Genomic DNA, 123,653 nt, shown 5'->3' on the forward strand with positions numbered 1-123,653 from the left:
TTTGAAGCGCCTGGGACCTCAGAACCTAAAGGCAGAAAAGTTGTTTGCATGACCATTATGCTGTCTTGCCAGTTCTGGTGTACCCGTCTTAACCTATGGTTTTGTCAGTGTTTTCTTTTTATAAATAAACAAAAAAATTATAAAAAAAGAAATTTGGTCTGCGCTGGGGAGGTGCTCAGTAGTATGGGTTCATTCCTAATACTGCATTCAAACAAACACACAGAAACAAACCTCAAAAGATGCTCATTAGTATAATGGAATTTGTTAAAATTCTCATTAACTATCAACCAACTTGTGGCTCAAAGTCTCCAGTTTGATCCCCTCCATCGAATACACCAGAGTGACGTTCCGATTCTCTCCTTCATAAACAAACAAACCTTTAACTAAAAAAAGGAAAAATGAAAAGGTAGTTCCTTCAAGTGCACAATGCTGCTCTAAAAGGACAGGATAGCATGTTCTCAAGAGTCAGACTTCCTTGGGTTCCCTTCACACCAGTACTTACTAGGCGGTATCCTTCTTACTTCAATTTCTTTATCTTAAAAGTAGACATAATAATAGAATCCACTTCATAGTATTGTTATAAAGATTTAATGAAAAAATATATATGCTTGTACAGAGCCTGGCCTGAAGTGCTCAGTGTTTTGTATTATTAGAAAATAAATCTCTGCAACCCTCATCTTTTATTACTTCCCTATTAAAAGAAACTCGCCGCAATATCTATTTCACTTGCCAACGGAAGTCACCCGTCTGATTCAAAAGCCCATCTTCAGGCGCCGCCTCTTGGTGTGGTTGCGGCCCGCCTAAGACTTAGCGCTCAGATCTTTTACACTTGGTGCACAGGTGGCTTTAAATAATTATTTACTGAACTTTTTTGACCAAGAACAAAAGGCTTTCACAGAATTAAAAACAACAAAAAAAGCCTACTCAAGAAAGGATTCCCAATCATCACGTGAAGCCTAAGCGGTAAAACACCTACAAGAGGGTTTACAAAATAAACCACAGGCAGCGTGGTCAGCCGGCAAGTCCGCCACCAGAAGCTTTTGAGTGAAATTGTTTTGCTCTAACGTCACTCGGTCACTGACCTCTGACGCACAGGAGGCGGGACTAGGAAGACAGCTGGACCCCTTCCTAGCCACCCGACCGGCTGGCGCAGAGGCCGGTCCAGCCAGAGGTCGGTCAGGGGTTTCCATTGGTCGGTTTTCCCGAGGAGGTGGGTCGTGGGACCGACCACGCCCACCAGTGGGCGGGACCTGTGGGCAGTAGGCGCTGGGGACCGTAGGGGTTGCTGTGTCCGCCATCTTGGACCCCGCGTTAGCGGTGGCGGCGGTGGTGCGCCGCGTCTGGGGAGTGGCCCTTTTCTCCCCTCCTCCCCGGCTCGGTGGCGGGGGCTCCTCCCACTGGAGGGGGGTGGTGCGACGGCGGTGGCGTCTAGGGCCATGGCGGCGTCTACTGCTAACCCGGGTGAGGAGACAGAGGACTGGGGCACCTCTACAGGGGGAGGGGCTGGCGGGCTTGGCAGCTGGGAAGCCCGGGGGCGGAGGGCCGGCGTGGGGGCCGGAGGCGCTCGGGCGGCGGGAGGCTCGTGGGGGGACCGCGCGGTGGGGGCCGGAGCTTCCGAGGTGCGCGGGGCGGCCCGCTGCCCCCGCGGGCGGCGCCGTGTCCTCTCGCAGCTGATGCCGAGGGCGACGGCGGGCGGAGCGGCGACTGGCTGTCCCCGGGCAGGGGACCACGTTGCCCCGTGGCTGCGATGTGCCTTCTCATCGCTGACGTTTCTGGAATTTAAGTGAAAAATTAAAATCTATAGAAATAGATTCATGTTTTCTCTAGGCTTTTCTTCCCCCGCGCGGCCCCCTCCCCCCTTTTTTTTCTTTCCCGTTTTCCCTCTTCCCTTGCGGGCTGTCCTGAGAAACTAGCGCCTGTCTGGCAGAGGTGTGTGCAGTAGTGGGCGAGATGCAGGGGGGACTGCATCAGGGGCTGCTGCAAGCCCGGGGTTAAAGCTTGTGAGTTCAGAAAAGTTTCTCTCTATAAATGAAAAGAAAATCTAGCCTGTCGTGTGTAAGCGATGAAAGAGTGTGTGTGTGTGTGTGTGTGTGTGTGTGTGTGTGTGTGTGTGTGTGTGTGTGTGTGTGTGTGTGTGTGTGTGTGTGTGTGTGTGTGTGTGAATGCCAGCAGGTCTGGTGGGAAGGTCAGGTCTTTAATCCCTGGTCCCAGTCTCCAGGCCTCTTTCCACTATTATCACAGCTACTTGGTTCCCTAGGAAGTATTTCATTTTCAGGATCCTCGTTTACCTTGCAGATCTTGTCATTCTCTTCAAAATAGAATCCTTTTCCAGAAATTCCTATCTGTCATTGCCTTAAAGAAAAAGAAAGTAGGGATAAATTTCTTTAAAGTACAGCAGTGGGAGGGTGTTGGTTTATTGCTGTCCCCACATTGAACTTTAAATGGGTGGTTCTACTGTCTCTGAAAGGCAGCATTATTTTGCAATACCCGGACTTTGGTATTACAGGCAAATCACTGTGAAATTTACCGTCTTTCCTACCATGCTTCTGGGAATAGAATTATTGAATATTTAATGACATGATTGATTTGACTGTCAGCATCATATTTTAAAATATTTTGCAGAACTTTAGAGACAAAGGTGATAAGATTAATTGTCCTAGTTACGTTGCAGGAAGTGTTGAGTGGTGGGATAAAGCTGGAAAGATACTATTATTATGGCAAACTCAACTTTGTAGTAAAATAACCCTGTTAGCTAGAGGGTAAGTAAACAAGATGTTAAACTGATAACATGTTACAAAATGCTTATATAATCCTAGTTAAGTTGCAAAGCATTTCTCTTATTAAGTTGTCTAGGTAAACAAGTGCATTTGTCAGAAGCTTTTTCCAGCAGTGTTGGGTAGGCTTGCTTTATTTATTATTATTATTATTATTATTATTATTTTTTTTTTACCAGAGCACTGCTCAGCTCTGGCTTATGGTGGTACAGGGGATTGAACCTGGGACTTTGGAATCTCAGGCATGAAAGTCTCTTTGCATAACCATTATGCTATCTACCCCTGCTATTATTATTTTTTAATAGTTAGAATGACAATCTTTTGACCACACTGTCACTAGCTGATCAATAGCAACTCAAATCTGTAAGTATAAAATAACATTTATTTGTGCAGAATCCTTGTTAATGAAACAATTTGTTTTTGCATACTGTCCTTTGGTCACTTTTACAATTAAAGAAAAGAGATTTTATTTATATCACAAAACAGAGAGAACAAACCAGAACATCTCTCTGGCATATGGAAAAGGTCAGGAATCAAACTTGGGACCTTATGCAAGTCCAGAATTTTACCACTGTGCCACTTAGGCAATTTTTAGATCTATTTTTTGGTGTTGAAAAATTCTCCCACTGCTTCAATTCTTGAGCCCATGCTTAACACATGATAATTAAGACATTTTCTACTTCTTCATTTCTACCTTTGGCTTTTTATATCAGAAGGAAGAGATGAGAGAGTATTGTGAACTTCCAGTAACATGCTGCAGTTTGGGAAATAAGGACTGTGAATGCAGGGGCACAGTGTGGAAATGTACTGTGCTCACTGAAAAGAAAGTAAATGGTTTTTGGGTCTGAATTCTTTGTTGTGTGGTCAAACCTTGTTTTCTCGGAACCATTTTTAAGGACTAGGACATTATACCTACTTCCTTGAGTCCTAGGTCCCCCTGCCCCGCACATACACATACACATACACATACACATACACATACACATACACATACACATACACATACACATACACATACACATACTTTGTCTTCTTGATGGTGTGGTTTTTCCATGGTTCTCATTTGTTCTATCTTCACATCTGTCTGCAAATGATTTTTCATGTAGTGTAGGGAAATAAACTCAGCCTTACTTGTACATGTGTGATACCACCAAATGGCCTTTTCAGCTCAATTTTCTATCCTTTGTTTTATTTTATTTTTTAAAAATACTTATTTTCCCTTTTTTTGTTGCTCTTGTTTTTTTATTAGTGTTGTTATTATTGTTGTTATCGTGTTCATTGTTAGATAGGTCAGAGAGAAATGGAGAGAGGAGGGGAAGACAGGGGGAGAGAAAGATAGACACCTGCAGACACCTGCAGACGTGCTTCACTGCCTGTGAAGCGACTCCTCTGCAGGTGGGGAGCTGGGGGCTTGAACTGGGATCCTTAACGCTGATCCTTGAGCTTTGCGCCACCTGTGCTTAAACCGCTGCGCTACCACCTGACTCCCAGTTATTATTATTATTATTATTTTTTAACCAGAGCACTGTTCAGCTCTGGCTTATGGTGGTATGGGAGATTGAACCTGGGACTTTGGACCCTCAGGCATGAGAGTCTGTTTGTGTAACCATTATTCTATCTATCTTCCACCCTATTTTATATTTTTGAAGGATAGAGAGAGGAGAGACACCAGAGCACCACTCCACCATTCATTCAATTCTCATGGTGCTATCTGTTGTGCTCATGTGTGGACTGTAACCCAGGACTTAATCTCAAGAAATGGGGGCGATCTGACTGCAAGCTCCAGGAGGAGCAGAAAATGTAGTTAAGGAAAGGGGAAAAAGAACAATCAAGTCTTGACTCAGAATAGAAAAAGCTTTACACACGGAGTGGAAATTTAGTTAAAAGAGAGAAAGTCAGGAAGTAATAATAGTCACACAATTTTCACCTATATAAATAGTTCTATTAGTATAATTTTGAAAGAATCAAGTTAATAGACTTCTTGTATATTTATCTTTTTCAGATGTGAGAAACTAAGAATCTTAAAAAGGATTACTTTATAATTGATGAGAGCATCACTTTAGCATGTGTACTTCTGAGGATTGAAGTTGGGACTTCATGCCTGCTCTGGGTCAGCTTTTCCACATAGAAATAGAGACAGACCTTATTACTAAAGCTACCTCCAATGCAGTAGTACGCACATGTGGTATATTGGAGACTCTAGCCTGGGGCACATGAATAGTAAGGCATGCACCTTCCCAGGTGTCTTGGCAGCCCCTCAAATAGGAATTAAATCTGTTTCCTCGCACATGTGCAATTTCCCTAGTCTGGGCTGCTTAAAAAAAATTTTTTTTTAAATTAAGATAGACCCAACCAGGGAGAGAGAGAAAGAGGTAGAGACACTACAGCACCCAGTGCTTCCCCTCATACCATGGCTTATACCTTGGTCTGTATGTCTAGAAAGGCTTACACTCTAACTGGTGAACTACCTCTAACCTCAAAATAGAAATTCATGCAATGTAAAATTAAGATGTCATGATATATGTGTGTGTGGATAATGTTATTACACCTTAGTCTGTATGTCTAGAAAGACTTACACTCTAACTGGTGAACTACCTCTGACCTCAAAATAGAAATTCATGCAATGTAAAATTAAGATGTCATGATATATGTGTGTGTGTGGATAATGTTATTACAAAAACCTTTTGGGAAAGTGTTTTCAAGTTGTATTTCAATTCAATTTTATAAAGAACTTAATCTGCAAACTTTTTATGCTTTTAGATGTGTGGCACTTACCAAAATCTTCTCTATTTTCTTTAGAAATTAAGAAGTGGATACTTCTTTATTCTTGGAAATCTCATTTTCTTTCATTTGGTCTTATTAGTTTTATTGCCTTTGAGCCCTAGCCTAGCTCTACTCAGTCTACTAACAGATGGGAGTAACATGTCAGTTTATGGATGGCTTTGAAAGTCCTTTGTAATTCTGTTATGGATGGCTCTTTTTTTCTAAGGATTTCCATAGTGCCAAGTGGTGGTTAGTCTTCTGAAGTTAATTACAACTCAAGAAAGTAAGCTCATTTTTCTTCTTTAAATTTTATTTCTTTGATTTTAATGAGTGAGAGAAAGAGATTAGAGTACTGCTCAGCTCTGACTTACGGTGCTATAGGTTGAACCTGGGACCTCAGGCCAGAGGCATGAAAGCCTGCCTGCCTGCCTGCCTGCCTGCATTCATTCATTCCTTCCTTCCTTCCTTCCTTCCTTCCTTCCTTCCTTCCTTCCTTCCTTCCTTCCCTGCAACTGGTTAATACATTTTTAGGGGTTTGGGCAGTGGCACATCCAATTTAGCCCACATAGTACTAAGCGTAAGGAATCAGGTTCAAACCCCCCCCCCCCCATCTTGCTCCCTTCCTTTCTATCTTCCCTTCCTCTCTCGGTTTCTTTCTGTCCTAAAAAATAAATTGGAACAAATGGCCACCAGGAGCAGTGGATTCATGTGCAGGCACTGAGCTCCAGTGATAACCCTGGAGTCAAAAACAAACAAATATATACACACACAAAAAAAAAACAACCTTAAAATATTTTATTTTATTTTTGTATTTTTTTTATTGATTTAAAAAATTGTAAGATAATAAGGGTATAATTCTGTATGGTTCCAATATCCCCATCCCCCCCCCCCCCCCCACTGGAAACTGCAGTAGTTCTCCCGGGGTCACAGATAGGGGCTGACTTTATAACTACCCATCTCTATCTATCTACATATCTATCTATCTATCTATCTATCTTTTCTTTTCCATGCTTTTAAAAATATTTTTATTTGTTTATTATTGGATAGAGACAGAAATTGAGAGTAAAGGGAGATAGAGGGAAAGAGACAGTGAGACACTTGAAGCCCTGCTTTACCACTCATAACATCTGCAACTTGATGGCTGAAAGACAGTAAGATGGAAAGCAGGACAAAATGTTTAATAAATGGGAACCATAAAGTAGGGATAGAGCATATGAAAGATAGGGATCTTAGGGTGGAAGGACACTAAGAAGTCTGTTTTAGAGAGTTGCTTGCAAACTTGAAGAAAACATAAATGCAATTAACTGTTTACCACATTGATCTAGCCTGGGACCCATATCTATTCATATTTACCTCTGGAGTCTATACAACCTCCTAGTCCTTGTCAAACTGAGCTTACAGTCCATGGTCACAGCTGGGAGAAATGTTAAGTTTTTACTATATGTCATTCTACACACTTTACTGGTGTGTGTGTATGTGTGTGTGTGTGTGTGTGTGTGTTCGTGTTCTGTAAGTCAGAAACTGTTGTCACTTTTGAATTAGGTTTTCTATTCTTTATTTCTTCACTTTGTATTTTCTTCTCCACATTTTCACTGTGGTTGAACAGGCAAACTAAATTTATGATTTTAACAGTATAGTTAGAATTTAATTTCCATGAGAGCAGTGGTACCAAGTAAATAAGAAATAGTACTCAGTGGTGCACCTGGTTGAGTGCACATGTTTTAATGTCCAAGGACCTGGGTTCGAGCCCCCGGTCCCCACCTGCAGGATGAAAGCATCATGAGAGGTGAATCAGGGCTTCAGGTGTCTCTGTCTCTCTCTCTCCCTCTCTGTTACCCCCTTCCCTCTTGATTTCTGGCAGTCTCTATCCAATAAATAAATAAAGATAATTTTATAAAAAATAGAGCTCAATAAATGTTTGTTAAATAAATTAATGAATGTACACCTCAGTGTTGGAAGATCATATCCTTTTTTAATATTTATTTATTCCCTTTTGTTGTCCTTGTAGTTATTATTATTGTTATTGATGTCGTTGTTGTTTATAGGACAGAGAGAAATGGAGAGAGGAGGAGAAGACAGAGAAGGGGAGAGAAAGATAGACACTGGTAGACATGCTTCACTGCTTCACTTGTGAAGTGATTCCTCTGCAGGTGGGGAGCTAGGGACTCCTACCGGGATCCTAATGCTACTGCTCAACTCCCGGATCATATCTTTTGTACTGCTAACATAAGACAGTTCTTTTATACAAAATAATTTTTGCTTATAATACATGTGCAAAAGAAGCTGAAAGAGAGGGAGAGAGATAAGTTTAAAAAAAAATCTTATTGTTACTATTTTCATAAAATAGCTTTGAATTAATTAGCCATCAATATTGTGTTTATTTTGTGACCAGGGCTTTTGTGGAACTTTGTACCTGTACAATTCCACCTCTTCTGGCAGACTCCTTCCTTTCTTCTTTCTCCTTCTTCCTCCTCCTCCTCCTTCCTTTCCTCCTCCCTCTCTTCCCCCTCCTCCTTCTTTCCAGAAACCACAGCACTGTTCCACTGCTCATGAAGTTTCCCTTTTGCATTATGTTCCCTTGTGGACAGAAGCTCAAACCTGGTCCTTGCACACTTGGTACCACATCAGCGCTCGCTCATGCGTGCTTCCTATATATATATATATATATATATATATATATATAATTTTTTTTAAAGAGGGAAAGAATGAGAAAGAGAGAAAGGGGCAGGGAGAGAGACCACCACTATTATCTAAGACATTCTAGTGATGCTATTGATGATGCTCCCCTGTGTTGCCTGGGCTTGAGTCCCTGTTGCTATGCATTGTAAGGCATGTCCTTTACCAGGTGAACTTCATCCTAGCTCCCTAAAGGCCTATATTATATTTACTTCTCTGTAGCTTACTTTCTTTTTAAATTTTATTAGTGATTTAATATTGATTTACAAAATTGCCTGCCAACAGAGGTATAGTTCCACACTGTTCCCACCACCAGATTTCTGAATCCCCATGTGGCTTACTTTTCCATAGTCATTTTTGGTGAGTGATTTCCGTTTCAGTGATACAGGTCCACCTTAAACATTTTTTTTTAATGTATTTAATTTTCTTACTGTAGCAAAATACAAATAGCTAAAAATTTCCATTTAGTTTGTTAATAAGTTTCGGGTGACAGGGATTGAACCTAGGGTATCATACATTCAAAATATGAGCCCTACTGCCAAGCTACATTGCCAGGCCCCATTATAGCATGTACAGTTTAAGAGCTGGGAGGTAGCTCAGTGGGCAGAGTGCATACTTTGCCAGCCAGGGGTGAGACCCTGGGATTGAATACTAGTACTACACTGGAACACTATGGAAAGTTCAAGGAAGTTCCACGGATGCGGTGGCAGTGCTTTAGTGTCTCTTTCTCCTCTCACGTTCCCTTTCTAAAATAAAAAGAATGAGGCAATTAGTTTGGGAGCTTTCTCATAAAACTGACCAGAGCACTGTTCCAATATTCACATCCCACATCCTTGATTTGTTCTTTTTTTTTTTTTTTTTCCTTGCTTCAAGCTACAGTTATGCTCTGGTTAATTCCCTCTCCCTCCCTTGCAAATAAATATATAAATGTTTTCAAAACATTAAACGTTGGATGGACAGGCTTAATAGCTAAATAGCAGGAACAAAGGAAATAATTAGTGAAATAGAAAACAGAAAACTACAAATTATCCAAACTGAACAGAGAGAAATAGAATGGAAAAAGAAAATTAATGGAAAAAATTAACAGAGCCTTAGGAACCTGTGTAATTATAATGAAAGATCTATTTTGAGTCATTAGAGTCCTGGAAAGAGGATTAAAGACAAGACTAGAAAATAATTGCTTGGAAAATTCTCAAATTTGGCAAGAGATGTAACCAACCATTGAACTTGGGACCTCTTGTGTGAGAGTCTAATGCTTCATCCTTTGCACTACCTACCAGGCCACCTTTTAAAGTTTGAACATTAGAACTTTTTTTTGTCCTAGCAATATAGAACAATACATATAGATTTAATCTCTGTAAATAACTTTTATTTCTTTGTTATTTCTTTATTTATTTAATTTATTTTGGATAGTGACAAAGAAATTGAGAGGGAAGGGAGAGATAGGAAGGAGAAAGAGACAACTGCAGCACTGCTTCACTACTCATGAAGCTTCCCCACTGCAGGTGGGAAATAGGGGCTTGAACCTGGGTCTCTGCTTACTATAATGTGTGCATTCAACCAAATGTGTCACTGCAACTTCTAGTTCAGGGGAAAAGAGAAATCATTGAGAAATAAATTTCTAAAAAAGAATTCAAAAATTTAACTTTTTTAAAGTTGCAGCTGAAATTGGCAGCTATACCACTCAGTACAACCAACAACTCTTAAGTATAGTGTGAACTATACACAGGAATTGGAATACCTAGATGAGTTTTGGGTATCTCTTTAAGAAATGTGGTGATATCATGGAAAACTATGACATCTACAATATGAGATACTTTTGGATAGGAAACTCCTTGCCCCCCAAATATAAGGAAACAGGGATATTCTTTCTAGGATGGGGAGGTTGCTAGCAGTAGAGCACATGCTGCCTTGCATGTCTAAGGCCCTGGGTTTGACCCTGGATACTGCTTAAAAACATAAAAACAAAAACAAATACTGAATAGAACATTTGGAGTATATATATATATTTACTAGAGCACTACTCAGGTCTGGCTTATGGTGCAGGAGATTGAACCCTGGGACTTTGGAGCCTCAGGCACAAGAGTCACTTTGCCTAACCACTATGCTATCTACCCCTGCACCTTGGAATATTTTTTCCATAGTTGTTCAGTATAAAAAAATTCATAGTCTGATAGAGGCCCTCACACTAAACCTCCACATGCCTGGAAGAAGCACATTAGGACAGGCAGCCAACTGGGCCCCCACCTTCTGGTCCCCTGGCACCACAGAACAGTCCCTTCAGTGATGATGTGAACCCAAATGTGATGCTCATATTTGCTTCTATGGGGCGCTGGGAAATTGGTTACTCCTGACTCAAGTTTAGTTATTTTTCAGTTCTGAATATATTTGCAGGACTGGGGATGGCAGCGGTAGAGCACCTGCCTTGGCAATCAAGACAACCTGGGTTTGATATCCCTGTTAACACATGAAAATGATGAAGATGATAAAGACAACATGAGTAGAAAGAACTTCATAAGCCAGGGAGCTAGTACCACATTAGATAAGTAATAGCTTATTTAATAATAATTTGATTCTTTGTATCTCCTAGTTATTTTCTTTTTATGTAGTTTTGGGGGGTAAGCCCAGTGCCTTATGCTTACAAAGTATTTCTAGTTGCTTCCTGGCCTAATTTTTATGCTCTTTTAGAGAGAGAAGCCAAACAGTGGTCCATCATCTATAGAGTTTCTTTGGTGTTTTCTTTGGTGCTCCCCTGTGTTGCCAAGGATGAACCTAGGATCTGATGAGCATAAGCTGCATCATCGGCTCTACCCGTTTCTTTGCTGAAGCCTTTTCTCATTCTTTCTTCCCTTCCCTTCCCCTTTCCCTTTTTCTTCTTTCTTTCTTTCTTTCTTTTTTTTTTTTTATTCATTTTTTTTTAAAATATTTATTTTATTTATTTATTCCCTTTTGTTGCCCTTGTTGTTTTATTGTTGTAGTTATTATTATTGTTGCTGTTGTTGGATAGGACAGAGAGAAATGGAGAGAGGAGGGGAAGACAGAGAGGGGGAGAGAAAGATAGACACCTGCAGACCTGCTTCACCGCCTGTGAAGCAACTCCCCTGCAGGTGGGGAGCCGGGGTTCGAACCGGGATCCTTATGCCGGTCCTTGTGCATTGCGCCACCTGCGCTTAACCCGCTGCGCTACAGCCCGACTCCCTCTTTCTTTCTTTCTTTCTTTCTTTCTTTCTTTCTTTCTTTCTTTCTTTCTTGCTTTCTTGCTTTCTTGCTTTCTTGCTTTCTCGCTTTCTCGCTTTCTCGCTTTCTCGCTTTCTCGCTTTCTCTCTTTCTCTCTTTCTCTCTTTCTCTCTTTCTCTCTTTCTCTCTTTCTCTCTTTCTCTCTTTCTCTCTTTCTCTCTTTCTTTCACTTTCAGGGTTATTGCTGGGATCCAGCGCCAGTACTGCAAATCCACTGCTTCTGGCAGTCATTCTTTCCTTTTTATTTATTTTCTCTATTTGATAAAACAGAGAGAAATTGAGAGGGGAGTGGGAGATAGAGGGAGAGGAAAATAGACACCTGCAGAGCTGCTTCACTATTTGTAAAGCATCCTCTCTGCAGGTGGAGAGAAGGGGGCTTGACTCATCTCCTTTCACATAGGACTATGTGCACTTAACCAGGTGCGCCACTGCCTGGCCCCGGCTTTTTATTTTTTCATTTGTTTCAACTGCGTTAGTAATTGATTGATGATAAGTTTTTATCAGAAACGTATTCAAGCATCCTTGTCAGAGAGCCTAGTGATGGCTTGCTTGGTAGAGCATGAGCGTTACCATGTATGGGGCCCCACACATCATTACGAAGGAGTAGTGCAGCACTGTGGGCATTCCCCATAGGTGGTAGAGCAGTGCTATAGTGTCTCTTTCAATCTCTGTCTTTCTTCCTCTCTATCTGAAATAAAAAAATAGAGCCTGGGAGCTGTGGAATTTCATATACTTGAGAGATTAGCACCACAATAATAATAAAAAAAATTTTTGCTAACTTTTCCCCCTAATTTTTTTTTCTTTTGCTATCAGGGCTTCATTGGCCTTAAATACCTGCTGTACTACACCATTCCTGGCAGACTTTTTTTTTTTTTTTCCCCATATAGAGGAGATAAATGGAGAGAGGGAGACAAACGAGGAGGTATAGTACAACACTGCTTCACTGCTCCATGAAGCTTCTGCTTTGCACTGTGTTTCCATGTGGTGGCCAAGGGCTCAAACCCAGGTCCTCATGCATGGTAATGTGTGCACTCTACTGGGTGAAGTATCCAGGTCCCTGTCATAATTTTTTTTTAAATTGTGAAGTTGTACCCCTCTTATCCTATGGTTTAGTCAATGTTTCCTTTTTATAAAAAAAACTTAAAAAGTGATCAAATTCTAAACAAATAAAAAGATTTTATTTATTTATGAGAAAGATAGGAGTAGAGAGAAAGAACCAGACATCTCTCTGATATAGGTGCTGCCAGGGATTGAACTTGGGACCTCATGCTTGAGAGTATGATGCTTTATCCACTGCATCACCTCCTGGACCACCATAATTTTTTTTATATTGGGGGGATTGGTGGTTTACAGTAAATACAGTTGTTAGTACATGAGTAAAATTTCCCAGTTTTCTGCAGAACACGCTCACTCCCAGCCTAGATCTATCATCCCAGACCTAAAAGTTCCCCTTGCCCTCTACCCCAGAGTCCTTTACTTTGGTGCAGTATCCCAAACCCAGTCCAAGTTGTGGTTTTTGCTCTTATTTCTCAACTTCTGTCCGTGAGTGAGATCATCCCATATGCATCCTTTTTTTTTTTCCTGGCTTATCTCACTAACATGAATCTTTCAAGCTCCAACCAAGATGAGGTGAAGAAGGTGAATTCATCATTCTTAATAGCTGAGTAGTATTCCATTGTGTATATATATCACAACTTTCTTAGCCCCATATCTGTTGTTGGACACCAACATTGCTCCCAGGTTTTAGCTATTACAAATTGTGCTGTTATGAACATAGGTGTAAACACATCTTTTTTTTTAATTTCTTTTTTAAAATATTTTTATTTATTTTATTTATTTATTCCCTTTTGTTGCCCTTGTTGTTTTATTGTTGTAGTCGTTGTTGGATAGGACAGAGAGAAATGGAGAGAGGAGGGGAAGACAGAGGGGGAGAGAAAGACAGACACCTGCAGACCTGCTTCACCGCCTGTGAAGCAACTCCCCTGCAGGTGGGGAGCCGGGGGCTTGAACTGGGATCCTTACACTGGTCCTTGCGCTTTGTGCCACGTGTGCTTAACCCGCTGCGCTACTGCCCGACTCCCTTAAACACATCTTTTTGCATGGATGTATTTGGTTCTTTTTCTAGTTGTCTTAGTTGTAATGTTAGGTAGCTTACTTGAGATCTTTGCTATTTGTTAATATGGGCCTGAATTGCTATAAACTTCCTTCTTAGGACACCTTTTGCTGCATCACACAAGGTCTTGATGTTGGTCTATAGTTGGTTTCTTCATTTTAATTGTTCTCTAGGTACTTTTTAAGTTTTCTTTTGATTTCTTCAGTGTTATTCAGTGGTGTATTCAGTTTCCATAGTTTAGTTGTATTTCTTTGTTTCTTTTTGTGGTTAATTTTTTAAAATGTTTTTATTTATTATTGGAAAAAGATAGAGAGAAATTGAGAGAAGAGGAGGTGATAGAGAGAGAGAGAGATCCCTGTAGCCCTGCTTCACCACTCATGAAGCTTTCCCCCTGAAGGTGGGGACCAGGGGCTTGAACTTGGGTCCTTGTACACTGTAATGTGTGCGCCTAACCAGGTGTGCCACCTCCTGGCCCCTTGTGGTTGATTTCTAACTTTACCGCCTCATGGTCAGAAGACACATTTTAAGATTACAATATTTATTTATTTATTTATTTACTTATTTTATTTTTAAAATATTTATTTTCCCTTTTGTTGCTCTTGTTTTATTGTTGTAGTTATTGTTATTGATGTCGTCGTTGTTGGATAGGACAGAGAGAAACAGAGTGGAGGAGGGGAAGACAGAGAGGGTGAGAGAAAGATAGCTGCAGACCTGCTTCACCGCCTGTGAAGCGACTCCCCTGCAGGTGGGGAGTGGGGGCTCGAACTGGGATCCTTTCGCTAGTACTTGTGCTTTGTGCCACGTGATAGATGAAATGACTTCAGGTCATAGATGAGATGAACCTCACAGATAATATTTCCTTGTTTTTTTGTGTGTGTGTCCTGATGATCTGTCTCTTGCTGTGTGTGTGTTGAGGTTGAGTACTGTGCTGCTGTTGATGTCTCACTTAAGGTAAGCAAATAATTTTTTTTATATATTTGGGTGCTCACATACTAGGAACATATATATTGATGCAGTTATATATTGATGACAGTTATGTCTTCCTGTTGGATTGATCCTCTGATCAATATGTAGTGCCCATGTCTGTTGCTTTTCATCTTTGCCTGGAAGTCTAATTTATCTGAGATTAGAGTAGCTATTCCTGACCTTTTGTTTGCATTATTGGTTTGGAATTCCTTGTTCCAACCTGTTACCTGGAGCTTCTGTTTGTCTTTCTTTTGGATGTGTGTTTCCTGGAGACACAGAATAGATGGATCTTGCTTGTTTTTGCCTCCAGGGTTATCACTGGGTCTTGGTGCCTGCACTACGAATCCACTGCTCCTGGAGGCCATTTTTCCCCATTTTGTTGCCCTTGTTATTGTCATTGTTGGATAGGACAGAGAGGAATTGAGAGAAGAGGGGAAGATGGGGGTGAAGGGGGGGAGAGAAAGATAGACACCTGCAGACCTGCTTCACCGCAGTGACCCCCTGCAAGTGGGGAGCTGGGGGCTCGAACTGGGATCCTTACGCTCGTCCTTGCACTTTGCGCCAATGCATCCAGTCACTGTGAATCTTTTGACTGGTGAATTTAAGCCATTCACATTTAGGGTGATAATGATAAATGTGGTTTGCTTATAGCTATTTTGGCTTTTGTCCCAAGGTTGTTTTTATGTTCTTGTTAATTCTTTTCCTGTTTGTTATTTTATGTGGATGGTTTCCCATAATGGTCTTGTCTACTGTATATATGTTTCCTATTTGTTTTTGTGCTATGCTTTTTTTTTTTTGTGGTTATCATGAATATGTATCTAATTTACAGAATCCACAAGACTCTTTTTTTTAAGTTGGCTTTGGTTCACCAACATTGAACTATGTTACTCTGTCTATTTTGCTCTCCCCTTTCCTATGTTAGTTTTTACTTATTGTTGCTGTATTCCTGGTTCTAGTCCAATATGGATCATATTATTAAAAGTCGGAATTCCTTTGTTTCTTTTCTTGTGGGAGAGCTGTGTGTGCCTTCTGTTACTCCATAGCCACGCCTTCCGAAGTCCAAGCTTTTCAATCCCAGTGCTTGTGATGGAAATCACTACTCGTGTACTCTGTTAGTGGGAGTGTAAATTCTAATAGTCTTTTTGGAACTTAGTTTAGCAGTTATTCTATTCCTAGAGAGTAAGAGAGTGTTTTAAGTTGTAAACATAAATGTACTTAGGGCATTATTTATACCCTTAAAAATAGTTAAACAAGGGCCTAGGTGGTAAGTGCAGCCGTGGCACAAAAATGCAAGGACCAGCATAAGGATCCTGGTTCGAGCCCCCAGCTCCCCACCTGCAGCGGAGTCGCTTCACAGGCGGTGAAGCAGGTCTGCAGGTGTCTGCCTTTCTCTCCCCCTCTCTGTCTTCTCCTCTTCTCTGGATTTCTCTCTGCCCTATCCAACAACAACAACAACAACAAAGGCAATAGAATTGGAAAAATGGTCTCCAGGAGCTGTGGCTTCGTAGTGCAGGCACCTAGCCCCAGCAATAACCCTGGAGGCAAAAAAAAAAAAAGCGCTAAATATTTCTAATAGTAAAATAACAAATAGAAGCAATTTAAATGTTAGTTGGAGGATAGTTGAATAAAAGACTATATATATATATATATATAATATATATAAATATAATATATATATATATATATCTCCACAGACATTTTGAAGCCATAAAGAAGAATGAACTCACTTGTTTGTAATTTTGTATAGATATACATGAAGTTAGTTGATTTGTTTGATTTATTTTCAATAGAGACAAAAATCAAGGGGGAAGGGGGAGGTGGGGAGGTAAAGGGAGAGACACTTGCAGCTCTGCTCCACTACTCATAAAGCTTCCTCCTTGCAGGTGGGGGCTAGAGAGTTGAACCTGGGTCCTTATGTACACTGATGTGTGTGGAATCAACCACCTGGCCCCTTATTTATTTTTAAGACATTATGAGACAAGAGAAAGAAACCAGAATACTGCTCTGTTATATGTGGTGTAGGAATGAAACTTAGGGGCCTACACATGCAAGGACTGCTCTTTAAGCTCTGAGTCACTTCCTAGGCCTGTTATGATTTATATTTAAATGAGAAAAGTAAAATGTACACCAGGATTCCATTCATATTAAGAAAAAAGTACTCATTTTTATTAGAGAGATGTGATAGGTATAATGTAGTGTCACATAATTTGAGCTCACCTGTTAATAATGGTTACTTCCCTCTCTGTTTTCCAAACAAAATTAATAAATGCACTTAAGTTAAATTTTTTTTATCAATGAAATATATAAACCAGTTGGTATTTTAGTTTAATTAATACTGTTGAGTTGTTGGAAAAATCATGATAAATTTTTGCATAGAAAAACAGGATAACTTTTCTGACAACCAAATACATTACTGTAAGTATAGTATTTTCTCTTCCAAATTCTATGAGGTGACAGGAACTGACAAAGGCAATCTTTTTTTTTTTTTTAAACCAGTTTAAGAAGACCAAGCTCAAAATTTTAACATTTCAGTTGTCTAGCAAATGACTGTTTATGATTTCATCCATAGCATAAATTTTTTTCTAGCCATCTTGATAATGATGATAAGCAGAGACCATATTTTTAAAATGTGTATTTCATTTTTTTCCCTGACAGAAATGACATCAGATGTTCCATCACTGGGTCCAGCCATTGCCTCCGGGAACCATGGGTCTGGGATTCAGGGTGGAGGAGCAGTTGTCCAGAGAGCTATCAAACGTCGACCAGGGTGAGTTTGGGTCTAGTGTGTCATGAATGTTTTAGCATCATCAACATCATCATCATCACCATCATCATATCACTCACTCACTCCAGAGTACTACTCAGCTCTGGCATATAGTGGTGCTGGAGATTAAATCTGGAGCCTCTGGGGCCTCAGGCTTGCAAGTCTCTCCAGCCTCTTTAATTAAGTATAAGCATAAGCATAATATAAGTATAATAAAATTTTATTTTATTTAAAAATATTTACTAGTGAGTGAGAGAAAGAACCAGAGTGTCACTCTGGCATACACTTGGGACCTCATACATGTAAGTTCAGAGCTCTACCCACTGCGCCACCTCCTGGACCATTATAAACATTTTTAAAATTTAATTTTATTAGTGATTTAAAACAAAAATCTGTGGAAGGCAAAAGAGTATACTAGACACAAAGATATCATTGTTCCTGAAAGAAATGTTTGGTGCTCTCATTAAACCCGTCTTGATAGGCTTCTTACTTTCCTGACCTTAGAGACTACTGAACTGTAGAGTTTTTCTCCTTTAAGTAGTTGGTGTAGTACTTATGGGTCGGGCACAGAACTTTCATATGATAGAATGGGACAATGTTCTGGTCTGTCTGTCTCACGATATTACTAAGTCAGTGTCTTCTTCTTCTTCTTTTTTTTTTTTTTTTTTAAAAAGCCCAATTGGTGTCCTGAAGTCCATTTCCCCCATTTTGTTGCCCTGTTGTCATGTTTTTTAAAAAATTTATTTATTTTCCCTTTTGTTGTCCTTGTTTTTTATTGTTACTGTAGTTATTGATGTCGTCATTGTTACATAGGACAGAGAAATGGAGAGAGGAGGGGAAGACAGAGGGTGAGAGAAAGATAAGACACCTGCAGACCTGCTTCACCGCTTGTGAAGCGACTCCCCTGCAGATAGGGAGGCAGGGGCTCTAACTGGGATTCTTATGCCGGTCCTTGAGCTTCACGCCATGTGAAGCTTTCCCCTTGCAGGTGGGGACTGGGGGGTTTGAACCTGGGTCCTTGAGCATTGTAGCACGTGTGCTCAACCAGGTGCACCACCACCCAGCCCCTAGTAGTTACTCTTTTTTTTTTTAAATATTTGATTTTTTAATTTATGTATTCCCTTTTGTTGCCCTTGTTGTTTTTATTGTTGTAGTTATTAATGTCGTCATTGTTGGACAGGACAGAGAGAAATGGAGAGAGGAGGGGGAAGACAGAGAGGGGGAGAGGAAGACAGACACCTGCAGACCTGCTTCACCGCCTGTGAAGCGACTCCTCTGCAGGTGGGGAGCCGGGGGCTCGAACTGGGATCCTTAGACCAGTCCTTGTGCTTTGCGCCACATACGCTTAACCTGCTGCGCTACTGCCTGACTCCCGTTGTTACTCTTTTTAAGATTCACTCACTTATTTATGAGAGACTGAGAGAGAAAACCAGAGCATCATTCTAGGATATGGGGTCCCAGAAATCAAACTCAGGACCTCATACCTGTAAGTCCAACACTTCATCTACTCTGCCACCTCCCAGGTCCTGAATTTCAGTAGTTATTTTTATATAGCTTGGTTTTCTTCACCTAATCACATATAAAGCCATTTAAAAATTTTCTGTATAGACATAATTTGCAATATTTATATAAAATAGTACATTTACTCATTTTGGGACATTTAACTTGTTTTAGAAATTCTACTAATGTATCTGCAGTGAACACCTTTGTAAGTAAGTTTTTTAAGTTCTTGCTGTAAACTAGAGTTATAAAAACAGAGCTATTGGATAGATGGGCAGCGTTGTGACAGGTGATAAGAGATGAAAGGGAGAAAGAGTAATAAGAATTTACAAATTGATGCAACACACTTCATACATAACCCACCCAGAGACCTGTAGTGTCAATTTACTACACTAATAGAGATGTCAAGGATTATCACTGAACCAAGGAGGTAGCATGAGTAATGCTTTAGTTTAGTAGAATACAGGAGTTAAGAGATTCAGTGACCTTGTATAACCATAATCTACATGACCCATGAAATGAAAAGTTCTCTCTCCTTTCACCAAGTGTCAGTAGCACATTGATTGTACTCTTCAATACACTTTCACATTCTTACTTAATTTGTTTTTGTTTAGATAGAGATTTTTTAAGACAAAGTTCTTCTTTACAACTTACCTAGCACAATGTCTTAATTAAAAAAAAAAAAGTTTTTTTTACCAGAGCACTACTTAGCTCTGGCTTATGGAACCTGGGACTTTGGAGCCTCAGGCATGAGATTCTCTTGGCATAACGATTATGCTATCTACCTCTCCACCCTAATTTTATTTTTTATTGAAAACAGATGGACAGACAGATCAACTGATCAATCATTACTCATCATTCTATGCAGTGCCACGTCACTAAATCCAGGGCCTTATCCATGCAAGACATGTGCTGTACCACAAGCCATCTTCCTGGCTCCTACTAGAGAGTAGAGTGCTTATTAAATGAATTAAGGAAAGAAGCTTTATTTACTAACCACCTGAGAAGGTTTTTTTATATATATTTATTTTTTTCCCTTTTGTTGTCCTTGTTGTTTTATTGTTGTAGTTATTATTGATGTCGTTATTGTTGCATAGGACAGAGAGAAATGGAGACAGGAGGGGAAGACAGAGAGGGGGAGAGACAGACACTGCAGACCTGCTTCACCGCGTGTGAAGCGACCCCCCTGCTGGTGGGGAGCCAGGGGCTCGAACTGGGATCCTTACACCGGTCCATGCACTTTGTGCCACCTGTGCTTAACCCGCTTCACTACCGCCCGACTGCCAAGAGGTTTTTTTTTTGTTTGTTTTAAACCAAAGCTCTTCTAAGCTCTGCTCAGGCATGAGAGTCTCTGCATAACCATTGTGCTATCTAACCTGTCCCCACCTGAGGTTTTAAATTACTCTTTGAATCACATCATCATTTGAAAGATGTTTCAGAAGGTAGTAATATAATTTAGAGTAGATTAATGAAAAATTAATCTGAATTAGTCATATTACTTTCTCCTAGTCATGTTTTGAGTGGGTATCTGTTCCTTGTGTAGAGGATATATTACTGCTGTCCGAGGAAAATGCTGAGGTAGCTGTAGTGCACTTTGAAGGCTGCCTAATTTCTTCGCCTGAACACGCTGAGACAGAGCTATCACAGCTTTCTTTGGTTTCTGCCTACTTCTTTTTTTCTTCTTCCTTTTGGGTGGTGTTCCGGCAACTTAAGTTGGGAATTTAAAATTTCTTAGTGCACTTAGTTTTCAGTAGGCTTATGATGTTTGTTGTTAACTTTCCCCAGGTTGGATTTTGATGATGATGGAGAAGGGAACAGTAAATTTTTGAGGTAAGATTTAGAAAAATACTTGCTAGATTTCTGCTATTACAAAGTAGTTTATGATCTTTGTATTTCTGGCTTATAGTCCTTTTGACTTCATCAAAGAATACTTCATCCTAAAATTTCATGTTATGTGTCATAGAAATTTCAATCATTCCATTAATAATTTCAGTGGGAGGAGTTCAGGTGAGAAGATGGCAGAAAATTTATAAGATCCTATGTATCACTTACCTATTTCTATGAGACTTAGAAACATCTGTGATGGGGGCTAGGCAGTAGCGCAGTGGATTAAGTGCACATGGCGCAAAGCGCAAGAGCGGGCATAAGGATCCCGGTTCGAGCCCCCAACTCCCCACCTGCAGGGGGTCGCTTCACAAATGATGAAGCAGGTCTGCAGGTGTCTATCTTTCTCTCCCCCTCTTTGTCTTCCCCTCCTCTCTCCATTTCTCCGTGCCCTATCCAACAACAACAGCTATGACAACAATAACAACTACGACAAGCCCAACAATAAGAGCAACAACAACTAAAAAAAAAAAAAAAAAGGGAAAAATGGCCTCCAGGAGCAGTGGATTTGTAGGGCAGGCACTAAGCCCCAATGATAACCCTGAAGGCAAAAATAAATAAATAAATAAATAAATAAATAAATAGTGGTCCGAGACATGGCGAAGTGGATAAAGCATTAGACTCTCAAGCATGAGGTCCTGAGTTCAATCCCTGGTAGCACATGTACTAGAGTGATGTCTGTTTCTTTCTCTCTCTCCTCCTATCTTCCTAATAAATAAAATCTTAAAAGCAAAGAAACAAATAAATAAAAATTTAAAATCTATGATTTATTATTTCTCATAATTGAATTGACTGAGAAGCTTTTTCTTTTATCTGACCTAGACTTGTATTATTATATTTAGCTGGCTGATTAAACAAGAGCTGGATCTAGCTATTAGGCTGTGTATTCTCTGTGGCCTTTCATCCTTAAGCAGGGCAGACTGAGTGAAGTTACTTTACATGGTAATGACTATAGTCCAAAGGGCAAGTTCCATTCTGCAAGCATTTATTCAGCCTCTGCTTGTGTAGACATTTGCTGGTGACCCATTGGCCAAAAGAAATCCTGAGTCAATGTGGGAGAGGACTACATAGGGGAGTAGCTGCTAGGAGTTGTGATTTGTTGTTGGTGGTAGGGTCATTAATGCACTACTTTGATATCCTCAGATATGCACTGACTTCTACATAGGTGGAATTGGAATTTGTATCTTTGAGTAGTGAATCTTCTAGGTTACTAAAAATGAATTTCAACATTTTGTAATATTCTTTTAGAGAAAGGAAATATGAAGGCTTATTATTTGGGTTTGCTTTTAAGAAAAGCAGTAAGAGTCAAAGAAAGGAAAATAACCTTGGCTGTAACTTGCCTTTTTTTCCTTTCTGAAATTAAAATTAAAAATCTAGATATTGTCTACATTACAGATTAATAAATACTTGAGAAATCAACAAAGGAGCCTATTTAAAAATTTTTATCATGAGTACCCATATTTAATTTTAAATATTTTATTTATTTTGGTCAGAGAGAGATACAGAAAGAAAGATATACACACAGAAAGATCAGAACACTGCTCAACTCAGACATATGGTTCTATTGAGGATTGAACTTGGGACCTTAGAGCATGAAAGTCTTTTGCATAATCACCACGCTATCTCCCCAGCCTCATTTAATTTTATTTATTAGTTTACCTGACTATGGTTTTTCATACATATTTATTTAAGATTTATCTATTAATGAGAAAGATAGGAGGAGAGAGAAGGAACCAGACATCACTCTGGTACATGTGCTGCCAGGGATTGAACTTGGGACCTCACGCTTGAGTCCAGTACTTTATTTACTGTGATACCTCCTGGACCACCCTATGTTTTTTTAAACTATCAAGATCTTTAAACAGTACAAAGTTATAAACAGTGAATATATACATTTCTTTCTTTCACCTCAGACTTCCAGAACCTTTCCTGCTAGACAATACCAGCTTTCACCTTATTTAGTAACCGTACAGAAATATTCAGTGCACATGTAAGTGTATTTAAATGCACATGTAAAATAAATAAATAAATGCATTATGTGTGGGGTTATGTGTGGCATACCTGGTTGAGTGCACACATTACAATGTACAAGGACCAAGGTTCAAGCCTCCAGTTCCCACTTGTAAAGGGGAAGCTTTATGAACAATGAAGTAGTACTGCAGATGTCCTCTCAATTTCTCTCTATCTCTATCCAAAATACATTAAAAAATTAAATACACATGTGCGTGCACATACACACTTATTATCTCAAGTTTTGCTTTTACACAGAAGCTGCTTGTGTTTTAAATTTTTTTGTCACTGGGACTTTACTACATAAGCCATCTCTGCTTCTTTGTTTGTTTTTCCCCAGATAGAAACAGAAAGACATGGAAAGATACCATAGCACCAAAACTTCCCCTGTCAGTGTAGACTGGGCTCAAACCTGAATCTTGTGCTTGACACTCAGATTCATTGCCCCATTTTCCACCATAGCTAAGACATAGAAAGAACCAAGATGCCATTGACTGATGAACTGATTTAAAAAATAAGTGTTATACACATCCGATAAAATTTCTCAACTTTAAAAGAGAAAAAAATCCTGTCATATGTAACAGCGCTGTTGAAAATTTGGACACTACACTAAGGGCAGTATGCCACTCATGAAAAAGCAAAGTACTATGTGATTCCACTTAGCTGAAATCTTTGAGCCAAAGTCAGAGAGATAAAAAGTAGAACGATGGTTACCTAGATCTGAGGTCGGGGCAGAGAGTGAGATAGTGGCCATTGAATACAGAAAATAGTTTTGGGGGCCAGGTGGTGGCACACCTGGTTGAGGGCACAAGTTGCAATGCTCTAGGACCTGGGTTTGATCCCCTGGTCCCCACGTGCATGGGGAAAGCTTTGTGAGTGGTGAAACAGGGCTGCAGGTGTCTCTTTGTCTCTCGCCTTCTCTATTGCCCCCTTCCCTCTTTATTTCTGGCTGTCTCTATCCAATAAATAAATAAAGACTAAGAGAAAAAAAGATTTAAAAAAAAAAAAAGAAAATAGTTTTGTAAAATAAAAATGTTCTGGAGTTTTGTTGCATAAGAATGTGAATATAAGGGATTCGGGCGGTAGCGCAGCAGGTTAAGTGCAGGTGGTGCAAAGTGCAAGGACCAGCTTAAGGATCCCGGTTCGAGCCCCCGGCTCTCCACCTGCAGGGGAGTTGCTTCACAGGTGGTGAAGCAGGTCTGCAGGTGTCTATCTTTCTCTCCCCATCTCTGTCTTCCTCTCCTCTCTCCATTTCTCTCTGTCTTATTGAACAACAATGACATCAATAACAACAACAATAACTACAACAATAAACAACAAGGGCAACAAAAGGTAATAAATATATATTTAAAAAAAGAATGTGAATATATAAAATAAAAGAATGAATATAATAGCACCTTTGAACTTCAAAACAGTTAAGATGATAAATTCTGTTATGTGTTTGATTCTTTAAGTCATAATTGTAAGAAACAAAATGAAAACAATTCCTAATCTCCAAGTGGTGCTACCGGAACATTTGTACTGTTATTAGGTCACCTTTTTTGGCATGTTTGATGAGTAATTATACAGGGGACACTAAAAACCCAATAAATAATAATCATGGGTTTTTAAAGTTCTGGGGTATAATATTACTATCATTATTACTTTGTGATGCTTTTCCATTGACTTTTCACCTGTTTAATATTTTTGCCTTTTTATAGTTTTCAAGGTGAAATAGCTATAATGAATATCAGTTTTTGGCTAATTATTTTTCTCCTCCTTCAGGTGTGATGATGACCAGATGTCTAACGATAAGGAGCGTTTTGCCAGGTAATGTAATAGAGCATCTTGGTTGGTGTTGTGGGACCAGGCAATTCAGGCACACTGAATTTCAGTTTTATGTCAGAGAGTTATTTTCTGTCCTCAGTTTCTTTACAACTTCTGAAAACTTGTGAAGTTTTTTAAAAATAATTTTTTGAAATTAAAAAAATTTTATTATTAGCTAGAAACAGAGAGAAATTGATAGGGATGGGGGAAAGAGAGAGAGAGAGAGACAGCGAGACATCTGCAGCCCTGCTTCACCTCTCATGAAGCTTTCCCCCTGTAGGTGGGGACCAGGGACTTGAACCCTGGTCCTTGTGCACTATAGTGTGAGCGCTTACTTAACCAGTTGCACCACCGCCTGACCCCAACATTTGAAATTTGTTACTGTAATTATTCTTTATTGGTAAGCAAACATCAATTGTTGTTATAGATACCATGACTTGAGACTAAAAATACGGTGGTTTTTTTTTAAAGAAAAACAATTGCATAGCCAGGGCCTTGTGCATACATGATTTCACTGCTCTGGGCTTCCTGTTCATTTATACTTGTGTGTGTGTGTATGTGCACATGCAAGCATGTAAATGAGTGGGCATCTGAGTGAGAGAGGCAATACCACAATAGCACCAGAGCTTCCTCCAGTGCCGTAGTACCATCCCTCTGGTGTTGGAGTTTGAACCTGGATTACATGCGTGTCAAGGCAGTATTCTACCTGATGAGATATCTCTCTGCCCTCTTATTTATTTTGAAGAATTAGAGAGACTAGAACTCTGTTCAGTTCTAGCTAGGATGGTTCTGGGGATTGAACCTGAGGCCTCTGGGGCTTCAGGTGTACAGATCCTTCTCTGTAAAGTAGAACTCTTCACTTGCCCCCAACACAGTGTCTGTATTTATTTATTTATTTATTTATTTATTTAATTTATTGTTTTTCTTACCAGAGTACTTATACTTATTCATTGCTAATGCTTCTGGTCTGGGGATCGTACTTTGAGAACCACCGAGATCTCAAAGGACTGAGAAATACTAATCAGAATAATACATAACTACTGCGTTGCAATAAGATTCTATCATGGGCTTTGTGTAGAAGGATACTTTATAAATATAAATGGATTTTTTTCCCCCTATTAATGATACATAGAACTGATTGAAGAGAAGCAATGTGGTCAGGGAGATAGATTGGAGATTATTAGAATAATAATACAGTTATAAAATTGTGAGGACCTGGGGCGAGAATGGTGTCAATGACAATAAAAAAGGATGCATTTCTTGGTCTGGGAGGCCATGCAGTGGATAGCATTGGACTCTTGAGCATGAGGTCCTGAGTTCAATCCCCGGCAGCACACGTACCAGAGCAATGTCTGGTTCTTTCTCTGTTTCTCCTTCTATCTTTCTTTATTTTTAAAAAATATTAATTTATTTATTTATTTATTCCCTTTTGTTGCCCTTGTTGTTGTAGTTATTGTTGTTGTTGTTGATGTTGTTGTTGTTGGATGGACAGAGAGAAATGGAGAGAGGAGGGGAAGACGGGGAGAGAAAGATAGACACCTGCAGACCTGCTTCACCGCTTATGAAGCGACTCCTCCTGCAGATGGGGAGCCGGGGGTTCAAACCAGGATCCTTGCGCTTTGCGCCACCTGTGCTTAACCTTCTGCGCTACCGCCCAACTCCCTTCTTCTATCTTTCTAATAAACAAAATCTTTAAAGAAATAATAAAAAAAGAATGAATTTCAGAAAAAAATTTTTTTAACTCAGCACCAGGGAATGAACTCAGAGCTTCATGCTCACATGATGTCACTGAGCTGCCTTCTGGCCCTTTTTATTTTTATTTTAGAGAAAGAGGGACAATGGATAGAGGAAGAGAGGGAGAGGGAGGGATATGTAACACCTCAGCACTGTTTCACCATTCCATGGAGCACCCCTTGGTGCTGTCTGTGGTGCTCCATGTGGTGTCAGGACTCTAACAAGGACCTTCTATGGTAACTCACATGCTCTACTGGGGGAGCTATGTCCTGGTCCTTTAGAAGTTCTTAAAGAATTTATTTTTTAATTTTTTTATTATCTTTATTTATTGGATAAAGACAGAAATCAAGAGGTAAGGGGGAGATAAGACAGGGAGAGAGACAGAGAGATCCCTGCAGTCTGCTTCACCACATGCAAAGCTTTCCCCCTGCAGGGGGGGACTGGGGGCTTGAACCCTGGTCCTTGTGCTTTGTAACCAAGTGCGACACCACCTGGCCCCAGAATTTATTTATTTATAAAGATTTTTAAAATATTTATTTCCTTTTTGTTGCCCTGGTTTTTATTGTTGTTGTAGTTATTATTGCTGTTAATGTCATTGTTGTTGGATAGGACAGAGAGAAATGGAGAGAGGAGGGGAGACAGGGGGAAAGAAAGACACCTGCAGACCTGCTTCACCAGTGTGAAGCAACTCCTCTGCAGGTGGGGAGCCAGGGGGCTGGAACCGGGATCCTCACACCGGTCCTTGTGCTTTGCACCACACGTGCTTAATCCGCTACGCTACCACCCGACTCCCAGAATTTATTTTTTAATGTTGTCATTTGTAAATGCTTTTGATGTGAACCATCTCTGAAGTGAGACATTAGTCACAGACAAATGGCTTTTCTGTTGTTAAACTGCATTAAAAGCCAAGCCATCTGTTGGTATGCATGAGACCCCTTCTGTTTCATTTGGTTTAAATCCCCCCTGCTTAACACTATTCTATTTACATAACCACTATTAACAAGTTCCACCCTCCCTCCAGGGCATTTGTGGTTCAGTGATAGGATTCTCGCCTGCTCCACCCCCTCCTTGTCACACTCTGATTTTCACCAGTCACTTTTCTCTCCACCCTCTCTATGTCACATCCTATTTCCACCCTACTTGGCAAGTATATATAAAGACAGCATTGTGAGTTGTACTGTACTGTACCTTGAGTTTAGCTTAGCTCGGCTTAGATTGGGCTGCGTCCTGCATGAATAAAGAGATACTGCCTACAGCTCAACCATGAGTCCCTGGTCGTCTGTTACCCGCCTATGAAGCCAGCCCAGTGAAAACAACATAACCCAGCGAAAACAACAGCCATCAAATAGTAGTAGCGACAAATTTACAGTCTCTTGACTGAGAATCCATAATGCTATAGAAATAGCACCTGGACTATCTTGGTGGTACACAGTGTGAATATTTATGTATTAATATATTTCATTCAGAGGTATTAGAATAGATAAGGGCTTGTGGATCTATAGTTGTAATAGGAGTTTTTAATATTTGAATTATTTCTAATGACAGAATAATTCCTTTAAGCTACAATTTAAGTGGGTTCACCTTACATTTTCTCCTTGGGAATTCAGTAGACTATCTTCCAGAGCTGGGAATGTATGGATTTTCTAACTTACTGAAACAAACAAATAGACAAACAAAACAACCATGAACCTTCAGTCTGCATAATATTGGGCAGGGAGCTAGCTCAGCCAGTTAAAACAACAGCCTGAGACACCCCAGAGGCCAGTTTTAGTCCCCAGAATTTTATGCCAAAACTGAGCAGTGCTCTGATCCTCTCTCCCCTCCTCTTTCATCTTTTTGTTGCATAATAAATAAATCTTTGAAAATATTATAGTTTGCTTACTATTGCCCAGTTCTGTAGTGTATATGGTTCTGTTATTACTATTGGTGTGTATGTTGATTTTTTCATCTACTTAGTAACATTTAACTACATAGTTACATGTTACAGGCTACATATGTAACACACGAACAATAAACATACATGTATTTACATATGGCAAAGTTACCTACCTCATTTTTAAGTGATTACTAATCTACTAGTCTACAAATACCTTGATGTTGTTCAGTTTTCTTTTTAAGTACTCTTAACCCTGTGTGCTACCACCTTCAGTTTTCAAAAGCATCCTAATAATAATCCATTGTAGCCTCCACTACGGGAGTGGGAGTTGGTACCAACAGTACTGTGACTTTTTTGCAGAGAAAGTGACTATTGAATAGATATTAGCTGCTTTGGGATCAAATCAGTGATAAAAGATATATCAGAAACTAGCTGTTAGTTTTCTTTATATAATTTTTACTATGTATTTATATCATGTAATTTTCCCAGTGAAACCTAGTTCATTATTTTATCTGAGTGTGTGATTGCCTTTGTTAGAGACTATAATTATGATCACTTTGTGATATTCTTAAAGTAACTTACTCCGATTTTTTTTTCCAATATAGAATAATACATAGGGTATCATTTTCTTTCCAGATTGGGTACAGTATATGAGGATGGTACCTTTTTATTTAATCCTTGTTTAAGTTTTTTATCTTAGTCTCCATAGAGATTGATTGGAAAAATGCTTTAATCAAATCATTAATTTATTAAAGATATTGGTCTTTTATGTTACTTTGTAATTTTTTTTTTCTTTGTTCTAACAAATGTTTTTGTAGAATTACCGGCAAGGTACCTGTCCATATGTTCATTTTTTCTTTTCTTCTCTGCATCTATTTTGTTTTACTTTTTTTTTCCTTTTTCTATTTCTTATCTCCCTCCTCCCCTCATTCCTACTTTGCTTTCTTCCTTTCCTCTTGTCTTTTTATTTTAATTTTAGCTTAGTTCATTAATTCTGTTTTTAGGTCGGATGATGAGCAGAGTTCTGCAGATAAAGAACGGCTCGCCAGGTAAGAGAACAGTATCTTTTAGCATGATGAGGCAGATGCTGCTGCTTTTCCTACCCTTTTATTTAATTTACCCTCTTCTTCCCCTTTTTCCTTACTGCACATTTTGGTTTCCTATCATAGAGTGGGTGAGATGAGGGAACTTTGTTTAAGAATTTGACAAATTCCATATTTTTTACTTTCTCTCTCTCTCTCATCTCACCAATAAGTATTGTAGACTAACAACTTTTAGAAGCCATGAGTGAAGAGTGGGGAGATAGCATAATGGCTAAACGTCTGGAGCTATGAGGCCCCAGGTTCAACCCCTACCACCAAGATAAACCAGAATGGGTAAAAGAAAGAAAAGAAAGAACAACGAGCAGTGCCAGTTAGTTTTTTAGTAGATAAGTCAGTGCTCTTCTTATCAGAATACTGTAATAAATGTTACCTACTTGCAGTTGGCTGCTGTGTTTTGCCTGAGCATTTCTCTGCCCTTCTCTAGGCACAGCTAGTGCACACTTGTTCTCCTATGTAGACTCATAGCCTAGATTGCTGTATCCTAGCAATACTGCTGCTGCTGTGGTGATTAAGTTTTATGTAGTTTCACAGAAATGCTTCCATAACCTTAGTGTGGGGATTATAAAAGATGGGCCTTCTGGATTTAGTATCAAATTCTTACAGATAGAGGGCCTGGTGGTGGCACATCTGGTTGAGAGCACAAGTTACAATGCACAAGGAACTGAGTTTAAGCCTCCAATTCCCATCTACAGGGTGAAAGCTTTTTGAGTGGTAAAGCAGTGCTGCAGGTCGGTCGGTGTCTGTCTGTCTGTCTATCTATTTCTCTATCTCGCCCTTCTTCTCGATTTCTGGCTGTCTCTACCCAATAAATAAATAAAGATAATAAAATTTTTTGTTTAATCTTACAGATAGTGGGAAGTTGGATGCTTTAAAATTAGAGTAGAATTTTATGTTCCTCAAGAAAATAAGTAAATAAATAAATTAATTAAATTAAATTAAAAACCTGCATAGTGACATCTTTATGCCAATTGGAAAGGAGGCTGTTGTCAGTGATGTAGAAATACTGAAGTGTTATGCACCAGTATTTATGTTTTTCTGGGACAACTTAGTAATAGATAAAAAGACTGTTGATACCAACACCTCCTTCCTCTTTCTTTTTTTTTTTAATATTATTTATTTATTGTTAGATTGAGAGGGGAGGGGGAGATAGGGAGAGAGACAGACACCTGCAGCCCCACTTCACCACTCGTGAAGCTTCCCCCCTGTAGGTGGGGACCAAGGGCTTGAACCCAGCTCCTTTTGCACTGTAATGTGTGCACCTAACCAGGTGTGCCACCACCTGGCCCTCTCCTTCCCCTTTCTGTTATTACCTCTTTTAAATGGAAACAGGCCATTTGACTACTGTCTCAACTGATGTCTCCTCTTAACTCAATCTTCAGAGAACTGATGTAGTTTTGTATGGTGAGAAAAGCACTGCATTCCTTCCCAGTGAGAGCAGTCCTTAAAACAGTCATTAACTATTTGATCTAAGTTTGCTTTTCTAACAGAAAAGAGATTTATGTGAGATGAGTTGTTTTATTTTTCTTTTGACAGAGAACTGTTGTTCAAATAGAATATTTGCATGGTGACAGTAAAAGATGAAACAGCTGCTCAAGTAGAAGCAGAAATGTAACATGTGTGGTTCCTTTTCTGTTCCCATGGAGGACACTGAAATAGGCTTTTCAGAAATCCAGTTTGGAAACTACTGACCATTTGTAATGGCATTAGAATTCTGTCTTGATTTTTGAGATCAAACTGTCTGTTTTTAAGTCTTTAATCATCTTCTTCCCAACTCCACTTGTGCTCTCCAGTTTATTTTGTCCCAAGCTGGGAACCTTTAATACTTAATAGACCATGTCGTACATTCTCTTGAGGTCAGTGTATTGGTATCACACCCAGAGAAAGAATGTTGGACTTTGTGCATTTGTGGAACTAATACAACTCTTAAAGCTTCCTTTTAAAAATCTGCATTTTAGTATTAAAAGTAAGAGAAAAGCTAAGAGCACCATGCTTGTTTTATATTCTAATGCTTAAAAAATTGAATTAGTAAATGTATCATCACCCAGGCTTAGATTATTTATATATCAAGAATATTAGTGGAATATATACATATATGGGGGGGGGGAGACGGGAGCACTTCATCACCACTTGTGATGTTTTTGTTTTGTCTTTTAAAAAAATATTTATTTATTCCCTTTTGTTGCTGTGTTGTTTTTATTGTTGTTGTTGATGTTGTCATTGTTGGATAGGACAGAGAGAAATCGAGAGAGGAGGGGAAAGCAGAGAGAGGATGAGAAAGACACTTGCAGACCTGCTTCACTGCTTGTGAAGTGACTCCTCTGCAGGTGGGGAGCCGGGGTCTCGAACCGGGGTCCTTAATGCCGGTCCTTGCGCTTTACACCACCTGTACTTAACCTGCTGCTCTACTGCCCGACTCCCTGTTTTGTCTTTCTTTTTTTTAATATTTATTTTCCCTTTTGCTGCCCTTGTTGTTTTTCATTGTTGTTGTAGTTATTATTATTGTTGTTACTGATGTCGTTGTTGGATAGGACAGAGAAAAATGGAGAGAGATGGGGAAGACAGAGAGGGGGAGAGAAAGACACCTGCAGATCTGCTTCACTGCTTGTGAAGCAACTCCCCTGCAGGTGGGGAGCCAGGGGCTTGAACCCGGATCCTTACTCTGGTCCTTGTGCTTTGCGCCACCTGTGCTGAACTTTGTCTTTCTTTTCTTAAATACCCTTTTTTGTTGTTGTTATGTGAACCAGGGCTTTGTGTAGTAAGACCTCTGCTCTACCACTGAGCCATTCTTCTAACCCTGAAACCAATTACTATTTATTTTTAATGGTGTGGGAGAAAGAAAGACAGACAAACATAAAGGCACCAGGGCACTTCTCAGCTCCCGTGCTGGATATCGAACTTGGTCCCTTACACATGTATTTCCTATGCTTTGTTGCTGAGCTATCTCCTTGATCTTATCAACAGATTTTAAAAAAAATTTATTTCTTTATTGGGGAATTAATGTTTTACATTCAACAGTAAATACAATAGTCTGTACAAGCATAACATTCCCCAGTTTCCCATTTAACAATACAACCCCCACTATGTCATTTATCATCCTTCATGGACCTGTATTCTCCCCACCCACCCACCCCAGAGTCTTCTACTTTGGTGCAATATGCCAATTCCATTTCGGGTTCTACTTGTATTTTCTTTTCTGCTCTTGTTTTTCAACTTCTGCCTGAGAGTGAGATCATCCCATCTTCATCCTTCTGTTTCTGACTTATTTCACTCAACATGATTTTTTTCAAGGTCCATCCAAGATCGGCTGAAAACAGTGAAGTCACCATTTTTTACAGCTGAGTAGTATTCCATTGTGTATATATACCACAACTTGCTCGGCCAGTCATCTGTCAAACAGATTTTTTAGTGTAGTGTCACCAGGGAATAAACCTGGAGTTTCGTGTATGTGGAATACTACTGAGCAAACTTGCTGATTTTTTTTTTTTAATCTTATATAGTTAGAAATGGAAGAGGAAAGAGAGTTTAAAGAGAGGAAGGAGTAAGACCAAACCTTAGACACCATTCCACTGGCCTTGATATTTCCCTCGGGTGTTATCTGTGGTGCTCCCATGTGGTTTTGGAAGATCAAACCCAGGGCCACATGCATGGTAAGACAGTGTGCTCTACCTGCTGAACTCCTTCCTGCCTCCTAAAATCAGTCTTTTTTTTTTAATTTTTAAAAAAATTAATTTTATTTATTCCCTTTTGTTGCTCTTGTTGTTTCATTGTTATAGTTATTGTTGTTATCGTTGTTGGATAGGACAGAGAGAAATGGAGAGAGGGAGGGAAAGACAGAGAGGAGGAGAGAAAGATAGACACCTGCAGACCTGCTTCACCACCTGTGAAGTGACTCCCCTGCAGGTGGGGAGCCAGGGTTCGAACCGGGATCCTTTTGCCGGTCCTTGTGCTTTGCGCCACCTGCGCTTAACCTGCTGCGCTACAGCCCGACTCCCAAAATCAGTCTTTTTAAAAGCCAAAATTTTATATTGTTAGCAAGGTTGATTCCATGGGCAGAACACTAGACTTGTATGCCTGAGCTCCCATGTTCGTTTATCTGCACCACATATGACTGAGTGATCTTCTGGTCTCTCATTAAATTAATTAAAAATTCTGTCATTTTGTAAAAATATTTTTTGTTCTGAGAAAGTGGTGATTCATATAGAAAATAAACTTCTCCGGATTTAGAGGTAATTGCTGCTATCTACTTTCTCTGTTTCATTAATTTCTATTTTATGCTTGCTCTGTTTGAGAATGCTGGTAAAAATTACTGTAACTTATAATACTTTAATATTCTTAAATTTATGTACTACATTTCTTTTGGAGCTCAGTTTGTGCCCATATCATTTCCCCTGCTCTGAAAAGATAAGATGTGACCACTTGGATGGGACCTTTCCTTTCCTTTTGCTTGTAGAGAAAATCACAGTGAAATTGAACGGCGGCGACGGAACAAGATGACGGCATACATCACAGAACTGTCAGATATGGTACCCACCTGCAGTGCCCTGGCTCGAAAACCAGACAAGCTAACCATCTTACGCATGGCAGTTTCTCACATGAAGTCCTTGCGAGGAACTGGCAACACATCTACCGATGGCACCTATAAGCCATCTTTCCTCACTGATCAGGTCTCTGGGATGCACAACTCTTAAGAGAATCTAGAAACTTGAAAATCTTTATCTTTTGGGGTTGCTGACTATAGTCCTAAACAGTGTACTATTTTGGGAGACAGGTTATAACCATGTCTGTAGATTATTTAAAAGACAAGATTTTAGCTCTTAATGTAAAATTCAAAGCATAAGAAAACGAGTTTTGACTCCTGACTTATCAGAGCAGTGAGAAATAAAAGACTCATGGAAACTGTCTAGCAAGTTTATAGGCATTTTTAGAACCTCACTTAGAAGAACAGTGGAATTATAGGGAGAGGAGATGGATACACTCATGGAGCCAATCTTCTTTCATGGCTTTAGGGTTATAGAAGGTGAAAGGAAAAGATTTCTATCTTATCCTAGAAATAGCTTCCAGTTTAGTGATAAGAGGAGTCTGACTGGCATTGTTTGTAGAGATGTGTGCTACCACATTTTATGAACTATAAGAAAAATAGAAAAGCAAAACTGTTGCCAGCCTTTTCAGAAACTGTATATGAATGGCAGGATACATTTAGTGAAAAATAACAAGGAAACGCAATAAAGAAAACTGCCAGGGGGCCCTGGTGGTAGCACAGTGGGTTAAGCACACATGGCACAAAGCACAAGGATGGGTGTAAGGACCCTGGTTCAAGCCCCCAGCTCCACACCTGCAGGGGAGTCGCCTCACAAGTGGTTAAGCAGGTCTGCATGTATTTATCTTTCTCGGGGAGGGGGGGGGTCTTCTCTTCTCTCGATTTCTCTCTGTTCTATTCAACAGTAATAACAACAACAAGGGCAACAAAAATGGGGGGAAATGGCCTCCAGGAGCAGTGGATTTGTAGTATAACGATAACCCTGGAGGTAAAAAAAAAAAAGGACATCCTGTTTTGTTTTTACTATTAATTATAATTATTAAAAATAGAACATGATTACTTAAAACTTGGGAAATACAGGCAGTACAAGAAATAAAAAATAAAACAATAAAAATTTTAAAAAGTGATATTCATTGGTGAAAATAGTCATGTAAATACATAAATCACAATATAAATATAAAATAAAATTTTATAAAAGTGATGCGGTAATAAGTCAAATAAAATAAAAAATAAGGAGAGCAGGAAATAGTGTTACATGTTTTGAGAGTAGCTTAAAACCCAGTTGAGTTTGATTGGATTGTTGAGGGAACATAAAGTAGGTTAACATGCCTTCGAATATGTAATAGGATGCAGGTTAGAACCTGGTGAGGGAATGTATTTAAGTGTTAGCTTCAGATTTTTACACTTTAATATTTATGGCAGTGAGAAGCAATCAGAAATGTCCTAGTAGATGTGGTAACATTTTATTTTACTTTAAAAAGATTTACTTACTGTGAGAGAGAATAAGAACAGATAGAGAACTAGAGCACAGCTAGCTCTCTGCTCTGGCGTAAGGTGATGGCTGGGAACTGAAGCTGTGTCCCAGGGTCTCAGGTATGCAAGGCTGCTCTGTCTCCCCCATTTGTGGGAGCATTTCAAAGGTGGACTGGATTGGAATATCTAGACCTAAAATGTATATGTTGTTATTATTTTTTGTGTGTGTATATGTGTGTTTGTTTGTTTACTAGAGTACTTCAACTCTGGTTTATGGTGGTGTGGGGGAATTAAACTTGGAACTTTGGAGCCTCAGGCATAAGAGTCTCTTTGCATAACACTTATGCTTTCTACCCCTGCCCATTGTATGTAGTTTTGTAAGTCAAGCTAACATGACCTCAATAAAAGTAAACACAGATGGACTGGAGAAAGTGAAAGCAGGGAGAGACATTTCATTAGTCTTGGCATAAGATGACTTAGGGTAGTGACAAAGTATCAGGAACCAGAACTGATAATACTGAGTTACTGATGAAATGTGAAGGACAAGTTACATTTTGCAAGGACGGTGATACCTCAAGAAAAAGAATACTGGAAGACCATAAATCACTTTTTTTGAGATGGAAATGATGACAAATTTAAGATACTAAAATTAAGTTACTTGTAGAGTATCTATTTGAAGATTTTTGACAGGTACTGGCAATTCGGGTCCCCTTATAGAAAAGAGTTAGACTAGGGAATGTAGACTTGGGCATCATTCCATAGTGGGGAAGAGTGTATATGATTTAACAGTGAAACAGAGAGTGCAATGAATAGTAGAACTTAAGTAGACTTCTTGGAAATGTCAACATTTAAAACGAACCAAAGAAAAAGGACTCAGAAGCAATAGAAAGAACACATAGAAAGGAAATAGAACACATAGAAATGGAACCAACACAGAGAGAGGGGCTACACTGTGCTAGGGAAGAGTAGTGAGCTGTTGGAAAAGTCATGACCTATTTATGTATGCAAAAAAAAAATGTCGTGACTTTTCTGACAACCCACTAAAACTTAAAAGGATGGAAAGGATAATATTGTCATTGAAAGACTCAGTGAAATTCAGTCCAAGAAAGATGACTTAAGTTAACAATAAGGAGGTCATTAGGGGGGCCAGGTGGTGGTACACCAGGTTAAGTGCACATGTTACCAAGTGCAAGGACCAGAGTTCAAGCGCCAGCTCCCCATTTACAGGAGGTTTTGCTTCATGAGTGCTGAAGCAGGTCTACAGATGTTTGTCTGTCTTTCTCTCCCTTTCTCTATCTCACTGTCCTCTCTCAATTTTTCTCTGTCCTATCTAATAAAAATTAGAAAGGAAAAAAAAAAGGTTTCATAGTGCCAGCAATAAAAAAAAAGTAGTAAATAAATAAAGAGGAGGGTGCTAGTAACCTCCTAAAGGAACAAACAGTACAGTGCTTCAGAGTGATGCTTGCTGTGGGATAGAGAAATAAATAAAAAGTAAAAGGGCAGGAGTCACTTAGTGTTCATTAACTCTTAACATAAGCTTTACACTGAAAAAAGGTGAGTTGGGAAATTGAATGGAGATTTGAGAAAACTTGATTGTGTTTTTAGACCTGAGGATAAAGAGAAGATAATAGAAATATTTTAGAGTAAAATGTTAAAATGAGACCAGATGAGAATAAGATGAAGAACACTTTCACTGGTGGAAAGTCTTTTTATTCCCTTTCTTGAGTCCTGAGATAGCTGAGAGTTGAATTGTGAGATAAGAGACATTGAAGACATTCTTGCAAAACGACTAGTTAGTTAGTGAAAGTAATTATATTTAGGGTGCAAAGGTCTGGACCAGGCAGATACCTGCAATTACTTATGGAGTCTAAAATAGTCTAAAATGTTATACATCTTTTATGAATAATAATGCCTTTTTTAGAGTTCAGAATTAACTTTTGGTTCTCTCACTTGGACAGGAACTAAAACATTTGATCTTAGAGGCAGCAGATGGCTTTCTGTTTATTGTCTCATGTGAGACAGGCCGGGTGGTGTATGTGTCTGACTCAGTCACCCCTGTTTTGAATCAACCACAGTCTGAATGGTTTGGTAGCACACTTTATGATCAGGTGCATCCAGATGATGTAGACAAACTTCGAGAGCAGCTTTCGACTTCGGAAAATGCCCTGACAGGTATGAGTTACGTGGGTAGGAAATTCATGGGAAACATTTTTTCTTTTACTTTTTTTCCTGAGAGAGAAAACAAACAAAAAACCTTTTGGTTTTAGCTCTTAAATTGTAGCTTATCCTTAGAAAATGGTTCATTAGTGAAGATGTCTTATTTCCACATTAGTGTAAATAAAACAGTAAAAGTCAAGCCTATAATAAACTGTCTCCATGCTTTTGTCTTATTTGTATGAATAATTACCTGGCATTGTAATAGGTTTTATGATAACAGATGTTTATTTTATAAGGGAGTGGTTGTCAGTCAGTTTATAAGTTTTTTTTTTTTTTGATCTGAATTGTTTTTCTTTTGTTTCTGTTTTATTTTCCCCATTTCAATGCTATTCAGTCCTTTTGCCAGAGTTTGGCTAAAGGAAACAAGTCATATCTGCTGCTAAGCAAATCTGGAAAAAATTTTAAAGCGGAAGCAAATCAGAACTGGTAATTAAAATGCAAAACAGTCCATTATGGTCATATTAATGTTGGTATTGAGTTTTTCCTTTTATATGTTTCAGTGAATTTCATGTTCTAGCTCTTTTTTACCCCCTAGAAGTCACCATTGCTTTCTATATAATAAAGGGAAAAAATAACTTTGACCTTTAGTAGTTGTATTTCTCCATGATACATAAAATTATTTGTTTTTGCAGCAATGACATTCACTCTGTATGTGTATACATGTGCATATGCATGTGTGTATATAAAAGTAATTAAACTGAGGAATATAGGACTTTACAGCCCCTGTATTACATTGGATAGATAATTTCAGGGCTGCCTATGAATGTACAAGTAAGATTCATTGACTTACATTAAAATAAGTCTATCTGCTTCTTGGCCTTTCCTGTAAAAAGCCAGCAAATTGGAAAGCATGACTAGAGAATGCTTATTTGTTCTTACTTTCAATTTATCTCCTCTACCTCCCCACACAGAAGAATGTACTTCAGATTTTCTATCCTTTTTTAGGGCGTATTCTTGATCTGAAGACTGGAACAGTGAAAAAAGAAGGCCAACAGTCTTCCATGAGGATGTGTATGGGTTCAAGGAGGTCATTTATTTGCCGTATGAGGTGAGTGTCAGATTAAAGATTATTGTCTGATATAGGAACGACTGAAGGGTTAATTTCTGCTCAGAGAAATAATTTTTTTTGAGACTTTATCAGTTTTTACTTTTATTTAAAAAAAAATTGAGAGAAACGGAAATGTAAGGGGGAGATGGAGAGGGATGAAGAAAGACACCTGGAGCACTGCACTGCTTATGAAGTTTCCCCCCTTCAAGTGAGGACCAAGGGCTTAAACCCAGGTCCTTGCACATGGTAACATATGCACTTAACCAGGTTTGTTACCACCCAGCCCCTCTTTCTAGCTTTTATTTTATTTAAAAAATATTTTTATTTATTTAAAATTGGAGAGAAAAATTGAGAGGAGAGATCCCTGATAGGGAGAGAGACTGACACCTACAGCCCTGTTTCACCACTTATAAAGCTCTCCCTCTCTAGGTGGGAACAGGGACTTGAACCTGGGTCCTTGTGCACTGTAATGTGAACACTTAACCAGATGTGCCTTCAATTTTCACCATATGGTGTGCTACTGTGACAGTGGAGAAGTTCTGGTGCTATAGTTTTGGCCCACCCTCATCCTCTAGTTTCTCCATAGGAAGGAAAAAATGGCCCAGAATGGTTAAATTATATATGCCTGAGACCCTGACTCTGCTAAAAAAAAAAAAAAAGTATTTATTGTACATTCACCATTTTTTAAAACTTTTATTTATTTATTTTTATTAGAGACAGAGAGAAATTGAGGGGAAGGGGAGATAGAGATGGAGAGAGACAGAGACACCTGCAGTCCTGCTTCACCACTCGTGAAGCTTTCTTTCCCCCTTCAGGTGGGCACCAGGGGCTCGAACCTGGGTCCTTGTGCACTGTAGTGTGTGCGCTTAACTAAGTGTGCCACCGCCTGGCCCCTACATTCACCATTTTATATGGTACTAGAGGCTCAACCCGGGGCTTCAAGCATGACAGGACAATGTTCTCCTCACTGGCCCAAGAATTAAAATTAAAAAAAAATTTTTTTTTTTAATTATCTTTATTTATTGGATAGAGACAGCCAGAAATTGAGAAGGTAAGGGGTGATAGAGAGGGAGAGAGACAGAGAGATACCTGCAACATTGCTTCACCACTTGTGAAGCATTCCCCTTGCCTGTGGGGACTGGGGGCTTGAACCCGGGTCCTTGTTCACTGTAATGTGTGCACTCAACCAGGTGCGCCACCACCCAGCCCCCCAAGAATTAAAATTTTTTTCACAGCCAGAGTTAGATCTTTGGTAAAACATTTATTTAGAGATAGGAGAGGCAGAAGAGAGGGGAACATAGCTTAGCTTATTACTGGCATAAGGTGATACCAGGGATTGAACCTGTGACCTCTGGGAATTTAGGCATGCAAATTGGTACTCTCACTGGCTGAACTATTAAAATTTTAAATAAAGTTTTCATTGGGTTAGATTTAACTTACAAGAGTCACATGAAATGAAACACAGGATAAAGTACTTGATAAGGGTATTACTACTAACTAAAGTCTTTGCATGCCAAACATTTTGATATGCACTTGGTGTCTTCACCTCATTCCCTACAAGTGTCTATTGGGTAGTTTTGGATTATCATTTTCAGTGACTAAAAAGAAAAAACACATGAGATAAATAAACACAGAGGGGCTGGGTGGTGGCACATGTAATTAAGTGCACACATTACTATGTGCGAGGACTCAGCTTGGAGCCCCTGCGCCCCAGCTGCAGGGGAAACACCTCACAAACAGCGAAGCAGGCCTGCAAGTGTCTCTCAACTCTCTTGCTTCTCTTGCTCTTTGTCTCTGTCTCTCTCTCTCCCTCTCTTCTCCCCTCTTAATATCTGTGATCTTTAATAAAAATAGAAAGAAGAAAAAAAAAAAGTGACCAGTGGAAGCTGTGGATTCATAGTGCAGGTGGATTTGTAGTGCTGGCACTTCTTCTTCTAGCATTTGCCAGTGCTGGCACTAAGCCCTAGTGATAACCCTGGTAGCATTTCTTCTTCTAGCGTTTGCCCTTCTTCTGTAGCCAGTCAACAGCGTCAGGTTGAGCCTGATGTCAAGTTTCGAGACCTTTGAATCTGGAGAGGTGGCAGTCGTTGACTATGTGGGTCATAGTCTGTCTGTAGCCGCAGGGGCAGTTCGGGTCGTTTCTGGCTCCCCAGCGATGGAACATAGCGGCGCACCGGCCATGGCCTGTTCGATAGCGATTGAGGAGGGCCCAATCATAACGTGCTAGGTCAAAGCCGGGTTGACGCTTGCAGGGGTCTGTGATGAGGTGTTTGTTCTTGACCTCAGCTGACTGCCAACTCTGTTTCCAAGAGACTGGAACAGAGAAGTTCAGTGTAGGCGTAGGGGGCCAGATTGGGTGACGAGACGTCAAGCGTTGGACAGGGTGGGCGAAGATATCCGCATATATTGGCAGGTCCGGTCGAGTGTAGACGTGGGAAATGAACTTAGATGATGCCGCATCCCGACGAATATCTGGCGGGGCGATGTTGCTAAGAACTGGCAGCCATGGAACCGGGGTGGAATGGATGGTTCCAGAAATTATCCTCATGGAGGAATATAATTTGGAATTGACCAAGTGGACATGGGGGCTACGGAACCATACTGGGGCACAGTATTCTGCAGTGGAATAGCATAATGCCAGAGAGGATGATCGTAGTGTGGAAGCGCTCGCGCCCCATGAGGAGCTGGCCAGTCTTGCAATGATGTTATTCCTCGCGCCCACCTTTGCTGCAGTTTTTATGAGATGTTCGCGAAATGACAGAGTGCGATCGAGAGTAACGCCAAGATAGACTGGCTGGGCTTCATGCCGGATTCTCGTATCACCAAGCTGCACATTAAGCTCACGCGAGGCCGAGGCATGGTGTAGATGGAAAACAGATGATACTGTTTTTGCAGTGCTAGGGATTAGTCGCCATTTTTTACAGTAATCAGATATCCTGGTAGCATTAAAACACACACACACACACACACACAGAACTGAAACACATGAACTTATAAAAAAAAACACCAGAAGCAGTCTCTTAAGACTTTGTGACAACTGGTAGTTATCTTTGGTGGGTAGGGGCATAGAACTTGGTGGTAGGTGTGGTGTAGAATTACACCCTGTATTCTTAGAATCTTGTAAAACACCATTAATCACACGCAAACAAAATCAGACTCACAGAAATTCATTTTCCATGATTTCATAGGATTCATATCTAATACGGGATTTTGTTTTACTCCATAGTAGTCATTCTCCAATACCTACACTTTTCTCTAATACATCATGAGACACACCCATCTACTCAGACTGTCTCTGTACACACACATACATACATACATTGTTATTATTATAATTAGAGACTTTTTTGCCATTCAGTTAGTATTCATTGCTTGTAAATTTTAGGATTCTAAAGAAAGGATGATGATACTTTCTAGACAGGTGGAAATGATATAAGTTGCAAAAGGCTTATGTACTGAGAATTTACTACATTATGCTGAGAGGTTGCTTATTAATATGAGTAGGAGATTTTAAAAGGTTTCTTGGGTGAGTTACAAAACTGAATGTTGTGTGTTAGTGATTTAAAATGACTTTTGAACCCAGACTATTGGATTTGCCATATATTAGCTTCTGAAAGCTTGAGCTGATTAAATGAGTACCTTGTGTTTCAATCTCATCACCTCATATTGGTAGTTATAATTTAAAATCAACTTTGTATGTTATGGGGATTAGAATATATACATATATATGAGCATATATATATATATATTTCTCTAGGTATAGTACATGTCATATATTAAATTCTATGATTTTCATATACTGTTTTAAAAAGTGAGAGTAGGAAAGTATAGGATAGGAGGGCGTGTTCCAATATGTGCATGTAGCTAATGCAGAGACAGTGGGAGGGAAAAGGTCAATACTTGTGAAATGCAGCAGTTGAATTGGGTTTCTTTATAAAGCCAGTCAGCCAACTACATTTCTCTGCCTTATTGGAATGTTACTACGCCCATTTATGTGCATATTGGCTGTTTTCATGATGTTCTGGCAGAGCTGCAGAAGACTGTATGGCCCACGAAGCAGAAAATATTTACTATCTGGCTCTTAACTGAAAAAAAGTTCATTGATCCTGATGTAGAGATTCTCTGTATTTCAAAAGTTTTGTAGCCTACTGATTTCAAAATGTAAACAGTGGGCCCAAGCAGTGGCACAGCTGGTTAAGCACACACTACAACACAAGGACACAGGTTCAAGCCCCTGGTCCCCACCTGCAGGGGTAAAACTTCCCAAGTGTTGAAGCAGGGCTTCGGGTGTCTCTCTGTCTCTTTCCCTATCTCCCTCCCTCTCAATTCCTGTCTCTATCCAGCAATAAATAAATAAAAATATTTTTAAAAATCTAAACAGTGAATAAGTTTTAAAAGTATCAAATTTGAAGTCTTTATCCTTGTGTGTTAGGAACACTGACCAATTTTCTGTGTTTAGTTACATCTAGACCCTGCTATTTACTTTGTGTGGATGGAAAGTTCATTGATACTGCAGCTTAATTGTTTTTAATCTCTTCTTTTCACTGAAACAGGTGTGGCAATGGCTCTATGGATGCTGTCTCTATGAATAGACTGAGCTTTGTAAGGAACAGATGCAGGTGAGACTTTAAACACTGAAAAACTAAAGGGATGGCCAGGTACCTGTAGTGATTATCACTTTTTCCCTTCCTTCCTTCCTTCCTTCCTTCCTTCCTTCCTTCCTTCCTTCCTTCCTTCCTTCCTTTTTTTTTTGTTTTGTTTTTTGTTTTAACCAGAGCACTGAACTCTGGCTTGCAGTAGATTGAACCTGCAACTTTGGAGCCTCAGACTTGAAAGTCTCTTTGTGTAACCAGTATGCTAACCCCCCTCATCCTGATTATCACTTTTTCAGCTATATATAGTGTTTCTTCCTTCAGAAATCCTCACTTTTCTTTTTTGCCACCCCAGTCACTTTTTTCTCCTGGCAGATATTTTCCTGAATTGATAGCACTGCTTTGCTCATCTTGCTTACAGAAGTTGTCTTACCACTTCATCTCCTTTTTTCCTGCTTAATACTTTTCAATTGCTTTATTTTAAACTATTTATTTATTGGGAAGAATAAATGGAGCCAAATTGGTGGAGTGGGATGGGGGAGTTAGAAAGGGAGAGAGAGACAGACACCTGCAGCAGTACTTCACCACTCGCAAAGCTTTCCCCCTGCAGGTGGGGACTGGGGCTCAAGCCTGGATCCTTCTACATTGTAGCATGTGCACTCAACCAGGTGCGCCACCACCCTGCCCCACACTCAGGTGCTTTTCTTTGACAAGAATAAAAAATACGCTGGTCACTTTTGTGTGGGAAAGGTACAGGAACTTGTCACCTGCTTTCTAAACATCCAACAACCCAAAGCTAAAGATATTAAGTCACATTGGTCATTAAGTGTTAGTAGATAAGGTTTTGTTTTCACACCTATAATTTTTCTAGGAATGGACTTGGCTCTGTGAAGGATGGTGAACCTCACTTCGTGGTGGTCCACTGCACAGGTTACATCAAGGCCTGGCCTCCAGCAGGTAGGAAAATTGCATAGTGATTTCTCCCCTGCTGCAGCAGTTTCCTCACAGAATCCAAGAAAGTTAGCTAGAATTTATTAGGTTCCCAGTATGTGAAATGTATTTTAGCATAAGCTGAATAAAAGTAGGAAAGATAAAGTGATTTTTTTCCCCTTCTCTTTTCCATTTGGGGAGATGGACTATGCAAACTTGGAAATCACTTAGTGTTAGTTGTATCATAGAATGTAATTTATAAATGAATAAGTTCATAATAATGCTTCGTGAATACCCGCGTCCTAAATATTTGTGTGTGAACATTTGGCATTGCATTTTGTTAATTTGGGAAATAGTTCTAGGAGCATGACTTTGAGGGAGAAAGGGATATGGTTTGATGATTGTAACATAAAGGGGATAGTCTACAAAGGCTGTAAATGAATATGTGAGCTTTACTATAACTTAAAAGTCAAACAGAGAATATGAAAAAGATGACTGGGGTGCAAGGTTCAGCCTTCTAAAACTTTTGTCAGAATTTTCATATCTTGTCATCTTTATTGTTTTTCTGCTGGGTGGTATGATTGAGAAGTAGTAGTTGTATGGAGATAGGAACTAAGAAATAGAAATAAGATGGTATGTTTTGCTAGAGATCAATCTTCAAATCTGAGAAATCTAAGCTTTGTTCTGGCATAGTTATTTGCTAGCAGTATAACTTAGAGAAAGTTGCTTGACATTTTAATTGAAAATCTTTACTCTATTTTTTTTTAAGTTTTATTATCTTTACTTATTGGATAGAGACAGCCAGAAATCAAGAGGGAAGGGGTGAGAGAGAGACAGAGAGACACCTGCAGCCTTAATTCACCACTCGCAAAACTTTCCCCCTGCAGGTAGGGACCGGGGGTTTGAACCTGGGTCCTTGCACATTCTAGTGTGTGCACTAAACCAGGTGTGCCATCACCCAACCCCTACTCTATTTGTTGTTGAGTTTGGTTTACAATGCTATAAATGTTTTAGACGTACCATTCACATACCACAGCCAACAGTACAGTATGTCTCTACCAAAATCCACTGGATCCCTCCCACCTCTGCCATTTCCCTTTGGTAACCCAAGTTCTATATTGTAAGTCCAAAGATTTATCTTTATTTGACTTTGCTTGTTTTCTCTTGCTTTGTTGATTAGCCCCATACAAGTGAGATCATTCAGTATTTTCCTTTTATATAATTCCTTTTAATATTTTCTGTAGATCTAGTTGAGTGGTAAAGAATTCCTGTAGAACACAGGACCAAAAAGGATGACAGAGTACCTAGTGGGGGTTGTATTGTTACATGGAAAACTGGGAAATGTTATGCATGTACAAACTATTATCGAATGTAAAACATTAATTCCCCAATAAAGAAATAAAATTTAAAAAATTAAAAAAGAAAAGAATCCCTGTAGATGCTGTTTGTTTGGAAAACACTTCATCACTCCTCCAAGTCTAAGTGATAACTGAGCTGGATAGAGTATTGGTGGAGGTTATAGGTCTTTTCTGTTCAAGACTTTGAATATATCATGCCAGTTTTTTCTGGACTTCAGAGTTTCTATTGAGGAATCGGCTGATAGTTTTATTTGTTTGTTTTTATTTTTTAGATAGGATGGAGAGAAGTTGAGAGATGACAGGGAGAGAGGGATGGGGAGAGAAAGACACCTGCAGACCTGCTTCATTCACCACTTGGTAACATGTGCCATTAACTGGGTGTGCCACCATTTGTCCTCCTTCCCCCCTCAGCTCATAGTCTTATGAAGGTTCCTTGTAGGTTTCCTTGTAGGTAACTCTTTTCTTTTCTCTTGATGCTTTAAATTTTTAAAAAATATTTATTTATTTATTTTCCCTTTTGTTGCCCTTGTTTTTATTGTTGTAGTTATTGTTGTTGGTATTGATGCTGTCGTCGTTAGATAGGACAGAGAGAAATGAAGAGAGGAGGGGAAGATAGAGAGGGGGAGAGAAAGCTAGACACCTGCAGACCTGCTTCACCACCTATGAAGTGACTCCCCTGCAGGTAGGGAGCCAGGGCTCGAACCAGAATCCTTAACGCCGGTCCTTGCACTTGGTGCCACACTTTTTAAAATTTATCTGTCTTTGAGACTGGGTAGTGACTCACCTGGTAGAGCACATTAACATACACAATGATCTGGGTTAAAGTCCACTGATCCCCACCTCCAGGGAAGAAGTTTTAAGAGTGATGGAGTAGTGTTCTACCTATCTCTCCTTCTCTTTTATCTATTTCCTTGCTCTATATCTCTCTGTCTCTTCCCTCTACCAAAAAGAAGAAAAGGAGAGGAAGAAGGAAATAAAGGAAGAAAGAAAGAGAGAAAGAAAGAAAGAGAGAGAGAGAGAGAGAAAGAGGGGGTTGAAGACCCCAGGAATAGTGGAGCTATGTAGGCACTGAGCTCCAGAAATTTTTGCTCCTTTTGCTTGCTGAAAACATTATTATTATTGTTTCTTTTAAAGTCCATTTATTTTTCTTTAGTTTTTGTAAATATATCTTTTTCAAAATTATATTTATTGGGTAGAAACAGAAATAGAGAAGAATGGGGTGGAGAAGGAGAGAGGGAAACAGAGATATCTATCTACTGCTTCACCACTCACAAAACTTTCCTGCTGCAAGTGGGGCCTGGGGGTTTAAACCTGGTTCCTTTGCATTGTAACACTTGCACTCAACCAGGTATACCACCACCTGGCCCTACAATATTATTTTTTAATTAAAAAGTTATAAAAGTATCTCTCTTGATCTTTACCATTTAAATTATGTGTCTTTACTGTACTTTGCTTTGGGATATTTTGTTTGGGACTCTTAGAGATTCCTAGATCTAATTGTCTGTCTACTTCAGTTTAGGGAAATACTCAATTATTATTTCTTCAAGTAAAAGTTCATTCCCCCCCTTCTTTTCCTTCTTCCTCTCCTCCGTCTGGTATCCCTATGATAAAAGAATATTATTTCTTGATATTATCCCATAACTATCTTATATATCTTCCTTTGCTTTAGATTTTTTTCTTTTTAGATTACAACCATAACTATAATAGTTGTAAAGTTTAGGTTTTTTTTTTTTGGAGGGGGTTCTTTTTTTAAATTTATTTAAGAAAGGAGACATTAACAAAACCTTAGGATAGGAGGGGTACAACTCCACACAATTCCCACCACCCGATCTCCATATCCCACACCCTCCCCTGATAGCTTTCCCATTCTCTATTTTTATAAAGTGTGGTTGCTCACCACTCTGACATTTGGCTTCTGTCTTTGTTCTGGTTGTCCCCTCTGTAGCAGTTATTCTCCTCTCTCTTCTTCTCCTCTTCCTACAGATACATTCATTTATTTTTATGAGTGAAAGAGAAACCAGAACACTGCTCAGCTCTGGATTATGGTGGTACTGGGAAATGAACCTGGGACCTTGAGGCATTAGGCATACTAATACTATATTCTAACATGTAGAACTATTTCCCTAGCTCTCCTCCATTTTTCTTTCAGTACTCCTTCTCTCTCTTTTTATTTTGACTTATACTTTTTCTGACTTTGTTGAAGTTTTCTTCCATTGAATTTCTTGTTTTGGTTAGCATCCATAGACCATAGCCCTGAAGACGTCCTTAGGAAACTTAAATGGCTCTGTAGAATTTGAGATTTTCTTTTCTTTTCTCCTCCTCTTCCTCCTCTTAACTTTAGAGCCGTTTTGAGTCATAGCTTATAGTATAGTATTTTTTTCACCACTCTTATCACCAGAGGTCTGTGTCCCCACCCTCATAGATAGATATCTTTTCAATTTTCTGTTTATCTTTATGGATTTTTTTTCCTGTTTATTATCTTTATGGATTTTTTAAAAATTTATTTCTTTATTGGGGAATTAATGTTTTACATTCAACAGTAAATACAATAGTTTGTACATGCATAACATTCCCCAGTTTCCCATTTAACAATACAACCCCCACTATGTCATCTATCATCCTTCATGGACCTGTATTCTCCCCACCCACCCACCCCAGAGTCTTTTACTTTGGTGCGATATGCCAATTACATTTCAGGTTCTACTTGTGTTTTCGTTTCTGATCTTGTTTTTCAACTTCGGCCTGAGAGTGAGATCATCCCATATTCATCCTTCTGTTTCTGACTTACTTCACATAACACGAATTTTTCAAGGTCCATCCAAGATCGGCTGAAAACGGTGAAGTCACCATTTTTTACAGCTGAGTAGTATTCCATTGTGTATATATATCACAACTTGCTCAGCCACTCATCTGTTGTTGGATACCTGGGTTGCTTCCAGGTTTTGGCTATTACAAATTGTGCTGCCAAGAACATATGTGTACACAGATCTTTTTGGATGGATGTGTTGGGTTCCTTAGGATATATCCCCAAGAGAGGAATTGGAGGGTCATAAGGTAGGTCCATTTCTAGCCTTCGGAGAGTTCTCCAGCATTCTCCACAGAGGTTGGACCAATTGACATTCCCACCAGCAGTGCAGGAGGGTTCCTTTGTCCCCACACCCTCTCCAGCATTTGCTGCTGTTACCTTTTCTGATGTATGACATTCTGACAGGAGTGAAGTGATATCTCATTGTTGTCTTGATTTGCATTTCTCTGACAATCAGAGACTTGGAGCATTTTTTCATGTGTTTCTCAGCCTTTTGGATCTCTTCTGTGGTGAATATTCTGTCCAAGTCCTCCCCCCCATTTTTGGATGGGGTTATTTGTTGTCTTGTTGTTGAGTCTGGCAAGTTCTTTATATATGTTGGCTATTAAACTCTTATCTGATGTATGGCATGTAAAGATCTTCTCCCATTCTGTGAGGGGTCTCTTGGTTTGGGTCTCTGAGTGGAAATGCTTCCAGTTTTTCACCATTGAGTATGATGTTGGCTGTAGGTTTGCTATATATAGACTCCACTATCTTCAGGAATTTTCCATCTATTCCTGTTTTTTGTAGTGTTTTGATCATAAAGGGATGTTGTATTTTGTCAAAGGCTTTCTCTGCATCTGTTGATATGACCATGTGGTTTTTGGCTTGCTTTTGTTGATGTGGTGGATCACATTGATTCATTTACATATAATGAACCAACCTTGCATGCCTGGGATAAACCCCACTTGGTCATGATGAACAATTTTTTTGATATACTGCTGTATCTGGTTGGCTAGAATTTTGTTCAATATTTTCGCACCTATGTTCATCAGAGATATTGGTCTGTAGTTTTCTTTTTTGGTTGTGTCCCTGTCTGCTTTTGGTATCAGGGTGATGTTGACTTCATAGAAGCTGGCAGGGAGTATTCCAGTGTCTTCAATCTTCTGGAAGATTTTTTAAAGTAGAGGTATTCTTCTTTGAAGGTTTTGTAGGATTCATTTGTAAAACCATCAGGTCCAGGACTTATTTTTGGGGAGATTTTTGATAACTGTTTCAATTTCATTAGCTGTGATGGGCCTGTTCATGTTATCCACATCCTTTTTATTTAGTTTTGGAAGTTGGTAGGTATCTAGGAAATCATCCATTTCTTCCAGGTTCTCTAGCTTGGTGGCACATAGTTGTTCATAGAAGCCTCACATGATATGTTGAATTTCTGTGGTGTCTGTTGTGATATCTCCTCTTTCATGTACTATCCGATTTATTTGGGTCTTCTCCCTTTTTTGTTTTGTGAGTCTGGCTAAAGGTTTGTCGATTTTGTTTACTCTTTTGAAGAACCAGCATTTACTTTCGTTGATCTTTTGTATGGTTTTCTTATTTTCAATGTTATTGATTTCTGGCCTAACTTTAGTGATTTCTGTCCTTCTGGTTGCTTTAGGGTTCCTTTGTTCTTCTTCTTCTAGGTCTTTAAGATGTGCAATCAGGCTGTTTATTTGTGCTTTTTCTTGTTTCCTAATGTGTGCTTGTATAGCTATAAACTTCCCTCTTAGTACTGCTTTAGATGTGTCCCAAATATTTTGATAGCTTGTGTCTTCATTTTCATTGAACTCTCGAAACATTTTGATTTCTTCCTTGATTTCCTCTTTGACCCAGAAGTTGTTAAGAAGTGTACTGTTGAGCTTCCACATTTTGGGACTATTACTAATCTTTTGTTGATTGTTAAGTGTTAGTTTAATTCCACTGTGGTCTGAGAAGATGCTTGGGATGATTTCAATGCTCTTGAATTGGCTGATGCTGTCTTTGTGGGTTAATATATGGTGTATCCTTGAGAATGACCCATGTGGATTTGAGTAAAATGTGTGTTCCAGTTTCTTGCGATGAATCACTCTGAAAATGTCCAATAGTTCCAGTTTATCTATCTCTTCATTTAGCTCCCTTATGTCTTTATTGATTTTCTGCCTGGATGATCTTTCAAGTTGAGAGAGTGTGGTGTTGAAGTCCCCTACTATATTTGTGTTGCTGTTAATATATTGCTGTAGCTCTTTCAGTAGAAGTTTGATGTATTTAGATGGCTTCTCATTGGGTGCATAGATATTAATAATTGTTAAGTCCTCTTGATTGACTGATCCTCTGAGCATTAAGTAGTGTCCATTCCTATCTTTTTTAATCTTATCTATTTTAAAGTCTGTCATGTCAGATATGAGAATAGTTGTTCCTGCCCTTTACTGTGGGCCATTGGCTTGTATGATAGTTTTCCATCCTTTCACTTTAAGTCTGTGTTTGTCTTGTTGAGTTAGGTGGGTTTCCTGTAGACAGCATATTGTTGGGTTGTGTTTTCTGATCCATCTTCCTACTCTGTGTCTTTTAATAGGTGAATTCAGGCCATTGACATTTATTGATATCAAAGATTGAAGATATTTTAACACCATTCTTGTAGAGTTTTAGAGTGTTTTGATATATGTCCAATTTGTGGTGGTCTGATTGTTTATAGGAGACCTTTCAGAACTTCTTTCAGGGCAGGCTTGGTGATAGTTGATTCCTTCAACTGTTGCTTGTCTGAGAAGGTTTTGATGCTTCCATCTAGTCTGAATGACAGTCTAGCAGGATATAGTATTCTTGGTTGAAAGCCTTCCTCATTGAGCACTCGATAGATATTTTGCCATTCTTTTCTGGCCTGTAGTGTTTGTGTGGAGAAGTCTGCTGCTAATCTTAGGGGTTTTCCTTTGTAGGTGACTCTTTGTTTTTCTCTTGCAGCCTTCAGGATCCTTTCTTTATCCTTATTCCTTTCCATTCTAAGTATGATATGTCTTGGTGTCTTTAGGTCTGGGTTAATTCTGTTTGGGACCCTCTGGGCTTCTTGAATCTTTATGTCGTTGATGTTATCTAGACTAGAGAAGTTTTCAGCTATTATGGCCTGGAAAATGCTTTCTTCCTCTCCTTCTCTTTCTTCCTCTGGTATGCCAGTAATGCGTATATTGTTTCTTTTGAAGTCATCCCATAGGACTCTGTTGTTGTTTTCAGCATCTCTTAATCTCTTTTTGAGATCTCTTACTTCTTTTTTAGTTGTCTCTAATTCATCCTCAATCTTGCTAATTCTGTCTTCAGCCTCATAGATTTATTCTCTCTGCCCTCTACTATTTTCTGGAGTTCATCTATTTTGTTGCCCTGTTCTGATACTGTTTTAGCTTGTTCAACTAGTTGTGTTCTTAGCTCAGCGATTTCAGCTTTCAGCTCTCTAATAACCATGAGATAATTAGTATTTTCTTCCATAGTCTCATTTGTTGTTCCTCTATTTCTGATTACAATTTTTTCAAATTCTTTACTCACTCCTGTTATTATTTCCTTAGCTAATGTTTGGATGTTGAACTCATTGTTTTGTGCTTCACCCTCTGGAGGACTTTTAGCTGGACTCTTGTCCTGGTTTGATTCTCCAATATTTTTTCTTGTTGTTTTAACCATTTTATATATTATGTTATGAGTTCCCTTTATCAGTACTTTTCAAATTACTGATCACTATTGCCTGGATTGACTTGTGTCTAAGTAAGTTAATTAAAGGGTTCACAGTTGTGGAAGTTAACAGTTGTTTCAATAGTATTTAAATCTCTGAGTTGGAGCTCAGTGGTTTAAAAGCCTCTTTTTTTTTCCTTCCCTGTAGGCTTTGGGAGCCTGAGGGCTTTTAAACTATCAATAGGCATCAGCTTAATCACTGACTCCTGACCAAGAGATAAAGCAGGGTGTGGCAGAGATAATCCAGTGGTTATGCAAAGAGACTTTTACAGCCCTTCAGCTATGCCTCCGAGGTATAGGTCTTTTCCTGAGTTTCCTGGTTAGATCTCTGTCCCCTGGTGTCCCTCCCTGTCGCTGCTCCAGATTTTGAGGGTAGTAGCAATGGAGACTCAGATTTACACTTGGTGAGTCTCTGCGGAGTCCTCTTCTCCCTTCAGCTGTCCCCTTGTTGGTGGAGCAGACTAGAGGTGATGTCTCAACTGATAAAATGCTGGACTGTTAGCAGTCACTTAATCTCTCCTTACGCTACTCTCTCCTCTCTGTCACCAGCCACACATGTTTGTACTCACCCAGCCACACGTGTTTGTACTCACCAGTGATTTAGTGGGTTCCTGTGGTCATTTTAGTCCTGTCTTGTTTGGGTCCCAAGTGGTCTCCTTTGGTATTCCTAGTTGATCCGGGAGAGGAGAGAAGAGGAGGGGAGGGGAGGGGAGGGGAGAGGAGAGGAGAGGTGATGAGAGGAGAGAAAGCGATCTGCTGCTGCTCGTAGCTCCGCCTCCGGAAGTCTCCTCGGAATTTTTTCTTTGATGTGTAGAAGCTTTTCAATTTTTTTTGGCCTTTTTTTTTTTGACCTCGAGGTTTATTGCTGGGGCTTGGTGCCTGCATTACAAATCCACTTCTCCTAGAGGCCATTTTTTTCTGTTTTGTTGCCATTGTTGTTATTGTTGGTATTTTTATTGCTGTTCTTGCTGAGTAGGTTAGAGAGAAATCGAGAGGGGGTGAGAGAGATAGGTACCTGCAGACCTGCTTCATTGCTTGTTAAGTGACCTCCCCTTGCAGGTGGGGAACCAGGGGCTTGAAACTGGATCCTTATGCTAGTTCTTGCACTTTGTGCGCTTAACCTGCTGTGCTACCACCTGGCCCTGAAGCTTTTTAATTTGATAATGGTCCCATTTGTTCTTTTTTGTTGTTTCCCTTTCCCATGGGGTGGAGTCTCCAAATATGTCTTTAATGTTAAGGCCCTGAAATATTTCACTGATGTATTTTTCTATGTATTTGGTAGTTCTAGGTCTAATATCTAGATCTTTGATCCATTTTGAGTTCATTTTGGTGCATGGTGTTAGGTAGTGGTCTAATTTCTTTTATTTCTTTTTTTGCCTCCAGGGTTATTGCTGTGGCTCGATGCCTGCACCACTGTTTCTGGAGGCTATTTTTTTCCCCTTTTGTCGCCATTGTTGTGGTTATTATTATTATTGTTTTTATTGATTTCGTTATTGTTGGATAGGACAGAGGGGGGAGAGAAAGATAAGACACCTGCAGACCTGCTTCTCCACTCATGAAGTGACCCCCCTGCAGGTGGGGAGCTGGGGGCTCGAACCAGTATCCTTAATCCAGTCCTTGCACTTTGCACCATGTGCGCTTAACCCTCTGCGCCACTGCCCAACCCCCCTAATTTCATTTTTATGCATGTGGTTTTCCAGTTCACCCAGTAACATTTGTTAAAGAGACTTTCTTTGTCTCATTAGGCAGTTTTACCTCTCCCCCAATTTTAAATTTCTTTATTGGAAGACCAGTGGCTTGCAGTCAACAGTAAAATACAGTTTGTACATGTGTAACATTTCTCAGTTTTCCACGTAAAAATTCAACCCCCACTAGGTTCTCCTCCACCATCATGTTCTAGAATCTGAACTTTCCTCCCCACCCCAGAGTCTTTTACTTTATTGCTATACACCAAATCCAATCCAGGATCTGCTTTGTGTTTTTCCTTCTGTTCTTGTTTTTTTCAACTTCGGTCTCTGAATGAGATCATCTCATATTCATCCTTCTCTTTCCAATTTATCTCACTTAACATGAGTCCTTCATGCTTCATCCAAGCTGAGGTGAAGAAGATGAATTCATCATTTTTAATAGCTGAGTAGTATTCCATTGTGTATATAGACCCGAACTTACTCAGCCACTCAATCTGTTGTTGGACACCTGGGTTGCTTCCAGGTTTTGGCTATTACAAATTGTGCTGCTATGAATATAGGTATACATAAATCTTTTTGGATAGCTGTGTTTGGTTCCTTAGGATATATCCCTAGGAGAGGAATTGCAGGGTCATATGGTAGGTCTACTTCTAGCCTTCTGAGAGTTCTCCAGACTGCTCTCCACAGAGATTGAACTAGTTTACATTCCCATAAGCAGTGTAGGAGGGTTCCTTCGTCCCCACAACCTTTCCAGCATTTGTTGCTGCTACATTTTCTGATGTATGACATTCTCACAGGAGTTAAGTGGTGTCTCACTGTTGTATTTATTTCCATTTCTCTAACAAATCAATGACTTGGAACATTTTCTCTTGTCGGCCTTTTGGGTATCTTGTGCTGTGAATATTCTGTTCATGTCCTCTCCCCATTTTTTGGATGGGGTCATTTATTTTTTTGTTGCTGAATGAGTTCTTTGTATATTTTGGTTATTAGTCTCTTGTCTGATTATGGCATGTAAAAATCTTCTATTCTATGAGGGGTCTGTTTATTTGGGTGGTGGTTTCTTTTGCCGTACAGAAGCCTTTTAATTTGATGTAGTCCCATTGGTTTATTTTTGTTTTAGTCTTCTTTGTAACTGGATTTTATCATTAAAGCTGCCTTAAAAATTTAGTTGGAAAAGACTTCTGCCAATATTTTCCTCTAAGTATGTGATAGTTTCTCGTCTAACATCCAAGTCCTTGATCTATTTGGAATTTTTTTTTTGTGTTCAGTGAAATAATAGCGGTTCAAGTTCATTATTCTGCATGCTTCAACCCAATTTTTCCAACACCATTTGTTAGAGAGACTCTCCTTTGCACATTTAATAGTCTGGGCATCCTTGTCAAAGACTAGATGGCCATAGACATGGGGATTTAATTCTGGGTTCTTAATTTTTTTTGGTCCGGTTGATTGGTCCCTTGCTCTGAGTTGTGTGTTACAGTCTCCTACTATTACTGTGTTTCTGGTAATATCTTCCTTAAGTTCAGTGTTGAGATTTTCTTCAGTTGGCTTTTTTAAAAATTGATTTAATAATCATTGACCAGACTATAAGATAAGAAGGATATAATTCCCACCAACAGAGTTCCATATCCCATCCCCTCTATTGGAAGCTTTCCTATTCTTTATCCCTGTGGGAGCATGGACCCATGATCATTCTGGGTGTAGAAGGTAGGAGGTCTGGCTTCTGTAATTGCTTCTCCCCTGGACATGAGTGTTGGCATTTTGATCCGTATTCCCAGCCTGTTTCTGTCTTTCCCTAGTGAGGCAGGGCTCTGGAGAGGTGAGTTTCCGTGACACATTGGTGAGGTCATCTGCTCAGAGACATCAGGTTGGTGCCATGGTAACAACTGCAACTTGGTGACTAAAAAGCATTAAGATATAAAGCAGAACAAACTGTTTAATAATCAAGAATCTAAAGACAAGAATATAGTAGATAAGATGTGTAGTCTCCATTTTGGAAGAAGCTAGTTGGTCTATTTTAGGTGTATTTCAAGAGTCCCATGACTTACTAATTTTTGCCTGAACCCGACAGCTAACATGCAGGTGGACCAAAGGCATTGTCTGGAGAAATAGTGTCAGAGTTGGAAATAGGGCTAGAAAGCTGGATCAGGGCAGATAGTAGCTCCCAAATATGGGAAAAGTATATAAATACCGCTAACTCTAAACCCCAGCTATCTGGCTTAGGGTCCGTGTCTATTCATATTTAGCATAGGAGCCTGTGTGACCTCTGCATCCCTGTAGGTATGAACTTGAATTTCATGGTCATAGCTAGGAACATTCTAGGCTGCACTCGTTTCAAGACCCATCTTCCTCAAGTGGCAGAATATGTTACATACACACACACACACACACACACACACACACACACACACACACACACACATCACAGTTTGCTGTCTTGGTCCAACAGCTTGGATAACTTCTACTATTTTCTCATTATGTTTGATGCTTCTTGGAAACCTTGGCTTAGCAGTCTTTTGAACCTGGGTATTGACCAGCAATTTGGGATTATGAATTCTCAGCAGCTACCAGATTGCTGTGGTCAGGAGTTCAGATCTGCTATGTGACTGTAGCCTCAGTTTAGTTAGTGACAGCTCTGAGCATATATTCATAGTGGTAGGAAACAGAATCTGGCAGGTTGTAAACTGGCAAGGGAGTGTTCTTCCCTGAATCTACCTGCAAGGTCAATTACTATTAAGACTGAATTCTAATATGGTGTCCACCAAAACTGCTACATACTACAATAGTTGAGTCTTTGGGAACTCAGCAAGCCAGTGGGAGAGCTGCTACCATGATTCCTACCTGCTTTATAGCTTTCATTTTTCCATTTCCTATTGTTGTAAAGTTGTAGGTACAAAATTGGAATAGGTTGGAATGCCAGGAATATCATACAACTACTCTCTGTTTGCCAGACTAATGTTCCTATAACTAGTAAATGTCTTCCCAGTTGTATTTTGTTGTCATGAAAAGAGTGTGTGTGTGTGTGTGTGTGTGTGTGTGTGTGTGTGTGTGTCCCCCATATTGTCACTCTGTGTCCCTTCCACCTGGATGCTGACCTTTTGTCCCTTGCTGTGGAACTCCATTTCTTTTTTGGTATTTCCGTGTATTACTGTGGTTTTGCTGTCAATGTAGAAATAAAAAAACAAATCCTCTCTGTACATCCATTTTGGTCCACCCACCCCCAACCCCACCCTCACCCCAATTAACCTTTTTAAAAACATCTTTTTTCTCAGATATGATTTGGAGATAATATATCCCATACATTCTCATTGTGAACATTAGATTTAATATAAGAAAAACACCTAGGCAAGTTCTTGTCATCTGGTAGGCATCCAGTAAATGATAAGAAAATGCAATTAAGAAAAAAATAATTTTAACTAGTAATGACTCCAAACTTTCTTGTTAGTTTATTAGTTGGAGCACTGCTCAGCTCTGGCTTATGGTGGTACAGAGGATTGAACCTGAGACCTGGGGTCTCAGGCATGGGAGTCTTTGCATAGCCATTATGCTATCTTCCCTGCCCAACTCCAAATGTTTTAGTTTAATAGTCTACACAAGACCTTTTATACTTTAGTGTACCTCTCAAACAAATAGTATTATTCTTGGTAAAAAAAAGAAAGAAAAGAATAGGGAAAATGCAGCCTCCCCCCTCCCCCCCACCACACACACAAAACATTGTATTCTCTTCTGAAGGACATACACAACTACTGGTGCTTGGTTCAATTCATTTTGGGTTGTTATTTTTTATTTTAAAGTTAGAGATTGGGCAAACCATCTTTGTCTTCAATAATGTCACAGAATGAATGGGTATCATCATTGGTGTTTGTTTTGGCCAGCATACTTTATTGAAATACCATGGGTGGCACCTGTGCTCTATAGTTTGTCATGTGAATAAACTACATGGAACAACATACATAAAATATTTAAAACATAGCTTGCCATACATAGTAAATTCTTTGTGGTTGTATAGATTTATTTTTTACCTTTTATCATTCACTGTCATTTAATACCAACTCTCTGCATACCTATATGTATTTAAAATCATTACCTATGTGATCTGCAAAGGGATTTGAGTTTTTAAAGCTTTATCTTCACCTTCTTAAAGGTGTCTCCTTACCAGATGATGACCCAGAAGCTGGCCAGGGGAGCAAGTTTTGTCTAGTGGCCATTGGTAGACTACAGGCAAGTATGAATTTTCCACATCTGTATCAACCTTTTTAGATGAAGTCTTCTTTAGGATTTGTTCATATCACTTTCCATTTACTCTTTCAATGCAAATTAGCAATTCAATAAAGCTCTAAGAATTTGGGGTAATATGACATTCATAGTTAATATTTCTTGTCTTAGATTTAGCAGAAGCTTAAACACATTATGGAGAGCAGGCTTGGAGGTGATACAGTAGATACTTCCAGGCATGAGGTCCCAAGTTTGATCCCTGGCATCTCATGTGCCAGAATGATGCTCTGGTTCTCTTTTCTCCTCTCTCTTTCTCATTAATAATACTTTTTTTTTTTTCCTTCCTAAAGATGATACAGGGCTGGGGAAACTGCATAATGGTTATGCAAAAGACTCATGCCTGAGGCTCTTAGGTCTCAGGTTCAGTCCCCAGCATCATAAGCAGATCTGAACAGTATTCTGGCTCTACTGTCTCCCCCCACCCCACCCCATCCCTCTCCCCCTCCCCTTCTTCTCCCTTTCTTCCCTTTCCCCACTCCCCTCCCCCTCATTTAAAAAGATTGATTATGAAGAAAAATTCTTTCTTCTCACTCATATTTTTAGCATAGCAATGCTTTTTTTTTTCTTTTTAAGACTGATGTTACTTCATAGGAGAAAGTTTTAGAAGAAACAGAAAGACAGAAACTTAAGAGTTTCACTCTGTTACATACAAAACTTGTGATTGAACTGCCTAAAGAGTCATGAACATCCTGTCCTCTACTATTTGAGCAACTTTCTCAGCCTTGAATTTTCTATTTTTAATTTATTGATTATTTCCTTATAAGAGAGATCTTTTTACTATATTATTATATAACTAGCAATAGAAAGGTGTATGCAGTTAGCTGGAGCTATACATTTCCAACCAGAATAATGAGTATAGTGTAGGTGACTACTGGTCCCTGTAAAGACCATGTCTTTACAGAATTAGTCAAGAGTATTTGTGCTGTAGCATAGCTAGGCCCTATGCTCTCTCTGATTGTGATTATTGTCTTGTCCTTTCTAGATAAGATGTGAAAGTTTAGAAATTCCTGAAATTGGGAACTTTGTGATAGTGGAGAGATGGGAAATACACCTGTAAAGAACGCTATCTTTTTATTTTTTTACTTTTAGGTTACCAGTTCGCCGAATTGTACAGACATGAGCAATGTTTGCCAGCCAACAGAGTTCATCTCTCGACACAACATTGAGGGACTCTTCACTTTTGTGGATCACCGCTGTGTGGCTACTGTTGGCTACCAACCACAGGTAAGTTGGAACTGTTACACTATTGAAACCTAGGCCTCCTTTCCCTTGGCTTTGTTGAGATTATTAATTCATGTAAACCCCAAAATTGCCGGGCTAGTGTGGGGGTACCTCTTCCTGGGTGTGTACTCTCTGGGTTGGAGAGAACACGACTGGAGCCAGCCTGGGCTGCTACTTAGTGAAGTGAGGGAGATGACTCAGGAACCAAACACATGGCGTGAGGCAATGCAATGTATTTATTGATCAGAGAGCCAAGGCTTTTAAAAGGCAGACCTGGGATGTTGAATGACATAGTGGGGGTTGTATTGTTAAATGGGAATCTGGGGAATGTTATGCATGTACAAACTATTGTATTTACTGTTGAATGTAAAGCATTAATTCCCCAATAAAGAAATAAAAAAAAAAAAGGCAGACCTGGAAGTGGCAAATCAGAAACGGATATCACTAGGAAAGGGGTGGAGAAAGGCAAAAGGGGGCTGGGAAGGTAGAAACTTCCTTAGCAACTATTGCAAGGGTTTTAACTGGTAAGCTTAATACTACCCTGCAGGCAGGGAGGGTCTTGAGGGTAGAAAGAAGATAGATCAAAAGAATGGAATGGGTGGGGATCTTTCAGGCAAAACAATGATTATGTAGATAGGCCATAGTATTAAGACTGCAGGGTGCTTTGTGAGACTCCTCACAATTTCCCAACACCAAAATAGCCTATGCACATCAGGTCAAAAGAGAAGATGCACTGTTCTATCATTAGCTGAGTTAATTCTTGTAATCAAGTGATCATCCACCTAGAAAAATATGGTTTACAAAACCAGGTAGAAATAGCAAGTATAAATGTTGTTTTCTCCGGGCTGGCTTCACAGGTGGGTAACAGACCAGGGACACACGGCTGAGCGGAGAAGCTGTATTTCTTTATTCACGAGCCAACAGTACAAAAACTAATCTAATCTAATCACCACAAGTTCTGTCCTGCATCTTTCTCCTCTGGCAGCAGTGGCAGGAACTCAGGGGGCAGGGAGAAGGGAGAAGCGCGAAAAGGCAAAGACTAAACCACAATCTCCTGGAGGTGGGGGGGAGTGAGACCAAACCAATGTAACAGAAAGATCATGTAAATAGACCACAACGTCAAGCAATGTAACAGAAGAGGTCCCAGAAGCAGAACCAGAAGCATAGCAACATATAAATACATATTTATTTTTTATGTTGAATGAAGGTATTAATGACTCAAAAGTTCTTAGTATGTCATGAGGCATGCTTCAGATGTCTCTATTTCTCTCTCCTTTTTTTTTTTAATTTTTTATTTATAAAAAGGAAACATTGACAAAACCATAGAATAAGAGGGGTACAATTTCACATAATTCCCACCACCAGACCTCCAGATCCCATCCCCTTCCTTGATAGATTTCCTGTTCTTTAACCCTCTGGGAGTATGGACCCAAGGTCATTGTGGGATGCAGAAGGTTGAGGGTCTGGCTTCTGTAATTGCTTCCCCGCTGAACATGGGGGTTGACAGGTCGATCCATACTCCCAGCCTGTCTCTGTCTTTACCTAGTGGGGAAGGGCTCTGGGGAAGTGGAGCTCCAAGGCACCAAAAACAAACAAACAAACAAACAAAAACACTAGTATAGCTACAGGCCCTTTGAAATATAACTAAAATATGCTTATTAGCTATCTACAAAATGAAGGACCCCCCCCCCCCAACACTTCATCTGCACTATTCTAGCCTTTAGGTCCATGATTGTTCAACAATTTGGCTCTGTATGTTAACTCTATTTTTAGCCACCAGGTTCCAGATGCCAGCAGGATATGACCAGACTGCACTGGACAGACAATCTCTCTCTATGCCCCTTCCTTCTCCATTTCTCTCTGTCTCAATAATATACACACACTACCACCACCACCAGGAATGGTGGATTCATCATGCAGGCACTGAGCCCCAACAATAACCCTGGTGGCAGTGCACAGTGGGATACTTACTCAGCTGTTAAAAATGATGAGGTTGTCTCCTTTGCATGAAACTTGAGGACATAATGTTGATTGAGATAAGCCAAAATGAGAAGAATGAATATCAAATAATGTCACTTATTATTGGGACTTAATGAAGTAGGGATGGGGAGGGAGAGCACAAAGTGAAACATGGACTGGACATGGTGTGTTGCACCAAAGCGAAGGACTCTGGGCAGAGAGGAGGCTCAAAAGAAACCTTTGGGGGTGTATTACATAATGAAATCATATGCCTATTTCAATGATTGCACCGTAAAATATTAACCCCCTCAATAAAAAAAAACAAGAAAAGAAAAAAATATTTGCAAATCATTTATCTGAGATAGGATTTATACACAGAATACATACTGAATTCTTTAAAAATTCATTAAGTAAAATACCCAGAGGAAAAAAAGGTCACAAGATATGAATAGAGATTTTTATGAATAGAGGTCATGAAGTAGTTCATCAGGTAGAGTGCTCACTTTACCATGTGCACAGACCTAAGTTCAAACCCCACACCCACTCACATGGTAGCACCATACATGGACACCAGGGAAAGCTTCATGATCAGTGAAACAGTGCCATGGTGTCTCCTTCTGTCTCTCCCATTCTCTCTGTCTCTCTCCATTTGGAATTAAAAGGAAAAAGGAAAAATCCAGAAGCAGTGGACTAGTGCATGTGTAAGGCTCCAGTGCACCCCCCTCACCCCAGAGTAGAAAGGGAAATATGAATGGTACATAAAATAATGCTCAGCACCATTAGTCATTAGGGTAGTTCAAATTAAAACCACAGAATACCATCACATGGCCATTAAGTGGCTGTGATAATTTGTTTGAGGAAGGATTTGTATCCAGAATATATGAAGAAATGTTGGCAATGATTTGGGGAAATTGCAATTTTTTGAAAATTAATTTTGAAGGATTTTCATTCAGATTTTTTGTTTTGTTTTGCTTTGTTTTTGTTTTACTAGTACACTGCTCAGCTCTGACTTTATAGATTAAACCTGGGTCTTGGGAACCTCAAGCATGAAAATTGTTTTGTGTGACCATTATGCTACCTCCCCAGTCATTTTCAGTTCTATATAGAAAGTCAGGTGGTCTGGGAGGTGGCGCAGTAGATAAAGCCTTGGATCTTCAAGCGTGAGGTCCCGAGTTCAATCCCCGGCAGCACATATACTGGGAGTGATGTCTGCTTCTTTCTCTCCTCCTGCTTTCTCATTAATAAATAAAATATTTTAAAAAAGAAAGTCAGTATCACTTTACCTTTTGTAGTTTGTCCTTTTTTTTTTGTTGTTGTTATTTTTTATTTTTAGGTAGAGGTTGAGGGACAGTGAGGGAGAGAGAGGAGAGCCACCACAGCACTGTTCAACTACACGTGAGGCTTCTCCTTTGCATGGTGTCTCTTAAGGTGACTGGGAACTAGAACCTGGGTCCTCCCATATGGTAAAGTGTGAGATCTACCAATCGAGCCAACTCTGTGCCCTCTTCATTCATTGTTGACGAAATGGTCATTTTGATAATACCTTACAAAATGTTTGCAAAATATTTTGATAGTAGTTAAAGTTAATTTATAAAAGTTAAAAATATTTGCTAACTTTATAAAAATATAAAATTAGCAAATAAAGTTAATTAGCAGAGTGTGGATGTAGAAGACATGCACCAAAGGTAGAGTATGCACTTGATCTAGAGAAATGAGAAGAAAAAGCCCAACTCCAGTCCACAAACTGAGTGAAAATATATTTATATAGTTATAGAAAGGGAAAAGATACTTTTTCCAGAATATTGAACTTTTGACTCAGAGTGAGGAAAGCACTGTTTATGAAATAGAAAATTTAGTTAAAGGGATATTTTATGTCCTTGAGAAAGGACCTACAGAAAGTGAGTCTGCCTGCTTAGACAGTTTTGTTTTTTTTTAAATTAAATATATGCTTGTCTGACAGCCTAGTGATTCCATTCCTAGGTATTTACCCTAGGGAAATGAAAGCATGTTCACACAGATATTTATACACAAATGTTCACTACTGTGTTATTACTCATAATAGTAAAGAGATTAGAACAGTCTGAAGTGTCTTAATCGAGTAATGGATATAAAAACTCTGGTATCTCCATGTTAGAATACTCATGAGCATTGAAAGGGACTGTGTCACTGATAATGCATCAACATAGGTGAACTTTAAAAATAAGTGAAAAAATGGTAAATGAAAAAATTAAGATCCTAAAAGACTACATATTAAATTACTTGGTTTTCTATGAAATGTCTAGGGGAAGGTGAAACTAAACAATTGACTAGGGTGAGGAGCTTCAGGACAGGCATTGAGCACAAATGGGCACAAGGGAATTTGACGGGGGCAATAAATGAGTTTGCTCTGACACTACTTTGAGGTGATTATTGTGCAGCTGTATAAATTTACTGTGACTCACCAGACTGTATGCTTAGAATAAATGAATTATAGCCAGAGTTGAACAGAAGTTACATGCTAAAGCCCCAGATTCCATCCCCCATACCACATATGACAGAGCTTAGCTGTGCTCTGGTTCCTCTCTCTTTGTGTTTTATAGAAATAACTAAATAAAATTTATTAAGTTACATGACATACATCTTTAAAAAGTTTTATGGGAGAGACACACCGAAATACAGCTCTACCACCTGTGGAATGAAAGTTCCTTCTATATTTGGTTTGCTCATGGGGTGCCAAGGATTGAACCCTGGACAGTTCGCATGGAAGACATTCAGTCTATACCCTGAATCGGGCCCTTAAATAAAATTATGCCTCAAATATGTTAAAAATGTAGTCAGGGTAGAGGGTAGATAGCATAATGGTTATGCAAAGAGACTCTTATGCCCGAGGCTCCAAAGTCCCAGGTTCAATCCCCTGCACCACCATAAGCCAGAGTTGAGTAGTGCTCTGGTAAAAATAAATAAGTTCATAAAAAAAAGTGTAGTCAGAATAAATTCATGATTTAAGAATTAAAAATACTGTTCACTTGCTTATTAGAGCCCATCTTCTTTCTTTCCTCCCCCTCCCCATTAGTCTATAATCATAGGATAAAAACAGGAGAATCAAATCCAAGTCTGCTACTGCTAGTCCATTGAAATTTAGAGTTTTTTGTAAAAGTGATGATCTTACTCTTCTTTCTCCCTTTTAGGAACTCTTGGGTAAAAATATTGTAGAATTCTGTCATCCTGAAGACCAGCAACTTCTAAGAGATAGCTTCCAACAGGTAACTTTCCTTCTTGGTTTAAGTTTGAGTAATAGTCTTATCTATCATAACAGTGACTCCTGCTGACTCCAGCAAGCCCAGCAATCACAGTCTGAATGAGCAGGTGAAAAGATTCTCAGGTATTGCATAGGATGGACCAGCTAGAAGAGAAAAGGTAGAGCCTTTTAACAGAGTGGGCATGCTTACTAGTGGTTAGTAAGCTGTTGGCTTAGTTTAAAAAAAAAAATTAGAGGGGCGGGGTGGTGGTACACCTAGTTGAGCACACATATTACAATACTCAAGATCTGGGTTTAAGCCCCTGGTCCTCATCTGTAGGGGGAAAGCTTCACAGGTGGTGAAGCAGTGCTGCAGGTGTCTCTGTCGCTCCCTCTCTCTGTCTCCCCTTTCCTCTCAATTTCTGGCTGTCTCTATCAAATAAATAGTTAATTAAAAAAATTTTTTTTAAATAAGTAAAAAATATTTTAGAAAATAGAATACAAAGGACAAATGAAATTATCCATGCACTGAGTGAACAGAATGATCAGGTCCAGTTTACCAGGTGTAGGAGGTAAGTTTCTGTTGGGTGAATCTCACTGATGTGGATGTTTGTGTGCAGTTTTCTCAACTGAAGTCCAGTCCTTTCTTTATTTTAGAGCTATTTATCTAGTTTCTGGTGCAGTAAAATAGAAGTCAACAAACTAAAATTTCATCTTTCAGTACATTTTTTAAGTTTTGTTTCTATAGCAGCACTGTGTACCAACCTTTACTTTTTTAAAAATTTATTTTCCCTTTTTTGTTGCCCCCCCCTCTTTTTTATTGTTGTAGTTATTGTTGTTGTTATGTCGTTGTTGTTAGATAGGACAGAGAGAAATGGAGAGAAGAGGGGAAGACAGAGAGGGGGAGAGAAAGATAGATACCTGCAGACCTGCTTCACCGCATGTGAAGCGACTCCCCTGCAGGTGGGGAGCCAGGGGGCTTGAACCAGGATCCTTACGCCAGTCCTTGCACTTTGCACGACATGCGCTTAACCCGCTACGCTACCACCCAACTCCCCAACTTTTCCTTTTTTGCTAGAAAATTGTGTATGTTGAGTAAAATTTCCAATAAAAATGAGATAAACTATTCCATAAATGCTAATTACTGATTCATGTATTACTGTTACAGTCATTAAAATTATATGTTCCTTAGCAATTTTTTAATTATCTTTGTGTTTTGGATAGAGACAGCCGTAAGTCGAGAGGTTAGGGGAAGAGAAAGAAAGACACTTGCAGCACTGCTTTACAAAGCTTTTCCCTACAGGTGGGGAGTGGGGGCTCAAACCCAAGTCCTTGCACATTGTAACATGTGTGCTCAACCAGGTGCACCACCACCTGCCACACACACACACACACACACACACACACACACATTTGTTTTCTTTCTTTTTCTTTAAACCAAAGCACTGCTCAGCTCTGGTGGAATTGAACCTGGGACTTTGAAGCCTCAGGCATGAGACTCGCTGCATAACCATTGTACTATATTCCCTATTCATGATTTAATCTTTACTTTTAAGGAAAAGGACCATACTTAGAAACTATGGGTAATGTCTAGGATTTTTGTTTGCCTTCTGTCACTCACTGTCTTATAGCTAACTAGCTAAGGGACTGTCATTAAAATATTTAAACTGTTTGTGACATCACTGAACTTTGGATAGTTATTAAAAATTTAATTTCGTAAGAGTTCTTTTTTTTTAATTTCTTTATTGGGGAATTAATGTTTCACATTCAACGGTAAATACAGTAGTTTGTACCTGCATAACATTTTCCATTTTTCCATATAACAGTACAACCCCCCACTAGGATGACAGAGGAGTTCTTTTGTAGATAAGAATTGATGGGGCTGAGTGGTAGCACACCTGGTTGAGCACACCTGTTACAATGTGCAAGGACCCAGGTTTGAGCCCCCGGTCCCTGCCTGCAGAGGGAAAGCTTTGTGGATGGTGAAGCAGTGTTGCTGATATCTCTGTCTGTCTCCCTCCCTCCATATCTCCCCCTTCCTTCTAGATTTCTGGCTGTCTTTATCCAATAAATAAATATAATAAAATAAAAAATTAAATGGACTCTTAATTATAAGGTAGTTCTTAATTATAGTTTTCAGGCTCTAGCTCCTAAAAAATTCTAGTGAATTCAATTTCATGGCAGACTTAGATTTAAGCTAGAAGTTCTCATCATTTCTTCTTAAGCTTCAGTAGTTTCCATATTGATACAATGGGTGTTATAACAGTATTTAAATTTTGAGAGTTGTTGGGATGATTAAATAAGCTAATGCATTGCTACTGGTGGCCATTTTATTCCTTTTTCCCCTCTCCTATTTGATAGGACAGAGAAATTGAGGGGTGAGGAGGAAATAGGGAGAAAGATAGATACATGCAGACCTGTTTCCCTATTCATGAAGCATCCCCACTACAGGTGGGGAGCAGGGCCTCAAACCCAGATCCTTGCATATGTTAGTGTGTGCTCTCAACAGTATTCACCACCACCTCCCCACCCCATTCTGACTCCTGAAACCATTCAAAACTAAGATAGACCTTTAATGATGTGAAGCAATATTTATAGTATATTTCAATCCATTAAAGTGATGGCCTTTGTCCATCACTTTAACACTTCTGGAACATGTTTATTTCAAAACATCTTTTAAGGCCCATATGTACACGCCACAGTTTTCAAGGTTATTATCCTGACAGCTGTTACTACTAATAATTTTCAAGACCATAAGCACAGGTGCTTTTTTTGTATGTTGTCTAGCTGCTTGCTAAGTTGTTGACTTCTAGATGTTAATGCTTACGTGTAAATGGATTTATATTTCTTCTTTTCAGTGCATAGACTTAGTTATTATTTCAACGAATCTTATTTTCCCTTTCTCTCCTCCCCTTCCTATTTAAGTTATTGTAATGCTTTGTTTCACACTTGATTTGTAAGAATTATATATTTAAGTATATGGTTATATTTAAAGTGTGCCATTTTCTTATTGCTAAGTAATGTACCATTTTCTGCTATAATCATTTTTCAAATTATAACATCAGCAGCTACTGCTATAGTCTTGTCAATTTAAACATAAATGTCATTTTTTTCTTTAACAATTTAAAATGTAGATATTATGAAATGTAGTGTTTATACTTAATTGGAATATTGGGTTTTTGGAAGTCATGACATATTTTCTATGCAAAAATGCATTATGAATTTTCTAACAACCCAATAGGTTTGTATAGCACAAGCAGGTCTTAAGATCCAGTACTTTTGAGTACAAATGTAATTAATCTTTATTATATATATCATACTGTGGACACATAGGTATTAAAGATAGTAGGCTACTTGCTGTTGTTCTAATGCAATTATCTCATCTTATGTTAAATAAATACAGATGTTCTTAGATAAAAACACATAGCCTAGTGCTTGAGACAGAGTAACGACAAAATATATGGTAGCTTGTTATTTTTTTTTTCCATTGTTAGGGTGGGTGGATCAGAATACTATTTTCTGTTTTACAAAATTAGAAAAAATCCACAGATTTTTTTTAAAGTGTTTTCTTTTAAAAGGTGAAAGCAAATCAGGACTAAAATCCTACTTAGAGATTTCCCTAAAAAACATGAGTTTTCATGTTGGAGTTAAGATTGAGGAGGAATGTGTAAACTATATTTAGTAGAGTTCAAATATAGTTTGCATTGTAAAGCTACATCAACATATCTCTTTAAAAAATTTTATTATCCTTATTTATTGGATAGAGACAGCCAGATATTGAGAGGAAAGGGGTTTAGAGAGGCAGAGACACCTGCAGCCCTGCTTCACCACTCACAAATCTTTCCTCCTGAAGGTGGGGACTGGGAGCTTGAACCTGGGTCCTTGTGTATTAGAATATGTGCTCTCAACCAGGTGCTCCACCACCTGGCCCTGAACATCAGCATATCTTTAAGGGAGTTTTTTCAAGAAAAGTAGGAAGAGGATCTTTTCTGTCCTTGAAGTAATTGTTATTCTTATTTGAATCTGACTAGAGTGATCAGATAATTTGAAATTCTGAGAAAAATAAGTACATCTTCTCTTTATTTAGTCAGTTTTCATTCCTCGTGTTGCTTTTATTAGTAACATTGAAATTCTAAGGAGAGTGACACAAGAATCAGAGTTATAGATATGGAAAATTTAAAAACATCTAAATACAAATTTTTGCAGAGTTCACTGATAGCTTGAAATTTTTTTCCAGGTGGTGAAATTAAAAGGACAGGTGCTATCTGTCATGTTCCGGTTCCGGTCCAAGAACCGAGAATGGCTCTGGATGAGAACCAGCTCCTTTACTTTCCAGAACCCGTACTCAGATGAAATCGAGTACATCATCTGTACGAACACTAATGTGAAGTAGGTGCCTTAGGCCTTTTTGATGTTTATATTTCCCATGAGCTAAGCTTGCTTAGCTTTAATAGGCTGCCTTCTTTTCTGCCTGTAGTAGTAATTTTTATTTATAAAAATAATAATATAAAAAAATAAACCATTTAATGTAATGGTTTATTGCTGGAGCTCGGTGCCTGCACTACAAATCACTGCTTCTGGAGGCCATTTTTCCCATTTTGTTGCCATTGTTGTTGCCCTTGTTGTTGTTATTGTTGCCATTGCTGTTGTTGTTGGATAGGACAGAGAGAAATCGAGAGAGGAAGGGTAGACAGATGGGGAAAAACACCTGCAGACTTGCTTCACCACCCATGAAGTGACCCTCCTGCTGGTGGGGATCCAAGGGCTCAAACCAGGATCCTTACACCATTTAACTAAATCTTTGTGCATTTAACCCAATGCGATACCAACTGGCCTCCAAATGTTTGCACTTTAATTTTATGTCATCTCTCTATAGAAAGGATTTTCTTTTAGGGAACCAGGTGGTGGTGCACAGGGTTAAGTAAACATAGTGTGAAGCACAAGTTAGCCTCACAAGTATCCTGGTACAATCCTCCTGCTCCCCACCTGCGGGGGTGCTGGGGGACCGATTCATAGAGTGAAGCAGGTCTGTAGGTGACTCCTCTATCTTCCCCTCCCCTTTCAATTTCTCTATCTCTACCCAGTAATAGGAAAAAAAAAAAAAGCCTCCAGAAGCAGTGGATTCATGGTGCTGGCTTGACCAAGCCCCATCGATAACACTGGAGGGGGAAAAAAAAAAGATTTTCTTTTATATACTGCTTTGTTGTTGTAATCTGACATGTGGCTACAAATTTTGTGAAAGGGCAGAAGGTAAACATCCTAGTTTTGTAGAATATATGGTTTCTTTTACAAGTATAGGCACACCTGGGTAACAATGAACATGATTTCAAATCACCACAATAAAGTAAATATTGTAATAGAGTGAGTCACACTGATTTTATTGGCTTACCATCACATATAAAAGCTATGTATGCATCTTTTACATGTGTGATAGCATCATGTCTAACCAATGTTTATACCTTAATTTGAAAATACTTTATTGTTTGAAAATACTATTGTGCAAGCCTTTAGTGAATTTAATTTGTTTGTTTGTTTTACTTCTAAGATCAGACAAAATCAGGTGTGTTCAGCATGGTATGGGCATGGACAATTTTTTTTTTTTTTATTAAGTGAGGATCTTGCCTTGATCTTATTGACTGCTGACTAATTGAGGGTTTTGGTTACTGAATACTGGAGTGACTGTGGTAGTGTCTTAAAATAAGACAACAGTGGCGGGCCAGGTGAAGTGCAAGGACCCATGCAATGATCCGATTCGAGCCCCCAGTTCCCCACCTGCAGGTGAAGCAGGTCTGCAGGTGTCTGTCTTTCTCTCCCCTTCTCAGTCGTCCCCATCTCTCTCAATTTCTCTCTGTCCTATCCAACAACAACAGTAATGAAAAAACGTCTGCCAGGAGCGGTGGTGGATTCACAGTGCAGGTACCGAACCCCAGTGATAACCCTGGAGGTAATAAATAATAATAAAATAAAATAAAGTTCTAAAAAAAATAAGACGACAGTGATGTTTGTCACACGGAGTCTCTTTTCACAGAAGATCTCTTGATGGCCTATAATGGTATTTGACAGCATTTTGCCCACAATAGAACTATTCTTTGAAAGGTGCAGTCATTCTTTTCAAACTGCTTTATCAACTTAAATTTGTATAATATTATAAATCCATTATTATCACTTCATCACAGTTCACAGCATCTTTATCAGGATTATATTCAATCTCAAGAATTTTTTTTAAAAAGGTGTTTTTTTTTTTTTTTTTTTTTTGCTCATCCATATGAAGCAGTTCCTCATCCATCTAGGTTTTACTATGAGATTGCCGCAGTTGTGTTATGTCTTCAGACTCCACTTCTGATTTTAGTTACTTTGTTTTATTCTTACCATATCTCTGTAGTTACTTCTTTCACTATGGTCTTCACACCTCCATATCACCCATGAGGGTTGGAATCAACTTCTTCAAAAATTCCAAATTCTACTTCTTCCCATAAAGCATATTCTTCATAAATAAACATTTATTCATCAGTGATGAATCATTTCCAGTATGTCTTCAATTTAATTTGCCCAGATCCATTATAGGAATTAGTATTTTAAAAATCTTAATGTATTTTTTACCATCAGGGTTATTGCTTGAACTCCGTATCTATATTGATTACATTGCTCCTGGTTGATTTTTTTTTTTTATTTAATGGTGAGAGGGCGAGAGAAGTAGTGACAGAAAAGAAGAGATACCATATAGCACCACTCTGTACCTCTTGTGAAGCTCGAGATGTTCCCATGTGGTGGCAGAGGACTTGAACTCAGGTCCGTGCACATGGTAAAATGTTTACTGTGCTGGGTAAGCTATTCCCTGGCCCCAGGAATTACTGTCTGTACAACAATAGCCTTTGGAGAAAGTATTTTTGAGAGAAAGATGACAGCAGTGCTGCACTAGTTTATGCAGTGCTGGAGACAGTGCACGTGGTTGAGTTCCAATGTGCAAGACCCAATTTCAAGCCCCTGGTCCCCACCTACAAGGAGAATGAATGCTTTGCGAGTGGTGAAGCAGTGTTGCTAGTGTCTCTCTGTCTCTCTATCACCCTCTCCCCTCTCAATTTCTGACTGTTTCTATCTAAGAAATAAGTTAAGTGAAAAAAACAAAACAAAACTGTGGGCTGCAGAATGGATGTTGTATTAGCAGAAATGAAAATGACATTAGCACCTTGCACTCCATTAGAGCTCTTTAGTGGCCAAATGCATTGTCAATGTGTGGTGATATTTTGAGATTTAAAAAAAAGATTTTTTTTTTTTTGAGCATTAGTTCTTAGCAGTTCACTTAAAATACCCAGTAAAACATCTTGGAAACAGATGTGCTCTCTCATCCAGGCTTTGTGATTCCATTTATAGAGCACAAGAAAATTAAAGTTAGCATAATTCTTACAGGCCTTGGAATTTTCTGAACATTAGATGATCCATGACTTCAACTAAAGTAAATAGCCATTAGTCTCTAACAAGACAGTTAGCTTTGAAGTCAGCCATTGACTCTTCTATAGCTATGAAAGTCCTAGATGGCATCTTCCAATATTACACTGTTTCATGTACATTCAAAACCTGCTGTTGAGTGCTACCACCTCCACGAGTGTTCATAATTAGATCTTCTGGGTTGTTTGTTACACCTTCTACCCTAGTACTTGCTATTTTACCTTACCCCTAAATGCTGTGCAGATTTCTTCTTTCCCTCAGTTCAGAAGCCAACTTTTACTAACTTTGGGCATTTTTTTTCTTTTTGTTTTTTTAAACCAGAGCACTGCCCAACTCTTGTCTGTTGGTGATGTTGAAGATTAAACCTGGGATCTCTCACATGCATGTATCCTCTATCTCTTCAGGCTCAGACTTTTCTTTTGGAACTTTTTCACTTCCTATACTTTGTAGAATTTAAGAGAGTTAAGGTCTTGCTCAAGATTATCTTTTGGCAGAGGTCAGGAGACAGCTTATGTGGTAAAGGCCACACTTACATAGGACCTGGTTCAAGTACCCCCCCCCCCATTCCCTCCCCACCACCACCACCACCATGTGGGAGTTACCACATAAGCTTCAGTGAAAGCAGTGCTGTGGTGTCTTTCTTCCTCTGTATTTCTCCTTCTGTCTTCCACCTGCTATCTGGGGGGTGGGAGGTGGGGGAAGAATCTTATCAGGAGTGGTGAAATTGTGTAGGTAGCAAAGCCTCAGTGAAAACTGGCAGCAAAAAAGAAGGAGGGGGAGGGGGAGGAGAAGGAGGAAAGAAGAAGAAACAATTAGGCTTTGAAATTATGGAATGTCACTACTAATTTGTTCTATGCTGACAACTAAACTTCTGAAGAGTTAGAGGAAGCAGCAGCAGCAACAGTAGTATCTTCATTTCTGGCTTTTCATTTCAAAAGCTGTGCTACTCTCTCTTGAATACTTAGAGACTTTGGTAGCGTTGTTTCAATAGTATTATGTCCATGAAATAGGGAGCACCAAGAGGATACAATCATAAATGGTTGGTAGGGCAGTCAGAATATACACGTTCATCAATTAAGTTTACTGTCTCATTTGGGCTTAGTTCTTGGTATTCTAAACCAATTACAATAATAGCATCAAAGGTCATGGTCATAGATTACCATAGCAGATAAAATGATAAAAAGTTTGAAGTATAGCTGTTACATGGATAACATTGTTTCTTTATAACATTGATAAGAATAAAATAGTTATAAATGAAACAACATTGTTCAAGGACCTGCTTTTGTTAGGGTCCATCATTTAGTTGCAATTTTTGAGAATCTATTGACAACACTGAGTGAGGACTTACTATATTGTGGAAATTACTAAAATGTGATACACATGAGATAGACATAGTTTTTCAGGAAAATGACACCAACAACTTGTCAACACAGGGTGTCAAAAACATAATTTCAGGAGTCTGTCGGTAGCACAGCAGGTTATGCGCACGTGGCGTGGAGCACAAGTACCGGATTAAGGATCCCGGTTTGATCCCCCGGATCCCCAACTGCAGGGGAGTCACTTCACAAGTGGTGAAGCTGGTCTGTAAGTATCTATCTTTCTCTCCCTCTCTCTGTCTTCCCCTCCTCTCTCCATTTCTCTCTGTCCTATCTAATAACCACGACATCAGTAACAACAACAATAATAACTACAACAACAACAACAAAAAAAACAAGGGCAAAAAAAAAGAGAGAGAAAAAAAAAAAAAAAACATAATTTCTAGGGTGGGGGAAATAGAACAGTGATAATGAAAAAGATTTTCATGCCTGAAGATCCAAAGTCACAGCCAAAGCTGAGCAGTACTCTGGTAAGAAACAAGCATGATTCCTACAAAGTACAATAAACTGAAGTAGTATCCCTTTACTCAGCTCTGCTGCTATTATAACACAAAAATCCCAGACAAATGAAGTGAATGCTGATGTTTGATGAACTGGTTTTGGCTCATAGACCACACATAATTTGCTTTAGGACAATACTTACATCTAGTTAGTTCCTGAGTTCATTGTTGTTTATTTTCTGCATTGTTTTTAATCTTAAAACAAGCATTTTATTTTTCTTATGATTTTGTGAATCAGAAATGGGGGGGGGTAGATTTGGTGGTTCATGTCTGATTCACATGAAGTTGGTTTCGGCAGCTGGAGCTGGAGTATCTACTTCCAAGATGGTTTCTTCACTCACCTATCTAGTTTCTCAGTGTTCCTTGGTTTCTCTCTTTCTTTCCCCAAATGAGTTTGTTTGTTTGTTTGTTTGTTTGTTTGTTTTTGTTTTTCCTCTTTCCTGTAGAAACTCTCCATAATATATTTGGGCTTCCTTATAGCATTATTATTTCAAAGCGGTAGTGTCAAATCTTTTTTTTTTTTTTAATTTGATAGGACAGATATTCAGAGGGAAGAAGCATGGGGGAGAGAGAGACAGACAGACAAACTAAGAGTGATACCTGCTTTGCTACTCATGAAGCTCCCCCCATAAGTAGGGACTGGGGGCTTGAACTTGGGTACTTGCACATTGTAGCATGTTCACTCTACCAAGTGTGCACCTGATACCACCAGCCTCCTAACTCTTGTCTTTTTGAGGAACTGCCAGATTGCTTCCAGAGTTGCTGTACCATTTTACATTTCATCTATATTGTACGAGAGTTCTGATTTTCCCACATTTTTGCTGTCTTTTATTTATTATACTCATCTTAGTGAATGTCAGTTCTCAGGTTATTTCTTTTCTATGTAATATCTCTGTAGATATGACCCTGTGCTCAGCTCTTAGAGATCTGATTATGCTTAATTATTAAGTATGGATAAGACGTTGTCATTGAATCTCTGTCCTCCAGTTAAATGTGTAGATTTGTAAACTTTACTTCTTTGCTGCTTAGTTTAGTATAGCACAGTGGCTTGGTAGAAAATTTTATTAATTTTGGGCTTGTGTATTTAGAGTTATTATAGTTTTTTAATCTTGGTATTACAGAACAGTCTTCTGTTTCTGTTTTTAAATTTTGAAATACTATTTATTTATTTCGTTACTTATTTTACCAGACCACTGTTCAGCTGTGGCTTATAGTGGTGCCAAATGATGTAGTTTCTGTTTGTGCCATGTTGTCCTTTGTGTAAACTATTGGTTGAATCTGAGTTTTTAGGTTACTTGTAGAGCTGGATGTAAAAGGAGAATTAGTATTTTTTTAATCTATATGTATATCTGTAGAGCTTGATATAGAGTCAGATTCTTCTTTATTTATCTATTATATCTACTCTTCATTTTTGCAGAAACTCCAGCCAGGAACCACGGTCTACACTATCTAGCACAATTCAGAGACCACAACTAGGTCCCACAGCTAATTTACCCCTGGATATGGGCACAGGGCAGCTGGCACCCAGGTGAGACATGGTGGAATAGTGATTCACTGAACAGTGGCTAGCTCAGAGACTGGTCATCTGCAATCTCATTTTCCTTAGCTTAATGTTTTATTAGGTAAATAATGATGTACAAACATGGTTGCATAAGTAATTAAAAAAAAATTTCCTTTTTTTTTTTTTTTGCCACCAGGATTATTTCTGGGACCAATGCTGGCACTACAAATCCGCCATTCCCAGTGGCCTTTTTTTTTTTTTTTTTTGTTAAATTCATGTATTTTATTATCTTTATTTATTTAATAGAAACAGCCAGAAATTGAGATGGGGCGATATTGAGAAGAGAGACAGACACCTGCAGACTTGCTTCACCACTCGTGAAGTTCTCCCCCTGCTGGTGGAGACCAGGGACTCGAACCTGGGTCCCTGAACATTGTAATGTGTGTGCTCAACCAGGTGTACCACCACCCAGCCCCAGTGGCCATTTTTTTCCCCATTATTTTTTCTTGCTATTTTATTTGATAGGACAGAGAGAAATTGAGAGGGGAGAGGGAGATAGGAAGAGAGAAAGACACGTGTAGACCTGCTGCTTTGTTCAAGAAGCATCACCACTGCAAGTGGGAGCTGGGGCTGGAACCCAGGTCTTTGCACATGGTAATATGTACACTTAACTGGATGTGCTACGCCCCCCTCAGTGCAATTTTTTTTACCACTTTATTAGGGTTGGGGTAATGATTTATAGTTACTGACAATGGTGATTCCTCCCCCCCCCCATTTTTTTTTTTAAATCCTTTTCCTGCATCCTTTTAGAAAATTTTTCATTTTCTCTGTTTCTCTCCTTACTGATCTTCAACATTTAGGCAACAACAACCAGAATTAGATGTGGTACCAGGAAGAGATGGACTGGCAGGCTACAATCATTCCCAGGTGAGTAAGCCTTTTTTGAAGAAGACAGAAATGTCTCCCTGGATCTGGGGGAGGTAGTGTAGCTGTTAGAGCACATGCCTTCCATGTATGAGACCCTAGATTAGATCCTGAAACCTCATAACAACAGGAAAAACAGAAACACATAGAGAAACTTTTTTTAAAATTTTATTTATTTATTCCCTTTTGTTGCCCTTGTTGTTTTATTGTTGTAGTTATTATTGTTGTTGTCGTCGTTGTTGGATAGGACAGAGAGAAATGGAGAGAGGAGGGGAAGACAGAGAAGAGGAGAGAAAGATAGACACCTGCAAACCTGCTTCACCGCCTGTGAAGTGACTCCCCTGCAGGTGGGAGAGAGACTTGTTTTTGGCTCACGCAATAGAGCACATATCCATTTCCAAGGTCCTAGATTTGAGCCCTGATGCCACATGGGAGCACCACAGACAGCACAAGACCTCCACAAACAGCAGAGTAGTACTGTGGTGTGGCTCTCGGAAAAAAGAGGAATAAAAAAATTAGTGTGGGCGGTAGGGTTGCAGTTGTGAGATGCTGAGTTTGTCTACCAGTGTGAACAAACAAAAAACTGCTGGTGTATTGCACCAAAGTAAAGGACTCGGGTGGGGGTAGGGTTCAGATCCTGGAACATGATGGCAGAGGAAGACCTAGGTGGGGGATCAGAGTGTTATGTGAAAAGCTGAGAAATGTTACACATTTACCAACTACTGTATTTTACTGTTGACTATGAACACTAATCCTCCCAATAAAGGTGGGGGGGGGGGGCCTAAATTGATAGAGTAGTGTTGTTGCCTCTTTCACCAAAAAAAAAAAAAAAAAAAAAAGTCTTCTAGTACCATTAGAATGTACGTATATATTTTAGAGTTATTGAATTATAATGTTAAACCTTTCATGGTTGTTTTTTATCATTGTGCTCCATAGGTTTCTGTTCAGTCTGTAACAACCACTGGGCCAGAACATAGTAAAGCCCTTGAGAAGTCAGATGGTCTATTTACCCAGGATAGAGACCCAAGATTTTCAGAAATCTACTCCAGTATTAATGCAGGTATGTTTCTTTCTCATTCTCCTTTTAAATTCTTAGATAATTTCTGATTGGCCTATAGTTGTCCCAAACATTGATCTTCCAGCATACTTCACATAATGGTAACACCACATGAGTAAGTAGGAACTGGCTGACCCTTGACTGCCCTCCCCCCACTCCGTTTGGTCCACAGATCAAAGTAAAGGCATCTCCTCCAGCACTGTCCCTGCCACCCAACAGCTATTCTCCCAGGGCAGCACATTCCCTTCTACCCCCCGGTCGGCAGAGAATTTCAGGTGAGCCCCACGTGTGTGTGCTGTTGTACATGGCAACTAAGGGATTTACTTGCTCAGCCCATATCTATTCCTCCCAGCTTTCTCTTGGTAATTGCAGACAAAGCAATGGAATTCTAAGTACAAAGATGATGCAAGCTGCTTTTTTCCGTACCTGTCCTACTTCCCGTGGTCTTAGGTTCCATCTCTGTGTGTCCTGAAACTGTCGGTCTTTTCTAAATTCTCTCAGCAAGTTTCCTTTAACCCTAGGGATATCAAGGGAATCTAAGAATATCACCAGATTGTCCTGTGATCCCTAGATTTTGTGGTAAGCCCACTCTTTTAAATCCTTTACCTCACTGTTGTTCCCTTTTAGAAACAGTGGTCTGGCCCCTTCTGTAACCATCGTTCAGCCAACAGCTTCCGCCGGGCAGATGTTGGCCCAGATTTCCCGACACTCCAACCCCCCACAGGGAGCGGCCCCAGCTTGGACCCCTAGTACACGCCCCGGCTTTTCTGCCCAGGTAAAGCTTCTCCTCTGTTCTATGTTGGAGTTATATTGGTTTAGTTCCTTATTTGGACTTTTTCATATGTAAAATAAGTAGTGTCTGTTTTAACTACCCAATCCCCCAAAGAGACCTTTTTACTTTTAGCAATAGTTAGATCATTAAACACCATAGGTGATCCAAAAACCTCAGAGTAATTTTACTTATTCACTTAAAATCAGAATTGCTTATAAAGAATATCTTGAACAGATTTAATTTTCAAATCTGTTCAGGAGGAAATTATAAGACATTTGGTTAAGGGTACAAATATAGGAACAAAGGATATTTACACTAAATATCTATCTATCTATTTATTTACACTAAATATCTGTCTTAAAAAATCTAAACATTATCATATATATATTTATATTAAATACCAAATGTACTCAATATAAAGCAAATAGTCTTTGTACATTAACATATGCTTGGGTTGCAAAAGTAAATTAAAAAGCTAACAGTAAGAGTAAATTCTGGACAGGTACTTTGATCTCATTGGTATATATATATATATATATATATATATATATATATATATATATATATCGCTTAGGAAGTAAAACTTGTAATTATCTAAAATGTTAACCATGGTTTTTTGATAGTAGAATGATTTTTTTTTTTATTTTCTTTTGGGGGGGCCACAACTCACTTAGTTAAATACACATAGTACTGAGTGCAAGGACCTGCTTCTCACCTGTAAGGGGGAACTTCAGTGAAGCAGGCCAGTGTGTGTCTATCATTCTCTCTTCCTCTTTCTCTTTGTAAATTATCTTTATTTGGTAGAGACAGTCAAAAATCAAGAGGAAATAGGAGATAGTGAGGAAGAGAGGCACCTGCAGCCCTGCTTCACCACTTGTGAAGCTATCCCCCTGCAGGTGGGAAGCTGGAGCTTGAACCTGGGTCTCTGCATATGTAACGTGTGCACTCAGCTGGGTACGCCACCACCTGATCCCCTCTCTCCCTCTCTAATCTCCTTTTCCTCTCAGTTTCTCTCTGTCCTATCCAATAAAATAGAAAAAATGGTCCCCAGGAGCAGAAGATTCATAGTGCCAGCAGAGAGTCCCAGCAATAACACTGGAGACAAAAAAAAAAATTCTTTCACTTTCCAAATATTTTACAGTACATATACACTGTTATTATGCTGAAATAAATTTAGTTACTCAAAAAAAGACACAAGTAGGAACAAATGCAGTACAGACTAAATAATAAAATGACATAAAGCATTTTGTATGAAAAAACTGATTATTAATACCTCTAGTTTTATATACATGCATGTATATACACTTCATAAAATACTTTTATTCAAGTAATTTTCACTTAATTCTTATAATTCTTGATCTTTTATACTTTTTCAAAGTTACCTAGAAGTAGTGTCAAGGGAGATTGGGCATTAATTGGAAGAAGTATACAGTAGGAAATACATGGTGAGCTTGGCTCATAAGTATTTAGTGAGTGAGAGTGTATATGTAATAATGCTAATGTTTTGTTTGTTTTCCTTTTTCCTTTCTGTTTTAGCAGATATCTACCCAAGCTACAGCCAAGACTCGTTCTCAGTTTGGTGTGGGCAATTTTCAGGCTCCATCCTCCTTCAGTCCCATGTCACTCCCTGGTGCTTCCACTACGTCACCGGGTACTGCTGCCTACCCTAGTCTCACAAATCGTGGATCCAACTTTGGTGAGTCCAGACCCAAAGGACAAGATTGCAGTGCTAAAGAGAAAGGAGTTGATAGTTAAAACAATCTGCTTGTTGTCCTTGGTACACTGACTTTATTATGGGGAACTGCAAGGTGGCAATCTATTTGGAATTAAAATTCAACCACATGAAAAGGACCTTAGCACATCTAACACAAAGCATGGATAGTACAGTTAATTTGGTGATATGCACATTTAATGTAATTAATTTAATATGCAAATGAGTATCAACATGTAATCAGTGGTAAAGTATGTATTTCACATGTCTGAGGCCCTGGGTTTGATCCCTGGCATCACACATAGAAAAGGCAAGGAATGGATAAGCAAAGGATTTTTTTTCTTATTTTATTTTATTTATGAAAAGGAAACACTGACAAAACCATAGAATAAGAGGTTCCCATCACCTGAACTCTGTATCCTATCTCCTCCCTTGATAGTTTTCCTATTCTTTATCCCTCTGGGAATATGGACCCAAGGTCATTGTGGGATGCAGAAGGTGGAAGGTCTGGCTTCTGTAATTGCTTCCCTGCTGACAATGGGCGTTGCCAGGTCAATCCATACTCCCAGCCTGCCTCTCTCTTTCCCTAGTGGGGTGGGATTCTGGGGAATCGGAGCTACACGAGATATTGGTGGGGTTGTCTGTCCAGGGAAGTCTGGTTGGTATCCTGCTAGCATCTGGAACCTGGTGGCTGAAAAGAGAGTTAACAAACAAATTGTTGACTAATCATGAACCTAAAGGCTGGAAGAGTGCAGATGAAGAATGGGGGGAGGGGTCCTCCGTTCTGTAGATAGCTAGTAGGCATTTTTGTTTACATTCCAAAGGGCCTGTGGCTATACTAGTTGTTTTTCTTTTCTTTTTTTTTTTTTTTCCTTGAGCCTGAAATCTAATATGCAGATAGATCCAACTTATTGTCTGGGGAGATGATGTTATGGCTCGAACAAGGACCAGAAAGCTGGATCAGGGAAGAGAGTACCTCCCAAATATAGGGAAGGGGTATAAATATTGTTGACTGTAAACCCCATTGATGTGATCTGGGGCCCATATTCAGCTTAGGAGCCTATGTGACCTCCGCATCCCTGTAGATCTGAGCTCACATTCTGTGGTCATGAGTAGGAACATTCCAGGCTGCTCCAATATCAGGACCCATCTTCCTCAGGTGGAAGATAGAGTATGTTGTCCAGCCTCCCTTCGGAGGATGGAACATTCTCTACCGTTGTTGATCCACATTGAGGGCAAGGTCCTATGGGGGCCCACAAAGGGGTCTATTGTATTGTTCCTGATAGAGATGACTGGAAACAATGTAGAGAGGGGTTTATTTGAGGCCTAGGCCCATCATGTCTGTTTGGGAATCTCAGGACTCCACAACTAGGGCCCCAGCTGATGGAGTGGCCTGATAGTAACTAAAGAGTCATCATTAAAGTATGCCAGTCTCTTATCCTTATTCAGCTTTTGCAGTCCTTGCTTTGATAAGGTTAGCTTTGGAGTGAGTGAGGGAAGTAAGTGTAATAGGAAGTAGGTGAGGAGGGTATCTAAGTCTAAGTAGACACTATTTCATTATGAACTTGATACTGACTCACTGCAGACTATTGCGTACTTTTGCTTTCAGGTATATATTTTGTCCTAATTTATGGATACATGTGAACATAGCTCTATCTCACGGGACCTGGTCTATATCTAGGTTTTGAGACTTTGTTAGGAATTGAACCACCTATGAAAGGAAAGGTCTTACCTGAGTAATGAGGCTGAAGGGTTGACATTCCATACCTGACGTCTCTGGACAGTCTGAAGTGAAGCATGCTGAGGGTGGCACTTGTTGCGTTGATTAGGTTGAGATTGGCAGATGCAATATCTTTTGGTATGAATTGAGAGAAGCATGCAGGAAAGTGAGCCCCGCCCTAGAGGTTCCAGGACTGGGGGAAATATAGGCTCTAAAGAGGAAGTGGGAGGACCTTGCTATCTTAATGTTTAAGAAGACAATAGTTACTGCTATAATCACATTATTTGGCAATTGGGTTAACTTTGAAATAGCCCATTGTTAGGATTTGCTGTATCATACACAATATCACCATGATTTATGTCCTTTGACATTATTTGTATATAGCTGTGCCACCAGTTGCTTCTGTTCTCCCTGGTCTAAGCTTTTTTTTTTTTTTAACCAGTTGTACATATTTTATTTTTCTTTCCTTTCTTTTTTTAAAATTTCTTTATTGGGGAATTAATGTTTTACATTCAACAGTAAATACAGTAGTTTGTACATGGATAATATTTCTCAGTTTTCCATATAACAATACAACCCCCACTAGGTCCTCTGTCATCCTTCTTGGACCTGTATTCTTTGGTAGAATACACCAATTCCAGTTGGTCTAAGCTTTTAAGAGAGTCAACATATCAAAGACTCAGCCTGTGCTCTGTGCATTAAAAAGTTTGAAACATTCAATCAGTTTTTCCCTTCTCATATTAATTAAATAGTGATTTATATAATTACAAATTAATAGTAGTGTACATCATAAACACCATTCCCACCACCAAAAGACTCAACTTCTGTTGATGAGTGGGATCATCCCATACTCATTTTTATCTTTCTGATTTAGCTCACTTAACATAATTCCTTCTAGCTCCATCCAAGATGGGTCAGAGAAGGTGGGTTCATTATTCTTAATAGCTGCATAGTATTCCATTGTATATATATATACCACAGCTTTCTCAGCCACTCATCTGTTGTTGGGCACCTGGGTGGCTTCCAGGTTTTAGCTGTTAGGAATTGTACTGCTATGAACATAGGTGTACACATATCTTTTTGGTTTGGTGTTATGGAGTCCTTGAGGTATATCCCTAGGAGAGGAATTACTGGGTCATATGGAAGGTCCATGTCTAGCCTTGTGAGAGTTCTCCAGACTGCTCTCCACAGAGGCTGGACCAGTTTACATTCCCACCAGCAGTGCAGAAGGATTCCTCTGTCCACACAGCCTCTCCAGCATTTGTTGCTGCTGTCCTTTTTGATGTATGCCATTCTCACAGGGGTGAGGTGGTATCTCAGTGTTGTCTTTATTTGCATTTCCCTGACAATCAGTGACTTGGAGCAATTTTCCATGTATTTTTTACCCTTTTGGATCTCTTCTGTAATAAATGTTCTGTTCATATCTTCTGCCCATATTTGGATGGGGTCATTTGCTTTTTTTGTTGCTGTTTGCTGAGCTCTTTGTATGTTTTGGTTATTAGACTCTTGTCTGATGTATGGCATTTAAAGATCTTCTCCCGTTCTGTGAGGTGTCTCTTTGTTTGTGTGATAGTTTCTTTGGCTGTGCAGAAGCTTTTCAATTTGATGTAGTCCCATTGATTTGTTTCTGTCTTAGTCTTCCTTGCAGTTGAGTTTGTATCATCAAAGATGTCCTTGAGGTTTAGGTAGGAAAGTGTTCCACCAATGTTTTCCTCTAAGTATTTGATAGTTTCTGGTCTAACATCCAGGTCCTTGATCCATTTGGAGTTGATTTTTGTTTCTGGTGAGGTAAAGTGTTTCAGTTTCATTCTTCTGCATGTTTCAACCCAGTTTTCCCAGCACCATTTATTGAAGAGAGCTTTCTTTCTCCACTTAATACTTTGGGCCCCCTTATCAAAGATTAGATGTCCAGAGCAAAGGATTTTTTGGAAGGCCTACTAAGAACAGAACTATTACTTTAGGACTGATTTTTGAAATAGAAAAGGCATTAAAAGGCAGAAAAAAAACTATGTAAAATTAATGACTTGCATACATTTATATGCTAGGTCATCTTCAGTAGAGTTAGATTGAAGTTGTGTGTTCTTCTTTCCTGTATTTCTAGCTCCAGAGACTGGACAGACTGCAGCACAATTCCAGACACGAACAACAGAGAATGTGGGTGTCTGGCCACAGTGGCAGGGCCAGCAGCCCCATCATCGATCAAGTTCTAATGAGCAACATGTTCAACAACCATCAGCACAGCAAACTGGTCAACCTGAGGTCTTCCAGGTAAGAGGGTTAAAAGATTTCATAAAATGAAAAATTGGGAGAGAAAGGGTTATATAGCAGAGACAGCAGTATACAAGGATTGAGGTCTTTGGTTGTAGGCATATGGGAGAAGACAGAGTGGGGACATGCTAGGGAAATATTATTGATTGGAAAGATTGTTAAGTTAGTGCAGACTTAGTGTTCTGTAACTACATCATCACTGTTGTGAAGAAATATTTGAAGGTATCAAAGAAAGTGACTTTAGCCCATTCAAGGAGAACCATCTCCCCATTTCCCAATAATTATAATAATTACAGATTATAATTATGAAGGTCTACTAACATAAGTCCCATGGGGACTAAAGAATGAATAAATAGATTCATCTTATGTGGGGCAAAAGAAGAACTAATTTAAGATACATTTGAAAGAAAGCAAAACAAGTTTTAGGTATAAAACAATTAGAATGAGGGAGTTGGGTGGTAGCGCAGTGGGTTAAGTGCATGCACATGACGCAAAGAGCAAGGACCGGCGTGAGGATCCCGGTTCGAGCCCCCGGCTCCCCACCTGCAGGGGAGTCGCTTCACAAGCGGTGAAGCAGGTCTACAGGTGTATATCTTTCTTTCCCCCTCTCTGTCTTCCCCTCCTCTCTCCATTTCTCTCTGTCCTATCCAACAATGACAACAACAACAATAACTACAACAATAAAACAAGGGCAACAAAAGAGAACAGATAAATATTTTTTAAAAATTAATTAAAAAAAAGAAAAGAAGAATGAGAAATACTCTGTGTATGAAATATGGTAATTAAACATTTCTCCCATAAGATACTGAGGTCTAAAAAGAGGAGATGTGGAATCATAGGAAGAAGATAGTAGGAAAGGGGCAGGACTAAGAAAAAAGACTGTCATGTAAAGGAGTCAGAGAGCAATGAGTTAGGAAGGCTAAGAGCTCAGCACAGCAGAGACTCAGGCCAGGAGTTCAGGGGGTTGATAGGGACCTCAGAAAATATAAAACATTGAGGTATATGACCAAAATCTATACTTTTTCTCTTATTAGGAGATGCTATCCATGCTGGGAGAACAGAGCAACAGCTACAACAATGAAGAATTTCCTGATCTGACTATGTTTCCCTCCTTTTCAGAATAGAACTATTGGGGTGAGGACAAGGGGTGGGGGAGAAAAATCAGTGTTTGTTTTTAAAAAGCAAATCTTTCTGTAAACAGAATAAAAGTTCCTCTCCCTTCCCTTCCCTCACCCCTAATGTTTACCCCTTTCCCTTTCCCTCCTGCCTCTCTGGCATGGCATTTATAGAAATGAACTGAGTCTTCAAGGATTTGAGAACTTTTCAAAAGATTAGGGGTTGAGTAAGACTAAGAACATCTTTCCTTACGTCCTGTGATAAGAAGCTTGTACAGATATGATTTGTGCTAAAGTGAAGGGGCAAGTTAGAGAACTCGGCACCATTATTTGCCTTGGATACAGTGGCTTGGTTTTCAAAGAAATTTTGAGTAAGATGGGAGAGAGAGATGTTCTCATATTTGAGGACCATGAAACATGTTAGGTATATTGGGAACTTTAAAAAATGAACTTGGGCTCTTCTGCTGCCTGTAAGCAGTTCCTCTGGAAAGAAAAAATGTGAGTGAGGAAGTGAGAAAGAATGTGTGTGTCTGTGTATGTGTGCTTTTGTTTGTTTGTTTCTCCCATTTTGGGAATTATGCAAAATGTGTCCCAGATTTTATCTTTATTATTTCTGTGTGTTTTTCAAAGAGTCATAGTTCAGTCTGCTACTTAATTCCCACTTAGTATTGCAGCCAAGGAGTATTTAAGTACATGTCTTTACTGTCAGCAAGCATACAAAGTGTGTCAATATGGCTGATCTCTTGTTGAACATACATTGTGATAAAGCTGGGCAGTTCCTGCTTTTGGTGCTCTCAGCTTATATAGAACATCTGCAAACATTACAGATGTAGGCTGGCAAGATAAACATTTTCAAAAACCCCAGATATGGCCTTATGGGTAATGCTGCATTTCTTGGTCAGAATCACATACAATGTATGTTCTCTAGAGGTTATTGCCACATGGAAACTCAACTTCTTGGATCAACAGTCCTGTTGAAAATCCTCACTGCTGGAGTTTAAGCCAAATATCAAGCCTTCATGTAAAGTAGCTACTTTAATCTGATTCTCAAAGTATCCTGTACTTGTACAAGTATTCCTTGGCAAGAAATAGATTTAGGTCACTCCTGGTTCTGTAGTTTTTCTTTGCTTAGTCTCCAATCTTGAGATTGGATTTGCAAATGTAATAAAAGTATGTGATAGATGGGTTCTGGGCTCCCATCTTGACAGGGTCATATAGGTATGAACTATAGCCATATAAATATAGATACAGGTTACTACTCTCACTTCACCTTCCTCAGGTAACAATCACATCTATCAGCCTTTTTTGTTTTGTTTGGTTCTTAATTGGCTCAGGCCAGAATCTTAAGTACAATTCTGAATTAATAAGGAGAAGTCATATTAAATGTAGCCATAGGGGACTGAAGAGCACAGATGGCCTTAGAGAGGCTGAGAGAATGTCGTTATGTGTTTCCCTCCCTTTTGTCTCCAATCTGGTGCCAGGTTGTAGAGTGGAAAAGGAGACAGTTTATTTTTTTATTCTATGTGCACACATACAGTATATACATATATATATATATATATTTATATCACAATTTACAAAACCAAAAAGTTGAGTTTCCAATGCAATCCTTGTTTTTTAGTAATCAACTGTTTTAAATGTGATCAGGACTATAATATTGTACAGTTATTATTGGACTTTGGGAGGGTGGGCAGGGAAGGGAGAAGATGCTCTGGGGGGTTTTGTTTCTGCATTTCCTTCAGGGTTTTATTTTTGATTGCTTTGTTTTGTTTCTTGTTGGCCATTTCTGTACTGCTAGCATTTATGCTGGGCAGCGACAAAAATAATGACATGTAGCAAAGATTTTAAAACAAAATATTTTTCCTTTTGTAAACTTCCTTGTGTTGTGTGATGTTGTTTGCGCCTTTATTATCTCTTTACAGCTCCAAAACTACCAACACTACAACTAGTTGAATCCATAGCTCCAGCCCCATATATAACATAAAGCACAGTATGTTTCTGATTTCAGGAATCAGATATCACAGGACTCTAATCACTCAGAACCTCTTTTCTTTAGTTGTCCTCCTGATCCTGACTCACACAATCTTAGTAAAATCAGCAGTGTCACATCTGACCATGGGGTTTCAGAGGGGGGGAGGGGTACCCAAAGACTCAGAAGAAGGGTGGTGGGGAGAGTTAGGAACAAGGACTGGCAGGGCACATCTAAAGTCTCTCTAGATGTAGGTCCACTTCTTTTAGGTTAAAAGGAATTGGGAGTGGGAAAATTTGATGTATTCAGACCTGGACCTGGTTTCCCTCTTAGATCAACATGGGTTTATTAGCAAATCTTTAAAAAAAAAAAATCCATAGGCATAAGCCCATGTTCTTCAGGGTCTGTATAATCCAGCTAAAAATTGAATCTAGATCCCATGTGTTATCTTTTCTACTTCTAAGACCCTCTCTTCCTTTACCCCTGTACCAGTTTATGGAAGAAAATGGAGTTTAGGGGTGTGGTGTAGGGGCTGAACTAGACTCATCATCACATGCTTGGATATTGGAGAAATATGTAGAGCTCATATGACTGATCATTGAAGCACAAAAAGTCACATGTTAGTCCCTACATGCTTATGGCATTGATTAAAGTGCTGTCCTAAATAACCAGGAATGCTGGTTGTATTTACTTTTAGAACTGATTTCATCTGGGCATGTCCTTGCTCAGCAAAACATTCCTAAGCTGGGAAGTTCAATTCACAGCCAACAAACATAAAATACAAATGATCCTGAACCCATGACTTCCCCTACATATTCTTTTGGCATTTTGTGTTTATTCCCTTATCCCTGATGTGACGATCAAACACAAATTTGAAGGCTGAGGCTTTGAAGTTGGAGAGATGGGTAATGATAAGAAAAGATAAAGTTCTGAGACCAGGCAGTGGCACATCAGGTTAAGCACACACATTACAGTGTGCAAGAACTCAGGTTCAAGTCCCTGACCCCTAATTGCAGGGAGAAAGCTTCCCAAGTGATGAAGCAGTGCTGCAGCTGTCTCTCTGTCTCCCTGTACTTCCCCCTCCCCTCTCAATTTCAGCCTCTCTCCAATAATAAAAATAGAAAAGACAAAATCCTAATACGCTATACAATTAAGGGTAGGGGAGACCAGGGCTGTGTGCTTTTATTTATCCACAAAAGAGAAGTAAGATCCAGAGAGAAAATGTGTATGTCTTAAGGTCTTGTTTGCCCTCAAAGGTAGTCATGTGAAACTAAATTGCTAGCAACATTATACACACACACACACACACACACACACACACACACACACACACACACACGCACCACGCACGCACATACACACTGCAAATCCGCTTCCTCTTCTCCCCTCCTGGCCCCCCTTTCTTCCAGCATTTCTTTTCCCACCTCCCTCCCCATCCACATTTTCCAGCCTATGCTGCAGCTGACTTCCGCAATTCTGATGGAATAAATCCAACGCCCAAATCATCTGCTCACATTATCCACACTTCCCTGGTGAGAGAAGCCCCGCGAACAGACCCCTGTCAGCAGGTAACATTTTCTGCTTCTTAGATCTTTTAACTTCTCATTTGGGCAGTTCTCCATTTTAGAAATATTGGGCATGTAATAACGGATCAAAACAAACCTCGTACACTGTGTAAATGAAAATAGCAGTCCCTTCTTAGATCATTTCCTGGCCAAATAAAACTTGCCTGGAAATCTCTGGAATATTTTGTATGATTTATATTTATATATACTTGGTTAGTAATGGAAGCAAAGGATATTGGGAATTCAAAGAGTGACCTCTTTAGAGTTTTCTACTTTGGCCAAAGGTTCTGAAAGAGTTAACTTACTAGTGGGGAGGAGAAGTGATTGCCAGAGGCCATAGCTCAAAGCTTCCTTTTCTTTGAGACTTTGCAAAGCTCTTTATAATCCAGATGTTGAATATCCTGCTGCTAAACATTTTAGTTTGCAAAGATTATACAGAGATGAACTGTGATTTTAAAACTATGCAAGTTGTATGATTTTCCACAGACTGTAAATTGTTAATAAAAATACAGCAATTCACAAGAAGCAAAAGCAAACTTCTAAAGCCTGTGAATTTAACAACAGTCAAACACTCCATTTCTAGTTTACTTTAGTCTAACTGGGTATGTGATTTTTTTGTTGTTGTTCTGTGAGACAGTGAGGCAGATTTTTATTATTGTTAGAAGATGTTTGCTTTGTCAATCTTTTATGAACTTTTCCCCAGATTGTGAATTTCTTTCATATGTTATCTCCTTAAAAAAGTATTGTTATAAAAATAAGAACAAGAACCTTCCTGTCCACAGCAGCTGGTTGTGATTAAGATAATTTCCTGTCTGGGGAGACAGCAGGAAGAGAAAGAAGAAAGAAATGCATAAACAGTGATTGTTTTATGGCTAGACGCTAGCGCACTTGCTTGAGTGCACAATTCCCATACTCAAGGATGTAGGTTCAAGTCCCTGCAGGGGATTAACTTCACAAGTGGTGAAACAGTTGTTTCTCCCTATCTCTCCCTCCTCTCATGAATTCTGTCTGTCCTATCAAATATAATAACAATTTAAAAAGCAAAGAAAAAGAAAAGATGGTGATCTCATACAGATAGGAAATACTGCCAACTTTTTCCTTGTCCTCTCCCCAGAAGACCTGGAAAATTATTAGAATTTAGGAAAGAAAGAGGAAAAATAACTCAAAGAAACGATCTGGGGCTGAGTAGATAGCATAATGGTTCTGCAAAAGACTTTCTTGCCTTGAGGCTCTGAGGTTCTAGGTTCAATCCCCAAGTGCCACCATAAACCAGAGCTGAGCAGTGCTCTTGTCTCTCAATCTTTTTTTCTCTGTGTACCTCTTTCATTAAAAATAAATACTTAAAGAAAGTTTACTGGAGGGGCCAGGTGGTGGTGCACCTGGTTAAGAGTACATGTTACAGTGCACAAGGACTGGTTTGAGCCCCCCAGTCCCCATCTGCAGGGGGGAAGCTTCACAAGTGGTGAAGCAGGACTGCAGGTGTCTCTCTGTCTTTCTCTGTCTCTGTTCCCTCTCAACTTCTGGCTATCTCTATCCAATAAATAAATAAAAGATAATTTAAAAAAATTTTTTAAAAAGAAAAGAAATTTTACTGGGAAAGAAATGGTCATGATGCAAAATTTAGCTAAAAATCTGATCTTTGTGTGTATTTTCCATCCCCACCCACCACACACTACACCTGACTTCTATCCTCCAAGTCTGCTGAAGACACACTGGAGACAGGTGCTGAGAGGCCATCCTGACTGCCCTTTTTCTACGTGTGTGTGCACACGCACACTGTCTCTACTTACATCATAGTTAGAACCAGTGTATTAGCATTTCATCCAAGCCCAAACCTATCCCAACTGTTCTATTTATCACATGGAAATCCACCTCCCTTCTTTGTCTAGCTTCTTCATAAATCCTAGGGTTCCTTTGCCTCATGGCCTAGAGGAAGGGATTCTTAACTTTGGGGTTGTTAACTCCCTAGAGTTAATGTGTGTACATTTTCCTGTTAAAGAGGTACTTTTATTTAAAATTAGTTTCTCTAAGGAGTCTGACTCCTAAAGGCTAAGAATTGCCTGTCTGGAAATATGGTTCCAGCTCTTTCCCCATCACAAACCAGACTATGAGACCTTGGCAAATAGAAGTGTCCCCTAATTACTGCCTTTCCCAGGATGTGGGGGCTCAATATTCTGCTGCTACTGCCCATGGTGAGCTTCGCTCTACACCCTGAAGAGATACTGGACACTGAGTGGGAGCTGTGGAAGAAGACCCATGAAAAGCAGTACACCAGCAAGGTACCTGAGAACCTGGAGGGGGTCATGGTGCATGGTGGGAAGCTGGACCCTGACACTGCCAGTCCTTTTTTTCCCTCAGATTCTGTTCTCTAATCTGAATATGTAACTCAACCAAGCAAACCTGCCTGTTTCATAACAGTTGCCATCCCTACTACTCTTAGCTTTCAAATCTTATCTTTTTATTTTTTTTTTGTAAAAATTCTAACATTACTCTTTAAAGAAGGCTTCTCAGATTAATGTTACTGACCCATAAGAAGTTTTTATTTTTCTTTTAATTTTTTTTTATTTTTTGCCTCCAGGGTTATTGCTGGGGTTCTGTGCCTGCACTATGAATCCACTGCTCCTGGATGCTATTTTTCCCCTTTTGTTTCCCTTGTTGTTTATCGCTGTTGTTATTATTATTGTTGTTATTGCTGACATTGTTGGAAAGGACAGCGAGAAATCGAAAGAAGAGGGAAAGACAGAGAGGGAGAGAGAAAAAGACACCTGCGGCCCTGCTTCACCACTTAAGAAGCAACCCCCCTTGCAGGTGGGGAGCCAGGGGTTTGAACTGGGGTCCTTACACCAGTCCTTGCGCTTGGTGCCATGTACACTTAACCCAGTGCGCTACCGCCCAGCCCCCTCTTTTTTATTTTTTTGTTAGTGATGCAATATTGATTTACAAAATTACATCCCAACGTATAATTCCACACCATTCCCACCACCAGAGTTCAGGATCCCAAGTGCCTCTATTGCAAACCACCATGGTTCTCCTAAGGTTGCAGACATGGATTACCTGTCTACATTTGTACATAATTGCCCCCTTTTTCTTCCAAGTCTAATCCTCTCTTCCCCTCCAAGCCACACATAACTCAGTTACTACATCTAAGTATCTCTCCCCCTTTCACCCTCTTTCTCTGGGACCTGATGGAGCTTGAGTTCAGAGAGCCCTCTTATCTTCTTCCTCCTATTGCTTCTCCCCCACTGAGAATATAGATCAAAGTTGTTTTTGGGGTAGGAGTTCTGGCTTCTCCTCTGGACATGAGTGTTGACAGGTTGATCCATACCCCCAGCCTATTTCTATCTTTCCCTAATGGGGTAGGGCTCTAGAGAGGTGAGGTTCCAGGATACATTAGTGAGGTTGTCTGCCTAGGAATCATGGTAGCATCTAATAAGCAGGGTTTTTTCCCCCCCCAGAATTATCACTGAGGCTTGGTGCCTGCACTACAAATCCACACTGTTCCTGGAGGCCATTTTTTTCCTTTTTTAAAAAAAATTTTGGATAGGACATAGAGAATTTAAGAGAAAGGGGGAGATAAAGAGGGAGAGAGAAAGAGACATCTGCATGGGGGGGGGGGTCGCTTCACAAATAGTGGAGCAGATCTGCAGGTGGGGAGCCCGGGGTTTGAACCAGGATTTTTGGGTGGGTCTTTTTGCTTCATCCTATGTGTGCTTAGCCCAGTGCACTACTGCCCCGCCTCATAAGCAGTTTTTCTACACATCACTCAAAACTTGACATTCTCGAATGTAAAACACTAATTCCCCAATAAAGGAATTTTTTTTTAAAAAAATGGATTTCCTTAAAAAAACATGAGAGAGGGGCCAGTCAGTGGCACACCTGGGTAAGTGTACACACTCAGTGCATAGGGATCCAGGTTCAAGCCCCTGGTCCCTAACTGCAGGGGGAAAGCTTCATGCATGGTGAATCAGGGCTGCAGGTGTCTCTCTATTTTCCCCACTCCTCTCAATTTCTCTCTGTCCCTATCCAATAATAAATAAAAGTATATTTTTTAAAAAACTTGACATTCTGTTGTTTGTATTTGTTAACTATTTCTTTTTGCGTATTTTTAAGGATCCCATGGTCCCCAACTAGACTATAAACTAGACTATAAACTCAATGATCTTTTAGTGTTACCATTTCTCCTAAAAGCATCCACAGATTGCATATGTAGCTTAACACACAGGACACAGTGTATGCTAGTGTTTACTATGCTCTGTTTAGGTGAATGAAATCTCTCGGCGTTTAATTTGGGAAAAAAACCTGAAGCATATTTCCAATCACAATCTTGAGGCTTCTCTTGGTATTCATACGTATGAATTGGCCATGAACCACTTGGGTGATATGGTGAGTAGAACCTCAGCTTCTAGCCTGGCTAGCCTGCTTTTCTCAGTTCTTTGTGTATGCTTGCTCTCTCTTTTTTTTTTTTTGTCCCAGACAAGTGAAGAGGTGGTTCAGAAGATGACTGGACTCAAAGTACCGCACTCTCGTCAACACAGTAATGACACTCTGTATATCCCAGACTGGGAAGGCAGAACTCCAGAGTCTGTTGATTATCGAAAAAAGGGATATGTTACTCCTGTGAAAAACCAGGTAGCCTCCCTCCCATTTGGATATGTGAGCTAATGTGACCTCTTTCTGCTTTCTTTGTTCTTAAGGTAGGAAGGCTGTTGGGTGGGGGTAGATAGCATAATGCTTATGCAAGGAAACTTTCATGCCTGGGGCTCCAAGATCCCAGGTTCAATTGCCCACACCACCATAAGCTAGAGCGGAGCTGTGCTCTAGTAAAAGCACAAGAAATGAAGGTACTTCATTCTACAAGAATATAGCTATTATTTAGCTCACATATTTTTGTACACTTAGCTTGTTCCTGAGTCCTTTTTCTTTTCTTTCCCTCACTGGGCTTTCACCATTCCTGGCTGACTTTTTCAGATGGGAAGAGAGAGACAGAGATAGAGGAAGAGAGGGAAAGATACCACAGCACCAAAGCTTCCCCCATTGTAGTGGCGACCAGGCTTGAACCTGAATAACATGAATGGCAAAGCAGGCATAGGCACACTGTCCAGGTGAGCTGTTCTGCTAGCCCTGTAAATCTTTTTTTTATAAACTGCAAACACCCTTGTGCATGAATAAATGAATATCCAAAATAATTCCTAAAATTGGGATTTCTAGGTCACAAAATCCTTTCAAAATAAAAGTATTTCCATGGGTCTGGGTGGTGGGACACCCAGTTGAGTGTACAGTACCATTTACAAAGACCCAGGTTTGAGCCCCACTCCCCACCTGCAGGAGGGCCTCTTCACAAGCAGTGCTGCAGGTATCTGTCTTCCTCTTTTTCCCCCTCTCCCCTCTTAATTTCTCAGTCCTGTCAAATAAAATAGAAATAAAAAGGGGGGTGAGGGATGGCTGCCAGGAGTGGTGAATTCATAGCGCTGGCACAGAGCTCCAGAGATACTCTGGTGGCAATTATTTAAAAAAAAAAAAAAAAAAGGATTCTCAGTTTCACATTTGTTTTTTGTTTGTTTGCTAGAGTGCTGCTTAGGTCTGCCTTATGGTGACGCTAGGGAACTAATCTGGGACTTTGGAGCCTTGGACATGAAAGTCTTTTGCATAACCATTATGCTATCTCCCTAGTCTTATATTCTTAACCACTATGATAATACCAGTTTTCCTACAACTGTACTAATGCTGAATGTATCAACAATTGATTAAACAATCATTCAAACACTTTTTTTTTCCCCAGAACCTACTACGTACAGTGCTAGGGTATGTCTATTCACAGACTGCCATTCAAATGGTAGAGATTCAAAGAAACTGAGACATAGCCTCTATCTCAAGAATACCTCACTCTTCTTCCCTCCCTCACTCTCTACCTACCTTTCTTCCCCTTTCTTTTTTCTCCTTCGTTAGGAAATTCTTACCCTTAAAAAATAGAACAGGAGGGAGTCGGGCTGTAGCGCAGCGGGTTAAGCGCAGGTGGCGCAAAGCACAAGGACCGGCATAAGGATCCCAGTTCAAACCCCGGCTCCCCACCTGCAGGGGAGTCGCTTCACAGGCGGTGAAGCAGGTCTGCAGGTGTCTATCTTTCTCTCCTCCTCTCTGTCTTCCCCTCCTCTCTCCATTTCTCTCTGTCCTATCCAACAACGACAACAACAATAATAACTACAACAATAAAACAACAAGGGCAACAAAAGGGAATAAATAAATAAAATAAATTTAAAAAAATAGAACCGGAATGAGAAATTTGCATTCTAGCTGGATAATTTCTAATAATAGCAATTTTTTGAGAAATTTATGTATTGGGAACTTAAATCCTTTATCTGAATAAACTTTGTAAACCTTTGTAATGACACTAATTTATTGTTACCCAAAATTTACAGGTAAGGAAACAGGTTTAGAAACTACTTATTAAGTAAAGTTTCATGCTTACTAGGTTTCACAGCCAGTCCATCAGGTCCTTGAGTAATGACGCTGATTTGTTACAATGTCCACAAAGAAAAATTCATCCCAGAAGACTGAACGAAACAACTTTACAGGAGGACCGGTGTTCATCATGGGTTCATTTAAAGAAACTACAACTTAAACAAGCTTATCATACTTTGCTCTACTGTAGCTAAAGTTAATAGCAGTGATAACAATAGAGCAACACACCACATCTTAAATGAAAGGAAATAGGAAACCACTACAAAAGTGATTTATGGGGTTGAAGGGATAGTATAGCAATCTACACAACAGACTTTCATACCTGAGGCTGCAAGGTCCTAGGTTCAATCCCAGTCAGCACCATAAGGCAGTGCTGAGCAATGCTGTGGTAAAAATAAATAAATATTAGTGTACTGGAATTTATAAAATATGTAGAATTCATCAGGCAAGTAGAACAAGGAAATAAGTATGAACAATGACGACTGACAGTTTTTCTGTTATGCTTCTCAGGGTCAGTGTGGTTCCTGTTGGGCTTTTAGCTCTGTGGGTGCCCTGGAGGGCCAGCTCAAGAAGAAAACTGGCAAACTCTTAAATCTGAGTCCCCAAAACCTGGTAGATTGTGTGTCTGAGAATGATGGCTGCGGAGGGGGCTACATGACCAATGCCTTCCAGTATGTGCAGAAGAACCGGGGTATCGACTCTGAAGATGCCTACCCATATGTGGGACAGGTGAGACTAGCCCCACTGTAGACAGCTTTCTAGTGGCTCCTCCTTCCTTAGCATGATGTTTAATCCTGGAAGCAATTCCAGGAGCCTTAACAACTTCTTTTTTTTTTTTTTGCTTTGTTTTTCTTTGTTTGTTTTTTGTCATCAGCAGGGCTTTACTATTCCAAGCTGACTCTTTCAGATAGAAAGGGAGACGGAGACAAAGGGAGAAAGAGAAAGACACCATAGCACCAAAGCTTCTTCTAGTATAGTGGAGGTTGGGCTCGAACCTGAGTCGTATGAACTCTATACAGTCTTCCACTTTACCAACTGAGCCATAAGGGTATCCTGAGTCATTTGTATGACAAAACAGGTTCATTATCCAGCTGAACTATCATGTGACCCGCCTCTCCTGCTACCTTGATGGGATTGTCTACCCACAGAAGACTAAGAAGACTCCAACTATCTGGAGAATTTGAGGGTTTTGTGCTACTATAACTCCTGTCTGCTGCTCTTGAGGGAAAGAAACGAAAGAGAACAGGTTATTCCATGATCTCTGAGGGGGTCTCTGTAACCCTCTGCACAATTTTGCTCCAACCATAAATCCCTAAATCTACTATGACAACTACATAAATCATGTGACTTTATTTTATGTGATCTTAGTGTGGGCCCAGGAAACATTTGAGCAAATTATGTAAGTTAACCTATATGATATATATATATATATATATATATATATATATATATATATATATATATATACACACACACACACACACACAGAGATTGCTTCTTACTTATTGTAATTTTGAAAATCAACTCATTTCCTCCTGAAAGATCCTCAAGAAGTATGGAAGAGATATTTCTTATCTAAGAAGAAGACCTGAGAGATTTTTATACAAATGGAATAGGAAATTTTTATACAAATGGATAGGAAATCGAAATCTTTGAAGCTGGAACCTTTGAAGCAGGGTTAGTGCTGATTAATAAAAATGATGGCTTTTCTGTGCTAAGCCACTTGTAAGTGAAGTTCCTCATTTAATTCTTACAACAACCCTGCCAGGTAGACTTGTCCTCACTTTATATATGACAGGATTAAAACTCAAGGAGTTAAGAGCATGCTCAAATTCATACTACTGTTTATAAGGCAATTAAAATATGTCACTAAGATCTGCTTATTTGACTTAGATTCACAGGCGTATCTCCTGTGAACTTGCACAGCAATTGTTTTGCTAGAATATAAATTTTGGAACAGAATTGTCTTGAGTGTTAGGGTTCATGCATTTTCAGCTTTATTAGATATTAAATTGTGTACCAATATGTTTGGAGAATTATATCCTACCTGTGGTGTATAAGTAATCCTATTGATTCCCATCTATCAATGTGTAAAAATCTCATTGCATGGCATTCTTCTAAATCCATTCCTAAGATATCTTACTTTATTTACCTGATTACCTTATTTCTTCTTCAGTGAACTACTTACCTCTTTTGCCCAGTTTTAATTTGATTACTTTTCTCTTCCTGATTTTTAGTAATTTAAAAGGATATTTGAATGCTACTACCATATCTGTTATAGGTTAATCATTCCTTTTATAATGTCTTTCAATCCAGAAAAGTTCTTGGCCTATAGTGAAATTATTCATTTTCCCTTTGCTAATTGTGCCTTAAAAATTCCAATAGCAATGAATTTAATTCAAGTTCAGTCACCTGAAATGATGTCTGCCAGAATAAGATTCTCATTAATATGAATGACTGAAATTCATCTTTCACTAGATATTCAACAGCCTAATGGTAAAGTAGCTTCAACACATCCTCATGATGCTGGCTGCACAAAAACAATACTTTAAAATTTAAAAAGGAAGACATTTGATAGAGTAGCAGCCAGATGATAATACTGACAAGTTTATTCTAGTCAGAAATTAGATTATTCTGATTTTAAAGTTTCATTGCATGACATTTTTCTAAATCCATTCCCAGTAAGATATAAAGATACCTTCCTTTATTTTTATTTTATTTTAAGTATTATTATCATGATCTCATCATCACTGGGGCTTCACTACTTCAGACCAACTTTTCCAGATAGAGAAAGAGAGAGGGAAAGATAACACAGCACTGAAGCCTCCCACAGTGTGGTGGGGTCTGGGCTTCAATCCTGGGTTCTGCATGTGACAGAGCTCATTATTCAGGTGAGCTCTCTTATTGCCCCCCAAAATATTTTCATTTATTTGTACATTTGTACAATGTCTCATACCAGGAAGCATCAAGAGTTTGAATCATATGTCAGAAAACAGGGATTTTGAGAAATTAAGAGACCCAAATAACCTAAGAATATCATGTGAAATGCTATTGTTGTTGTTGTAAACACTTGAATAATATATATTATTCAATTAAATAATAATGTATATGTAGCCTTAGGGTTTTGAGGAGGTAGTCTTAAGGAAAATGAATTTCAGTGGTCTGGGAGGTGGTGTAGTGGATAAAGCGTTGGACTCTCAAGCATGAGGTTCTGAGTTCTATCACTGGCAGCACATGTACCAGAGTGATGTCTGGTTCTCTCTCTCTCTCTCTCTCTTTCTCTCTCTCTCCCTATCTTTTTCATAAATAAATAAATAAATATTAAAAAAACAAAAAGAAAAGAAAATGAATTGTTGAAAGGAATGCACCAGCTTGTGGTCCGGGAGGTGACATAGTGGATAAAGCATTGGACTCAAGCCTGAGGTCTTAAGTTCAATCCCCGGCAGCACATGTACAGGTTCTTTCTCTCTCTCCTATCTTTCTCATTAATAAATAAATAAATTCTTTTAAAAATGAATGCAGTTTAATATGGGTTGTCATTAAATTCCATAATTGTGGCTTCCCTAGGAAACATCATTGTTAATTAGCCTTGTGAAGCATAGTGTTTATAGTGAACATACTAAACTACTTTTTAAAAATTTTTGTCTGTCATGTTGTGCAACTCTGTCTCTGATCAGAGCACAAGAGTCCAATCAAAACTCTTTCCTTCACTCTAGCTCCCCTGATAAGTGTGCAGATGGCCCAAGTCCTCTCTCCAGCTGGACCTGGACCTTAGCCTCTCACAGAGCAACTGGTGCCTCCCCATCCTCCAAAGTTCATGCATGCTTCTTAACTAGAAGATGCTTTGTGCTTAAAAAAAAAAATCTTGTTTTATGCTGGGGAGATATCACAGAGGTAGTATACCAGACTCTCATGTCTGAGGTCCCAGGGACCCAAGTTCAATCCTTAGCACCACCACATGCTAGAGCTGTGTACTTTCTCCCTGCTCTGCTCCATCTCTCTCTCCTCCCTCTTGCCCTCTCTTGTGTGCCTCTTGTGAAAATAAATAAAATCCTTAAAATAGATTAGTCTGATTTCAGAAATTTTTTTAAATTTATTTATTTATTGGGGAATTAATGTTTTACATTCAACAGTAAATACAATAGTTTGTACATGCATAACATTCCCCAGTTTCCCATTTAACAATACAACCCCCATGATTTCAGAAATTTTGCCTACACTGAAATAATGATATTCCCTCCCTCAATCCTCTTTTAAAGTTTTAATAGTGTTTCTTTTCACACTGATTATTTATTTATTTATTTATTCCATTTTGTTGCCATTGTTGTTGTTACTGATGTCGTCATTGTTGGATAGGACAGAGAGAAATGGAGAGAGGAGAGGAAGATAGAGAAAGGACAAGAAAGAGAGACACCTGCAGACCTGCTTCACTACCTGTGAAGCAACTTCCCTGCAGGTGGGGAGCCGGATGCTTGAACCGGGATCCTTACACTGGTCCTTGTGCCTTGTGCCACATGCGCTTAACCCACTGCGCTACCACCCTACTCCAACATTGATTTTTTTTAATCACCTGGAATAGATTTTGTATATGGTATAAGGTATCCTCTTTTCATATCATTTTTTTTTTTTTAGTTTTCTAAAATGGTGAAGGAAAATAGACTTATCTTCAGAGACTCTAGCCTGCTACCCACATTAGTTCACTGACATCACTCAAAACACTGTAGTTTTTCCGAGATAAGATGAGATCGGACGTGTTCAGGGTGGTATGGCCATAGACAACACTGTGCTTTTTCACATACCAATTCATAGCCTTTTGCTTTGCCCTAAAAAATAGACTTATCTTCAGAGACTCTAGCCTGCTACCCACATTAGTTCACTGACATCACTCAAAACACTGTAGTTTTTCCGAGATAAGATGAGATCGGGCGTGTTCAGGGTGGTATGGCCATAGACAACACTGTGCTTTTTCACATATCAATTCATAGCCTTTTGCTTTGCCCTATTCCTATTTCAATTGTGTTTCTTTCAGGATGAAAATTGTATGTACACCCCAACAGGCAAGGCAGCTAAGTGCAGAGGGTACAGAGAAATCCCAGAAGGAAATGAGAAAGCCCTGAAGAGGGCAGTGGCCCGAGTGGGACCCATCTCTGTGGCCATTGATGCAAGCCTGACCTCCTTCCAGTTTTATAGCAAAGGTGAGGAGCTGTGCCCACAGCGTATAGTCATCTGCTTCATGATACGGGCCTCTCAGAGTGCACTGAGCACTTTTGGTGCTTCCTTTCCATGTTCAGACTGGGTTGACTGCACACTGACAGCTGTCACAGTGCAGATGTGTGGGGAAAGGCCCACTGTCTGGGAAAACCAGGCTATTATCACCATGAGAGTCTGAGAGGGTAGACCCCGAGCCCTCTCCTCACAGGAGGGGTGGTAGATAGGTCCCTACTCGACCCCATGGATGGTGATGGAGGTTTCCAGACCAGGAACCTTAATGCACATACTTTCTCATTCCTTTTGAACAAAGGCCATAAATTACCATATATGGCCAACTGAAACCCATTGCAAATATCCTGGTTTTGCCTAACTGCTCCCTCCCCCCCTGCTCTGAGGTGCTGGTGATTCACCTTTAGAGAGAAGCCTGCCTATGCATAATGAGCTCATGACCAGACCTTATATGGTAACTTCCCGGTAGTGAACAAACGCCTGATAGGTCAAGACTTAACCCTGTATTGTGTGTGTGGCTTGATGATTATCTTAACCTTTGCCTAACCTTTGAGTATATCTACCTGCTTGTACCCCTGAATAAACAAGTTGTCTCTCTGAAGCTTCTCCCGGAGGAGGTTGTGATTCCTCTCTGTGCACTCGCCCTCGTCAGCAGGGTCCCCAGGACCCCCGGGGTAGCCCATCTCCCCCTCTTCTCCACGGTCGCCGGCCGATGCGCAGAGGAGAACCAGCCCCCATACAGATGCATTGCTGCCTGACACCCTCCTGAGTGTAACAGAACTGAGGCTTTTCTACACTAGGAGAACCTACAGGGCAACTCTTGAATTGCAGAAAGCTTCATTTTGATCGTTTGTTTTCTAGGTGTGTATTATGATGAAAATTGCAGTAGTGATGTGAACCATGCGGTTTTGGTGGTGGGATATGGTGTCCAGAAGGGACATAAGCATTGGATCATTAAAAACAGGTAATGATGGGAACACTTCTTGTCATTCACCTCAACTTTCCCAATCTTCCTTTCTCTGACTCAAATTAAGAGACAAGTGTGGTACTAGGCAGTGGCAGACATGGCTGTGTGCACATTTTATAATGTGTAGGGACCTTGTTGTTTAAGTCCCTGGTCCCTCCCTGCAGGGGGGGAAGCTTAACAAGAGATAAAGTAGTGCTGCAGGTGTCTCCCTCTCTATCTCACTCTTCCCTCTCAATTTCTCTGTCTCTATCTAAAATAAATAAATTATATATGTATATATATATATATATATATATAGAGAGAGAGAGAGAGAGAGAGAGAGAGAGATCTCAGACTTTCAGTTCTAACTTCCCACACAGAGGGATCATGCTTGGCTAACATTTAGCAAGCAGATAGTCATATGCAAGGACTGTGCCAAGCAGCTGCTCATGTGCAAGCTGCTTAGTCACGTCCGCAAGTGAGCAGGCTGTCTGCTTTCAGTCACCTCTCAACCCCCCATGGCAAACAGACCTAACTGACCAGAACATAATGCAGCACACAGAACCAGCAGAAGCTTTACAATGATGATTTTTTTCTATTTTCTCTAATATGTTAATTTCTGTGGGGAGGTAATCTATATAATCTGTACATAGTAGGATACAAGTTAAAAGTTTAATATTCCTTTATTAGGTAGCTTTAAGAAAGCAGGTAATTCTTTATTAGCATTTTAGGGAATTTATTTATTGGATAGAGACAGAAATCAAGAAGGAGAGAGGGAAGGAAACAAAGAGACACCAGCAGCCCTGCTTCACTGCTCATGAAGCTTTCCCACTCAGGTGGGGACTGGGGGCTTGAATCTTAGTCCTTGTGCACTGTAATGTGATCACTGAACCAAGTGTGCTACTGCCCAGCCCCCATCTTGAGCAGCTTTTTGTCCTCCCAGCTACACTTAGGATTAATATGTAAGAAATGGTTAAAGACTTTGAAGTCTATGAAAGGAAATGCTTTTAGAGAAAGTAGGTGTGAACAACAACAACAAAAGAATGGATAATATTTCCACCCCTACTGTGGGAATTAAAACTACAGGGAACTTTGGTTCTGTATTTCTTGTTAGTCCCTATGACTTTGTAGGAAGCAGATTCATGAGAATTGTCTTTGTCCTTTCTTTGTGGAGTGATATCAGCCTGGCAACACTTCTGATTACATTTTCTGTGTCTGGTGTCCTCCAAGGAGCAGGAGTTCTAGACTCAAGGGAGTGTACTGGACTGCTCACTGGAGGGCTGGCAGGACAGATGTGAGGCTGGAAGCTGCTTCAAACCTGAAATAATATTTTCTATCACGATCTCAAGTGATGGTGGATCTGACCACCTTCCAAGATGTGGTGCTCTTTTCCCCACAGTTTCTGTTTTGTGTTCTCCCTTTCTCAGCTCACTTTCCACTCTTGATCAGGTGCCATTAGTAGAAGCCACATCTAAGAGAGCTTGGAGAAATAAGGGCTACATCTAGGCAGGGTTAGAATTATTGAAGACCCCTGGGGAGAGATAACAGGGTGTGGGAAAATGTATTGTGTAAATGGAGAATTTACTAGCTAGGGGGAAACATGACAATTTCCTAGGGCAATACATAGGTATATAGATCAGTCTCTCCCTTTTCTCTTTCGCCCGCTATCTCCATCTAGTCTTTCTTTCCTTAGCAATCTTATCCATTCTCACAGCCTCATCCATTTCTCCTGTGTTGTGTTCTTCCAAATCAAGATCACCAGGTTCTGTCTCTTGCATGTTTCTAATACTCTAGACACTCACACTTCCAAAATTAATTTTCTGGGAGAGATAGCATAATGGTTATGCAAAGAGATCCACATGCCTAGGGCTCCAAATGTATTTATCCTACATTGAATCAAACTGAATTGATTCATACTGCTCTCCCACTAAGAAATCAGTGGCTTCTCCATGTGATGGGCCACAAAATCTGGCTCTTTAGCCCAGCAATAAAGATAATGCAGACTGATCTCAGTATACCACTGCGCCCTGTCTGGCACTCTATTTCTTAGTCATGTGATCCAAAAAAACATGTCTGGTGCTTCCCAGCCTCTGTTAATCATTTCATGCTCCTTTACTAGCATCAAATACTACTCAGCTGTCAGCCTCAGCTCAAGTGCCATCTCTTACACTAAACCTTCTTTGGTCCCCCGACAGAAACAGTCTCCTGCTTTTGAGACCTATGGCATTATGCTTTCACTCCAATTTTATTTCCACTTTAAACTCTTTAAACATGAGAAACTGTCACACTCATTTCTGCATACCATGAATGCCTAGCACAGAATTCAGTAAAGGTTTCTATTAATAAATGAAGCGAAAGATCTAAGTATTTTTCTTGATTTGTTCCACAGCTGGGGAGAAAACTGGGGAAACAAAGGGTATATCCTTATGGCTCGGAATAAGAACAACACTTGTGGCATCGCCAGCCTGGCCAGCTTCCCTAAGATGTGACTTCAGCCAGCAAACCCATCCTGCTCTTCAGTTCTTCCCACAGTGGTGCAACATAATGAAGCACTTTGGAAGGGAGTTGCTGTATTTTTCATGAAGCAGATAATGTGATACAGAGAATATTTGTTCAGTTTGCCCTGTTCTGTTAGAACTTTAATTGATCATATTCCTAGTTTCTTCTCTCTGACCAAGGTCTTTATTGTTCACTGTAGTCTCAGTAGGAATTTCCCTACAGGTGTGCTTTCTTAGGGTCTGCCCTGGCTGTGTAGTCCTGGGGCTGATGCTGTGGAAGTAGTAGCTAGTTATCTTCAGAGTAGGCTAGATTCTCATTCACAGCTTTAACTGCTCTAGAATATTAAGATTTCTCAACTTCCAAGTTTACATCTGTATGTCCTCAAGGAAGAAATTCCAGTTTTCCACACTGATACATATATAAATCTATTCATACATCTTTGGTGAAAAGTTATAGGATGCAAGAACTGTGTTTTCTTTTCCCTCAATTGTTTTTTTAAAATATATTAAGTATTTTTCTCTCATCTTTAACTTAATAAACAACTATTTAGTAAATATTTGTTTTGTGTCAGGTACTGTGCTATGTGTTGGAGACAAAAAATAATAAGTCCTATTCCTTATTTTTGATGTGCTCATAGTTTTGAACAGATTATTACATAAATAGCTCATCCTAATTTATTTATTCAAGAGCTGGTGAAATGGTTCACATGGATAGTGCTCTGTTCTGCCATGTGTGCAAACCAGGTTGAAGCCCAGCCCCCACCACAATGAAGCTTTGATGCTGTAGTCTCTCTTTAGTCTCTTTCTCTCTCTCCTCTTTACCTTCTCTTTGTGTGTAAGTGTTCTTTTCAATTGCTATTTGTTTTTTAAGTCGTGATTAATAGTAGATTACAAACTTGTAAAATTATAGTATATAGTTCCACACCATACCACACCTACTGCCACTAGCCTACACCTCCCAAAGATATCACCATGGTTCTGTGTTATAGAACTGTTTGCTCCTGTTTGTTTCTTTTTTTTTTTTTTTTTTTTTGCAAGCTCATGTGTAGCAACGCTTTAGATTCCACATGAGTGAAACCATCCAGCAGTTCTTTCTTAACTATTTACGAGACCGATGCCTTACCACTTGGCATCCTCACCCTTTCTTAGCTATTTTTACTAGGCATAACCACCTCCAGTTCCTCCATGTTGTCCCAAAGGACACAATATCATCTTTTTTTATTTCAAAGTAGTATTTCTTGGAGTATATAGCCCATAACTTCTTTATCTAATCATCTGGTGATGGGCATTTAGGCTGCTTCTACTCTTTGGCTATTATGAATAATGCAGTTATGAACATAGGGGTGCATATGTCCTCTTGAGTTAGTGTTTGTGCATCCCTTGGATAAATTCCTGAAAGTACTATTGCTAGATCATAAGGTAATTCCATTTTTATTTGTTCAAGGACTTTCCCTGAAGTCTTCCAAAGGGGCTCTGCCGTTTTGCATTCCCACCAGCAATGTAGCAAGAGTCCTTTTTTCTCCACAACTTTGCCAACTCCTGTCATATCCTGGTTTGTTGCTATAGGCCATTCCCACAGGTGTGAGATGGAATCTCAGTGTATTTTTAATTTGCATTTCTCTAATGAATAAGTGAGGCATTCTGTCATATATCTGTAGGTCTATCTTTTAAAAAATCCATTTTAATTTATTCATTCCTCCAACATTTACTACATGTTTACTTAGAAGAGTTGTACTAAGTATCAGAAGCTAAATGAATATAAGGAGACTTCAGGGGGGCTGGTGGGGGTGCACCCGGTTGAGTGCACAGATTGCCATGTGCAAGGACCATGGCTTAAACCCTGGGTTCTCGCCTGCAAAGAGGAAGCTTCATGAGGAGTTAAGCAGTGTTACAGGAGTAACATTAGTAGAAGCCACATCTAAGAGAGCTTGGAGAAATAAGGGCTACATCTAGGCAGGGTTAGAATTATTGAAGACCCCTGGGGAGAGATAACAGGGTGTGGGAAAATGTATTGTGTAAATGGAGAATTTACTAGCTAGGGGGAAACATGACAATTTCCTAGGGCAATACATAGGTATATAGATCAGTCTCTCCCTTTTCTCTTTCGCCCGCTATCTCCATCTAGTCTTTCTTTCCTTAGCAATCTTATCCATTCTCACAGCCTCATCCATTTCTCCTGTGTTGTGTTCTTCCAAATCAAGATCACCAGGTTCTGTCTCTTGCATGTTTCTAATACTCTAGACACTCACACTTCCAAAATTAATTTTCTGGGAGAGATAGCATAATGGTTATGCAAAGAGATCCACATGCCTAGGGCTCCAAATGTATTTATCCTACATTGAATCAAACTGAATTGATTCATACTGCTCTCCCACTAAGAAATCAGTGGCTTCTCCATGTGATGGGCCACAAAATCTGGCTCTTTAGCCCAGCAATAAAGATAATGCAGACTGATCTCAGTATACCACTGCGCCCTGTCTGGCACTCTATTTCTTAGTCATGTGATCCAAAAAAACATGTCTGGTGCTTCCCAGCCTCTGTTAATCATTTCATGCTCCTTTACTAGCATCAAATACTACTCAGCTGTCAGCCTCAGCTCAAGTGCCATCTCTTACACTAAACCTTCTTTGGTCCCCCGACAGAAACAGTCTCCTGCTTTTGAGACCTATGGCATTATGCTTTCACTCCAATTTTATTTCCACTTTAAACTCTTTAAACATGAGAAACTGTCACACTCATTTCTGCATACCATGAATGCCTAGCACAGAATTCAGTAAAGGTTTCTATTAATAAATGAAGCGAAAGATCTAAGTATTTTTCTTGATTTGTTCCACAGCTGGGGAGAAAACTGGGGAAACAAAGGGTATATCCTTATGGCTCGGAATAAGAACAACACTTGTGGCATCGCCAGCCTGGCCAGCTTCCCTAAGATGTGACTTCAGCCAGCAAACCCATCCTGCTCTTCAGTTCTTCCCACAGTGGTGCAACATAATGAAGCACTTTGGAAGGGAGTTGCTGTATTTTTCATGAAGCAGATAATGTGATACAGAGAATATTTGTTCAGTTTGCCCTGTTCTGTTAGAACTTTAATTGATCATATTCCTAGTTTCTTCTCTCTGACCAAGGTCTTTATTGTTCACTGTAGTCTCAGTAGGAATTTCCCTACAGGTGTGCTTTCTTAGGGTCTGCCCTGGCTGTGTAGTCCTGGGGCTGATGCTGTGGAAGTAGTAGCTAGTTATCTTCAGAGTAGGCTAGATTCTCATTCACAGCTTTAACTGCTCTAGAATATTAAGATTTCTCAACTTCCAAGTTTACATCTGTATGTCCTCAAGGAAGAAATTCCAGTTTTCCACACTGATACATATATAAATCTATTCATACATCTTTGGTGAAAAGTTATAGGATGCAAGAACTGTGTTTTCTTTTCCCTCAATTGTTTTTTTAAAATATATTAAGTATTTTTCTCTCATCTTTAACTTAATAAACAACTATTTAGTAAATATTTGTTTTGTGTCAGGTACTGTGCTATGTGTTGGAGACAAAAAATAATAAGTCCTATTCCTTATTTTTGATGTGCTCATAGTTTTGAACAGATTATTACATAAATAGCTCATCCTAATTTATTTATTCAAGAGCTGGTGAAATGGTTCACATGGATAGTGCTCTGTTCTGCCATGTGTGCAAACCAGGTTGAAGCCCAGCCCCCACCACAATGAAGCTTTGATGCTGTAGTCTCTCTTTAGTCTCTTTCTCTCTCTCCTCTTTACCTTCTCTATCTTTGTGTGTAAGTGTTCTTTTCAATTGCTATTTGTTTTTTAAGTCGTGATTAATAGTAGATTACAAACTTGTAAAATTATAGTATATAGTTCCACACCATACCACACCTACTGCCACTAGCCTACACCTCCCAAAGATATCACCATGGTTCTGTGTTATAGAACTGTTTGCTCCTGTTTGTTTCTTTTTTTTTTTTTTTTTTTTGCAAGCTCATGTGTAGCAACGCTTTAGATTCCACATGAGTGAAACCATCCAGCAGTTCTTTCTTAACTATTTACGAGACCGATGCCTTACCACTTGGCATCCTCACCCTTTCTTAGCTATTTTTACTAGGCATAACCACCTCCAGTTCCTCCATGTTGTCCCAAAGGACACAATATCATCTTTTTTTATTTCAAAGTAGTATTTCTTGGAGTATATAGCCCATAACTTCTTTATCTAATCATCTGGTGATGGGCATTTAGGCTGCTTCTACTCTTTGGCTATTATGAATAATGCAGTTATGAACATAGGGGTGCATATGTCCTCTTGAGTTAGTGTTTGTGCATCCCTTGGATAAATTCCTGAAAGTACTATTGCTAGATCATAAGGTAATTCCATTTTTATTTGTTCAAGGACTTTCCCTGAAGTCTTCCAAAGGGGCTCTGCCGTTTTGCATTCCCACCAGCAATGTAGCAAGAGTCCTTTTTTCTCCACAACTTTGCCAACTCCTGTCATATCCTGGTTTGTTGCTATAGGCCATTCCCACAGGTGTGAGATGGAATCTCAGTGTATTTTTAATTTGCATTTCTCTAATGAATAAGTGAGGCATTCTGTCATATATCTGTAGGTCTATCTTTTAAAAAATCCATTTTAATTTATTCATTCCTCCAACATTTACTACATGTTTACTTAGAAGAGTTGTACTAAGTATCAGAAGCTAAATGAATATAAGGAGACTTCAGGGGGGCTGGTGGGGGTGCACCCGGTTGAGTGCACAGATTGCCATGTGCAAGGACCATGGCTTAAACCCTGGGTTCTCGCCTGCAAAGAGGAAGCTTCATGAGGAGTTAAGCAGTGTTACAGGAGTCTCTCTCTTCGCCCTCCCTCTCTCTTCCCCCTCTCCCTCTCCCTCTGCTTCCCACTCCCCTCTCAATTTCTGTCCTGTCAAAATTTTAAAAATAAACTTTTTTTTTAAAAGGAAACTTCAGTTTTAATTCTGTCTGTAGGGAGACTGAATTAAGTGACACAGGAACCTGGGTTTTGAAAAAGTATCTAAGACCGAAACTTTTGTTATTACCAAAAGAGAAAATTGAAGTGTTACATAACAGCTTCTAGGTAATGTTAATTTCAAAATAATTAGCTGGCTAAGTCTGGAGAAAGGAGAGCTCACTTCTTTGAGCATCACCTGGAGTGGCCTAAGTGGGACTTGATGAGTAAAGCAGTCTTCACTCCTGAGCTCTAGGAAGTGACTGAGCAAGATTCAGGCTCAGATTCTTTTTTGTTTTTCTATCTTGTTTAATAATTTTTAAATCATTGGAACATTTCGTTGTTTAAAATTCATTTTGTATTGGTTTAACATTGGTTTACAAATACTATAAAATTTTGGGTGCATACTTTTACACATCTGTATGTACTTAAGACTCACCATACCCACTATCTAAGTTCCAGTATCAATCCACTGAGAAAAACCCTCCATCTCCTCTTTCCCCAGCATGGTGTTCACTGAGCTTAAGAGTTTTGTTGTCTGTCAGTTTGTTTGCTTTTGTTATTTGTATTCCACAGAAGAGTGAAACCATTTGGTAACTGTCTTTCACTTTCTTACTTCACTTAGTATAATTACCTCAAGTTCTATTTTATTCCTGAAGGCATGATTCTGTCTTCTTTCTTTAATATCAGAGTAATATTCCACTGAGTATATATCCCAGAGCTTCTTTATCCCATTGTCTGTCAATAAGCATTTAGGTTGATTACATATTTGACTCTTTCTGTGAATAAAGCCAAAGTAAAAACACTGGTGAGAAAGCCTATGTCAAAAAGATTGGGAAGAAATACTGGCGAGAGGAGCCATGTGGTGGTGACCTGGTTGAGTGCCCACATTAGTGCTTATAGATGATATTCAAGCCCCAGGCCCCTACCTGCGGGGGGGAATGCTTCACAAGTGGTGGAAGTAGAGCTGCAGGTATCTCTCTGTCTCCCCCTTCCATTTCAATTTCTCTTGGTCTCTATCCTATAATAAGTAAATAATAAAAAATTTTAAAATTCTTTAAGGGGTACATACAGAAGGTGAAGGTCTGACTTCTGTAACTGCTTCTCTGCTGGACATAGACGTTGGGAAGTTGATTCATACCCCCAGTCTGTTTCTACCTTAATGGGTTAGGGCTCTGAAGAGGTGAGAATTCAGGACACATGAGTGAGGTCGTCTGCCCAGGGAATTCAGGATGGAATCCTAGTAGTGTCTGCAACTTGGTGGCTGGAAGGCAGTAAGACATAAAATAAGACAAATTGTTTAATAAATAGGGACCCAAAGGTAGGAATAGAGCAGATGAAATTAGGGTGTGTGTGTGTGTGTGTGTGTGTGTGTGTGTGTGTGTGTGTGTGTGTGTGTGTGTGTGTGTAGAAGCTAGAAAGTCTATTTTAGGTATGTTCGTAGGGATCCATGACTGATAATTTTTGCTGGAGCTTGATGGACAATATGTAGGCTAAATGTTTTAAAATATTGTCTGGGAAGATGGTGTCAGAGTTGAGAATAGAGCTAGAAAGTTGGATTAGGGCACAGAGTAGCTTCCAAACATGAGGAAAGTATATTAATACCATTAACTATTTACCCCCATCAATCTGAAACAGGGCCCGTATATATATTCCTATTTAGCACAGGAGCCTGTGTAACCTCTGAGTCCCTGTCAGCCTGAGCTTGCAGTTCATGGTCATAGCCAGGAATATTCTAGGCTGCACTCATTTCAGGACCAGTCTTCTTCAAGTGACAGAGTAGGCTGAACCAGCCTTCCTTCAGAGAGTGGAGCAGTCCCTACCATTGCTGCTCTACAGTGAGAGCAAGGTCCTGGAGAAGCCCACAGGAGGGCTTGGGATGAGGACGTTCTTGATAGTGACCAGTGATGGTGGACAGAGGGATCTACTAGAGGTCTAGGCCCATCATATCTATATGAGAACGCAAGGATTTCCTGACTAGAGTCTCAGATGATGGGGTGGCCTGGTATTGACCAAACAGGCCATCATCATTAAAGTGAGCGAGTTTCAAAACAAAAATAAAGCAATGAAACTACATCAAATCATGAAATTTCTGCAAAAAAAAAAAAGGAGAGAGAAAAAGAAAGAAAAGAAAAAGAAAGAAAGCACCACTCAAACAAAGAGATTCCTTATAGAATGGGATATCTTTACATGTCATATATCAGACAAGAGGCCAATAAACAAAATATAGAAAGAGCTCACCAAACTTAGTAACAAAACAAAAAAATGACCCCATCCAAAAATCACGAGAGGCTATCAACGGAATAGTGACCAAAGAAGAGATCCAAAAAGCCAACAGATGCTGGGAATTTATGCCGATGCAGTCACATCTGCCATGTTGTCTCCTCAGGCTACTGCTAGTTCCCGCGAGAGTTGGGACATTCTTGGAGTGCCTGTTCTGCCATGTTATGCCCGCAGGGCATTGTCTATATCCCCGCGATATCCGGAGTGCTTTGGTTACTCCTCCCCCCTCCCATTCTCACGAGAGTTATCATCCTATCCTGGAGTGCTATGGTTACTCCTCCCCCTTCCCATTCTCGTGAAAGCTGCTCCTATAAAAGCCTTTCTTCTTCCGCACTTCTCTCTCTTGCCAGCGCTTCACTCCGGTGTTCAGACGCAGGAAAGGTTACTGCGTGAGGCAGCCATTTTCGCTACCTCCACGTGGCCCAACCTGCTTCTCTAGCACCCAACTCTGAGGTGCCAGCGCAAATAAAGATTTGTGTTTCCTCTTCGCTCCGGACCCACTCTCTCTTCCCCGTGGCCCGCACACAACAACATCTGGCTCAACAACATCTGGCGCTCAACGTGTCCCGCACTCACACCCAGCCTGAGGTCCAGAAAGGCCACCCAGACACAGGTAAGTGGCATCCGCCCGCCTCTGTGGCCCCGCGTTTCCCTCCACCATGGGAATTTTTTCGTTTTATGAGGAGGTGTCCCAGTTATTATCTCCTTCTGCCCTGGGACAGATTCACACTCTCACAGACGGTTTAATTTTCGCTACCCCTTGGATTTTTATAACTGTGGTTGCTACTTACAAGATATGTACAATGTGGTCTGCCATGAGGATAAGTGACCTTGAGGCTGAGATACGAGAGTTAAAGCACATGTGCTTAAGACTCAGATGCCCTCAGCGATCAGCAGATAGACCCAGAACTTCCATTCCCACAGACACGTACATGTGTTCGGAAGCTCCTCCTCCGACCCCGCCCCCTGCCACCCAGGGTTCAGCTTCTCCTGAGATACAAGAGTTAAGAGATATGTTCTTACAACTTAAATGCCCTAAGCGATTTGCAGTCAGCACCCAAACTTCTGTCCCTGCAGACACGTGCTCAGTTCCTTCTGCGGCTTCCATGACCCCTTCACCCGCTGCTCCTGCAGACACGTGTTCAGTTCCTTCTGTGGCAGACACGTGTTCAGTTCCTTCTGCTTCTCTGGCCTCGCCCCCTGATTCCCCTGAGGCTTCCGGTTCTCTAGCCCCTCCTCCTACTGCCCTGGTTTTGGCTTCCCCTGAGGCTTCTGCTTCTCTGACCCCACCCCCTGCTGATATGTCATCATTAAGAGACCTAGTGGCTGAGGTACGGGAGTTAAAGGCAGCATTTAAGGACTTTAAACCATGTGCAGTCCACTCCAAGAGCTCTGTCCCCGTAGATATGTGTGCAGTTTCCCCTGCGGCCACTACAGCAGTTTCCACAGCACCTTCCACTTCTGTAGCTCCCTCTCCCGCGCCATCAGACCAAATCCACACCTTGCCAGTAAACATGGCCCCTTCTAAACAAAACCCTCAGCCGTGGCAGCCGTAGCAGCCATACTCCTCTAAAGATTTCGGAGCACTCAGGCAAGCGGTCAGGGAGGACGGTATGCACGCTCCATGGACCAAGTCCATTTTAAGGAGTTTTTACCACCATCTTATCACGCCCCAAGATTGGAAAGATCTGGCTCGTGCTGCACTCCCAGACCCACTCTACCTACAGTGGAAGGCATGCTTCCACGATGAGTGCTCTAGACAGTCGCAGGAAAATAGTAACAAACAGGTAGAATGGGATTCTGATGCTTTGTTTGGAGAAGGAGCTTATGAATCTGGAGCTCAGCAGGCAGAAGCCAGGTTTCCAACCGGTTATTTTGAACAGGTACGCATCTGCGCAACACAAGCATGGGAAAGGGTGACCCTACCCGATGTAGACTCGTCAGTTCCCATTAACTCTCTTCGCCAAGGCACTGATGAATCATTAGCGAGCTTCATCTCAAGGGTGAAGACAAGTTTAGAGAGAAAGGTTTATAATCCTGACGTCCGCTCACTACTCCTGCGCTCTATTGTCTGGGAAGGCATAATACCACAATTCCGTCAGACATGCCTTAATCTTAAATACCTACACCCAGATAATTGGATTTTAGCGACACAGGAACTTACATCAGGCAATTATGGGGCATCCGCTACGACACAGGTTTATGTAGTTATCCCATGTAATCAAAACGGGGACTGCTTTCAATGCGGTCACCAAGGACATTGGCGTAACCAATGTCCTGATAACCAATGTCCTGATAACCAATGTCCTGAAACCCCGCCTCCAGTTAGAGCGACCACACCTCCAGTCAGAGCAACACCGCTTTCAGTCAGGGAGCCAGAGGCCACGTACTGTTTGTCCACGATGTCGTAAAGGGTTTCACTGGAAGAGAGATTGTTGGTCCAAATTTCATAAAGATGGCACGCCCCTGAATGGTACAAATTCGGGGCCTGAGATTTTGTGGACCACTCCTGTTTTAGAACGAGGTCACCCTTCTATGACAGTAAAGATTGGCAATATTCCTTTTAAATTTTTGATTGACATGGGGGCAGCAAAGACGATTTTAAGGCAAGAAGAGGTTCCCCAAGATTGGGAACTCATCCCTGGACCCAGTTTACATGGAGTAGGAGGGGTGACCCAATCATTTCGCACACGAGATTCACTCATGTGGGAAGACCCAGAAGGTTCTACCGGACACTTCTGCCCTTTGGTACCTAATATTAGCACCAACCTATTGGGCAGGGATATTCTGGAATGTCTTGATGTTAGGATATCCACAGATGCCTCTGCAGAGCGTAACACTTGTTCCCGCGAGACCAAGTCTAATCAGCACCCCCAATACTAAATGCCACTGTTTGTAGCCAAACACCCCGCTTAAGCTGGCTTTCTAATGAGCCTGTCTGGGTGGAACAGTGGCCTTTACCTAGGGATAAGCTAGAAATTTTAAAAGAGCTCGTCTGAGAGCAGTTGTCCTTGGGACACATTCGTCATTCCTGAAGCCCATGGAATACTCCTGTCTTTGTGATTAAAAAGCGCCGGGAAAATGGTGCCTCCTCCAAGATCTCCGTGCAATTAATAAAACCATGCAGGTCTGGGGCTCCCCACAAAGGGGTTTGCCTCTTGCTTCTGCAATTCCCACAGGAATTCCAATCATAGCTATTGATATACAAGATTGTTTTTTCTCTATTCCCTTGCATCCGCAAGATTGTAAACGTTTTGCCTTCTCTGTTCCTTCTATTAATAACGCCAGCCCTGCTGACAGATTTGAATGGGTGGTGCTGCCCCAGGGTATGGCCAATAGTCCTACAATTTGTCAAGAGGCTGTTAAATCTGCCCTTGTCTCATATATTAATAAGGGCCTTAATGTTTTTCATTATGCAGATGATATTTTAATATGGGGAAAATCAGATACAGATCTCTGTGCCCTATGTGATTTTCTCATTCCTGCCTTAAAGAAAAGCGGCTTTAATGTAGCTCCTGAGAAGATACAGCTAATTCTTCCATCTCTTTAATATTTACAATAACTCGGACTTACCTCCTATTATTCTTCACTGGCAAACACCATCTACTCTCCCATCTATTAAGGTCAAATGGAAAGACCCACTTGGTAAAATTTGGAAAGGGTCTGACCCTCTATTGACCATGGGAAGAGGTTTTGCATGCATTTTCCCACATAATTAACTCTAAACCTGTCTGGGTTCCTGCCCACCATGTCCGACAATACCCTCAGGATGGCACTGTTATCCCTGAAGAACAAGAAATACAAGAGGACTAGATGCAGGATACATCCCAGGATCCATAATATGACATGGCAGAACCTACAAAAGTTGGCTCACAGAGCCCTCTCTCCTACCCCTTCCCTGAATGTCTTATGTTATGACTGGCCAGTTGCGTTTTGTGAGTGAGTGTGTTGAATGACCAAAAATTTTTGTATGACCCATCTGCTCAGAGTACTCTAAATGTTAAAAACATTGTCACTAACATGCATTAACTCTCTAAGTAACCTGAGTCTGTTTATAGTCCAAAGTCAATTATAGTAAACCTCTAACTTGTTACAAGTTTTTTTTTTCACAAGTAAGTGATTACAGCTATCAAGCCTTCATATGAGGAATCATCTGTTCATATGGTAAGGTATTAAACTGTAAGAAGTTCCTCCATATCCAACCTATGTGAATTAACAACATTCACATATTTTTGTACACTTAACTGGTGTATCTTGTCTTGCCACCATAGGCCTGCCTTTGTCAGCCAACAATTTAAAGATGTTTCCATTTATAACATCACCCATGCCACAGACATCCTTTACTACCCCCAAAGACAAATGGCTGTTCCCCTAGACATAACATCCACTGACTGCTTCCCTTAAACTTAAGATATGATCCCACCTCTTCATACCAATGGATACATTCCCCCTTCCTTACCTGTCTACCCTTAGTTGTGGGACCCTAGCTTGTTTTACTTCTTCTGCTCACAATAGGTCCTATAATTCTCTTTTTTTTCAACATTTTAATTTATTTATTAATGAGAAAGAGAGGAGGAAAGAGAAAGAACCAGATATCTTTCTGGTACATGTGCTGCCAGGGATCGAATGACACCTCCCAGACCACGGTCCTATAATTCTTAACAAGCTCATGGCCTTTTGTGGCAACAGATTGATGCCATAAAGATGCAACCTATACAAACTTACTATCATAGGCTGGACATGGCAGAATATTGAGTTGCTGTGGAGGATTTGCCCCCTCCATCTGAACGTCCACCATGTAGAGGGCTGGCTAGCCAATAATGGGTAAGAGGAAACTAGTGCTATCCAGTTAACCTAAGACAGGGCACCTGGTACTACTGGGCAAAAATGACCAGGTGTTCCAATGACGGGTAAGACGGAAGGCTGATCCCCAACCTAAGGCACAGTCCACCCTGCCACAAAACAAAACAAAGTCCGCCAAACATCAAAACATGACATAAGACAGGGGGACATGTGGGGAGCCACATGTGCCCTCAAGGTTGCTATTGGCATGGCCATAGAGTTTATGTTAAAAGATAGTTCCTGGGAATCGAGTGGTGGCGCAGCGGGTTTAGCGCAGGTGGTGCTAAGTGCAAGAACTGGCTTGACGATCCCAGTTTGAGCCCCTGGCTCCTCACCTGCAGGGGAATCACTTCACGGGTGGTGAAGCAGGTCTACAGGTGTCTTTCTCTCCCCCTGTCTTCCCCTCCTCTCTCCATTTCTCTCTGTTCTATCCAACGACCACAATATCAGTAATAACAACAATATAATTACATACAATAAAACAACTAGGGCAACAAAAGGCAAGATAACAAAAAAAAGGGGGGATAAGATAGTTCCCACTTCCCTACACCTTAGAGTCTTTGTTAAAAGATAAGTTCTTTTTCCCCATGAATCACCCAGGACCTTCCAGATAACGGCTGACTACCATGACAAATAATATAAAATATAATCATAAATGAATAGGAAAGATACATCCCCCAATACTCAGTTGGTCAAGGCACCAAACCTCTTTTTCTATAAAGCATTCAAATCAGATGCCCTGCTAACCACGAGAAGCAGATTGTTTGTGTTTCTTCCACAGGAATCCCAGAAAAAAAAACATCTGGACCCCTGCACACCCTGAATTCACCCACTAGATGGCACGACTACAGTGGCACACCCCCTGAAACCCTAGATGTCACCTGACGTGATCTGAAGAACCTGATTCACAAACTCCAAGGACAGAACTTTTTTACTGCCTGTCTGCCTTTCCTGCTTCTGCTTTGACCTGTCATGTTTTGGCGGTTCCAGCTCACTCTCTACAGAAAAGCAGAATTCCAGAGGCTGACCTTCCTCATGCAGCATTTCATCCCCTGCCATTTCTCCCCCTAGTCACCTACTTTGGACTGAGACTTTTATCGGACTTGCTGGTATACCCTTTGAACACTTTAGACAATTTTACAGCAGCTTTCTTCCCTTCATGTTGCTGGTTTTTCATAGACTGACCCTGAGTAGTTCACAGACTTTACACTCTGTTACCCTGGGCATTAGATAAAAGGAAAGGAGGAGATGCTGGGAATTTATGCCGATGCAGTCACATCTGCCATGTTGTCTCCTCAGGCTACTGCTAGTTCCTGCGAGAGTTGGGACATTCTCGGAGTGCCTGTTCTGCCATGTTATGCCCGCAGGGCATTGTCTATATCCGGAGTGCTTTGGTTACTCCTCCCCCCTCCCATTCTCACGAGAGTTATCATCCTATCCTGGAGTGCTATGGTTACTCCTCCCCCTTCCCATTCTCGCGAAAGCTGCTCCTATAAAAGCCTTTCTTCTTCCGCACCTCTCTCTCTTGCCAGTGCTTCACTCCGGTGTTCAGACGCAGGAAAGGTTACTGCGTGAGGCAGCCATTTTCGCTACCTCCACGTGGCCCAACCTGCTTCTCTAGCACCCAACTCTGAGGTGCAAGCGCAAATAAAGATTTGTGTTTCCTCTTCGCTTCAGACCCCCTCTCTCTTCTCCACTGCCCGCACACAACAACATCTGGCTCGACAACAAACAGACAGTTGACAAAATGCTCCAAGTCATTGATTGTCAGAGAAATGCAAATAAAAACAACAATGAGATACCACTTCACTCCTGTGAGAATGTCATACATCAGAAATGACAGCAACAACAAATGCTGGAGAGGTTGTGGGGGAAAGGAACTCTCCTGCACTGCTGGTGGGAATGTAAATTGGTCCAACTCTTGTAGACAGCAGTCTGGAGAACTCTCAGAAGGCTAGAAATGACCTACCCTATGGCTCTGGAATTCCTCTCCCAGGGTTATATCCTAAGAAACCAAACACACCCATCCAAAAAGATCTGTGTATACCTATGCTCATAGCAGCACAATCCAAAACCTGGAAGGAGCCCAGGCAACAACAAATGAGTGGTTGAGAAAGTTGTGTTATATATACACAATGGAATGTTATTCAGCTATTAAGAATGATGAATATCCACATTCTTCACACCTCATTTTGGACAGAGCTTGAAAGATTCATGTTAGTGAGATAAGCCAGGAAAAAAATAATGAATATGCAATGACCCCACTCGTAGACAGAAGTTGAAAGATAAAAATAGAAGGGAAAATGAAAAGCAGAACATGGACTGGATTTGATTTACTGCACCAAAGTAAAGGACTCTGGGGCAGGGCGGGGGGAGTGTTCAGATTCTGGAATGTGATGGTGGAGGAGGACCTAGGTGGGGGTTAAACCGTTACACGGAAAACTGAGAGATGTTACACATGTACCAACTACTGTATTTTACTGTCAACTGTAAACCATTAATCACCCCAATAAAGGCCTAAGTTGTAAATATTTGATTAGACACTTTATGGTGTCTTGTTTAGGTCTTTCTACTTGCTTGCTGAACTTATTGAGTCTAAGTCTACTCATAGCAGACTATTGAGTACTTTTACTTTGAGGTATATAGTTTCCCCTAACTTATGGATACATGTGGACATGTGCCCTATCTCCTAGGCCCTGGTCTATATCTAGTGTCTAATTTTGTTAGGGAGTGCTCCATTTGAAATGCAACTAGGTAGTCCCATGTGTTAGGAAAGGTCTCACTAGATTATTGGAGTTGAAAAGCTGACATCTCAGATGTGGCGTCTCTGGATACAGTCTGAAGTGAAACATGGCATGGTGACACTGGCTGTATTGATTCAGTTGAGGTCAGCAGAGGCTGTATCACAGGGTACAGGGATCAAGAAGAGAAGCATCCAGGGGTCAGGCAGTAGTGCAGTGGGTTAAACACACATGGCGAGAAGTACAAGGACCAGCGTAAGGAACCCAGTTTGAGCCCCCGGCTCCCCACCTACAAGGTAGTCACTTCACAAGCCATGAAGCAGGTCTGCAGGTGTCTGTCTTTCTCTTCCCCTCTCTGTCTTCCCCTCCTCTCTCCATTTCTCTCTGTCCTATCCAACAAGAATGACATCAGTAACAACAATAATAATAACCACAACAATGAGAAAATAAGGGCAACAAAAGGGAGAAAAACAAGTTCCAGAGGCTTCAGGACTTGGAGAAATACAGATTTAAGGAGGATGGGGAAGGTTCCTTGCTGTCTTAGAGTTTAAGAATGCAATAGGTAATTATTATAACCAAGTTATTTGGGAGCTTGGTTTACTTTGAAAAACCCCATGGTTAGAATTTACAGTACCATAATAGTCCTGATATTCTTGCAGATGTTTAGAATTCTGCCACAGGCATTCCAAGTCTAATCACAGCACAAATTATCAAGGAAGAAGCAACTGCTATTGATGTAGAAATAGTTTAAAGCCCTGTAACAACTACTAAGCCCAGGCTGACAAAAGGTGTGGATTATCGCTGGGGCTTTTTGACAGCACTACATGTGAATCCACTGCTTCTGGTGGCCATTTTTTTCCCTTTATTTTTTAAAAAATATTTTCCATTTTATTCTATAGGACAGAGAGAAATTGAGAAGGAAGGGGGAGATAGAGCAGCAGATTGCTGCAGACCTGCTTCACCACTAGTGAAGCATCTCTGCTGCCGGTGAAGAGCCTGGGCTCAAACCTGGATCCTTGCTCATAGTACTATGTGTGCTTAACCAGGTGTGCCACTCCACCTGGCTCCAAAGGTGTGGATTTTAAATGAATCAAGGAGAAAGTCGGGTCTATCACTTACATCTTTGGGTCTGCCGGTCCCACAGTAGTGGGGATGCTAGTGAAAAATACCATTATTGCTGCAAAATAAGTTCTAAAGCTTGAAGAAAGGAAGTGCTGAAGTCTAAGGACCTTGGAGTAGTAAGAGTGAACTCAGGTGACTCCTATACCATGAACAGCACTCCTACTCGCTTCAAGAAGTTACTCTAATTTTGTTCCCATATTTGTCAAATAGGTATATAATTATTTATCTTGTGGATATGTGTGAGGTACTTAGTTATGTACATAAAATATACTGTATAGTGAAAAAAAAAAAAAAAGCAAAACTGGTCAGCAGTAGGGAACCATTTGGTGATGTACCTGGTTAAGAGCTCACATTACAGTGCACAAGGACCCAGGTTCAAACCCCTGGTGCCCACCTGCAGAGGGAAAGCTTCATGAGTGGTGAGTCAGAGCTGCAGGTGTCTTTGTCTCTCTCTCTCTCTCAGTCTCCTCCTCCCCCTCAATTTCTCTTTGTCTCTTCAATAATAAATAAATTAATTAATTAATTAAAAGACTAGTTAGCAGAAGTACACTATTAGCTGCTTAGTCTGCTGAAATGGTTGAAGGCAATGCCCTGTATTTACTACAAAATTGAGTGTCTGAGCCCATTGTTGTGCAGTGTGTCACCAGGGAACATACCACTGTCATGATGGATCATGTGACGGGGCCAGGAGACACCACTAACCTAATGATCAGTACAGAAGATGCTGTCACACAGAGAGTTGCTTAACTTTGTCAAACCACTTCCATTAAAATTTGCCATTTCAGCTTCATGCAGTGACAGTGTCATAGCCAGTGATGTTTATCCAAAAAACAACTGCTCCTAACTAGAAACTTTTTAGAAGTTGCTTTTTTTATAGGCTTGTATTTCACAATGCTCTTCCAGTAAGAGTTGCTAGTTGCCTTAAGTGCTAAACCTTTTGAGTTCAGCTGGTCAAGCTAAGGGAGGCGGGGGAAGAAGAGAAGAGGGGAAAAGAAGGGACAGGAAGGAAAAGAAAAGAGAGAAAAGAGGACACAGCAGCTGTGGAGAGGCTGGACATGCAAGAGTTCCCAGTTTTGATCCCCAGCACTACTAACAGCCAGATTCAAGTGATACTTCAGTGAACAATAAAACAAAATAGAAAATACATATATTTAAAAAACAGGGTGGGTCGGGCAGTAGCGCAGCAGGTTAAGCGCACGTGGTGCAAAGCACAAAGACCAGAATAAGGATCCCGGTTCGAGCCCCCCCCTCCCGCTCCCCACCTGCAGGGGAGGGGATCGCTTCACAAGCGGTGAAGCAGGTCTGCAGGTGTCTATCTTTCTCTCCCCCTCTCTGTCTTCCCCTCCTCTCTCCATTTCTCTCTGTCCTATCCAACAATGACGACATCAGTAATAATTACAACAATAAAAAAACAAGGACAACAAAAGGGAATAAACATTAAAAAAAAAAAACAGAGGAAATATGTTGTTAGAGAAGGTTAGGGATGTGGCCAGGAGGTGGTACATGGATAAAGCATTGGACTCAAGCATGAAGTACTGAGTTGATCTCTGGCATCACATGTGTCAGAGTGATAGTCTGGTGTTTTCTCTCTCTCTCTCTCTCTCTCTCTCTTTTTCTCTTTCCTCCCCTCCCTTCTTTCTCTCCTCTCTCCTTAATAAATAGATTTTACCCCACCAGGGTTATTGCTTGGTTTCAGTGCCTGCACTGGGATGCATTGGATCGACCTTCTCGTGGTGCATCCCGTGAGTACCCATTTATTGGGGAAACTGACGATCCTTCCTAGCCGACTGAGTCCACATGGATCCCAGTCACTTTCAAAGCCAGCAACAAGCAGACATCAGGCTCAACCTGACGCTGTTGACTGGCTACGGAAGAAGGGCAAACGCTAGAAGAAGAAGTGCCTGCACTACAAATTCAACAGTCCCAAGGAAACTTTTTAAAAATTTATTTGAGAGAGAAATTGAAAGGGAAGGGGTATATAGAAATGAAAATAGAGGGAGTCAGGCGGTAGCACAGCAGGTTAAGCACACATGGCGCAAAGCACAAGGACCAGCATAAGGATCCCGATTGGAGCCCCCAGCTCCCCACCTGCAGGGGAATCGCTTCACAGGTGGTGAAGCAGGTCTGCAGGTGTCTGTCTTTCTCTCCCCCTCTCTGTCTTCCCCTCCTCTCTCGATTTCTCTCTGTCCTATCCAACAACAACAATATCAATAACAACAGCAACAATAAAAACAAAAGGGAAAATAAATAAATATAATAAAAATAAAATAAAATAAATGAAAATAGAGGCACTTGCAGTCCTGTTTTCCCCATGTAAGTGGGAACCAAGAGTTTAAACCCAGGTCTTTGTGCATGGTAATGTGTGCACTCTACTGAGTGCTCCACCACCCATCCCTAAATAGATCCAGAAAGACACATACACACACACAGGGAGAGACAGAGAAAGGGAGGGAGGGAGAGAGGCTAGGCAGTGGTGCGCCTGGTTAAGCACACATATCACCATGGGCAAGGTGTCTGTGTGGTTTCATTGATATTCAAAACCTATTTCTAAATTGATTAATTAAATGAGATAGAGAAGTCAGAGCATGGCTGTAGCATACAAAGTACTGAGGATCTAACTAACTTAGGATCTCACACCTACAATTCCTGATCTCTACCTTCTGTGCCACATCCCAGGTACTTGAAGCCTAATTTTGAAAAACAAAACTTGGGCTTGATAGTCATTTGGCCAGATTTTATAAGTATGAAACTTATTCTTTCACCAAAGAGTCATTGGCAGCTTACCTGGTTTTTTTTTTTTTCTGTTGCACATGTTGGCTTTCTCCCAGTGGATATTTGAAAAACTGATTTAATGTTGAATCTAAGATTTTTTGTTTTGTTTCAGTAAATAAAATATTTTTGGGCAAGTGGAAAAAAGTAAGAAGTGTGCTGTGACCTTCCATACCAACACTGTTCAGAATGGGTTACTTTTTCTCTCCTCTCTATTGAAACAAAGACTGATAGGCTAAAAGCCAAGTATATTTTAGTGAGAGGTAATTTACTGCAGTAATAAAGAGCACAAATTCTGGTACCAGACCATCTGAATTCTAATCTCACCTCTTCCACTCACTAGCAGAGTAGTCCATGGCTAGGATCAGGGATTTGCAAAATAGGGCAAGTGACAATACCTACCTCAAAGGATTACTGTAATAATTAAATGTAAAATGTGTAGACTTAGGTTAAATTTAAAGTAAAATGTTGGGGGGCCAGGCAGTAGCAAAGCAGGTTAAGCACACATGGCGAGCAGCGCAAGGATCAGCTTTAAGGAACCTGGTTCGAGCCCCCGGCTCCCCACCTGCAGGGGGGTCGCTTCACAAGCAGTGAAGCAGGTCTGCAGGTGTCTTTCTCTCCCCCTCTCTGTCTTCCTCTCCTCTCTCGATTTCTCTCTGCCCTATCCAACAACAACGACAGCAATGGCATCAACAAAAAGGGCAACAAAATGGGAAAAATGGCCTCCAGGAGCAGTGGATTCATAGTGCAGGCACTGAGCCCCAGCAATAACCCTGGAGACAAAAAAAAAAAGTAAAATGTCTATATTAGTTTATTGTAATAACTACATATAAAATGATTAATAAGAATGAAATTCAGATTTATGGAGATACAGTTTTAGAAGCTGCTGGAATAAGTATAATTCAGGTCAAGTCCATTATGTCTATAGTAGTTTTTCTTTTTTTAAAAATTTTTTTTAATATTTATTTTATTTATTTATTCCCTTTTGTTGCCCTTGTTGTTTTATTGTTGTAGTTATTATTGTTGTTGTTGTTGTTGTTGGATAGGACAGAGAGAAATGGAGAGAGGAGGGGAAGACAGAGGGGGGAGAGAAAGATAGACACCTGCAGACCTGCTTCACCGCCTGTGAAGCGACTCCCCTGCAGGTGGGGAGCCGGGGTTCGAACCGGGATCCTTATGCCAGTCCTTGTGCTTTGCGCCACCTGCGCTTAACCCGCTGCGCTACAGCCCGACTCCCAGTAGTTTTCCTTATACTACTTCTCATTGTGTAAACATTCATGACTTTGAGATATTTTTGTTGGCTTGCCTAAGAAACTAATCACTATGCACTTCTTCATACCCTTAGTTCTAAAAGTCTCTTACACGATTTTCAGAAAACGGTCTTCTTGCAAGCTGCAAACTTCCTGCATGAAGAAGACCTTAGAATGCACTGAATTGAAGATGGTTATTGCTGGACTTATACTTGAAATTTACATATTAAATAAGACAACCCATTTATTTGCTCCCTCAACACTACCACAGGTGTCTTCAGGGTCTTCTGCCTTGCATGTGACTGTTGTTCTTGGTTACCAGAACCTAGCCTTTACCCCATAGAGCTGTGTTGATTTACCAAATCTGGCAGGATGCAAAAAGGAGAAATGGTTAAGAAGAAGTTG

At 40.0% G+C, this 123,653-nt stretch overlaps 2 protein-coding genes across 3 annotated transcripts; both read left to right on the forward strand.

Moving 5' to 3' along the window:
- Positions 1-1,274: 1,274 nt before the first annotated feature.
- On the forward strand, positions 1,275-86,492 carry ARNT (aryl hydrocarbon receptor nuclear translocator). Its single transcript, XM_060201749.1, has 22 exons — positions 1,275-1,461; positions 17,185-17,296; positions 20,579-20,623; positions 24,452-24,496; positions 29,108-29,152; positions 33,657-33,870; positions 37,175-37,388; positions 38,379-38,481; positions 43,035-43,100; positions 43,945-44,030; positions 57,702-57,778; positions 58,922-59,056; positions 64,180-64,254; positions 68,467-68,618; positions 74,969-75,079; positions 75,913-75,979; positions 76,913-77,036; positions 77,206-77,308; positions 77,661-77,808; positions 79,342-79,501; positions 83,338-83,504; positions 84,539-86,492. The coding sequence occupies exons 1-22, from the start codon at positions 1,437-1,439 to the stop codon at positions 84,626-84,628; spliced, it is 2,364 nt and encodes a 787-aa protein (XP_060057732.1). The 5' UTR covers positions 1,275-1,436; the 3' UTR covers positions 84,629-86,492.
- Positions 86,493-88,000: 1,508 nt separating this feature from the next.
- CTSK (cathepsin K) lies at positions 88,001-106,778 on the forward strand. 2 transcript variants are annotated; one of them, XM_060201742.1, is made up of 9 exons: positions 88,021-88,156; positions 88,913-89,074; positions 90,309-90,432; positions 92,414-92,536; positions 92,627-92,782; positions 95,123-95,341; positions 99,642-99,807; positions 100,694-100,796; positions 103,168-106,778. In XM_060201742.1, coding segments are annotated over exons 2-9 (993 nt in total). In that variant the 5' UTR covers positions 88,021-88,156; positions 88,913-89,072; the 3' UTR covers positions 103,268-106,778. The 2 variants fall into 2 exon arrangements, with proteins under 2 accessions (XP_060057726.1, XP_060057725.1); XM_060201743.1 differs by lacking the exon at positions 88,913-89,074 and having other exon boundaries at positions 88,001-88,156.
- Positions 106,779-123,653: the final 16,875 nt, after the last annotated feature.

This window comes from Erinaceus europaeus, chromosome 11, assembly GCF_950295315.1.
Source record: "Erinaceus europaeus chromosome 11, mEriEur2.1, whole genome shotgun sequence".
Lineage (NCBI taxonomy): Eukaryota > Metazoa > Chordata > Mammalia > Eulipotyphla > Erinaceidae > Erinaceus > Erinaceus europaeus.

Excerpts from the sequence above, each read along its gene's own strand:
- CTSK (XM_060201742.1), top strand. Across the intron at positions 92,537-92,626 it reads TGAACCACTTGGGTGATATG|ACAAGTGAAGAGGTGGTTCA; the intron begins GTGAGTAGAACC and ends TTTTTGTCCCAG. Across the intron at positions 95,342-99,641 it reads CCTACCCATATGTGGGACAG|GATGAAAATTGTATGTACAC; the intron begins GTGAGACTAGCC and ends TGTTTCTTTCAG.
- ARNT (XM_060201749.1), top strand. The coding sequence starts at position 1,437 with ATGGCGGCGTCTACTGCTAACCCGG. Across the intron at positions 59,057-64,179 it reads CTGTTGGCTACCAACCACAG|GAACTCTTGGGTAAAAATAT; the intron begins GTAAGTTGGAAC and ends TCTCCCTTTTAG. Across the intron at positions 77,037-77,205 it reads CTACTCCAGTATTAATGCAG|ATCAAAGTAAAGGCATCTCC; the intron begins GTATGTTTCTTT and ends TTTGGTCCACAG.